The 125,049-nt window shown below is 36.5% G+C and overlaps 7 protein-coding genes across 15 annotated transcripts in view; 4 read left to right on the forward strand and 3 right to left on the reverse strand.

The window, feature by feature from the left end:
* Nucleotides 1-1,810, forward strand: part of LOC129255720 (E3 ubiquitin-protein ligase parkin-like) — an 18,541-nt gene extending 16,731 nt beyond the window's left edge. The window contains exon 10 of the mRNA XM_064098341.1: nt 1-1,810. This exon is cut by the window's left edge and continues 2,049 nt beyond it. The gene's annotated coding sequence lies outside the window, so the exon portion shown is untranslated.
* A 21,561-nt stretch (nt 1,811-23,371) lies between these two features.
* On the forward strand, nt 23,372-47,142 carry LOC129259053 (protein GDAP2 homolog). Of its 3 annotated transcripts, none has more exons than XM_064098343.1 (12): nt 23,372-23,475; nt 25,414-25,567; nt 26,432-26,574; nt 27,748-27,901; nt 32,921-33,009; nt 35,252-35,328; nt 35,863-36,025; nt 36,770-36,986; nt 37,976-38,129; nt 39,322-39,516; nt 40,430-40,573; nt 42,291-47,142. In XM_064098343.1, the coding sequence occupies exons 2-12, from the start codon at nt 25,416-25,418 to the stop codon at nt 42,345-42,347; spliced, it is 1,545 nt and encodes a 514-aa protein (XP_063954413.1). In that variant the 5' UTR covers nt 23,372-23,475; nt 25,414-25,415; the 3' UTR covers nt 42,348-47,142. The 3 variants fall into 3 exon arrangements, with proteins under 3 accessions (XP_063954413.1, XP_063954412.1, XP_063954414.1); XM_064098342.1 differs by having other exon boundaries at nt 23,380-23,475; nt 25,411-25,567; XM_064098344.1 differs by having other exon boundaries at nt 23,383-23,773.
* Nucleotides 47,143-48,974: 1,832 nt separating this feature from the next.
* On the reverse strand, nt 48,975-57,750 carry LOC129259051 (uncharacterized). Of its 6 annotated transcripts, none has more exons than XR_010293352.1 (8): nt 57,389-57,750; nt 56,974-57,071; nt 56,028-56,206; nt 55,275-55,496; nt 54,801-54,871; nt 53,062-53,192; nt 51,132-52,710; nt 48,975-50,359 (listed from the first exon to the last, which is right to left on the reverse strand). XR_010293352.1 is itself a non-coding variant. In XM_064098345.1 (7 exons), the coding sequence occupies exons 3-7, from the start codon at nt 56,173-56,175 to the stop codon at nt 52,482-52,484; spliced, it is 801 nt and encodes a 266-aa protein (XP_063954415.1). In that variant the 5' UTR covers nt 56,176-56,206; nt 56,974-57,071; nt 57,389-57,628; the 3' UTR covers nt 48,975-52,481. The 6 variants fall into 6 exon arrangements, 2 of the variants coding, with proteins under 2 accessions (XP_063954415.1, XP_063954416.1); XR_010293353.1 differs by having other exon boundaries at nt 51,502-52,710; nt 57,389-57,598; XR_010293354.1 differs by lacking the exon at nt 56,974-57,071 and having other exon boundaries at nt 57,389-57,655.
* A 4,163-nt stretch (nt 57,751-61,913) lies between these two features.
* On the forward strand, nt 61,914-97,109 carry LOC129259050 (S-adenosylmethionine decarboxylase proenzyme-like). 2 transcript variants are annotated; one of them, XM_064098348.1, is made up of 12 exons: nt 61,914-61,999; nt 66,250-66,469; nt 67,612-67,698; nt 74,455-74,578; nt 75,075-75,177; nt 76,668-76,710; nt 79,035-79,089; nt 79,869-79,949; nt 85,117-85,209; nt 89,603-89,677; nt 91,173-91,253; nt 93,631-97,109. In XM_064098348.1, exons 2-12 carry the CDS (start codon nt 66,312-66,314, stop codon nt 93,766-93,768), a joined length of 1,038 nt encoding a protein of 345 aa, XP_063954418.1. In that variant the 5' UTR covers nt 61,914-61,999; nt 66,250-66,311; the 3' UTR covers nt 93,769-97,109. The 2 variants fall into 2 exon arrangements, with proteins under 2 accessions (XP_063954418.1, XP_063954419.1); XM_064098349.1 differs by having other exon boundaries at nt 61,993-62,111.
* LOC129258463 (dopamine D2-like receptor) lies at nt 95,420-103,379 on the reverse strand. The gene is made up of 4 exons (XM_054896731.2): nt 102,817-103,379; nt 99,682-100,080; nt 98,611-99,256; nt 95,420-98,239 (listed from the first exon to the last, which is right to left on the reverse strand). The coding sequence occupies exons 1-4, from the start codon at nt 103,159-103,161 to the stop codon at nt 97,983-97,985; spliced, it is 1,647 nt and encodes a 548-aa protein (XP_054752706.2). The 5' UTR covers nt 103,162-103,379; the 3' UTR covers nt 95,420-97,982.
* A 6,236-nt stretch (nt 103,380-109,615) lies between these two features.
* Nucleotides 109,616-111,904, forward strand: LOC129258462 (uncharacterized). The gene is made up of 2 exons (XM_054896730.2): nt 109,616-109,792; nt 111,219-111,904. The coding sequence occupies exons 1-2, from the start codon at nt 109,738-109,740 to the stop codon at nt 111,758-111,760; spliced, it is 597 nt and encodes a 198-aa protein (XP_054752705.2). The 5' UTR covers nt 109,616-109,737; the 3' UTR covers nt 111,761-111,904.
* A 5,466-nt stretch (nt 111,905-117,370) lies between these two features.
* LOC129259581 (histamine N-methyltransferase-like) lies at nt 117,371-121,681 on the reverse strand. The gene is made up of 5 exons (XM_064098910.1): nt 121,518-121,681; nt 120,705-120,912; nt 119,972-120,103; nt 119,187-119,390; nt 117,371-118,269 (listed from the first exon to the last, which is right to left on the reverse strand). Exons 2-5 carry the CDS (start codon nt 120,898-120,900, stop codon nt 118,031-118,033), a joined length of 771 nt encoding a protein of 256 aa, XP_063954980.1. The 5' UTR covers nt 120,901-120,912; nt 121,518-121,681; the 3' UTR covers nt 117,371-118,030.
* Between the last annotated feature and the right edge of the window lie 3,368 nt (nt 121,682-125,049).

Below are 125,049 nucleotides of genomic sequence, written 5' to 3' on the forward strand. Positions count from 1 at the left end.
TGTCACTAGTTAATATTGTTTGGGGCTCTAAAAGATGAAACGTGAAATTGTAGGTCTACTTGTAGGAACATTTATTAGTCAAATCAAAACAGCCCAGAGAATTTAGTATATACAGTCCTGAAACAATCTGGAACTAAGTCTAATCTATCGGTGATGATACTTTTGGCAAACAAGCAGTCAGTAAGCCGTTGTAAAACTTCCTTTTTCCAACATAATTCAAATAATATTCAGATGATAAATGGTCGTTGATCAGCACAAGAAAATAAGTTACACCTGCTTTCGAGAGGAAATCTATTTCTCTGACAAAACAAACTTGAAAAAGAAAATATGTTGACATCGCAACGTATCTAACGCGTTGCAGGTTGACACAAAAGGCGCGCAACTCTGCAACCAGCGATGTTACGTAACAATAAGTTACGTAACAATCGCATTACCACAATATGACTCAAAGTAAAGCACAAGAAACTTGTTTGAAAAAGTGAGATAAGTGAGCTTTTAAAGAAATAATATTATTAAAATGTCTCAATTCACTTCAGGAAAAAAAGTTTAATTTTCATACTTTTTAGACATTGAAATCCTTGGATGTGATTACACAAATAGGCTGGTATGCCCTAGAAGTGTTCACGGCCATCTCCTTCATCAGTTCTCCTACGAATGTATTGTTGATTTGTTTCATGACAAGATCCTCATCTGGTAAAGTTAAAGATAAATTCCAGTTTTGGGAACGATCTAAAAATGACTTTTTACAGAATTTAATATAAGGATCACCAAAGTGTCTGTTTGTATGAATAAAAAATATGTGCCAAAGGATTCTGGAAGAAATTGTGTAATTGCTGAGAAATAAGCAAAAAAAGTGCGGATTCGGTCACTTCCGTCGGGTCTTTATTCCAGCAATAATAATACACTGTCCCACGTGTGCCTATCTGTGTTGGCGATCTTCAGTGTGATCGTTTTTTAGCTAGATATTATGATTTCACAAAGTTCAGTTTATGTAACTGTACCAGATCTAGATCCACGATGATATATCAATACTTTACCTTGGTTTTACAGACTTTCTCACGAAATCAGTGTTTTACTGCAACTACGTTCATTTAGCTTTAATCTTGCCAGATGGATAGTGTGAAATCCTGTATTTAAATGAAACCTTCAGATTTTATTAACATTGTTACCATTTGCACTCTTATGGAGTTATGAATATAAACTGCTCACATACTGTATGTATTCATAAATTGTAATCTCAATCATGAAAAAAAGTTTAATTTCCATACTTTTGAAATATTGAAATCCTCAGATCTACAAATGTCATGTTGATTTTTTTGACGACAAGATCCCAATCTAGGAGTGTCAGTCTTGCCATAGTGTAAAATCCTGTATTGAAATGTTCCTTCAAAATGTCTAAATTCACATCATTAAAAAAAAACTTTATTTTTATACTTTCGAATGATTGAAATCCTCAGATGTGATAACACAAAGAAGATGGTATGCCCTAGAAGGATTTCTGACCATCTCCTTCCTCAGATATCTTCTACAAACGTATTGTTGATTTGTTTCACGACAAGATCCTCATCTGGGAGTGTCAGTCTTGCCATAGGGATAGTGTGGAATCCTGTATTCAATTAATGAAAAAATTAAGATTTTATTTATACTATTACTACCATTTGCACTCTTCAGGAGCTATAAATATATATTGCTCACATACTGTATGTATTCATTTTTCAATCTCATCAGTATCAATTTCAATTCAATTAAAATTTATTTCCACATCTGATTAAAAACACAAGTACAAATTCATATGCGGATAGATATATACAATAAAAAACATTAAAATGAAACATATTCAGTTCGGAATCATAATGTGGTGGGAATTGACAAAGGCCTTTCAGGGTTATTCCCAAAGGTAATAAAATTTACATAAACTGTTTCTTAAATATATTATGATAAAGTATCCTGTATCATAAAACCTATTTTCAATATTAGGTGTTTATTAAATCAGGCCTATCAATTTTGGTTAAATATAAAACATTGCAGAGGTATTAAAGAGAATAATTCATGATTATACCTCAGGATTTTGAAAGACCCAGGTGGCCAAATGAATTTTCAGTTTGTCAAATTTTCACAAGCATAATTTTACTCTATCCTTTTGACTAGAGCAATGAGAAAGTATAGCAAGAGTTTGTCAAATTTGCAGGTTTCAACCTACATGAAGACTCCTTAAAACTACACATATTTACACAAAAGAGCCAAACCACTTTAATATTCATTTTTATAACTGTCACTGCTCTTGTCCTTTTTACAAATATTAGAGGAAATCCAATTAGAAGCTCGCTATCTTCCAAATCCAAAGCTATCTTCCAATATAATTGACTAATCATCAATGGTAAAGTTTGCTACTAAAACTTTTGACTTGATTTACATTATTCCAAATGACCTTGTCTATTAATCCTAATAAACGAAACATGTTCTTTTAATAATAAATAGGACATGACAAATTGAATTAACTCAATGTCCAAATAATGACTGCAAAAATAACTGAATAGGAAATGCCCACCTACTCATGGGGAGTGCTTCCCAAATGAGACACTGGTGACAGTTTTATGTATTTCAGGCCCAAAGTCTCCTCTTTCAAAACTTATCCTTCCTATACTGGAACTGGCAGGAGTGTGAGAGTTCAGATTTTTATCTGATTTCAGATTTTTTTTTAATTTTTGGCCTTCCTCTGTACAAAAAGTATGGGAGCTCTTTCTATTTCAGACTTTTTCAACACTCTTCAGCTTTTTTCAGATCTTTTTATTTGTGACCACTCACACCCCTGATTTACTGGTCTGAGATGATGACAATATAATCCACACATTCTTATAACTTCGCCAAATGGGAAGTCATACATTATTTCCAAAAGTCACAGAAGTAATTCTGGAAAAGGTTAGACGACAACACGGCTGCATTTGAGACTGTTTGTCAGTCTGCTCAATAACCTGAACCGCATCTCATTTTATATTATTTTCATCCACTTCTACAGCAACGTCAGGATATTGTTGATATTATTGCAACATGAATCAAAGAAAAAGAAGAGGATTTTTTTTTTAATTGTGATTAGATAAAAGTGAGATAAAAGAATGAATTTCACTTTAATTTAATAACTTCACTTGGATTTCATTAATTTTGATAAAAAATACAGGTACACACTGTCTTTCTAATGACACTAATTTTAACATTATCCTTTCAAATGAATTTGAGATTATCCTTCCAGCTTAATTTAATCTCCTCCCAATACAACAAAACCTCTCATCAATTTCATCATAGTTTTGTAGTTGTGTCTTCACTCCCTTTGTTGCTTTTTTGTGTGTACCCCATTCTGTTGAGTAGTGATCTTGCCAAAGCTTTATCAATCAGGATGGCGCCACCACAAAAATATGTTCTGCTGCAATGGGTACCTTTGGAGGCTGAAGCAATCCAGAGGCACCTACCAACAATGACTTAGTAGTGATGCTCCCACCACTTCTTCTCACTACAGGGATAAAGTTCTTGACTTTGCTATCCCACTCTTCCACTATTAAAGAAAATGGTAATTAGTGAATACCTAGCAATTCATAGAGCCATGCATTGATAGTTAAACAGAAACTGTGATTCTACACCCAAATGGATTGGACAATCTCGGTAGGGAAAGCAATGTCTGCCACATCATCACTTTCCCTGTTCACTAGTCCTTCCTCATTCTCCTTGATTCCTCTGTTTCATGGAACTCTTTGCTTATATCGAATAAGATACAACAGGCTGTGATTATGTTACAGGCCCTGTCTGGTCTTATCTGCATTCTGTGTCCTAGCAGACAACGAAATTTGTTTTTGAGTTGGCCATTCAGTTGTTCGATGATTGCTCTTGTCTTGCATTGTGCATAATTTAATAGTAGATTTACTATATGATAGACTTGAGCATGCCAGAAGATTTTTTATTTCACTTGCTTTTGTGACACTTACCGTTTACTGCATCTTTTATTTATCTTTGTGTTAGATATTTGCATGGTTGACTTGACCTTCCGTCTTGCCAGAGGATATCATATTTTATTTTCTTTTGTGACACTTGCTATTTTCTGCATCTTCCTTTTACTTTATGCTTTTTCAGATTTGGAAAGACCAGGGCTAGGCTTGCTTGCCAATCTTGCGATTCTGTTGTTCTTCCTCATGTGTTACCCGTATTTGGTCTTTGTGCAGATCCAGCCAAGCCTTTGCCTATGCCTCCTTATGGTTCCCTGGCTAAAGTCTGTGTGCAAATCAGAATTTAAAAGATTGCACAACTTTTGTCGAGTTGAGCTTGTTGTTGGTATTGAGCGCTTTGTTAAAATAAACCTTGTGTTCCTCTCGAAACCTCCTCCTCCCACACTTCGGCCGATTGTTATAGCTTCTACACTCCCAAGAATCATATTAATCTTGGGAATCGTCCTGGACTTAACGTCTGGGTGTATCTCAGCAACCAAAAGTTTGAACTCTTCCACATCCATTTAAAGTCAAACAATAAATTAAGTAGCTGTATGTGCATGAGAATGAATTTTTAAGTTTAAATGTTTTTTTTACCATTTCTTGTAAAATTTAGCTATCTGTAGTTGGAATATATGGACATGTTTTACATTGTTTATCATTGCTTTTTTTCACCCCCCCTTCCACGTTTCTCTGATGATGCTCTTGTCAAAAAAAAATTTAAGTCGGAGCTTGCCTTCTTGCAATATAATTTGTTTTATTGAATATCCTCTTCAGGGTTCAGCATCATTATTCAACAGGTCTTCTATCTTCATTTTCCAAACCTGTTGTTGGTTGTCTGGATCGCATTCGTCTAGATAAATACCTCTTATTTCATTATTAAGGCCTATATTCACCTCAAGTTCAATAATATTCTGATCTTGGCTACGCTCCGGCTTCATAGGCAAGACAAAATCTGGTTGACGAGAGGGGCATTTAATGAACAATATGTATAAGGATGTGTCATTGGTTTCCTTGGAACAAAATGTGAATATTTCTACATGTATGTGAAGATATTACTTTATTTTGAGCAATTAATGCTATTAGATTAACTTCATGTTATTCAACTGTTGCCTTGACAATATGAAGAGAGCATATTATCTGTGCAGAAGTTATGTCCTAGATACACAAAACATTTCACTGCTCCATTTAACCTATAGGATCCTTTCAATGGTCAAAGATAATTTTCTTGAAAATTTTACATAATAATATAGAAGTACAGTAGCTCTCTGAATTGTGGAAGGATCTATAGGCAAATTTATCAAACTGTATGCCCAATTCTCGACAAAAGTTCCTTGTGCGAATGTGTTAGACGATTGTACACATTTGGTTGGACTTCTACATAGCTGGAATTGAAGTACGGGAATCTTGATGCTATTTATACACTTTCTTTCTGTGTGATAATATTTTAGTGTTTAAGTACTCGATGCCTTTGTGTTTGCCCAATTTCCATTAACAGGATAGTACCACTTTTCCTTAATATGTAACAACACTATTAGTCATAAGGCTGTATTTTGAAGTGATGACAAAAGGCAATTTGACAAGATTTGCAAGTTTCGGCCTTTTCAGGCAAAAATATGACAAAAACTTATTGTCGTTATGGACCACTTGTGTGTAGACTCCATGTTCAGGAGATCTTGAGGCTATCTACATTGTTTTGTCCCCTCACGTTCCTTCTGTCAGTGGAGTGTGTAAACCCGTTCCAACCTTTGTTCTTGATAAAAGATAGATGGGTTTCAAGGACTGATGCCTTTGCAGCCTCAGCCAAAGAGTGTTTGCATAGTTTTTCATACCTGTACCTACATGGAAGGAAACATCAACTACTCCATTCTTGGAATGATAACTAGCCACTTCAAACTTGGTTGATCCGTTGCTATTCAGAGAAGCTTTCTGTTGGATAGCATGAGGGTGGTTAAGCAAGGACACAATTTCTTCCTCCAGCAAATTTGCATTGTCAGCTGCATAGCCAATCAGGGTGTATAATTCACATTTCTGCACTGATCATGATATTTACACCATTAACCATAACTTATCAGCCAATCATAGCTGATGTATCCAAGATCAGAATATTCTTGAACTTGAGCTGAATATACATGTAGGCCTTAATAATGAAATAAGTGGTATCTTAGCTAGACGAATGCAATCCCCGGTCTTCGTTTTCCAGACACCCAACAACAGGTTTGGGAAACGAAGATCGAAGACTGACATACACTTTCACATGAGTGTGATATGAGTCTCTGGTCTTCAGTCTTCTTTTTCCAGACACCCCTATTGTTTGGATTTATATGTAGAAACGAAAACAATATCCAATCGATCAATTTCTTTCTTTGTTTGTCTTATAATTTTCTGTTAAAAAAAACGTGCTTCTTAATGCCAACTTTGATAAGGTTCTTTGGATATTTTGAAGGATATGCATTGATTTGAATTCTTTCAGTCTTTTTTCTTTGACGTCTTGATTGGATACAGTAGTAAAAATTCTTCTCGCCAGATTGTTTGGAACATTTCTTTTTGTGGGCCGTAGATGAGAAAAGTAAAAGTGCAAATATTGATGGGTGTCTGTAATCTTATAATGTGTATTTGTTTCCAATTTCCAATTTTTCTTTGTTACATGAATATCCAAGAAGGAAACATTTTCTTCTGAAACATCAATTTTGAACTTAATATCTTCATGAAGATTTTGAAGAATATTATAAAAGATTTGAACATATCCAAATACTTTTTTTCCATATGATAAAACAGTCTTCCAAATATCTTGGCCAATTTTCCTCCACATATAATCTGACTTATTTAAGAAATGTTTTCTTCTACTCCCTTATATAGTTGCTTTTCCAGATGACCGAGAAACATGTTTGAATACTAGTAATACATCTTAAATTTTTATCTGTGTTCTGGATCAGCACTGTTAGAAGACTGATCAAAGTTGTAAGTTGATCATGAACTATTATTAGTTTCTTTCCAACAAATATGCTTTTCACTCCAGCAAAAGAATGTAAAGTTTTATTCTCTGGAATCTCTGCTATGTCAAGCCTTTTTACCACTTTCTAAACTAGGCCCTTGGCCATCCACTAAACTCCTGTTTCTCTATTCTGAGCTTAAACACTCAAATAATCTAACTTTCAGCTTCAATTCAACAAAGTCACCGCTCAATGGGTTACTTTCCAACCCGGCCTATCCACCCCGTAGATAGATGTATGCCGTGTATTACGCTTGTGTTACTGAGCATCGATCTAGTTGCAAAATACCGTAGTGTTATAAACACTTGCAAGCTTGCAGGCAAAGCAAAATTCCTTCTTGTTGGATGCTCGATATGGGGAGCAAGTTTGTTAATGATATGAACGCATCCCTGTCTGGAAAATCTATACAACTTCATCATCTCGCTGTCGTCATAGATATCCAAGGGATGTGTTCGATCTCTAAAGACTCGTTCCTGTCTCAAGGCAGCTGCCTGTTGTATGGCATACAGTAGAGCATCTTGAAACTATTTTGCCAGAGTATATATAGAGTTTGCCCTTGGTACAGAAGCTACGGCAAAATTTTATGCAACGGAAAACTCTGGCAAATTTTCTTTTGCCAGAGTTTGCTAATTTTTTGTCGTAAAAAACTCAGGCAAAAGTTTTATGCAACGGCCCCCTTATGTATCCAATGATAGCTCAAATTATCACATTCCTTCCTTCCTATCAGAACTTGTTTTACCTTTTTGAAAATCGGCTTAAATCCCAGGAAACTTGGATCATCCGAGATTTTTTCCTTATTGCTTTTCAAAGAAAACTATCCAGTAATCTAATTGTCTCAACTAATCATGAAAAGATCGTATTGAAAAATCAATACATCACTTTAACTACTAAAAGTCCACTACCTTTTTTGTATATTTACAAAAATAAAAAGAGGCTTTGATTGTTTGAAACAAGAAAATGACTGCCTTTAACCCAGGAGACATCCTAGACAATAGAGTGATTTACATATTTACAGCTCTGTCCTAACCATCAGGAACTTGAACTTTCCCAATTCCACATAACAAATGACCTTTAACTTTCTAAGGTCAAACAATATTTTGCATGATATAAAAAAATCCTAATCCTATTCTGACCTTGATAAAGATCAAGAATCTATGATTATGTAAGATCCAAGAATAGCTGCATAATATATCACTAAATTCTCCTAACTATGATCTTCATAAAAAGATCAAGGATCTATGATGAGATAAGATCCAAGAATAACTGTATCACAAAGTCCTATTCCTAACTGATCTTCATAAAAAGATCAAGGATGCCTCGTATAGAGACCCCTGATGACATATCTATGTTACACTTAGCCTCCTGCTCCCAAAATTTGTCTAATTAAGATTTACCTTCAACGACTTTGCAAAGATGTTAGGAAATACAAGACGTCAAAGAGCGCACTGACCAACAAAATCTGTATCTAGATTAATGGCAATTGTCATTGTGGTAATTAATTTTTATCAAATATGCAATTTATTTGTGTTGCCAATGGTTTCTGACCAGAAGTAGCCACGACCAGCATTAAGTCACAGTGGCAATTAATTGAACTCATCGGCGCTGCAAAAATAGACCATTATGATGTCACAATTGATACTAATGACATAGATTTTGCTTGCTATCATTTTGTGATTCCATCATAATATGACAAAAAATTGAAGGAAATTGAGTGGCCGGTACTGATATATCATGCTCCCATGAATCAAGGATAGAAGGAAATTAAGAAAATTCTGATGATATTAAGAGGGGATCTATCAGAGTGGCAGACCAACAAATTAGAATATAAAAGACATATTATTTTTGTTTTGCATGCATTTGTCAAATTCATGCTCATTTCTCTCAATAGCTTCTAATCTAGAATAGATTAAGTTGTGGAAGTTGAACACATTCAATAACATAATCATCTAGACCACCAACAGACGACAAAACTCTGCCATCTTGAGCCTCTCATTGCTTTTTTTTTTTTTTTTCAACAGGCCATTTGGGCTTAGTTTTACCGCCTCTCTGCGGTTTGCCCTTCCCCTTGGAGCTGTCAGACCCCTGACCTGAACTTCCCGCACCTTCGGTGCGTTTGTAAAGGCCAGCCACTCTGCAAGACGGAGTGCCGAAAGCTCGCCATATTTAGGCCTCTGCGACCGCGGTTCCGCGATTGCCTTGACCCTGTCTTCTACCTTCCGTAGAATCGTTACGAACGCCTCCGGAGCTTCGTCCGGAGGGAGCACGTCCAGCGAATGCCTGGCCCGTAGGCTGTTGTTCAACAGATTTAGGCTTAGGCGGCATACATGTATTGAAATACTTCGTATATCAAACAGTCGTAAGTCACTTTTGTCAAAAGTGCCGTATACCAATAGTTAGTACTAACTTGGTGGTTCGCTTTGTCGTTTATTCTGTTTCTCAACATGTTCCTGATGCTGTGCCATCAAATTCCTTCTTATGAATTTGCTATTTTTCTCCAAAGGTTTATCTTTAGTTCTGTGCACAAGTCTCATTTGGAGAAGTGGTTGAACTTAGGGATTCTGATGTGCTTCTGATCATATCCATAGTGTATTGGAGTGTGTTTCTGAGCATACATCGGCATTTATGTCTGTCATTGTTCGGTAAACTTCTCTCTTGGTGAATCTAAGGGGAAGATGAATGGATTCTTTGTCGGGAATTTTGTCTCCACATGTTGTTGCAATGGTACCGGTATTTAGTTGCATTTTCACGTTCATTGTTTTTTTTATAAATCTTTTGTCCTTTTTTTCATGCAGTTTCTGCAATAGGTATAGGAGTCTTTATTTTATTCTATTTGCTAAATCTTTTTTTTTTTGGGGGGGGGGCAGTAGTAGAACCTCAATCTCACTATCCAATAACTTAATACCATCATGTTGCCTGAACCAAACCAATGTTGTATGAAAAATGTATGCTTCTGTCCTTAGAATGAGAAGAAAGGGACTAAATTTCTTTCACCTTCTTCATCTGTTCACCCAAAGATTTCTTCTAGTGTGCTTTCCATGGTTATGAGTGATGGGTTGATCCTACTGTCCAGTTCCCTGACGCTGTGCAGCCAGCCGTGACAGGAAATTAACAAACGCCACCAAGCAGTTGCTAAGCAACCTTGCGATTGCATGAACATAATACTGTACATGTACATACTCAACGTCGAGCATCTACGCGGTATATTATTTTACCTCCGTCGCCTTCTCTCCTTTCTTCAAGTCAGATAATAATGGAAAGTGTCATTTATCATCTTGGAAATCATAACAACATCATACTCGGTTAAGAAACGTATTCTGTTTTCTCTGGCAAATACCAGACACATGTGCTTGGAACCAGTCTATTGTGCTACCCTCATCTTCACACATTTTAGGAAGAAGATTGGCCTGTTGCTTTGACTTCATGATGGAAGTATTAGTTTCTTGTACTTAGGGTACCAGAGTGTACACTTCCATTTGTTATGCTATTTAGATTACGGACTTTCTGAAGGTTTGCAAGTAACTTCTCCTCTGTGAATTGTACATTATTTGATGATTTATAAAAGACTTGGGTGACCATTGGTTTGACAACCTTCTTGCTGTAATTCAACTGAGCAACAAGGGATGCCTTTCTGGCCTTTGGATCTGTTTTCTAGTTTTTACAGCTTCTTCATCAGCTGCCCATACTCCAAATTTCACAATTCTTGTGTCACTCCCACAGTGTTTATCTTGTCTCTTTGCTCTCTTAGTTCTTGTTTGTGCTGTTTCGCTTTAAGAGCTTCCACATGTTGCTTTTTTTTCTTAAAATTGTCTATGCGAAGAAAGTATTGTTTTATTTGGGGATATTGCTCCCAGGCCATATCTCACTTTTTTTTTTCCCTGCTTCACCTATTGCTGCCAACCACTTCCTTTGGCTTATTGTTGATCCAGAGCAAATGCATGTGTATCTCACAAGTGTGCCAACTCAATACGAGTTTCAGGCACAAAATTGTATATCTAAAAGTGCAAAGTAGCATTCTTACACAGTGTTATGGCTATTGGCAGCGTCCCTCCCCATCCCATCCCCGTCACACCTGTTCAGTTAGGGATAAGCATATAGAATGAATAGAATTATTATCTCAGGGGAAATGCCCGGGGGGAAGGGGGGGAGGCAGTCTTGTGACGAAATTATTTCCAAACACCCCCTAAACGAGTTTTTCTCTGTGTGCAAGATAGTCCCCTTAACAAGTTTTTTGTGGGCTTTAAGTACGCATTTTGGCCCCTAAACAAGTATACAACTTTACAAGGCCAACCATTCCGATGTATCCTATGAAGTATGATAATGAAGCCTTTTTTGTGATTTTGAATAAATTTGCATAGATTTAAATTGTTAATGATTTACACATTTCTGAGCAAAAGTTGCGAAGCCCTTACCCATCTTTATCAGTCAGAGCAATCAGAATCAAAATCAGCCAACAAATGACAGAGAAGAAGCAAGTGAATTTATAATTTCGAGCACACACAGACTCAGAGACAATTTGATAGTCCCCTCGCGAACTTTGTTCGGCGAGGACAAAAACCCCCAACAAACTGAAAAAGAACCTGTAACCATTTTTTTTTGGGGGGGTGAGGTATAGGGGGATTAAGGAGCCGGTTAGGCATTTGTATGAACAAAATCTGAAAGCAATGGTATTCATCACGATATGATAATGAATTTTAAGTCAAATCCTCTGAGTCCTTCAGGCCCAAGTCCGAGTCTTGGGAAAATAGGGACTCAAGTTCAAGTCCAGACTAGAGTCCTACAGCACTGCTGTCCAGGAAACAACTTTCCATCTAACACTAATTTGTACCAAGTCTTCACACAACTCACATCGGTAATTGGTCGAGCAAAATTTAAAAGGTATCCACTAACATTTTCCAAGGTGATATTTCAAACTTTTTTATTATACCTCTTTCATTGACAGTTTCTTCTGAATAATGTGTCAAAATTTCATTTTAAAAAGATTTTTTCATTCTTCTCTGTCGATGAGCAGAACAAAGTACAGAATAACTGGAAAAAATATGAATAATTGTGGATGAATTTGATACTGTGTATAGGTACCTTTAACTCTGTACTTCAGTTTGAAAGTCATCCTATCCAACTAGGTCTAAATTAATGAAACTAGTCACACAAAAAATTTGCATAAGTAACCCTATACAACAGGTCAATGCAATAAGTCAAATGGTAAAGTAGAAGCCATATATAATTCGGGGAGAACAGATGGCAGATACCACACCCTTACTGAGCTTTTTGAAAATGAATGAGCTAAAACCAAACTTTGGAAATACATTCTTTCCAAGTAATAATCTTACACCTTGACATATGTACCTCATCACCATTACTCCATGAAACTTGGAGAATGGATTGGTGCAAATCCATGCTATCTAAAGCATTTGGCATGCAAGACTGCAAAGACTGTCCTGTACAGGCTACTCTGATACCAAAAGTGACAGTAGCATTGCGATTCCTCCTGGTTGCTGTAAAGAGATCCTGTACAGAAAGTAGGACATTTTAGGAACAGTGAAGTTTTTCTTGAAGTAAAGGAGAGAGATTACTGTGTCTATCGTCCACACCGGTAAATCTTTTAAACAAATTTCTACTAGATTGAATTCAGAATATTAAAGAAGACACTCTTAAAGCCATTGAATTATCTTTGAAAAATGGAAAGTGATGTTTTTTAGGGGTTGGTTTATTTTCATTTGACCTTTAGCTGACATCATCCACATTCCAACTGAACCTCTGCCTTCACAAAATACATCAATGTAACTATTGATCATAACTGCAGTTCAAAGCCCATCATTACTGATGTGAACAAATCACATTGCTACTTTACTTGCTTGTGTTCCCTCTAGTCTTATTCAATGTAATTCAAATTTGAAATCTCAAAGAGAGAAATATATTAAAAAATGTTAAACTCTGGAACATTTTGTCATTGTACCTGAACAGTTTCTGTTCCCCGATATAGACAAGCCTCTCAACTTCCATCTGGGTAACGAAATTTGACAGAAATTCCTTCGTTTGGAGGTGCTCTCTGCTCCCATTGCTCAATCCTGGCACGAATGACCTTCAAATAAAAAGGAAAGTGTCTTGTCTTAATTTTAAAGCGCCCAGTCAAAGGAAATCACAAATATGGCCAATAATGGCCAATAAAGTTTGAAAGTCATCCTATCCAACCAGGTCTAAATTAATGAAACTAGTCACACAAAAAAATTTGCATAAGTAACCCTATACAACAGGTCAATGCAATTAGTCAAATGGTAAAGTAGAAACCATATATAATTCGGGGAGAACAGATGGCAGATACCACACCCTTACTGAGCTTTTTGAAAATGAATGAGCTAAAACCAAACTTTGGATATACATTCTTTCCAAGTAATAATCTTACACCTTGACATACCTCATCACCATCACTCCATGAACTTGGAGAATGGATTGGTGCAAATCCATGCTATGTAAAGTATTTGGCATGCAAGACTGCAAAGACTGTCCTGTAGAGGCTACTCTGATGCCAAAAGTGACAGTAGCATTGCGATTCCTCCCAGCTGCTGTAAAGAGATCCTGTACAGAAAGTAGGACATTTTAGGAACAGTGAAGTTTTTCTTGAAGTAAAGGAGAGAGATTACTGTGTCTATGATTGTCCACACCGGTAAATCTTTTAAACAAATTTCTACTAGATTGAATTCAGAATGTTAAAGAAGGCACTCTTAAAGCCATTGAATTATCTTTGAAAAATGGAAAGTGATGTTTTTTAGGGGTTGGTTTATTTTCATTTGACCTTTAGCTGACATCATCCACATTCCAACTGAACCTCTGCCTTCACAAAATACATCAATGTAACTATTGATCATAACTGCAGTTCAAAGCCCATCATTACTGATGTGAACAAATCACATTGCTACTTTACTTGCTTGTGTTCCCTCTAGTCTTATTCAATGTAATTCAAATTTGAAATCTCAAAGAGAGAAATATATTAAAAAATGTTAAACTCTGGAACATTTTGTCATTGTACCTGAACAGTTTCTGTTCCCCGATATAGACAAGCCTCTCGACTTCCATCTGGGTAACGAAATTTGACAGAAATTCCTTCGTTTGGAGGTGCTCTCTGCTCCCATTGCTCAATCCTGGCACGAATGACCTTCAAATAAAAAGGAAAGTGTCTTGTCTTAATTTTAAAGCGCCCAGTCAAAGGAAATCACAAATATGGCCAATAATGGCCAATAAAGTTTGAAAGTCATCCTATCCAACCAGGTCTAAATTAATGAAACTAGTCACACAAAAAAATTTGCATAAGTAACCCTATACAACAGGTCAATGCAATTAGTCAAATGGTAAAGTAGAAACCATATATAATTCGGGGAGAACAGATGGCAGATACCACACCCTTACTGAGCTTTTTGAAAATGAATGAGCTAAAACCAAACTTTGGATATACATTCTTTCCAAGTAATAATCTTACACCTTGACATACCTCATCACCATCACTCCATGAAACTTGGAGAATGGATTGGTGCAAATCCATGCTATGTAAAGCATTTGGCATGCAAGACTGCAAAGACAGTCCTGTAGAGGCTACTCTGATGCCAAAATTGACAGTAGCATTGCGATTCCTCCCAGCTGCTGTAAAGAGATCCTGTACAGAAAGTAGGACATTTTAGGAACAGTGAAGTTTTTCTTGAAGTAAAGGAGAGAGATTACTGTGTCTATGATTGTCCACACCGGTAAATCTTTTAAACAAATTTCTACTAGATTAAATTCAGAATGTTAAAGAAGGCACTCTTAAAGCCATTGAATTATCTTTGAAAAATGGAAAGTGATGTTTTTTAGGGGTTGGTTTGTTTTCATTTGACCTTTAGCTGACATCATCCACATTCCAACTGAACCTCTGCCTTCACAAAATACATCAATGTAACTATTGATCATAACTGCAGTTCAAAGCCCATCATTACTGATGTGAACAAATCACATTGCTACTTTACTTGCTTGTGTTCCCTCTAGTCTAATTCAATGTAATTCAAATTTGAAATCTCAAAGAGAGAGATATATTAAAAAATGTTAAACTCTGGAACATTTGTCATTGTACCTGAACAGTTTCTGTTCCCCGAAATAGACAAGCCTCTCGACTTCCATCTGGGTAACGAAATTTGACAGAAATTCCTTCGTTTGGAGGTGCTCTCTGCTCCCATTGCTTAATCCTGGCACAAATGACCTTCAAATTAAAAGGAAAGTGTCCTGTCTTAACTTTAAAGCGCCCAGTCAAAGGAAATCACAAATATGGCCAATAAAGGCAGATTCCGGCCCCCCACGGACTGACAAAAAATCACAAAATTCGGCACATGTAGAACATGTCAATACATATTTACTCGCAAATTTTTTATTCAAAAAATCAATGTGATTATTAATTATGCAAATTTATGCTTATTGTATATGCATACTAGGGTTATTTGGGTCATATTTAATAAAATTATGTGTTTTTAACGTTTGAAATAGTCTTGATATTGTCATAAACACATTCTAAACATTTTGGAAGCCAAAAAACTGCACAAATTTCTTTTATTTCTTATTCCTTTCTTTGTTTTTGCGAATTATGTATTTTATTGGTTTTTTTCTTGGGAATTGATAATCATTGAAAATTACAGTAATATCAACTATAATAATGGCAAATAGCATAATCTAAATCACAAAATGGATTTTTAGTATGAAAAGCCATTTCTCTTGTTTTTGTACACAAATACAGAAAATGTTTAAATTTCGAGCCTACATTGTATTATGTAATGCTGAACCGTAGGTCCAACTTTCTTATCATTGTCAAAAGTGTGAAATTTAGTAATGCAAAATTATGGTGCGAAACATTTCGGCCTTATCTTACCTGTCAACAATATTTTCACGATCACTGCTACCGACCTCAGTCGATGTCGAAGGCATCCTGCTAACAGCTTCGTTGAATCTCCGTTGCAAACGGGCAAGCATGCTCAGCAGGTTGCAATTGAAAGAATGGCGGGATCGAATTCAGCTTCATACGTTCAATTATACAACAAGCTTTCTCATTGGTTGTACGACTGTTGTACTGAAATGTACTGAATTACGTACGCGTCGTCTTGTCATTATGCACGCATGGTTATGGCATAACGTACGCGTGGTTCTGTCATTACATACGCGTTGTTTTGGCATAACGTACGCGTGCTTCTGTCATTACGTACGTGTGATTTGGTCTATGAGTTAATTATTTTTTTGGGAACCAAGCGTATGTAATGACAGAACCACGCGTACGTTATGCCAAAACCATACGTACGTCAAGAATGTCATAGAAGTATAATAGAAAATGTCCATACGTACGTTCTGTCAAGACCATATGTACGTTATGACAGATCCACGCGTACGTTATGAAAGAACCATGCGTACGTTCTGACTTGCACGCAGATGGTTTTGGCATGCGTTTTGGTGGGAACGGCCAACCATAGGGAATTGTATTTCAAAATAAATCACGCATCTTAGTAGTACTGGACAGTCCTGCCATCTTCCAAGATGATATTTCTCTTGAATTGATTTTGCAGATAACTCCTTAATATTATAAAAAGCAACTTGATTTCAACATATCAGAAGCAGCATTTGCTTTATAAAGTGTTTTAGTTGCATTTAGATTAGATTAGACTCTCTCTGCTGTAGGCCCTAATTTATGGGACAAGACAAAGTTTGCATGGTTAATTTTACTTCAATTCTACAATTAAACAGAAATACTTACCTGGCATATGTCTCAATCGCAGGCAATTGAGGTGGAAAATTTTTCCGTAGGTACAGTCAGTATTGCTACATACCACTTTCGGATGGCCATTTTTGTTAATTCCACAAATGCACAGGGGTGATCTATTTGTATCTTCGCACTCTGCTTAGCAGTACCAGTCATCTTTATCCGGGACAGTTGCTGGTGTTAGTCCCACTTCACTTAGGTAAAAACATTGTCCTAGTTTGAAGGCGTCATTGGAACACACGCAACCATAGGCTCATCTGTCTCTGACAGATGTCAGAAATGGGAAAAGAAAATGAACATACCAATTGAGGAAGGTCCTTCGATTATATCATATCCATATATTTTCTGTGTCAAAAAAAAGTTTACCCTGATGTCAAGTTTGTTCCCAAAATAGACATACTTATTATTGAAGGTTTGTTGAATATACATTAAGTAATAGTATATTAGAGACTATGTTTCATGTGATATAACCAAGCTAGAAATAGCTCTTGTATCTTTCCAAGGATTTCTCTTTTACACTATTAGCATATTATTATGATTTTTTCTGCATAATTTATTAGAACCATTTTGACATCAAAACTTATCATTTGTCAAAATTGGGATTGGTCTGATTGGCACATATGAACAAGTACTAGTAGTACATTTGCATATATAAAGAACAATTCTAAGGGGAAAGACTAACCCAACAAAAAGAGTTGAATTGATAAAAAGAGACAATCAAACAAGCATAAAGCTGAAAATTCTACCAAAATCATATGTAAAATAAGAAAGTTAGGAATTTTCCAACACAAGCTTCACTTATTCTTATTCCACTTTTACAAAACAGTTATGTACATGTATGTACAACACAAATGACAGGGAAAAAAGAGCCAATACTGTAACAGTTAGGTATTTTGTATTTTATTAAAAGAAATAGATAACTCCTCCTTTGGTAGTCTTCACCATGTCACCAAGTTGGTGTTTTCTTTGCCAAGATAAGCGAGCCTTGTCATATTTTGGTGTACATTAATACTTGACACTATCACATTGTATCTCTTCTCTGGGAATGCTAACGGGTTGAACTCTTTGCTGTTGATCGAAGGGCAGCATTTGCTTTATATAGTGTTTTAGTTGCATTTAGATTAGATTAGACTCTCTGCTGTAGGCCCTAATTTATGGGACAAGACAAAGTTTGCATGGTTAATTTTACTTCAATTCTACAATTAAAAAGAAATACTTACCTGGCATATGTCTCAATCTCAGGCAGTTGAGGTGGAAGATTTTTCTGTAGGTACAGTCAGTGTTGCTACATACCACTTTTGGATGGCCCTTTTTGTTAATTCCACAAATGGACAGGGGCGATCTGTTTGTATCTTCGCCCTCTGCTGAGCAGGACCAGTCATCTTTATCTGGGACAGTTGCTGGTGTTAGTCCCACTTCACTTAGGTGACAAAATTGTCCCTGTTTGCAGGCATCGTTGGAACATGCAACCATAGGCTCATCTGTCTCTGACAGATGTCAGAAATGGGAAAAGAAAATGAACATACCAATTGAGGAAGGTCCTTCGATTATATCATATCCATATATTTTCTGTGTCAAAAAAAGTTTACCCTGATGTCAAGTTTGTTCCAAAAATAGACATACTTATTATTGAAGGTTTGTTGAATATACATTATATTACAGACTATGTTTCATTTGATATAACCAAGCTAGAAATAGCTCCTGTATCTTTCCAAGGATTTATTTTTACACTATTAGCATATTTTTATGATTTTTTCTGCATAATTTATTAGAACCATTTTGACATCAAAACTTATCATTTGTCAAAATTGGGATAGATCTGATTGGCACATATGAACTAGTAGAACTACATTTGCATATAAAGAGCAATTCTAAGGGGAAAGACTAACCCAACAAAAAGAGTTGAATTGATAAAAAGAGACAATCAAACAAGCATAAAGCTGAAAATTCTTCCAAAATCATATGTAAACTAAGAAAGTTGGGGAATTTTCCAAGACAAGCTTCACTTATTCTAATTCCACTTTTACAAAATGTAATGTATGTACAACACAAATGACAGGGAAGATAGCAAATACTGTAACAGTTATGTATTTTATTAAATGAAATAGATAACTCCTCCTTTGGTAGTCTTCACCATGTCACCAAGTTGGTGTTTTCTTTGCCAAGATAAGCGAGCCTTGTCATATTTTGGTGTAAATTAATACTTGATACTATCACAATGTATCTCTTCTCTGGGAATGCTAACGGGTTGAACTCTTTGCTGTTGATCAAAGGGCAAAACACAGTGTCTCACACAATCTGCACCAACATGAAGACTATGGTAGGTATAGGAAAAAAAGTGTCAGAATAGTCTACTCCCTCATCTGTGCCTCCTCCAATTACTCTGGCATCTGTCCACTTCCCAAGCTCGTCAATTGCTTGTACCCTTGTCCTAGAACCTTCCTCCTCCATCCTAAAATTATATCAACAATTCCTGCCACTATGTAAAAAGAAATGACTTAGAAACTCATCTTTGTCACAATTTGATAACACGAGGTCGAAAGTTAGTTGTGATTTTAGTCAAAAATATAAATCAATGTTGTAGATAGAAGCATGATAAATTTTGATTTTTTTTTTCTGTCATGTCAACAGAAAATGGTCCACTTTTTTAATTTTGGATCAAGATTCATGTCAATGTATTTGATAGTTTTACATTGCTTATTGGGTTTCCCAGGTGTGTTCTTTTATACATGTATGTGCATTTAGAAAACATAGCACCAGTTATGAAAAGCAAAGAATTTGTTTTAATTCAAAACATAACTGTATTTCAACCAGTTAATGATTTGTGCCTACAAGCTGTTGTCCAATAAATGAGATGAATTGTTACTGTATCATGTTATTGATTATCTTTTTGCTTAAAGTAAATTATGCTGAAACTTATTATAATTTTGAAATATAATACAGAATGTGAATCTAAAATGTCTCCACTGATATCCTTCTGTTCGGTCTTGGTGGATGTTTTGTTTGAATGGTTATGTTATATTGGAAGGTTGATATTGAAATATACAGTGCATCCCAGAAAAAGGGAAACCAGAATTCAGTGTGATTTTTTACCATCATAATTATAAATTTGCTTCATGAGATGTACATCAATTAAAAGATGCACTTCCCCTCTTTCATTTGAAGCCCTCCTCAATTTTCATAATGCATGCATGACTGAGCCAGAACAATTGAAAGTGGTGCTAGCAAATTTCCATTTTCACGAGCGAATTACAAATTTAAGTGAGTTTTTCTGGCTTTTAATGCTATGTATTCTGAATACAAAGTTCATAACTTTAATATTCATTTTTTCATCTTTCATTTGAGACTTTTTGCATATCATAGGATTGACGCATTGTCGAGAAAAAGTTGCATGAAACAATGCTTGATTTCCACCTCTTAGACGGACCATTGAAAAAGAGTATTTCCAACCAAGCAGCAGACAATGGGCTACCGGTGAATGCGCGATGAGTGGGATACGATTGGCTTGAATGTTATGTTTGAATTCTTTTTGTAAAACTTGTAAAAAAACTTTCAAACATATTCCACCGCCACTGCGAAACGTAGCGAGATAAATCTTTACTATCAAAATTATTACCGTTGTAATATTGCATTCTCATAGCCATAGACTCAAGTCCGTAACAATAAAGGGCTGTCCTTCCCCTGCCCGAACAGCGTTCATCGGTAGCCTATTGTCTGCTGCTGTGTTTGGGAAAACGAAGTGGTCGCTTTTCAACAAGCCGTTGAATAGGTCGAAATCAAGCATGTTTTCATGCAACTTTGTCTTGACCATGCGTCATTCATATTTTACGCATAAGGTCTCATATGAAAAAAGAAAAGATAGATATTCAAGTTATAAAATTTGTTTTCCAAATAGATAGCAGTACAAACCAGCAAAACTCACTCAAAATCATAATTTGCTCATGTAAATGGAACTTTGGTACCACCGCTTTTCATTTTTCTAACTCAGTCATGCTTGCATTATGAACGTTGAGATGGGTCTCAAATGAAAGGAGAGAAGTATATCTTTCCATTCATGTATATTTTATGAAGCAAATTTATGATCATGATAGGAAAAATTTAAACTGAATTTCCTTTTTTCTCGGGCGCCTTGTATAGAGAGAGGGCAAGACAGAGAGGGAGGGGGGGAGAGGAGGGGGCAGAGAGAGGGAGAGAGAGTATGAGTTGACATACAATTGGAAAGAAAGAAATAATAATTGGGGAGAAAGAAAGAGAATGATGGATGTGATGGGGGAATTAGGGAAGGTGAGAAGTCACTTTAAATGATAATAGAAAATAAATGTGCAATGATTTTGAAATAAAATAACAGACATCAGCAGACATACCAAAAGGGGAGGGTATATTAAAATCGATTGAAAATTTTATGACTTTGCATACCCATACAGATCTTTAAGTTAGCTTTATAATAGATTTTCTTCGGAAAGGTTACTTCAGATGCATTGGCAAGAGTGTTTGAGATCATTTTGACCCATCAAGAATTGAGCATTTTGACGTTGAACCACTAGCGTACCTACGGGGGGGGGGGGGGGGCAGGGCCGGGGCACTCTGCCCCCCCTGACGAGTCACAAACCATGCAAAAACGTATCTTTGCCCCCCCTGACGGGCTTGAAAAACCTTTTTTGCCCCCCTGACAAGCTTTAAGACCTCTAATGCCCCTCTGACGAGCTTGAAGCCCTTTTTTTTTTTTTTTTTTTTTGCTTGTCAATTTTTTTTCTGGAACGAAATCCTTCAAGACCTTTTTTTTTTTTTTTTTTTTTTTTTTTTTTTTTTTTTTTTGCTTGTCAAATTTTTTGGCGGACGGTTTTGCCCCCCCTGTGGAAAATCCTAGGTACGCCACTGCGTTGAACCAATTAGTTTAGTTAGAATATATCATCCTTGCTAAATTGCTCTTGACTGAGGTAATGTATCACTTCTTCTACTACTACTTCTTCTACTACTTCTTCTTCTCCTTTTCCTTCTTCCTCCTCATCCTCTTTCTCCTCCTGTTCTTCTTCTCCTCTTCTTCCTCCTCCTCCTCTTCTTCTCCTCTTCTTCCTCCTCTTCTTCTTCTCCTTCCTCTTCTTCCTTCTCCTCGTCTTCCTCTCCTCTTCCTTCTTCTTCTCCTTTTCCTTCTTCCTCCTCCTCATCCTCTTTCGCCTCCTCTTCTTCCTCCTCCTTTTCTTCTTTTTCTTCTCCTTCCTCTTCTTCCTCCTCCCCGTCTTCCTCCTCTTCCTCTCCTTCCTTCCTCCCAAGTATGTGAAAAGGGTTATTTCACGTATTGATAGTTCAAATTCAAATTAGCTTATGAATTCAGTTGAGAGTGAAGACGTGCTGATGTGATATGAAGGTCACATTTAACTTTGTTCACGACATAATGAATTCCTATGACAGTGAAATTCTTACAACAAAATCAGTGGCGGATCCTTTTGGGGGTAGAAGTTACGTAAAGGATGCTTAACACCTTCTTTTTACGTTGTAGTTTAGTGAAAGATTACATATAAAAAACAAAATTATTGTATTTGATCAAATTCGATGGTGCATTTCATATGGGCCGCACGCAACTGAGATGATTTTTAGTTTTAGTTACACTTGAGTGTTCCACTCCAGAAAATTGTTGACTTGAATCAATAAAGAAAAATCAGACAAGCATAATACTGAAAATTTCATCAAAGTCTGATGTAAAATAAGAAAGTTATGACACATAAGTTTCGCTTTATTTGTCACAAAATAGTTATATGCACAATTTTGTTACATGCAAATGAGAGAAAAACGGATTATGTCCCTCACTCACTATTTTTTTTTGAATTATACAATATTTCAATTTTTACAGATTTGACAATAAGGACCAACTTGACTGAACCATAACATGTTAAACAATGGTAATTCCACATGTTCAGGGTGAAATAAAACTTTGTTTCACAGGACAATAGGAGAAAATTAGAATATTTCATGTATTAAAATACAAAAGAAATAGTGAGTGAGTGATGTCATCAGTTCCCCAGTTTGCTTGTTGGATTTTCCCTTTTTTATTTTAATCAACTTTTTGTTGGGGTGGACTTGTTCTTTAAACACCTCGGCAAAACTAATTGCTATCTTACTGTTGATCGTGGTATAAGTAGGCTTAATTAAGCGATTCACTGAGCAGAAAATGATGAAAATCTAGCATAAGATGACTTATGACAGATTTTGTTTTACTTTCGATATTTATTGAATATATAAATAATCATCACCAGTTATGACATAAATTATTATGACAGATTTGTACTTTTATAGGCTTAATATCCATAAATTAATTTCATATTTTCCTTTTCTGTTTCATTTCCTTTCTATTTTTTTTCTCTCCCCAACACCCCCTCAGTTATAAAATATGAATTTGTTCATAAAAATGTTGGGGGGCACACTTATGAATTTGTTACATTTTGTCCCCATATCTTTATCACATCAAATACGGAAATGAAGGACTTATCTTGTATATTTTCCGGTCTTCTTTTGGGGTATTGATCTGAACAGTTCGAATTTATGAAGCAATAATATTTACCCCGGTAATTTACAAAAAGAAAATATATATTTTCTAAAATAAAAGTACACTTTACTGTCAAGTCAAGTGGAATAGCGCCATCTTGTGACCAGTGATCACGTGAAAAGAAAAGCGACAGGAAATGGATCGCGAGCAACAACACTCGTCCAGTGCATGCTGTTTAGTGAAACAATTAACTTGTTAGATAGTCTAGAGGTAATACGATGTTTGCGTGATTATTATTGTTCTATTGAGTAACTTAACAAATATAGATGGCAATATCTGGAACTGTCCTGACCGTGATTTATAAAGTTAATCAGTGTGAATTGAGTGAGCACGGCCCGGCGCAGGCTTCACCCCCAATCAAAACAGAGACTCCCCCCAGAACTTATCGGGTAGAGAGCAGTTAGCACGCGCAGGCCGATCGTGATCCCGTGAGTGAGACTGAGCTGAGAGAGCTCCCGAAATACAATACAGTCTGTTGAATGAAACTTGTGTGTGTGTCGGTGGTCAGGTCAGTGGGGATTGGGTTTTACCTAGTGGGTATTTTTAAAAGAAAAATGTACGGTACCGTACGGTATTGTGACTTGCTCTTTCTGTGCACGCACCTAGCTAGAACGAAGCACTCAACTCTCAAGCATGTCAAGGCCAAGGCCCTTTTCATTATCTAGACGGGAATAACCGTCATTTCTGGGGATTTATTTAACAATTTCTGACATTTTACTATCGTTCCCATTTACCGACGGTAGTGTGTCAGTGCGAGCCTGCATATGTAATCAGGTCCACCAATTCGGGCGACCGGGTTTTGTCTAGATTTTATTTTTTTTTTTAAATTCTAAATGACATTAGGTCTATATTATCTTGAACGATGGCCCACTATTTTCGTTAGACTCAAAATTTCTAATCTTTCTTTTGATACTATACATATTCCAAGAAAATATCTAAAATATACGTTACTGGTGATTTATTCCTTATTTTTTGAAATTTTCTGCCGGAGAGGAGAAAATGGATTTACTCACGATATGCTATAATTTTATGAAGAAAAAAATCACACCAATTCTTTCTTAAATCATTATATAATCAAGAATATCTTTACCCGTCCGGTGCGCGTCCAGAATTATGATGTAATTTGTCATGCACGAAAATCATTGTTTTTCGTGGAGGGGTATGCAGCAAGTGCAATGCAAAGAAAACGGTTGGTAAATAATTTCATCATATTCATAATTTTCATAATATGTGGAATAGCAAGTGCAAATTTTTCCTGATTGTATTTCCTCTAGTTGTTTTTAAAGCACTGAAATAAAGATGTCCGGCAATAGCATACACTGCCATAGATCTACAGTGGCAGTCAGCAATCTTTGAGCATACTTTCACCCGAATTTACACTCGGGTCCAGAACAAATAGAGTGACCAAGCAAGAACAATAGGAGAACAATAGATTCACTGGACCATTTCTTTTGTTCTTGCTCGAGTGTAAAATCGAGTGTAAACTATGCTCAAAGATTGCTGACTGGGTCTACATGTAGATCATGTAGATTTAGATCCTACACACTAAGTTAACAGTTGGATCTAGATCTAGATCCAAGTCTTAATTTGTAGAGTATCCAGAGTAATGCACCCTAAATTGGACATGGGCCGAGATTCGACATGGCAAACCAACTTCACAAGCCAGAGGGGGAACAGTAGTAACTCCGCTTGTCCTCCATGATTACCACAATTGCCAATTCGTCCATGTTCCAACTCATCCACTCACCACATGATCTACCTTCATTTAGTCTAATGCCATTCCGTCCATCAACTTTTCATCTAACAACCATTTGGTTCAATCATCACTTCGTTTAATCACCAGTTCGTCTATGACCATTTCGTCTCTTAACCAGTTGGTCTAATATTCGTTTTATTTTCATTCATTTTGCCCAATTAACACTTAGTCTAATTAGACCAATTAGTATATTGGACCAACTGGTTAGACGAAATGGTGAGTGGACAAAATGGCAATTAGACCATGTGGATAGTGGACAAACTGATTGTAGACCAAATACGAGTTGGCAATTGGACGAATTGGCATTAGACCAAATGAAAATAAACTGATTACCTTCAGCAAATAATTTGTCAACCCCTATTGTAAAGTTAGCATTTGTTATCTTTCAGTAGTTATGGACGCTCTTAGTACCAACTTGGGAATAGTAGAAGAAAGTAGCCTAGAGAGATGGTCCAATACAGAGGTCCCGGGTTTAAGCATCTCTGGCGATGAAAGAGAATCCAAATTCCCTTGCAGACCGGACCTCAACAAGAAACTTGTTCTGTGGTAAGTCAAAAAAAGGAAGAGCAGAGTGAAACTATTTAAACCAGTGAATTGTATAAAGAGCAGGAAAATAAAAGAAACATCATTGAAGGTTTGAGTAAAATAAGGAATGTTTTTAGGAGCAAGAATGTGTTTTGCAGTTGACAATGAGTCGGTGGTTCCACTAATTTTTTTTATTTCAAATATTTCCAGTTTTGTGGCTGTTTAAATGTTCATTATCAATTGTCACTTTAGAGAATTTTGATTCCCCACATTTGCTTGTAAGTCTATAGGGGCATTGCAAGAAAATATTTGCAATTTTTTGGTTTCAAATTTACCGGTACAAGTGATGAGAACAATTTTAACTCAAGAAAATCAATTTGTAGTTAATGATACAAGAAGCAAACCTGCGATCAATTACAAATTTGCAATTAATAGCAAAGAGTTCTGATTGATTGTGAAACCTGAAATTGACTTGTTATCAATTGCAAGTTTCTTGCAACACTCCTAGGCCTGTATTCTGAACTCGGGTTTGAATTAAACCCTGGTTTAAAGTGGTAGTTGAAGTATAGAGAGATTTGGGGCACAAATCTTAATTAGTACATGCTCAGTTTATTAACTCATTTGACACTCAAATTGTTCACAATTGTCTGGGAATGATAACTGAAATATTTTCTTCATTATGAAAGCAAAGGGAAACAAAATGGTAAATATAAGAAGTATGCAATGTACGCTGATTTTTTTTTAGTTTTTGGCTCCCCATAATTTTAGCACAGAATTAGACCATAGTCTAAGTAGAACCTGACTTCAGAATACGGGCCCTTATGTCTAACGTACCTGCCATACCAGTGAAGTTTTCTCTCTCAATTTTAATTGTGAAATATCCAGGGATGGAGACATTTGCAATTTGGACTCCAATGCTATCGTACACCCAACCAATGAATCGTTAACAGAACCTTGCCCACTCACCAACAAGATCTTCTCAAGAGCTGGAAATGACCTTGTGCAAGAAATCCAGACATCGTTTAGAAGTAAGTAAATGCTAATCTTGAAGGCAGAGTAGGAAATCATTTGTATTCTTTTAGTGCTGTCTATTTTTCCAAACATTGGCGTGTTCCCAAAATGTCGCGGGACAAGTCTGGCCCGCGAATTGTAAAAAAAGGGGTGTAGAGTCTATTTGACTTTTCACCCGGAGATTTCTTCGAAAAGGATTTTTTTTCTCTCTCTCCTCTCTTTGGACTCCTGAGAAATTTAAAAAGGGGGGCTATAAAATATCTTGAAATTCAAGTTGAATATCATAGAAAAATTGATCGAATCCCAGGATCAAATTCCTGAAATTCCTGCTAGTTTTGAAAGCTCATTCAGGATTATTTCATTTTCAAAAGTAAAAACATGAGTAAGATCAAAGGTCATTTAAGGTCAATGAACTTTGGCCGTGTTAGGGGTGTTTGTTAAATTGGCATCATAACTTAGAAAGTTTATGGATCTACACATGTAGTTCATGAAACATAGACATGAGGGTAATCAAGTATGTTTTGCACATGTCTTAGGTCACATGATCATGGTCAAAGGTCATGTTGGGTCAATGGACATTATTTTATTATATGAGTGTTTTCTTTTGTGAATAATTATTCATTAGCTGTTTTCAAAGTTAGCACTGTTGCTATATATGCAGGCGAGACTGCCAGAGGCGTTCCACTTGTTTTTTTTCTCTTTCTTGCTTTTTATTTTTCATCTCTATCATTTCACCATTCAACAGTCCTTTGCATTCTGAGTAACCTTGTGGTAAACCGTAAGCTGCCTGTGTTACGTTTTGAAATTTAAAAAAGCCATAGAAATCATAATATTTTCATTGGACATGTGTATGATTGACTTTTGAATGTGTAATGTTGAAATGGTTTTTGCTTCTGTTCATTGTTATTATATAAAAAAAGAGAGAGATGTTTTCCCCTTTCCAAAATGTGAATTCTGTGTTCTTCATTGTTTTAAAGGTTATGATAAAGCAATGCCAAATAGTGAAAATCAAAGAAATATGTTTCTATGGAGATTAGAGGGCTTATGAAGTTATTACAACTCACAAAATTTTTTTTTGTACCATTGGCTGTATGTGTTGTTTGTATCCTATGAAAAACAAATTTCTGCATTGTTGATAATTCCGATAAATTCCTTGTTTTCTTGCTCATTTTCCCTCTCTCTCTCTGTAGTTTGTAGGACTGGTGATGCCAAGCTTACCAAAGGCTACCATTTGCCCTGTAGGTTTATCATACACACAGTCGGACCACGTTACAACATCCGCTACAGAACAGCTGCAGAGAGCGCCCTCTATAACTGTTATAGGAATGCTTTGCTTCTTGCAAAGTAAGTCCTCAAGGCCATAATTCTGTGTTTCTATTCACTTGGGTCTGCTTCAAATATACAGAGCTGCAATTTACTAGGATTTTATCTTATTTAGTAAGATTTTTAAGTGGAAAGTGACAATAAATAGGATTCTCCCTTCGAAATAGGATTTTTTTTTATCGTTAGAATGATTATTTTGATATGTTTTTCAAAAGTTTAAAGAATGATAGGATTGTAGGCTTGAAAATAGGATTAAAAGAAATAAAGAATAGGATAAATGAACGCTTGAGAACAGTTTGATTAATAATTAGAAAACTACAAGCATTTGAAAATACATTGAGCTCACTAATGCTATGGAGATCCTTCCATTGGTAATGTGACCAAGATTAGTGATGTCACACTTGAAAAAAACTTCTCTTTGTACACTGGAATTATATATCCAAACACCAGTTTTTGCTTAAACTCTATCGATGATCCATATTCTCTGTCCATGAAAAGAACACCTTGGCCCCGTCTTACAAAGAGTGAAGATTGATCCGATCATCCTCAAATGTATGGAAATCCATCAATTTTCATAATTTTTCTCCAGGAACTTTGCACAATGTCCTACAAAAAGAAGCACACTAAATTTTCAAGAAAACAATGAATGTAAGAATATTCAGCATATCTAGAAAATATTTTGAGCAAAACATACAATTTAGATGTTGACATTGATGGCATTCCATAGGTGTGGTTGATCAGATCAATCGTAACTCTATAGAAATCCATCAGTGTCATAATTTTTTTCTACAGGAAATGTGCAAAATGTCCTTTGTAAACAAAGGAGAACACACCGAACTGTCAAGAAATCAATGAATTTATGGATATATACATTCATATCTAGAAAAATTTTCGAGCAAACATGCATTTTATATGTTTACTTTGCTGGCTTTCCATATTTGCAATCGATCGGATCAATCGCAAGTCTTTGTAAGACGGGCACCTGATCTATGGATAGACTTGGTAAAGTGAGAATTTATAGAGAAGTAATGGGAGAATTGTACAATAGTGCAGGCAAAAAAGTAAATTTTGATTTTTGGGTGCTACTTTCACAAATAACTTTCTAAAGCTGCAACATTGGATAAGCTTTACATTGTAATGAATGGGAAATTTCCAGGGCTCCTTATTCAAGTTTCGAGGGCCCCGTCTTAAAAAAAGTTACGATTGATCCGATCAATCGCAACTATGGAAAGCCAGCAACATCAGCATCTAATGCAAAATAGATAATGACATTGATGGATTTCCATTGAGTTATGATTGATTTGATCAATCGTAACTCTTTGTAAGACAGGGCCCAGGACTATTTGGAGCATTTTGGGGCATTAAAATCGGCCCTAGCCCCTGTGTATTTTTTCCCTGCATTATGATATCACACATCTTAAATTACATTTACAAGGCTCTTCATGATAAAGTAATCTCAATCTTCATGCTTATATCAGTCTTGTATTTTCAAATTGTTCTCATAACTTTCATGGATCATATGCCATGATTTTTCTGTATGTATCTAACTAGTTCGTACGGTTTCACTCTTGCTGAAACCTGAGTCTGTCCGGCCAGTGTGCTGTGAATCAAAACAAGATCGTGTTGTATTGCATCATTGTTTAATAGAGTATAGATTGGTGAGGGTCAATCTAGTTTCCCCTGAAGTCTGGGACTAAACCGGATTTAAAGCCTGAATTACTTCTACTATTCCGGCTTTATTAGAGCTTTCGAGATTATTCAAGTTCAATGTACACATCCACATGTAAGTGTGCACTGCAGTGCAATGGTGACTACTGTAAATGTTAGTACTAGTGTCGGGCAAGGAAAGTGGCATGAAAAGGAAAACATGTTATGCTGTAACAGGATGGAGTAACCTTTAATTATTCTACGTACGTCCACATTCTTAAAAATAATTCACATGATCACTGGGATTGATTGCTCTTTTCTTTTTAGCAGGAAATAACATTGTGTAATATAGATGTTACAATTCCAAAGTTCATTATTGCCTCTTTTAGATACCGTATTTAACTGTTCACTGTGAATTCTTGTACTTGACTGTTATACCGCATCCTTGAGTCAGAAGCCAGGGGGTGCTTGGTGCTCACTGGAGCCCCCCCCCCCCCCGTACCCCTTTTACTTGATAATAATTAACCCTGAATAAAATACTTCTCAGATTTTTATTGACACAAATATTGACCCATTTTACTTCATGTTTTTGTTGATATGAATCTACTACTAATCAACTACTTCTACCAGTAAATAATTATTAATTTGCTATTAAAGGACAAGTCCACCCAAACAAAAAGATGATTCGAACTGAAAGAGAATAATCCAATAAGCATAACACTGAAAATTTTATCAAAATCGGTTGTAAAATAAGAAAGTTATGACATTTTAAAGTTTTGCTTGATTTTACAAAACAGTTATATGCACACCCTGGTCGGTATGCGAATGAGGAGACTGATGACATCATCCACTCACTATTTCTTTTGTATTTTATTATATGAAATATGGAATATTCTAATTTTCTCCTCATTGTCAAGTGAAAAACCAATTCCTCCCTGAACCTGTGGAATTAACATTGTTTAATACTATATGGTTCACTCAAGTTGGTCCTTATTGTCAAATATGTAAACAATAAAATATAGTTTATTCAAACAATAAAAAACAAAAGAAATAGTGAGTGAAGGACATTGATCATCGACTGTCTCATTTGGATGTCATAGAATTGTTCAGATCACTGTTTTGTGACAAAATAAGCGAAACTTTAAAATGTCATAACTTTCTTATTTTATATCCGATTTTGATGAAATTTTCAGCGTTATTCTAGTTGGATTTTTCTCTATTTATTCAAATCAACATTTTTCTGGGGTGGACTTGACCTTTAATGATGTTTGTTCAATAACTAGTATCTACTTTGGACTTTACTCTGTGGCAAAGCACATCTAATTTCGTTTTCCCCATTATGCTATCTGTTTCCAAATGAATTAAGCTATTAATATACATGTTTATTTCAAAATGACAATAGTGAAGCTTTGGGGAATTGAAACCAGCTGTTTTCCATTTCCAGAGAGATATATTAAAGGGACTGATTGCTTTAAGGGGGAAATTGAATTGCTACGCATTTTGCATTAAGAATTCATAATCAAGCAAACATGTCATGTTGTCCTTATAATTTCTCATTTTGATGAATTGTAACCTGTAGGGATTTTGAACACTGACTACATAAATTTGGAAATGTTGTTTTACTTTGGATATAAATGAATTACCGGTACCTCTCTGGAAAAGTATTCTTCAATGTTTGCATACATTTAAATATCTTGAGTGAGAAAATAACACTTGTTCGATCTTCATTACCTCTCAACTTTACTTCCCTTAATAAAAGAGTACGTTAGCAGTTCTGTGTACAATGTTTTTTTTTATCTAAATAGTACTGTAAACATAAACAGTACAATCAAGTTTTAATTGAAAGTCTGTGACAAACCAGGGTAACAACCAATAGTAAAGATTGAGTGTAACTTGCTTGATAGTGTTTAATGAGATATGTGTTGCATTCATGATTACAAAAAGTGTTTCATATACTGATACTAGACTCCATGCCCCCACATCTTGAATCTTGAGATTAATCTTAACCCTGAAACAGCCATGGTCGAGGGGTGGGGTTGATTCAACCCCCCCTCGACATTTTTTCATTTGTAATTGTTGGCAATGTTATAAAGAATATTAACACCAAAAATTAGGATTCTAGGAGCTTTTTATAGTGAATTAGAGCAAAAAAGATATTATTTACACATACATGTAAATTAGCATAATTAATCTATTTAAAAAATCTGATGATTTCAGAAATGTTAACTATACGGCCTTGTAGATTACATCCCACTGTATTATCATACCAATTTTCACGGCGTTTGCTCGATCGGCGGCAAAATCTCAAGGGGGGTTGATTCAACCCCCCCTCCGGTCGTATACATGTAACACCAAAAAAGCCCAGTCTGGTTTGGGTTAAGATTTAAAAAAAAACCCAACCCCCTCATTCCTTTCTGAAAGAAAGAATTAATAGAAACACGAAAGACAACCTCATTTTAAAGTGATGTAGCACAGTGTCTCAACAGTGAGAAGAACGCCCCCTTCCCTGGTACATCAAACAATAAAGGAGACTATTCAATTTGTGCGATTGTTACTTCAGTCATATAAACTTGCAGCTCTGGATTCCCCCAACTTGGATATACAGTAATGTAGATTAGTGAAGTGAAGGAGATTGTTTGGTTAATTTTGACCAATGGCTGGCATCCCGGCCAGGTGCATTCATTGAACGTATTTGGGCTGTGTTGGAAACTGAAAGTAAATTTAATAGCCATAATGGACCATCAAACTTGTGATATCATATTGAACTGATAATGCTTGTAAATTATAATGATGATTATACTGTACATTGTATTTGTGGTTCCATTTTTTTTTTACTTGTAAAAAAATTATGGGATTTCAAATCTGCCTACGTACATGTACATTGTTGATATACATGTACATGTACATGGTGTGTAAATCCAATTAATTCAATAGATACTGCAAGTGATTGTTTATTATCTAACAGGCACATTTCTGTCTAAGGTGTACAAAGAATGTGTCATCATCACTCTACATATATGGTGCCAAGATCATCTATTGTGGTGCTCATGAACAGCTCCTGCATAGGGAAATGCATCTTAGGGTTAAACATGTCGTTCCGATGTTATAAGTGCCATATAAAAGCGGGTTATTATTATTATTTGATCATTCTTTATCTTTACATGTATGTTTTCAAAGTTAAGTTTGAGACAATTGCTATCACAATTCAATCTCATGACCAGAGGAGTGTTGCATTAAACAAATCATAGTGATTTTCACTGACAACTTATCTTGGAGCCAATCAGATACGATGATTTCAGTAGCTTATAACAAAAAGTCAATAAAAATCACTATTTGATTCATGAAATGCTCCCCAGAGCTATCGGTAACATTTGATTCCCACTCTCTTTACAGGGAGCAGAAGATTACATCATTGGCTTTTTGTGCAATTCACACCGTAAGACGGAATTACCCCCCTGAGGACGGGACACACATAGCTCTCAGTAAGTACCTGGAGGGAGTTTCACAAAGCTGCGGACCCGTACATGTAACAGTTTACAAATGACTTAATGCACGACTTGTCAAAACTGCTACACTGCCTGTTTAAAATATTTTCACATTGTCTTCTTTAAAAAAAATCATGAAATCACTCAAAAAGTACAAGCGATTAAAACATTAATTAAAAGTATGTACCATGTACTTGTGTTTGTAATATCCAATATACAACAAACATGAATATATAGGGGAAGGCGGGGTAAGTTGTGACACTTTTTGCATTTTGCATGCTAGAATTGATATGACTAATAATATTGTAGTATTAAGTACCTTGCCTTTAAATTTGATTCTTGGGAAATATTTTTCATCTTTATATAACTTTCTACCCCCACACTGAAAGTCACTGTGACCTTTGAAAAAAACGATGTCAAATGGCTCAACTTGCCCCATCTATGGGGTAAGTTGTGCCACCTTCTGGGGTAAGTTGAGCCACAAAAACTATGTACAAAATGTATGCAGGAAGAACCAGCATGTCAATTTTTATTTAAAGTCATTTCACTTGCTAATTCTCTATAAATACTAACATCCTCTAAAAGTAAAAGAACTGTCATGTGAATTTGCTCCTTTCTGTCTGCATATCAATGGCTTTTTAAGGTTTGTTTTTTGTTTTTTATACATTACCATAAGAATTACCATGGCTCAACTTGCCCCATGTTGGCTGGCACAAATTACCCCAGTCCGAACTTAATGCGGTATTTTCACATCCACACATTTCTTATGCATCCATCATGTAAAAGACTATGACAAGAATGAGAATCCATACCTGGACTATCAATATTGTTCTTATTTCTTTTATATCTAAAGACGTGTGCGGGTAAAAAGCACTGATCTATTTCACACCCTTTTTTACTTTTTTTGATGAAATTCATATTTTTCCCTCTAAAAAGTAATATTTGTTTCAAAGTTGAAAACAATGTGGTGGGAATAAGGGTTATATAATGGGTCATCCATGCATGACACCACCACAATGTCTGACTCATTCATTATTGGCCTGGGGGTGGTGGCTCAACTTGCCCCTATGCTCAACTTACCCTGCCTTCCCCTACTATGTTTTGTCCTAGTTTTGTCAATAATGCACATTTATAAGAATACACCAATATGGAAGAAAAAATAAATAAATTTCTCTTGCACCCTCCTAACTCCTTGTGGGACAGAATTCAAAACAGAAAGTATCACCAGTCATGTGCTAAGTTGTTCATAACTTAGAAACAGCTTTATTTAAAATAAAAAAAAAAAAAAAAAAAAAAACATCTGGAACAATTGACATTTTCATAGTATTCAGGATATGCACACACACATATCCCAGATCAGGAAATGGTAATTTTTTTTTTTTGAGGGGGGGATTACCAAGACTAATGGCAAAGCAAAGCAAAAGTACTTTGTTTGTTGCTCCTATTGCAAATGTAATATTATTGTTTCCTTAATATGTGTCTTGTTGTCATGACCATGAGGAATGAATTGTTCTTTGAAAAGATTGAATTTTTGTTTTGTGGAGTTGCTTTTTTCATTTTGATTTTGTATTATGATGTACATTATTATTTGGGGGGGGGGGGGAAGGGTGTTGGGATGATCCATGAGGCATGTAATTCAGCAAGGGAATAGATAATTGTTTCAGCTGAAAGATTTTATGGGCAAGTTTTTAGTATTACTGTGGTGCAAGATAAATGCCAGTTGTTAGTAATGATTTAAAAATGAGCTTGTACAGAATCAAATAAAATGATGTGTGACCAAGAATTCCGGAAGAAATTGACAAAAATAAGCTTGGTATTCCAGCCAGATGCCAGTGTCCCGTATCACAAAACTTAGCAATAAATCGTACGCTTGATTTTCACGATGAATTGTTCATTGTAGTCAATGCAATCAATCGTAGAAAAATGTTCAACGATCATTGCTAAGCTTGTGTTCCCTTACAAAGCAATAATAATATTTTGTCCCACATGTGTTTGTCTTTGTTGGCGTTCTTCAGTGTGAACGTTTTTTAGCTTACCATAGATTCCATGATTTCACAAAGTTCAGTTTATGTGATGAACCAGCTCTAGATCTATGAAAATATTGTGACTTTGTAATTAAAAACCTTGGTTTTGATAATTTTCTCATGAATTTTATGAAATCAATTTTTATTGCAACTAACATTATTTTATCTTTAATACCAAGAAATTTAGTGCTTTTTGTATCCCCCCACCCCTTCAGGAACAATTAGAAGATTCCTAGAAAAGCATGGAGATTCTTTTGAAACCATCGTGCTCACAATGATGGGTGTTGACGAGGTAAGAATAAATCAGAAATAAGAAGCCAGCTGTATTACATTTAGACCCCAGTTGTATAATAGTATTATAAATGATAATATTTCGCTTTTATATCATGTTAATTATATGGGAACAACGTCTCCAAGTGCTTTACATATTACCTCGATCAGTGAATTGAATTGAATAACTTTATCATCCATAAAGGAAATTATTTTTTAACTGGTTTACACACATGTATATATACAGAACAAAACAAAAAATGGTGATTTAACATGTCAACATAAGGAATTTGTTTTGACTCAAGTGGCAAAGTGTGGATTAATGCCTTGCCAAAGGATGCCAATAGGATTTTGGTAGTATTTGAACATGCGACCCTCTATTTACGATGCAAGAGTCAGAATTGCTATGCCACGACACTTCCACATGATAAGCTGAACTTCCTAAAATGCATACATGTAGGTGGGTGTGATACTGGTTTATTGGGTTTCCTGATACAGAGGACAGAATTAACTAAGTCATCTTTATGTTTTTTTCTGCTACTGTTGACTGTTGCAGCAACTATACAGCGAGTTGCTGCCACTTTACTTTCCACGAACAGAGCTTGAGGAGCAGTGGGCTATCGATCTTGTCCCAGAGAACGTCGGCAACGAGGATGGAGAGCCAGTTATTGCAGAGAGAAAAATACGTATCATGGGCGGTCCTACGAGAAAAGAATCAGGTAAGGGATCTCTAGTCTGCTGATGGTCCTGATTGATACTTAGAGTCAGTTAATATTTGGATCTCATTACACAAACTTATCAATAGTATAAATTGGGGCTGAGTCAAAACGTTTCAATGCTATTCAAATGACAGTTAAAAGCATAAACGTTTACCTTTTTGACAACCATTTAAACCGTATATAGATCCAGTGCCAGGGAAGGGGGGGACACCTTCAAAAAAAGTTGCTGAAATTTCACTTTACATGTTAATATTAATGAAATGGACATCTATTTTCCATATTTCTTTGTAATTATTTTGACTTAGTTGGAAACCACCAAGAAATAAAGAATATTCACCTTTTCCTGGACTCAGAAAGATTGTATTATGATGTTGAACTTGGGAGATATTTTAGTCCCATATGTAGACTTTCATGGTGTTGACAGAGTTTAAAATGATCAAAAAACGATCAATGATTGTTAATATTGCAGCACCACGAAAGTCTATATGTGGGACTACATTATAAACCAAGAGCAGTGGGCTATCGATCTTGTCCCTGTGAATGTCGGCAATGAGGAGACGGAGAGCCCGTTATTGAAGAGAGAAAAATGCGCATCATGGGCGGTCCTACTGAAGGGAAGCAGGATCTCAAACAGAGCTCCATATGAGGTGGAGCCAGAGCCATATGATGTGGAGACGGAAAGGAGCTGGTGATTCTGAAGATTAGTTTCTATTAAATTGACTTCTCTTTTTTTTTTTTGTTCAGAGGAGGAGGCAGCCTATGAAGAAGCCCTTGCGGAGGAGCTGAAGGGGAGCAGGATCTCCAACGGAGCTCCGTATGATGTGGAGCCGGAGCTGGAAAAGGAGCTGGAGATCGGGAAGCACGCGTTCACAGCCATGGAGAAGAACCCAGACTCTGTGAAGAGGCAGAACCAGAGAGCAAAGAGGTCGGTTATCCCTGCAGAAGCAGAACAGAAGCACAGGTAGGTTTCCCCCTGGGGAGCTTTTCATCAACATTTTTCATCCGACAAATTATCAGATTGGACAGCTCTCATTGATTTTGATTGGCTGAGAAACAAGTCCATTTATGAAATGCTAGCCTAGTTTGGGTGCGTCTCCAGGACAACTGGCAATAATCACTTCTTCCTAATTGTCTCTACAATGGAACTCCATCCCATTTCTGTCACCAACAATGCTTAGATATTATTAATACATGAACCATTGCTCTCACAATATCAAACTTTATGTATTGTATTCATATGTTCCAAGTTATTTTAGTGGGGTAGCCTTGTCAGTAATTTGGACAAGTTTTCCCCAAGGGCCCTGCACACAAATATGGTAAGGTCCCCCAAGTCTGTGCAGTCCCCCTTGTCTGCGCACATGCATGTCTGCGCACATGCGTATCTGCACGATTCTAGTAAGAGAAGATACGCAACAACCATAAACTTTACACATGTAATACATAAAAAGATATTTATTGAAAAATCTGACTCGAAATGGTGGAAAATAAATGAATTTCGGGCATTTCATCATGGTGCCTAAAAATGCAGCCTTCCTCATCAAATTCCTTGAATTGTGTGAAAAGTGAGTGGGTGTGCAGACATGGGGCACCTACTTTTTGGTCAATATGAAAATGACTGGCCAAGGTTTTTTCCAAGAAAATCATATTTTTCTTTCACATTTTTATGAGATTCTGGCACACCTACTTATAAGAATATAAAGAACATTATCAACTGAAAATTTTTGTGAAATAAATTAAATTCACATTGAATTTTAACTCAAACAGTTAGGTGCGCAGACATGGGACCCTCCATCATACACATAATTAATGCACTAGTGTATATTACGGAACAACCAAAGTAACAAATTTCAAATGATAACATGAAAAGACAACACAAGTAAATGAACCAACGGATTATTGATAAAATGAAAGAACTTGAATACCAAAATCTCTTCTCAAACCTGTTAACAGATACGAGAGGTTATTAAGGAAAGCTCGGCAGGAAGATTTGTCAGACATTGCGGCTCATCGGTGTATCTATGCTACAGGACATGACATCCATGGCCGTCCAATCATTGCCTTCGTGGCAAGAAATTTCCCTGCACATTCTATTGACTTGAACAAGGTAAGAAGCAGGGACAAACTTACATGGGGGCGACCTTGTGACTAACTAGAAAGAAAAAAACAACAACAAACAAAAAGAAAAACAATAGCCTTTGAAAATGACAAAGAGCACCAGAAATTGTCATAGAGTCCAGTGTTAACTGGAATGCAATCAAGCATACTTGGTGTGGTGAGCTTAAAAGCAGCCCTCAAAAAAAGAAAATTGATCTCCTAAATTTTAATATTTGAAATCAAGTTCACTATTTTAGCTTCTACAGAGAACTGTACCTGGCGACATATCGTGGGTTTCGAGCTGGTATTTCACATATGTGCTGACCTTCTGTATAAAGTGTATACTCTTATGTACGCTTTTAAAAAGGCAAGAGAGTACTTTGAATGAACATCCAGTCTAGATGGTGGGGTCCCTGGCATTCCATAGTTGTGGTTGATGAGTTTAATAACAATTCTCAAAAGACCAAGCATAATTATTGTTCTTTTCAGAGCTAACATAGATTCAAGAAAGAATAACAAACAGTCCTTTTCAGGACTTTATACATGGTGTTTACTGTTAAAAACTTTCATTATTCTCTCCACCTTGGAAACCTTTAAAGATCATCATAATTATTGTTGTTGTTGTACACTTCATGGTTTGGGTCACATGATATCGAATTGAAAATCTTACTAGATTGAGAAGAAATTTGTGAAGGCGGGAGGAAAAAAATAGTGAATTTGATTGCATTTTCCCATTTTCAGGTAAATCATGTGGTATCTATTAAAAATCTAATGTGATTTTAAAAATATCTCATGAATACACAAGGAAAATATAGTAAACTTGGTTGCATTGCTCCATGTTTTAGGTCAAATGGTATTACTTATAAACCTTACATGATTTTTTCAAAAATAGCTCCTAAATACAGGAGGATAAAAATTGTAATCTTGTTTGCGTCGTTCCATGTTTCAGGTCAAAGGGTATGGACTAAAAAATACCTTGTGAATACCAGAGGATAGAATTGTTGTACACAGAGATTTCACTTTTTCCTGGGGTGTGAGAGTCAGCTATTTTTGCTTTTGGTTTTCAGCTTAATTTCAACGTATTTTGGCTCTTCTCTGTACACAAGTAAGGGAGTCCATTCAATTTCAGCTACTTTCAGCACCCTTCAGGTGTTTTTCAGCTATTTTTACTTGTGAACACTCCATTGATTCTTTATCTCTAGGTACTACTCTACGTCATCCACCTCCTGGACTCCGTGGTCAACCAGGACTACGTCGTCGTCTACTTCCACACGATGAGCTCTGCCGACAACCAGCCAGAGCTGAGCTGGTTGAAGGATGTATATCACATGGTGGATAATAGGTATAGGAAGAACCTCAGAGCCATGTATATTGTCCATCCCACTTTTTGGTCCAAGGTGAGACAGTGTGGATAGTCTTAATGGTTCAAGAGGATACTAGATATGTTGCGTGAGTAAGGTCCAATATTGCATGAATCATAGCTGAGTGCGATAATGGCCCACAGCCTGAATAAGTGGAATATATCTGGTATCTCTATTTATGAAATACTGACCACAAATCACCAAGTCCCCAAACATGAATTTTGAGATGCTTATTGATCTTGAAGAAGCACACCGTAAGCTTAAAAATGATGTATTACTTGTCAGAATTGATCCACAACCACCCACATAAGTACGGGTACAGTGCACCTGATCGAATGTAGCAGAAATTCAGTGAGAGTTTTTTTTTTAAATGAGGAGAAAACAAAATTGATAATTTGTGGGTCACTGCACTCACTATGCACTTTGATTACACTATGCAATCTCAGTGAAACTTTCAAGCTGTATGGAAAAAATGGTGCAATAGAAGGTCTTTTTATTTTAAATTTAACTTCAAATTCTGACAGAGGAAGAACTACTTCAGGGCCCCGTCTTACAAAGAGTTATGATTAATCCAATCGCAAATCTATGGAAATCGATCACTGTCATAATTTTTCTACAGGACATTTGCAAAAATGTCTTTTTTAAACAAAGGGAAATCTCCAAATTGTCAAGAAAACAATGAATTTATGAATATACATTATATCTAGAAAATATGTTGAACAAACATGCTTTTATAAGATGCTGACGTTGCTGGCTTTCCATAGTTACGATTGATCGGTACAAGCGTAACTCTCTGTAAGACAGGGCCCTGATAAGAGGTGGCAGGTCACATTAATGAAAATTGGATTCATAAGTAGTTCATTTAATCAAAAACTTTCTTTCTCCCTACCTCTCCTTTCCATCTCCCCCATTTTAATACTCATTCCCTTTTCTTCATCTCTGCCCCCAGTTAGTGACCTGGTACTTCACGACGTTCACGGCATCTAGCATCAAAAGCAAAGTCCACTCCATAGGAGCCGTCCATTATCTCTACAAAACCATACACCCTGACCAATTGGACATCCCTCCCTTTGTAATTGAACACGATATGAAGGTAAGGTAGTATGTTGTAGTGGAGCAGTATATCATGTAATGAGAGGGGACGCAGCCGTTTGAATTCCTTCTGCGCGCGTTGAAATCAACCAAGTATGGACATTATGGCACAATACTTTTAGAGAAGTGAATGATGGATACGCATCATAAATAAATGTGTTTGTTAAAGAGGAAAATGTTAATTTGCCCCTCCAGCATTAGAATTTTGATTGTCTATTTCCATCACATTTATCTTTGGGGCCAGTGGGCAAATAGAAAATCTGTAAAAAATATTTTTTTTAAATAGTGAACAAAAATGTTGAGCTTTGCAAATCAAGATGCGAACCCCGCCCTTCCATGAAAAAAATCAAGGGCGAAACACCACCACCATCCCCCGAGGATCGCCGCCTATGCACAGGAGCGAGACGTTGCCCAGATTCAGAAATCTGCTTTGTCTATGGTCAAAGTCTGCTCAAATTATGGGAAACCAAGTGTTACAAATAACTATTTACACTGTTAATTTCCTGTAATTACTGCATTCTGTTTTCTTGCTTCAATATATTGTGGTTATCATTGTTAGGCATTTGTTTTGTTGTTTGTTTTCATCTCGTTGATTTCATTCATTTCAGTGGTACCTAACTAAGATTGATAAAATACAGGTAACTTTGCCAAAGTCAAATCTTTTAGGACCAGTTGAAATTGACCGGGATATTATAATGTTTGCATAATGTGGTCTGAAAAATTTCTTTGATTTGTGGGAATTGTATTATCCTTCCTATTATTTTCAAACCGATCTTTTAAGCATTTTGTTTTATTTATGCAGACAAGAACATGCTCTTTTATCCTACATTCAAATAAATGAAAATGCTATATGCATTCTTGGTAACTAGGTGTGCACTTGTTAAAAAAACCAAAAAACAAACATTAGGGGGCCACTTCATAAAGCTGTTTGTAAGTTACAAACGGCTGTACAAACAAAATAATTTTTTGGTGATCCTTCTTGTGCTAAACAACACCCCAAATTTTCTTTATCTTAACATGAGTAATGTGAGTGCATTCCCATTCAGATCATAAAATATACAGAGATTTTTATTTCAACTGAATGGGAATCAAAATGACCAAGAGTGTGATTTGACCTAAGGAAGGGTCTTCAGTCGCTTTTAAAGTCACTCGTAACTTACCAACAGATTTATGAAGCACTACCCATATTCCATTGAGCTTTTATTTAAACTGGTGGGTGATTGTAAGTTACAATCGACTTTACGAACAACTGGTGATCGTCATTCACCACAAGTAAGGATACCTGTCGTTTGTAAAGTTGCTCGTAATTTAATTGAGCTTTTATTCTGACTGGAGGGTGTTTCATAAAGCTGTTAGTAAGTAACAATCGACTTTACGAACAACTGGTGATCATTTCTTAGGAACTAAACCAACACAAATGGAAATCTGGTGAGTGATCATTCACCATAAGTAAGGGTACCTCTCGTTTGTAAGTTGCTCTTAATTTACTAACCGCTTTAGGAAACACCACCCAGATGCCATTGAGATTTTATTCTGACTGGTGGGTGTTCCATAAGGCTGTTTGTAAGTCACAAGCCACTTGAAGAGCGACTGGCGATGAAGGATATCAGTCGTTGGAAAGTCGCTCATAATTTACCAACAGATTTATGAAACCCACCCAAATTCCAAATCCTGTCTGAAGACATTATCAGTGTAAAATTTTTAATTTCTCTTTACAGGTAAATGGTCCCAACTACAAAGATATGGATGAAACAGATGCAAGCGGTAGTCTCTGATTGGACAAAGAAACAAAAAACTCAAAGAGAAATCAGTACTGTTCCGCCTTAGTGCCCCAATGAGGGTGTGTTAAGATATGTTTTAAACAAGTGAAGTGACTGAATTAGGGTCTTTCCATGCATATATGAATGTGGTGAAGTTACTTAATAAGGGTCTGATCACAGTGATTCACACATGCAGGTGAAATGTCGATTAATCTAGAAGTGACTTGACAAGGATCTATTCACACATGTTCCCATCTGGGTCCTGTAACACAAAGGTTAGCGATTGATCGTACGCTTGATTTCTACGAATGATTGTACATTGTAGTCTATGGAATCAATGGTAGAAAAATGCTCTACGATCATTACTAAGTTTTGTTTTACGGGCCCCTGGTGTTGTTACTTGACCTTAGTCTGTCTGTCAAATTTTGTATCAGTCTGGTCAAGTGACCGATGGCACCGATGGGTCTGGTAACACTTGTTCCGAACTAGTGAAGTTTGTTGACAGGTGTCTATTCATAGAAGTTCCAATATGGGGACTCCTGTTCACATATGTGCCATCCAGGTAAAGTGACTTGACAATGGGTTATTCACATCTAGTGAAGTTGCTTTATCAAGGTCTGTAGTGGTCATACATGTTCCAAGTTGGTGCAGTAGCTTGCTTTGGAGCAGTTTAAATATGGCAGAAAACCATGGTAGATCACAACAGTTGGGTTTGATGTAACTCAACTCTACACCCACTCTCTCCCCTCTTATGAATTAATCACAATGTCACTCTTAAAAGAAAAAAGAAAGAATTCATCTGTCTTCCTATGTAACTTAAAGTTAATGTGAATTGCTCTCAGACTAAGATACAGCTTCATGACAGAGGTTTGAATCCCCTTCTGGATTAAGCCCCCACCTAGATTTTATTCAAGCATGCACACACTGAATCATAGAAAATTAAGTATTCTCTTCAGGTAAGCAGATACTGAATGTGTCCCTTTGGAAGTGCAAAGAATATTTGAGTTGTAGGTGCTATACCATAACAGAATATTATTATTATCAATGCTTATTTTAGAGCGATTGAAAAATCTAGGTGGGGGTTAATCCCTCGGTAATCAAACTTTGTTTGTGAATTTGAGCCTAAAAGCTTGTCAGATTCTATTTTTATATCAAGAGTGATAGGTATGTGAATATTGTGTTATTTTATTTTTTATATTAAATCATGTTTTATTTCCTTGAGTAGCAGTGACAAAAAAATAATGTGAGCGATTGGATTGTAAGATGAAATAAGAGATCCATGAAAAATTCATGTGCTGTCTTACAACTGTTTAATTAAAGACGAAGTGAATTTTTGAGGGGTCTGTTCATAAAGAGGTACAACTAATGTTACTTTGCCATTATGGCAACTACCAACAGCCAATCGAAATCAAGGTTTCCATGGAACCTACAACAACATAAAAGTTACAACACTTTATGAAACGGGCCCCAGATGTATCGGTTCTTGTCCGGAATCCGGTGAACGATTGTTTGAATCTGTGGTGTAGCAATGATGCTTGTACTTGTTTGGTTTATTGGCTGTCCTTCTAAGGGTGATTTAACAGGATTCTCAAAGCCTGTCTAATGGGGCATTGCAAGAAACTTGCGATCAATTGCAAGTCTATTTTCATTCCCGAAATCAAGCATATTAATTGCAAAATTGTGATTGATTGCTAATCTGCTCCATGAAACAAGGAGTGTAATCTGATTTGCTAAAGCTAAAAGTGATCAATCAATTGTAAAAGAATATTTTCGATTGATTGCAAATATTTTCTTGCAACACCCCCTAAGGCTTTGGTAAATGGGTCAGTAATGTGAATTATACTGAAGTATCAATTAACATTCCAATTGTATAAAAGTGAGTGGCTGTGGATATTTTCATCAGCCATTGATTCTCTGAAAATTAGGATTTTGAATTTATTAGATATCTAGCACCCTCTCTTAGTACTGTATTTGTTTGTCTCCTAAACGGACCTTTTGAATACTTGTCTGACAAATTTTGTAATTAGCTTTTAGAAAACTATATGCAAATATCATATCTTGAAATTCTAGTTCATTTCATACTTCAGAAGATGTTTTATATGGAATAATACGTACATATAAAATCGTTTTGAGCGCGCACTCAATCTGAATGAATACTTAGCTTACAAATTTGTTTTTGTGTATCAGAAAACTATGTATGTGAGCGAGCACTCAATCAAATTGAATGAATACTTAGCTTACAAATTTGTTTTTTTGTGTATCAGAAAAGTATGTACAAAGGTCATATCCTGCTTTTTTAGTTCACTCTATACTTGATAAATTGTTGTATGTGAAAAAAAACGCATAGCTTGCCTAACCTAGCAATTAAAAAAATTGTCTGTACAACTGACAAATTTGTCAATGTAGCCTGAAGCAAAAAAAAAAATTATAAGAGATGGTTGAGACATTTCTTTGAGAATGAGCTTGATGTATTTTCATTTACGTACAGTTTCTGTTTATGGTAACTCCTGTAGGAACTCGGAAGGACAGCATTATGCTGGTAAACGCCAAGCTGGTATATAACCAATTACCTAGGAAACATTTTTACGTCTAGGTTAATCATTCATAATGGCCGACCTTATAGACGGCAGATATTACTCTCGGGCCTTTTTATCAAAGTGGAGACAATGGCAGAGTGAGGATTTGAACTCACAATTTTGCGATTGTGATTCCAATGCTCTAACCACTGGGCCACACGACCTGTGTGGTCCAGTTAGTAAGTCCATGCCTGCCAACTGTCCAGGAGGGTGTTTCATCAAGCTGTTTGTAAGCTACGAGTGACTTTACGAACAACCGGTGATCCTTTCTTGAGGTACATTATGCGCACCAAACTTTCATTGGATGTGGAATTAGCTCCTAAGAGAGAATCACCAGTTGCTCGTAAAGTCACTCGTACCTTACGAACAGCTTTATGAAACACGCACCTGGGCTCCATAACACAAAGCACAACGATTGATCGTACACTTGATTTACGATTGATTGTACATTGTAGTATGTGCAATCAATCATGAAAATTTGTCCTACGATCATTGCTAAGCTTTGTGTTACGGGCTCCAGGTTTTTGGTGATAGAGGGAGCCACTCCAACTACTCTGTCTCTACTTGGATTTTTGTGAAAAATCTGTTTTTCTTTGTAGGAAACTTGACAACGTCCCTATTGTCAGCCTCTGTCTCCCCAAATGTCCCACTCTTTTGGGATTCAAGATTGGCAGGTACATGTAAATGTATGTAAATATAGATCATTATATTTTAGCAATGTGCAATCTTTCATGTTTGAGCGCGAATCATGTAATTACGGAGCAACGTGTGTACAGGTCTAGGCGGGTGTTTCATATAGCTGTTTGTGAGTGACGAAACGATTTTAGGAACGACCGGTGATCCTATCTTAGAAACTATATCAACACAAATGTGGTGTGTATCATTTACCACGAGAAAGAGTCACCAGTTGTTTGTAAAGTTGCTCGTAACTTACGATCACATTTATGAAACACCCACCAGTGGGGCCCTTGTTCAAGGGAAGCTTCCCCTCCCAAAGTCAAATCCCCTTACCCGACACCAATCCAATCACTACTCAGTGTTGTGAAGATTTGGCGCTTGGTTGGGATGTTGTGAGTATCCCTCTACTGTTGGCTTTGGGGAAGTTAGCTTTCCTCTTTAATGCTCCATCTACTGGTACATGTAGGTTCGTTCATTAATTTTGACCCATTTTACATTAATCAGCTTCCCCCCCTTTTTTTGGAGGGGGGGGGCGGGGGAGGGGTGGTTAAACAACTAGAGGTCAAAGTAGATTCAGTTTCCCGTATTCTGAATTCAGGTTCAATTTAAACTGTGGTTGAACTATGGGGAGCCAAATGTGGCAAAAATCTTTACAACAGCTTGTAGATGTAGTGCCATCACATTGTACACTCAATGCATTGCAGACCATCTTGATATGAATAGTTTTGTTTATCATTCATCATGAGAAAGAGCCCATTAAACCCACAAGAATCAAGCTGATTAAACATTATGTTAAACACAAACAGCTTTCCATAGTTTTAGCCCAGACTAAGACCATGCTCGAAACTGGAGTTCAGGAATCGGGCCATTTTACCACATATACATAAACTATATATCAGATACATTATTTTAACACACCTTTGTATAAATGAAATGAATGGCAGTAGATAAAGTGGTTGTCGGCCAATCAGCAATTTATTTGTGGAATTTAGACGCTTGGTAAATTTTTTGGAAAAGTTCTTCCTTGTGACAGTTCACTGCATATTCTCCTTCAATTAGTATACTAGGGTCAGGGTTACAACACTGCATGTGTTCTGGGCCAATAACTTGAGATACAGCATTAACAATCTCACATTTTTAAAAACCTATTCTTTTACATGCCTGTGCTTAAAAACTACAAAACTCTGTACGGGGTTTGATAATTGGGTGAACAAGGGTTTCAGAATCAAACGTAATACTTTGCTCAAATTGTACATTTTATCATGTATAGCTTAGCATACATTGAAAGATTTTCTTCATGAATTAAAATTGTCTTGTATGTCGGCATGTTTCATGAAAAAGAAATGTATTGTGAAGGTCACATTTTGTAGATCAGTACATTATTCAAATTGAGAAAATAATTTATTATGAAATATTTGCTTTATTATATTACATGTATATCATGATTTATTGATGTTTTGTATCATATTTTGATGGTATCTCTGAAAGCTACTTTGTGCTGTATGTTTATGAAATTTATACAGATATCTAATAAAAGAGATAAACTCACATTAAAACAGAGTCTATGAATAATGAAAAAAATCAATGAATTTGTATTTTTAGTCAGTGCAGGCAACTCTGCCTTAGGCGACTTTCCATAAGTCAAATATTCACCCAAGTCAAAACAATTTTTAGCCAAACTATTCAAAACCTTGTTTATACCTCATCTAAGTGGATTTTCTCATAAGTCGGAACAGATTTCTCTGGCCCAAAAAGATTCAAATTTGGCAGAGCTACCTGTATTTCTTGTAGTGGAGGAATATATGTGTTAATTAAAGGGGTTTTGCTTTTCAAGTTCTATCAGCCAAAAAGATGAATCGGCTCCAACTCTCAAAGCACCGTACTTAGGTCCTGAGCAACAGTCATGCATGATTGCAGTATACATATATAAATACATGTACATGTAGGATGATGTGGGGGGGGGGGCAAAGCTTCGCAATTTGTTTCCATACGATAAAAAATGACAATTTAATATTTAAACAGATTGACTTACTTTTTGTACTATAATTCGTGGTAAATATTCTAAGATCATCACCCAAGGAGAAAATATCACAAAACTCACTAAATCAAGTACTGCCTAATTTTACAAACACCTCGATTTCGCCGCCGGATTTGGAAGGGGTCCTAAAGCTACTGTACGCACTTGATTTCTCATGCAAAGAAATTGTATTTCCTGTGACTCAATTTTTTTCTCAAAAAGTTGTGGATTTTCTCTCATTTTAGTATTTATTGCAGCTTCTGTAGAAAATAGGAATAGGAATTGTTCGTCACACTGCAGTCACAGTTTCTGAAGCACATTTTGTCATTGAAATTGCATGCGTGTAGCTTTAGGACCCCTTATCATACATGTGTAGTACCCAAAGACCCTCATTTCATGCCTTGTCAGATGCTTCAAAACCTGACTGATGTGGTACCACTGTATGTCAAAAAAACATAGAATAAGGGCTTGATTTCTGACCCAATGCATCAAGATTTTGGGGAAAATATGGGTATATTTCAGTCCTACATTTAACGTTTTGAATATATTTAAGTCTTACGACATTTATGGTTATACTTTACCCTATTTTATTGCCATTTAATATTCTGTTTAGGGATAAAATTTGACTGATAATTGCATCATTTAGGGTCCAATTTTGAGGTGCTTGGATAACATGGGTAACACTTCAGTTAACCCCCCCCCCTAAAAAAAAAAAAATTTTAGACTACAAGTTTTCTTAGGCAAAATTTTGACTCGAAGTCAGTGTAATTACATGTTTTGAATAATTTGATAAGAGAATTGCTACTACTAATAGTTTATCGTACTCCAATGTGTGAAGCTTGTGGGGAAGGTGTTCCCAGCTTGTCCCCCCCCTCAATTTTCAAAGTAGTGAAAAGCAAGAAGAAACTGTAAAGTATTAAAAAGAGTTCTGAATCATGCACGCATCGCACTGAACTACCCGCTATCCAATTGAAAACAAGAAGTCTTATCAAAGTTACATCTAGGGCATCTTTCTCCCACCCCTCACCCTTACACACACACACTGTCAAAATAGCCCAACACTGTCCCTGGAAGATTATGTCCTAAAATTTTGTCTCATTCCAAGCCTGGGAATTTGTTTTATACTATAAAATAGAGAGAAAATTATATAAAAAATTATCATCAATAAATTTTACCTATGGATAATATACTACATTGTAATATTTTAGATCAGCTATTTTTCACACATGTGCATCATGTGATATACCAATTCATCACATGTACAGTATATCTGACAATTAACTCACACTTTGCACAATGAATAATCAATTAATTAGAAACTAAATACAGGCTTTAAAAGGTTTAGAATGACAGCAAGGGTAACAAAATCTGTCAGCTGGTAGTTTTAGCACTTTATTCACTGTACATATTCACAATTATCAAATGACAAAATCATTCAGATTTATACCACACACTTTTTCACGATGTAATATAATACTTGATGTGATGATTGAAAATTTAGGCGGTATGTGACCCGTCAATTAAGTAAGCTGGATCCCGTAACATAAAGTTAGTGATTAATCGAACGCTTCATTTTTACGAATGATTGTACATTGTAGTCAATGGAATCAATCGTAGAAAAATGTTCTACAATCATCGCTTAGTTTTGTGTTAAGGGCCCCTGGTTTCCATTCCTCAAATTGGCAACAATCGGTTTTGTTATAGTAAAAAAAAATGCACTCGTTTAATATTTGCATACTGCATACATGTGATGGATTTATCTAACTAAAACATACTGTAGCACAACACTTTGTTAAAGGGATGGTACGGGCTGATAATATTTATATCTACATAAATAGAGTAAAATTCACAAAGCAAAATGCTGAAAATTTCATCAAGATTGAATAACAAATAACGAAGTAATTAAATTTTAAAGGTTATCAATATATTGTGAAAACAGTTATATGCACATCGTCATGAATAATAACTTCATTATTTAACATCCGATTTTGATGAAATTTTCAGCATTTTGCTCTGTGAATTTTACTCTATTTACTGAGATATAAATATCTCCAGCCTGGATCATCCCTTTAATACGTGTACACATTAAAAAACAAACTAGAAAATATACACTCGTAAAATACACTACCTGAGATACAACATTTTAAATACTGTCACACACATGAAGTTCACACAAAAAGGCAATTTTGATTAAAATTCACATCCTTACATGATTGGAGAAAGTTAAGTCCATGTGATTATTAAAAATTTAATATTCCTCTTTAATGCATGTCTTTTAGCAGCTTAAATTACAAAATAATTGATTATATTAAAGCAGATATGCTAACTGTTCCATTTTTTAAGTATTGTCCCCTTTATTTATACAAATACTGAAGGTTTTATAAAAAAATTCTTTCCAAAATTGTATTATACACTTGTCTAATGGAGAAAGTTGAATACCATCTTTTTACAATGTACACCGAAAGTCCTTTTCTTGCATCCCTCAACAAAATACTGCAATTCTTTTTTGTTACGGTGTTGGCATTCCTGGAATAGATGACGTCCTTCCTGCCCAAAATACTTTATTTCAATTATTTTAAGGTTATTACAGTATTGTATTTTTCAACACACCCACGAGGGCCTACTGTAACTTCAGCCTCATAATAGGTCACAAAGGCTTGTGATAATAATGCATGATTTTAATTAATTTCTATAAAAAAGTTACTGTCGGCCAATCAAATCATTTGATTTCAATTGCTCTGAAGGGGAAGTTCACCCTGACGAAGTTTGTTGTAAAATTAGCAGAAAATATAATAAGAAATATTGGTGAAGGTATGAGGAAACTCGATCAGAGATTAAGAAAGTTATTAGAATAATAAGTTTTGGATTTGTGATGTCATATGCGAGCAGCTGCCCCATTTGTTATGTAATAAAAAATGCATAAATTTCCATTTTTTAGTGGTTCATGATGACTTTTTCTTTTAGAGGTTAGTGTGAAATGACTTTTCTATTAATATACTGAAGGTACAATAAAACCATTTTAAATTTTCTGAGAAAATGACATTCTATTGATTTTTTTTACCATACAATATGTAGGAAAGCTGCTCGCAAATGACGTCACAAATCAAATAATTTAAATTATAATAACTTTCTTATCCTTTGATGGATTTTTCTCAAACCTTCACCAATATTTTTAAACATTTTTTCTGCTATTTTACAATAAATTTTTTGTCAGGGTGACCTTCCCCTTTAAACTTTTATTGCAAATCTATTATCGGTACAAATCTAATAACACAGGCCCCAGAATATCAAGTCTTAGAATCATGATACTACATGGTATAGCATAGAGTCCCCATTTTACAGAAAACATACAAATTCACAAAATTTCATAGAAAATGCAATTTTCATGCCCCTCAAAATTGTATTGTGAAAAGTACAGTGACAATCTTGGAAATCATGACAAAATAATATAAAACAAAACCATACTTCAGTGTAAAATCTGTAAATTAATTTTTTTAAGTGTACCTGTGTTGTGAAGTGTTCATCTACATCCTATAGGACAGCTAAAATATTCTGGATTGTTAAACAGATTTTTGAAATCAAAATCATGACATGAAAAAGCATTCTTGTCTGAGGAAAATCTTAATTGATTTTGAATGATGTTGATCTCATAGCTAACCTCCCAAAGAATTCATCAACAGAGTATGTGTAGCACTGTAGCTGGGTTTAGAATCTGAATAAAGGTCAATGCATAAAGATGCTCCTAAGTTACGCGCGACTGGTGGCCTGTTCTTGGTTCAAATCTTGTTGATTTCAACCACTTTAAAATAAAATCTGATATATAAAAGATCTTGTATTAACAAGCATATGAATATGATGTTAATAATTTGTCCAAATTAGAGATATATAGGAAATTCACTCCCACTCACCCCCCCCCCCACAAAAAAAGAAAAGGGCTTTCTAATTTAGCAGCACAGGTGGCCAGACATTGAATAATTTACAGAGATACATGTATATACACTGTACTTAAGCCCCTCAAAGACACACCAATAGATCAGTTATAGTCACTTGGACTACAAGCAGTTGGTCTACTTTTCATAAAGTCTTATACTACATGGGCTAAAACCCATTTGGTCTACTATCAATTTGGTCTAATTGCTGTTTGGTCTGCTCTACACTTTGTCTTTTAATACGCACTTGGTTTACTCCAGTTCTCATTTAGTCTTATGCACAGTTGGTCTAATTTCCACTTCATCAAATTATCATTTTTACTATGTCAGATGAAAATAATCTGGTTCATAAACAATACAGTTCTACTTGAGAGATGATAGACCAAATGGAAATTAGACGAGATGGGTACAGCCTAACTGGAAATTAGACAAAATGATAAAATGGGCTACATAGCAATTAGACCAAATGGTTTGCAGATGGACTAGACCAACTAGGATTACCACATGTGGAATGATGATGAACCTAGACAAAGCAGGTAAAAACCATATTTGCAATTAATTGTTTACCCTACACAAGAAGATTGGATTTGTGCTTTATTGCCAACATGGTACATCACTGTATGAGGCAAGCTGTGGTGCACAGAGTTCATGGGATACATATTAGTTCTGTAGAATCTTTTCCAAATATGCAAATCTCATGAAAATGACAATTTTGAGCAATGGTTGCAAAAGACGGGATGCCTTTCAATTGAGCCCTGAGGCCTGAAAAGGAGCCAGAACGTGTTAAATCCAAATATGTGCCTGAAATGCTTGAAACCTGGCAAAGACTGGTATCTCTGGAAAAGGCAACTGTTAGCCCCATGATAAATATACAAGTGCTTCCATTGAAGTCGCCCTTCCGCAATCGGAGAGAGGCAAGTTCGATGATATGCATGACACAAAGAGGTCGCTACTTGAATCTCTTGGCTGATTTTTCAAAGTCTTCTTTGGTTAGACGGTATCCCCAATGCTGCAGGGTCTGTCGCACAACTGGGGAGACTGCAAAGTTATCGTAAGCGCAACCACTTCTGGCACATTTCGCAATAAGGTTGTTTCGCCATCTTCCCTTGACGCCTGCGCATTTCTTCCAGCGTCCTACCTGTCGCTCATCGTCAGCTGTTCTCCGCCCCAAGTAGAACCTGTCGGATGAAGAAAAGAATGACAAGATGAATTTGTAAGAATTGGACTTGCACGTAATGCACAGCCGAGTTTTGTGTGTTTGTTTATGCAACTTGATTCCAAGTATGTATATAGTTCAGTCATTACTCAGGGTTTAACTTAAATCCTTTTCCACATATTTTAATAAGAATAGAACTAGAATTCTTGAACTTTTTTTGAAAAACAGTTCAAAGTTTTAGCTCCCGGTATTTTGGGAGCATTCTAATAGAGCAGGCACTCCTGAAGTCATGTGAACATGTAACTTTATGCATCATGGAACAAATACCATGAAACGAAGGAGAAAGATAAGGAAAGCAGACAACTGATTTTACCTGCAATACCACATGAACCAGCCATACGGATCCTGCTTGTCGATCCAGCCAGAGCTTTCCCACATCTCAAGGCTTCCTCCGCACTTGACCTTGTACGTGTTGATCTCTGCTCGGTAAGGGCTGGATGCGACCTGTGGCAACGGAAACAAAGTTGAATTTTTACATTACTGGTTTAAAGCCAATTTCAAGATGCTACTTAATCTGTGATTGGCTATTGTCCTTGCATTGAGGGGTATGTATTCCTGTGGGTAAATTGATCGCCCAGGGGGTATAAAATGGAAGTCCAGATTGAACATTGATGTGTGGAAGCTCACTTTCCGAAAACTAACATAGAGGGCCTCCTGAATTCCAATCCTTAGCCCAGTGCCAATCCACTCATCTTCCCTCCTTATGAGGGGGTTGGCACCAAGTAATGAATTTGGAGTCAGGAGGCCCTCTATGTTAGTTTTTTTGGAAAGAGAGCTTCCACACATCAAAATCCAATCTGAACTAGGTAAATGGTAAAAATTTGCTAACAAAAATAACAAAGTTAATGCATATAATATATTCTCCATTTGATGCAGGGCCTGTGTTGATGAAAGGCAATTTAGACCATTACAAGTACCTTGGGAGCCAACCTATACTGCCTTGCCGTATTTGAAGTTCCTTCATTACTAACACTGGTTCTAAGGTAATTTTAGAAGTTTACCATGCACTCCTGAGGGCCTCCTACAAGAGCAGATTTGTTTTCCAAATTGAAAACACCATAACAAAACCTAGACCCAGCCGGTGGGTCCCAAGTCTTTATTTTTTTGTATCGGCGCAAGAACACACTTAACTCTATAACACCCTTAGCAGAAGCTGCGAGCATAAGTACATTGCGTGCAGTGTAAGGGTGTTTCTGCACTGATGCGGTGCGCAAAAATGTTTTGCTAATGGTGTTCTTGCACCGACACAACGATTTCAGCCCTGTTAGATAACTGTTGCAATTTTGTTCAAGGTGAGAAAGGTGTGTGGACCCTCACAGGACAGAATCAAAAGTGGCTCAGAAACAGGGAATATGAAGAAGAAGGAGCTCATGGTATGGTTGGACTTGGAAGAAACTGTTGTGGAAGTGGTAAAGACATGGGCGGAAATCCCAGGGGGGTCCCCCCTACTCAAAATAGTAGGGGGGACACAATAGCAAATGTCCCCCCTACAATTTTTGTCTTTTATGATAGTAAGAGATGACCTTACTTTGGGGACTTTCGGATGATAACCTTTTTTTCTTTTTTTTGCTTGTCAAATTTATTTTTGTCGAAATGACCTTAAATTTGGGGTGATAACCTTTTTTTTTATTGCTTGTCAATTTTTCCAGCCCCTTGTCCCCCCCTACCTTTTGGGAGAGATTTCCGCCCCTGGGTAAAGAGAAATGGTTTTAGATGGATGGGCCATGTCTTGAGGAGCGAAGAAGATGAACCTGAGAGAAGAGCATGGGATCTGGAGATGGATGACACAGGAGGAAAGGCCAGAACACCATAGACTACTTGCGCATGCACATGGAAAGATATGGTGAAGCAAGAAAGCAGTAGGTTTGGTCAGAACGAGGATGCTCAAGACAAAAAAAAAAGAAGTGGAAGGAGGGAGTGTCATCATGGTGTGAGAGTCAGTAACTGTTTGCAAGAGGGTAAAATGCTGACCGAAAGGAATGATGATGGAAAATGTTGATTCAGATGGATTATGACGTAATGGCCAATAGTCCAAATACTACATGTACTCACCTGCTTAGAGATATCTAAGCCTTCAAGCCAATTCTTTGGTAGTTCTTTCCATACGCCAGAGTATTTCTCACCTGGATGGAAGAAACATAGACATTTAGTAGCAGAAATATGAATATGGTTAACTTAATTTCCTACATACTGTACTTGTAAAGTATATGTATTATGCATTTCTTATGCCACACAGACTCAACTCAATATTCTGGTAACAAAATCCTCCTCCGTATTGAAAGCATGCCTTTTGTGGACCCATCCCCTCTTCAACTTACATATGCTCGAATTGATACTGCTTGTTTTATTTTAAATCTTAAGTCTGTCTTGAAATCACCAATGATATATTTGTAATAACATTTATCTCTAAATTCTGACATTAATTGGTATAATATATGAATGGACATAATAGAATAGGCAAGCACTTGTTATGTTTTTTTTTATATCTATATGAAATTTAATTGATCTTGGACATTGAAACTTTACCAGTGACGGATGATTTTATTGGTCGGAAGTACGTGCCCCCAAAGCTGCCGGCCTGGAGGACTTCCTTGGGGGTCATGTTCGGCCTCATCTCAGGGTAATCCTGGAAGACCACTTCGCCTTTAGCGTTCCTCTTGGGTAGGGATTCCGTGTACCCCTGCTCCTTGCGAATCGCCTCCTCCTGGGAAGTGCTATCTCCTTTCTTATTGCTTCCTTTTGCAATAGCTGTGAGAAATATCACCAAGGAATCAGTATTGGTAAGCCAATACATGTAGCTACACATATTATATCTCAAATTATTTCAGGTTATTTTATATCATAGTTCTATTTAGAATTGCCATTTGAGCACTTACTTTACCAATTTAGTAATTGGATATTAGAAAGCTACTGACAGAGATCATGAATATCTTGAAATTTTCAGCCTATTCCATGTTTGAGGTCTTCTATAATTTTAAAAATACACAGATTTTCTATTTTGATCTCTTTATTTTACTCTTTATTTTATTTTGATTAAATTTGTATTCAAAATTAGTAAATTAATCAAATAAAACACATTTTAAGTTTATACCCTTAAAACCACAACAATCTTGGGGCACATGCATCAATATGATATCGTACTGAAATAGAATGTGAGAAACATCTTTGTGACGATTTCGGCTTTAAATGATCTACAAAGATCAGGAATTAGGGTGATTGGAGTCTACAACAGGTCACCAGTGAAAAAGGTCTATTTTGCAGAAACTTCAAAATGAATACCTTTGGCATCTGTATTGGCATTCTTGGTTGATCCTTTGCCGGCAGGTAGAACCTTCTTCTTCGAGACCTTGCCTGCTTTGGTCTTGGATTCCTTGGCTGCAGCTTTACTGACAGCAGAAGGAGCAACCCTCGCAACAGTTTTACCCATGATGAAGAAGAGGGAGGTTGTACTTTCAAATCTGTAATAGAAAACCCAGAAAAAAAAGAAAAAGTTCATCCATCAGACATTATCACACCTGACTCTCATTTCATATAATAGCTACAACAACACTCCATTCACCAAAATTGTGGTACAAAGAGGGGAGGGGTATAAGGATGCAGTTGCCCCTCCCCTCCACCAGAAAATGAAATTTATTCAAAATTTCTTCCTTCTTTAAAAATTCCCTCTAGCTATAGGCCTATTCATGATATTACACTGATCTTATTAATTACTCCTTACAAAGATCATCTTTGTAAGGAGTAATTAATAATCAGACCTCCAAACCCATGTAACTGGAAAATAGATTTGACTTGATTTTAAAAAAAAATAATGAAAATAGAATTAAAAAATAAAACAAAACAGAAACAATGGGATTATGATTTAAAGTTATGAATAAAAAGTGCAAAATCACATAAAAACAAGAGCACAGAATGGCCAAGGGCATGTGGACGTAACAAGTGAATCATGCCAAATGAGACTATTAGTGTAGGATATACTACAGTATTGGGTGATTTTGGGTCCATTGATTGATTCATGATTGCAGTTTAATTTGGGTACGTGTACAGTCATGACAGTACATGCAGTCACTCATACCAATCTCCTTGCTCATACTAATACTTCATACTTCATAGACATATTGTTATTGATAAAAATGATAGGGATAGAGTCGACAACAAATTTGCTTAGTCTTAGAAACATGTCATGAGAAATTAGTATTTAAAAAACAAACAAACAAAAAACACTTACAAAACTAAAGTCTCAAGAAAAGGTATAAAAATGTCGTCCCTAAGGCTACGCTTAAGTCTGGATAATGGCTCTGCTCAGCTCAATCTCTGCAGTAGAAACTTAAGCAAAGCGGGCAAATAGATTTCGCGCATGTAGCTAGCTAGCTAGACAGCTGGCAGCCGTCTGTTTCGAGGAGTTTTTTAACTTTTTTTTTTTTTAAATTTCTCCTCGTACACAGACGGCTCGCTAGCGTGCAGCCACCATTAGGGGACTTGCAATGCAAAATCCCCCCGTCGGGGCTCTTCAATTTTTGTCTTTAATGAATAAAAATTTTGAAAATTAAAGCGACCAAAATGCAAATTGATATTCCCTCTTGTCATTAATTGCCAAAAAACGGAGAAAAATCAAGTTAAAAGGAACAAAAACAGTGACTTACCTCGGCTGTCGCGCAAATTCACTTCCCCGTTTTATCCGATCTTAAGTACATAAACATATTGCCATTGAGTCCCCTGTACAGATCGCGCTAGAACTTCGGTCTCTGTATTTGGTGAGTGAAGCCAACGGAGTTCAGCTGAACAACCAACATAACAGAGACAGAAGCTTTTGGTCTACTAGCTAGCTAGCTAGCTAGGGACGCGACTCGTCCGAATATATCCGAAAAAAGCGGTGGTTGTGCAATCATAATTTCGCTGCGCTGTACTGTGTATAACAACAACTTCATTCAGAGTCATGTCAATATGAGAACCAGCGGAAACTCGCGGGGCTTCCCCTCTTTTAGACTATGTTCCAGCGGACAGTGTTTATCACATCATGGACCTAATAGGTCCATGATCACATGGAGGTAGATCGCATAGCGTGTGTGTGTGTGTGTGTGTGTGTGTGTATTTGAGTTTTGTCAGACGTGTATCAATCAGATATGATTATTTACGTCTGGGACCGACCTTTAACGTCACCATCCGAAAGACGCCAGGCTCGAACCTCGATCCGCGATCTGCATCAATTTGTAACTTCCCCACAGCTTGGATTTTTTTTCAGTGTCAAATACACAAAAATAAATCATTAATAAAACCTAACGAATTGAAGCCATCAGCATATTTTTTTTAAAGAAAACAAACTCAGCCCTGCACCCTACCCCCCTCCCCCCGACCCTCCCTAAAACACCCCCATCCCCTATCCGGTGGAGAGCTGGCTCTGGGCTCCAATAAATGGTCTAATAATTAAGTTTTCCCATTTAGAGAAATGGATTGTAAGAGTTCCCCTCTTTGTTGCTAAATTCTTTTCTTCTCTTTGATCCCCCCTAATACTATTTTTATTTCATTCAATGAAGGAGGTTTTTTTAATTCTCGGTTTTTGTAAATAAGATATTTAACTAAAATCAAAACATGATTAATTAATTGATATATACCTTTACTTTTCTCCTGCTTCTCGAAAAGAATTTCCTGCCAACTAAATTTATTCATTTCAAAATTTAAACTTCTTGCACACAGATCCCAAAGTGATTTTGAAAATTCACAAGTATAAAATAGATGTTCATACGTTTCTTCTTCCTTTTCACAAAATGAGCATAAATTGGTCGAAACAAGACCAAAACGGAAAAGGTGGTGGTTAGTGTATATAATATTATGCAAGAGTTTATACTGAAACTCCCTTAATCGACTATTCAGTGTGCAATATCTTAGTCTTAAAAATATACTTTCTACTTCCTTATTGGTCAGATCATAATTCGTTCTAATTTTGTCGAAAATAGAAGGTTTAATGTCATTTTTATTCAACAGCTGTTTGTATATTTCTTTTGATTTTAAAAGCATTAAATTAGTTGTTTTCTTACCCAAATTGAAATCGATTCCAGATTTATGCTTTGCATTTATTTCGATATTGTTCTTCCAACTAACGGATAAACAGGCATATATGCTTGATTTTTTCAACATCATTTAATGCATCTAAATTCAAATTAAGAAAATGTGTATCACATTTTAGTTTACCATTATTATCCAAAATATGATGCAATTTATAAACCTCTTTATCGTATAGAATCTTATCAAATATACAACTCCCTCATTTTATATCGAATAAGCTTATTATTAAAAATCACCACTTTCCCAAACTCTGTACTTCTAATATGTCTTATATTTACCCACTCTTCTAATAAGTCCATGTAAAATTTGGAAGCTGTTACTTTCAATAAACCTGGTATATAGTCACATGAAAATATCAAATCTCCACCCAAATGTTTAGTGGCAAAATTAAAGTACTGTTTCCATTTCATATCTTCATCTTTATTTAAAAGTCTTTTAATCCACATTATTCGCTGTGCCTTTACCTGCACAGGGAATTAGTTTAACGTCTTTATCCTCCTTGCTTATATATAGTCTAAAAACATTGTATTCCTATTAATTTTGTCTTTCTTACCTTTCCATAAGAAATCAAAAGTTAATTCATCCAATGATTCATAAACCCACTTAGGAACAGGAGTAAGAGACGCTCGATAGAGGACTTTAGGATAGATATGCACCTTTAATAGTTGAATCTTCCCCATAAGCGTTATATCCCTTATAGCTTCCAAAAGTTCAAGAGTGTTTTAATTTTGCTTAAGATTTCTTTGTAATTTAGATCTTCTTTCTTATGTTCATCTAGGGTGAAAAATACTCCTAAAACTTTAAGAAAATCAACGATCTCGCCGACGGAGAAGTCATAATCCAAATGCTGACATGAGCCTAGTTTTAATACTTTAGTTTTTTCATTATTGATTTTTAATCCAGAAAGTTTTTCAAAATCTGCAAATAAAACTTTTAGTCTATCAACTGATTTTACATTACGAGCAAAAACTGTCATATCATCTGCATAAAGTGCTAATTTAATTTCTTTATCTCCAAATTTAATTCCTTCAATCAGATTATCTTTCCGTAATTTATGAGCCATTACTTCAATACACAAAATAAAAAGGTAAGGACTAAGAGGATCCCCTTGCCTCACCCCCTTTTTAAGTTGTTACTTTGAATCGATAGAGAAAAATCAAACAAACATAACGCTGCAAATTTCATCGCAATCGGATGTAAAATAAAAAATATGACATTTTTTAAGTTTCGCTTTTTAATTTTTCACAAAACAGTCAAATACACAACTCAGCGATATGCAAATGAGAGAGTCGATGACGTCCATCACTCATTATTTCTTTTGTTTTTTTTAATTCAAATTTGACAATAAAGGCCAACCTAACAGTAACCATAAACTGTTAAAATAATGGTAATTCCACATGTTCAAGGAGAAATAAAACTTCGTTTCACTTGACAAGGAGGAGAAAATTATAGTATTTCATATTTCACATATAAAATACAAAAGAAATAGTGAGTGGGTGATTTCATTAGTCTGCCAATTTGCATACTGACCAGGATGTGCATATAACTGTTTTGTGAATAAGCGAAACTTTAAAATGTCATAAAAAGGCTTTCTTATTTTACATCCGCCGATTTTGATGAAATTTTCAGTGTTTTGCTTGTTGGATTTTCTCCTTTTTTTCCAATCAACTTTTTTGTTGGGGTGGACTTGTCCTTTAAACTAATCTAGAATATTAATCAAAAAGGAAGACGCATAATGAACCCGTATGTGAGAAAGTTAGACATCTTTGGAGACAGTGCAGGTGATTATGTTTGCCGACAAAGTACTAGCAACATTAACTGAAAAAGCTTTTCATCAAGGAATTCAAACATCTAATATCAAAGGTCAAGTCCGCCCCAGAAAAATGTTTATTTGAATAGATTAGAGAAAAATCAAACTAATAAAATGCTGAAAATTTCATCAAAATCGGATGTAAAATAAAAAAGCTATGACTCTTTAAAGTTGGCTTACTTTTCACAAAACAGTGATATGCACATCTCAAAATGAGACAGTCGATGATGTCCCTCAACTCACTATTTCTTTTGTTTTTTATTGTTTGAATTATACAATATTTCATTTTTTATAGATTTGACAATAAAGGCCAACTTGACCGAATCATAAAGTATTAAACATTGCTCATTCCACATGTTCAGGGAGAAATTAATGATTGTTTCACTTGACAATGAGGAGAAAAATAGAATATTCCCTATTTCATATAATAAAATACAAAAGAAACAGTGAGTGGATGACGTCATCAGTATCCTCATTTGCATACTCATTAGGATGTGCATATAACTGTTTTGTGAAATTAAGCAAAACTTTAAAATGTCATAACTTTCTTATTTTACATCCAAATTTGATGAAATTTTTAGTGTTCTGCTTGTTGGATTTTTCCCCTTTTTATTAAAATCAACTATTTTGTTGGGGTGGACTTGTCCTTTAATCCTCGGGTTATGCAGTTGTACTTTGCGATTCATAATGTTGTATACTTTGTAATTTGTTTATTGTTGGTGATACAAATCATACAATTATGATTATGTTAATTTGAATGGGGAAAAAAACTTTTAATAAAAGAAAAAAAAAAAGTTCAAGGGCAGGCCGCTAGGTCAATCTGAAAGTACGGATTTTGTACATTATTCCGATTTCAACATCCGAAATATGGATATAATTTATTATTGGGACATACCCGAAGGGGATCATGCAGCTAGGGGCACATAGAAGATTTGTGGCCAGATGAAAGATTTTATTTTTTATTATTATTTTTTAAGTTATCCCCTTATCTTATTTTATTCACTCGTCTTACTCCTCTTAATATGTTTCCCCTTCCGTTTCTCCTCTCTTTAACCTTCTTTTTCTTTTTTCTTTTCGCCCCCTGGATCTGCCTATGCATTATATGGGATTACTTTTTTCATGACATATAACTCTCAGATGAGTCAACGCTATCTCCTTTTTTCATCACATTGGGATAAAACTTATAATGTTATTATTTCGTTTGTTTGATTTGTTTTCTCTTTTTATTTGATAGTGTTTCTTGGCTTCGGCTAAATAATTTTGCTACAATAAGCGTTCTATAACCTTTTTTTTTATTATTGTATATTATGGAACGCTGAGCTGTGAAGCATGCACGCGCACGCTGCAAATTCAAGCGAAGACCGAAGTGGGCGCGGCGCAGGTGAGTGAATTTCTAACTTTTCACTTTGATAACGTTGATTCTATTAATATTTGTCACAAGTCGATTCTCCGGCCATTTATTTGCCGATAATAGCTTACCTTTACCTTCAATGGTGAGAAATTTCATGAATGTTTTGTACTTTTGTTTCAATCACAAACGCTGCCGCACCGCTGTTGCTGAACTAACTCACTGTACGGTCGCTCGCGAACGCCTGGGCTGTGGTACCGGGAGCGATGAACCGGGTCGTGTCGGCATAGCCCTTCGCCCCGGCCGCGCTGCGCTGGTGCAGTGGAGGGAGCTCCGGCCCGCTTCGGAGCTCCCTGGGGCCGATTGCACGAAAGGGTCTTTGCAAGGACCGTTGGTTGGTTGGTGTTGGAGTTTAGTTGGCGCTCTTCAATCTGGTAGATTATCTGCGCCAGGTCGTTTCCATGTTGCTTAATTCCCGCTTCAATGTCCTCGGCCGGCGTTAGACTAGTCTGACCTGTCATATAGCGAGGTGCAATATAATTAAGATTAGTTACCTCCACCATTAAATTGTGCATTTTTGTACTTCATAGTATGCAAACTTTTATAAGAAGCTAGGCCTATGTCGAAACACAATTTTAGTAGTCTATAAGAATTAACATCACTAAATATAATCCTCAGAACAAAAGGAAGCGAGAGGGAGAGATGGAGAGAGATCAGTGGAATATTCTTATTCGAATCTTTTTGTTTTTTTCACATAATTCAGGATTACTTTATAATCTGCATTTCTTCCCATCCGTCCTTGGTGTCGCCCATTTTTATGATGCGCCATGTGAAACGCATCTTAAATAAATTATCTGCAAACATATTTTATTCGTCCGCTAAAATAAACAAAATATTTGTTAATAAAATGAGGCGATATCTCACAAAATTGTATAAATTAAAATTTGATTTAAAAGCAAGCTTACGAATTGTATTTATTTATCATAAATTTCAGAAACACCCCGCTTATAGCGCATCATAAAAGATGGGCGACACGAAAGACGGTCCTTGGAAAGACCCTTTCATGCAATCGGCCCCAGGGTTCCCGCTTCAAAACACAGTTCTTACAATTTTACTTATAAAAGAATAAAAATGGAAAGAATGAAAGAAGAATAAGGAAGATAGGAAGGAAAAATGGAAGAAAGAAAGGAAGGAAGCAGGAAAAGAAAGGAGAATGAGAGAATGTTATATTTATAAATTATACATTGTAATTATTTGCTCCACAACTTTTAAAGACTGCTACTACTAGTGCTACACATAAAGTCTTTTGTATCATAGATTATTTTTACATAGGACTGTACATTAGTCTTAGTTGAGAGCTTTCTCTTATGACCAAAAATGCTATTCCAATTTGTAAAGAAAAATTATTCCCTGACGTCACAAAACTGGATCTTTATTAATATCAGTTTATAAATAAAATCCATAATATTAGTACATACATGTCATGCATGTAGGCCTATTTAATGGATTTTTGCCAAATTTTTCACCATTTTGTTTCTTTTGTGAGTTTTGACCCCGGGGGGGGGGGGGGGGGGGCACTCAGTATATAATGCATAGTGGGTATGTGCCGCGGAGGGGACCCCCATTTTTACACTCAAATTTCCGTTCCAAGGCATAGCATTTTTGTCTTATTGAGAAAAAGAACAAAGAAAGCCGCTCCAAGGCGTAGCATTTCCTTCTTATCGAGAAAAAAGAAGAAAGAAATCAGCTCCAAAGCTACGCATATTTTTCGTTACGCCGTTCCGGTCGCATTGATCTGCTACAATTTTGGTGAAAAGCGGCCGTAGAGCGCTTTTCGACCATCGCCTAAGCGCGAGCGCACCCGGCGGAGGCCGCGCTAGCTGCGTCATGCACGATTGCCCGTTCCATAGGGATGCATACGCACTCACAGAGATACGGAGATCCGTTCCGAGGACCCCCGTTTTCACAAACATTTGTAGTTCCGAAGCCCGTTCCGAGGACCCCCCTTTTTACAATAAGCCCGCTCCAAGGCCCCCGTTTTTTGCCTCGCCCGCAGCACACCCCTACCACTTTTTTGGTCGAGTGCCCCCCCCCCCCCCCCCCCCCCCCCCCGGGTTTTGACTTTCTGCTTTCATTAAAAGTAAAACCATCTTCAACCCAGGGTGAACATACATAGGCTAATCTGGCAGCCGTCTGTTTTCGAGGAGTTTTTTAACATTAACACAGACGGCTCGCTATCGTGCAGCCACCACTAGGGTGTTAACAATGCAAAATCCCCCGACAGGCCAGGGGCTCATCGATTTTTGTCTTTATTTTATAGAAATATATAAAAAGAACTGTACCAAAATAAAGATTATTATTCCGTTTTGGCCTGAAATGCACAAAAACGGAAAAGGGGAAAAACAGTGACTTACTTCGGCTGTCGCGCAACTTCACTTCCCTGTTTTATCCGAACTTAATACATAAACATATGGCCATTGAGTCCCTGTACAGATCGAGCTAGAACTTCGGTCTCTGTATTTGGTGAGTGGAGCCAATGGCAACGGAGTTCAGCGGAACAGCCAACATACAGAGACCGAAGCTTCTGGTCAACATCTATATGATATGAAGTTTTTTTAACCTTCATTAATGTGTATTGAATTGCATAGAAAATTTTATGACATTGCTAAAAGAGGGATGGCAGTATTCTCTCCTGTCATGAATTTAAACACTAATTAGTGCATAGATATCAACTTTAGATGACATCTTCTTGACAGCCATTATGCCAGGTTGTGTTATCATTTGTTTGGCATCACCTGTGCCTTGGATGCGAAGAGTGAATCACTATGACCCGCAGGTCTCTCTTTCTGATATTACTGATTGGGGGAGTGCAGGTGGACCACTACACTGGTGATTCCCCCTACTCTTATACAAATAGTGCAGTGGGTTCTTAACGCGCAAAGGTGGTGACTTTCCTCTACACGGGGCCTCCATTTAACATCCTATCCGAGGGATGAAGTGTTTTCCATTGTAACATAGCCTGCATCTATGGAACAGGAGAGAGACGTTTACACACAACGCACTGGCTTCAGTCATCCGTCCGGGGTCGACTCGAATCCTAGACCCTTGGTTCAACAGGCAAACGCTTTACCGACTGGACCAACTTAGCTGTCCATGTGTAGGGACAGAATACCAATATCAAGAACTTTAAGTTACAAAAGCTATACATTGTTTTTCAATAGACCTACATGTACATGTAGTTGTTAATGAGTCCAAGGTTGGTCAGTATAATAAGAACAAATCTTCAAAAAGCTAATGAATGTACATATAGGTGCCGAATGCATACCATACATGTATTTTAAACCAAAATCAGTATTTTCAGTAATTTCTTTTATGAATTATTTATTTATCATAATTGTCTTGAAATTTTTTTGAATTCTTTACTTTCATTCTTACCTAGAATTATATGTTACATAACTTTCAGTTCCAGCATTCTCTGGCCGATTTCACCACTCTTTGGGCGCAGAGCAGCAGATTCAGTTCACTGAATTTTTTGCTCTGTTTCTCTGTAGTGGAGTAGTGGGTTGGAGAGTGCTGAGAAGTTGATTATATAATGCATGTGGGTATGTGCCGCGGAGGGGACCCCCATTTTTACACTCAAATTTCCGTTCCAAGGCAGCATTTTTGTCTTATTGAGAAAAAGAACAAAGAAAGCCGCTCCAAAGCATAGCATTTTCTTTTTATCGAGAAAAAAGAAGAAAGAAATCTGCTCCAAAGCTTCGCATATTTTCCGTTACGCCGTTCTGGTCGCATTGATCTGCTACAATGAGCTTTAATTTTGGTGAAAAGCGGCCGCAGAGCGCTGTCCGACTATCGCCTCTGCGCTAGCACACCCGGCGCCCGTGCCGCCGGACTAGCTGCATGCACGTTCTATCATAGGGATGCATACGCACTCACACGCAGGCGACCCGTTCCAAGGAACCCCGTTTTCACAAACATTTGTAGGGATGAAGCCCGTTCTGAGGACCCTCCTTTTTACAATAAGCCCGCTCCAAGGCCCCGTTTTTTGTCTCGCCCGCGGCACATACCTACTACTTTTTTAGTCAAGTACCCCCCCCCCCCCTCCTGAGGATTATATTTTGATTTTTTGTGTTGATTATGTTTTTGGATTTGTATCTTATATGTTTAATTCTTTTTTTTTTGTCTGTGATTGTGTAATGAATAATTAGGGGCCAGCAGAGGCGAAATTCTGTGTTTTTACAGACAATAAAAGTAAATAATTTGAATCTTGAATTGTGTCTAAGATTTTCAGGTAAACGGGAGCAGAATCCACTGAAAGGCTGGTGGCTCCTTTGATCATGCAAACATGGATCAGGGCTGTGATAAGGTCAACAATGAGGGCGGTAAGCTGACACACTACGAGGGCACAGAGAAGCTTTTAGAACTATGGTTTGATATCATTACCCTGGAAAATGGAGAGGTTAAAACGCCTAAGTTGCCGGATGACCTCCGAGTCATTCCAAGGTAGGAACATAATTTTTGCCATCATCATACATGTACGTCCGGTACATACATTTTAATATTAGACCAAAGTTTTTATGTCTCTGTTCCGTTCAGTTCTCACCACTACAACAGTACAAGCTAGAATGTGTTTTAATACATTAGGCGATTGTGCAGAGTCTACAGTGTTTATTCCGTAAAGAAGATGTGGAGGGCAGGCCCTTTGAAATTTTTAAAAATATGGCCAGCAATACAAGTTAGCAACTTAGCTAGCCTGCTAGTGTCGTTTCGAACTGTTATAGTAAATTAACTGATATTGTTATTATTGTGTTAGGTTTAGTTCAATATTTTGATTAGCCATTTTATATAAATTATTGTCAGTTTTTTCATTATCATCGTCATCATCATCATGGTCATTACCATCAACATCTTCATCAAAGTAGGGCCATTTGGCTTGTTATAAAGAGCCGTGTAAGTGATGTGCCTCTTACACGGCCTTTTATAACAAGCCTGCCATTATGTAGTTGTAGTAGTAGTAGTTGTTCTTGTAGAAGTAGTAGTAGTAGTAGTACTTAGTAGTAGTAGTAGAAGTAGTATTAGAAGTAGTAGTAGTAGTAGCAGTAGAAGTAGTAGCAGTAGAAGTAGTAGTAGTAGTAGTAGTAGTAGTAGTAGTAGTAGTAGTAGTAGTAGTAGTAGTAGTAGTAGTAGTAGTAGTAGTAGTAGTAGCAGTAGAAGAAGTAGTAGAAGTAGTAGAAGTAGTAGTAGTAGCAGCAGTAGAAGTAGTAGTAGTAGTAGTAGTAGTAGTAGTAGTAGTAGTAGCAGCAGTAGAAGTAGTAGTAGTAGTAGTAGTAGTAGTAGAAGTAGTAGTAGTAGAAGTACTTAGTAGTACATGTAGTAGTAGTAGTAGTAGTAGTAGTAGTATGAGTAGTAGTAGTAGCAGTAGAAGTAGTAGTAGTAGTAGTAGTAGTAGTAGTAGTAGTAGTAGTAGTAGTAGCAGCAGTAGAAGTAGTAGTAGTAGTAGTAGTAGTAGTAGAAGTAGTAGTAGTAGAAGTACTTAGTAGTACATGTAGTAGTAGCAGCAGTAGTAGTAGTAGTAGTAGCTGTAATAGCAGCAGCAGCACTCAATATCTAATTCAATCTACATCTAATTTGCCTTTGCTTTCCAGAGATGAGATTGCTGAAATGCTTGTCAAAGTGAAGTGTGAGATCGTCAGCTTTTCAGAGAGAGATGAGCAGCATGCGTATGTATTGAGGTGAGCTTGTAAAAAATGTTGTCATACATGTAAGTGACACATTATATGTGTTAGGTTCAAAAACACGTAAGCTATGAGAAATAATGTCAATGGACAGGAGAGAATATTTCTGTTAAAACATTTTGATTTATGTTTGTGTTTTGAATCATGATTCTTGTTTGTGATTCTCGCACTTGAAGTCACACAAATGCAGCCCTATTATATTGTAAATGTTGAATTTGTTACTATGGTAATGATCATTCTTATTTTGACGACAAGTGTACCAACAATATAAACAGCAATTGATATTGATAAATATTTGTTTCATGTACGTTGAAATTGTAGCAATCACCCACCCCCGGCCCTAAAGTGGAATGCTTCAAATATTGGGCCCTTTTCTTGCATGCCAATAATAATCTGTAAAGCACTTTAATAGTGGCATTGTTCCGATACATGTACAAAGCGCTATATAAAAGCAGATTATTATTATAAATTATTATCAAAACATACAGTTGAGGCTCGAAATTAACATACATCCAGGAAATTCAAAAAAAAGTTGACACTTGCCAAACATCATAAAATTCATTTTTCATCTTATAAAATATTTGTGCTATCATGGCAAATTTGATATCAAACAAATGAGCATGTCATGCCCCTTCATCACATTGCTTTGTTATCAGGAACTGAAAAATATTTAGGTGTCATTTTTCAAAAAAAATCATATTTTTGACAAATGAAAAATAAAATCTTGACAAAAACAGTTTATATTTGTGCTAGATACTTCCCAACACAAACATTTCAGATAACACTTTTTTGTTCAGTGGTGATATATCATGAAAGAAAATGTAGTATAAATCATAGATTTGACATTTATATATTTCTATGAAATGATGTTTGAAAATATACATGTAATAAACAATAGAATACATTTGGCACGAATATTATTATTTTTTCTTCAAAGAAAATTCCACCTGAAATATACTTTAATCCCAACGGCATCCCAATGCTCTTTGATTGATACCAAATTCGTAATGGCAGTATATATATTTCTGGAGATATAGTAAATTTTATGCTGTTTGGCAAGCAAACAAATTTCACTGAATTCCATGGGTGTTTTAGACAAGACCAATTTGGGGAGAACTTGAGTTCAAGGAGCATTTTGGGGTAAAAGTTGGGAACCGGTCTATTTCACCTAATTTGAATGTGCTGAATCTGATAAGACCGGTTCCCAAGCCAATTTTTCACGTTTTGACCACCTAATTTGCATAAACAAAATGGCTGCAAAATTGACAATTTATAATCTTATTTTTACAATATTCTTTTATAATATTCGCTTTCACCGATATGGATACTGCAAAATCCTGCATACTTAACATGTACCATTTGGGAAAATTTGTTATTTCTGTTTGCGGCTAATTAATTATGCAAATTTATGCATATTTTGCAATATTATGCTATAATTTGATAAGTACACCTAAATTTTTTATTATTTTGGGTACAAACAGCATTTGTATCATTATGATAATTGTTTGGCCCTTAAATATAATACTCAAGTCAATTTTTATATGTATTTTATTGTTCTTTGATATTTCTTTTGTGTTCTTGTATTTTCTGCCATTTGCTTTGTATATGTTTGATATGAGATCTTTAAAAAACTAATATCAATGGCAGACAAATATTAAGCTTCAATGATTGAATCATTTGATAAACTTCTTTTGCCACAACTGTTAATTGTACTCAGGAACAAATACACACACATGCTCCCACACCCACACCTGTATATAGAAAGTAATATACTTGCAAGGTATATGTAGTAGACATGCCCAATATAAAAACATTGATGCTGATCCTATAATCATGATAGTTACCACATTCAATGAACCCGTAAGAAAAGAAAAGTTTAGAAGTTGGAAAACCTGTAATCATGCTGAACTTAAATTTCTTGAAATAGATATATTGAAATGTTTTATAACAGATCAAATAATCAATTAAACGTATGATTTACGCAGTGTAGTTTATCAATCGGATATAAGTATCAGTACATTGTTATTATCCTTGTAGCAAAATTATATCTTTGATTCAGCTCCATCAGAAACCAATGATGGCAGTTAACCAAAAAACAATTTGTAATAAATGCAAAGGGTCTGTATTACTGGATCACTTACTAGTTTTTTTGGTCATAACCGATTTATTTATTTATTTGGCAACGGTACATTTTCCCCAAGTCAACCATCAAAGTGATAACTGAAAACCACAGCTTTTATCCAATCCTTGCCTTGGAAGATTAATTGACGAAAGATACTGAATACAGAAGAGGAATTGATAAATACATGGGGCTAAACACAGATTAGCTCCATGGTTAAAACATGGGCAAAACAAGGTTTCCAGCCCAGCCACTGCACAATGCAGAACAAATTTTCACAGTGTGTCCTAAGGTTAAAAAGTGCTAGATATGCATGTTGAAGGTAAACCAGCATGGAGACAGTTGCAGAAGTCCAGTGGCAGTCTAGAGGTTATCCGATCATGGATGATATTTTCTGCACCACCTCATGTAAGACAATGTCTGATATCAGCAATTCTGTGGAGCAGGTAATATGCAGATTGGCAGACATGTGATGTGTGTTTCTTCATGCTCATTGTTCTATCAAAGACTACGCCAAGAGATCTAGCCTTGCATACTGGAGATATATAGCTTCCTCACCTATTAAGACTGGAGTTGTAGTCATAATAATTACGCATATATGGAGATGACAGAACAAGATACTTCGCTTTTTATTGTTAAGCTCCAGGAAGTTGACCTTCATCCAACATCGAATCCTCAATGGCAGCACCAACAACAGCAGCTGCACGAACCTCTGTATATTTACCTTTTTGATCAAAAGTGAAGTATACAGCTGGATGTCATCAGCATAGAAGTGTATACCAAGACCATGTTGCCACATTACAGAGCCAAGAGGAGTGATGTACAGTTTGAAGAACAAGGTACAAGGACAGACTCCCAAGGAACTCCATATCAAAGGGTAGTCACAGGAGACTGCATGCCAGTGATGAATACAGCTTCATACAGCTCTGTTGGCAAGGTAAGAGGAAACCTGCCATTGGAGTGCAGAATCATCAATTCCAAAACAGACTGCCAGTCTCCTAAGAAGAATGACATGTTCACTGGTATCAAAACCGGTTGACAAGTCAAACATAACTTAGGCAACTGCTTTCCTCATAGAAAGAGAAATCCTGGCTCTACAATCGAAGAAATTCTCGACCTAGACTTTGATGGTGATATCTCAGACTCGCATGCAGCCTATCAGAGCTGGGTAAGCTATTGGATGTTGGGTTTAATACCGATCAAAATAAGTGGATTAATAATCACCTACAGGAACGCCAAACATGCCAGGAACCCACCATCCTCTGAAAGATATCTTCGTTATCAATTTGAAATAGTCTATCTTATGAAGATATGAAGATGTGTGAATATTAGAAGTTCGATAAATGGCCTAGAAGACATTACACAATTCACTGCGGTATTGAAAAGGTGCACTTCGAGCATTTTAACACCTGAAACAAGATCTGGTTAGACAGCAAATTCTCTCTTAAGACAAAAGTTTAGGTTTTCTCTATGGATCTGTGACATGAGAATCAGACATATCTCAAGAACACAAACACGATGACTTTGATACGAACTGCCTCCGCAGAATACTTGTACTAAATTGGTTTGATTTCAACAATTAGAGATGACTTTTATAATATGAGGCTGCCCTATCAGTCAAGCCATCCAATGGAACACCAAATCTATGATAACTGACATTGATAATTCAACACCACGAAGGTAAAGGTGTATATCAAGCTGGGGGAAGCTGGATGCCTGTAAGTTGGATGAAGCGGCAATCATTGATAGGACAGGTGCAGTACTGCATTGGACAAGATATATTATGGAGATGCACAATTGCATGCATGTAATCCGTTAATGAAGTCCAATGATTAAAAAAAAATCATCAAAAGGATATGCAGTGAGTTATTCGTTGTGGAACTTTAGAACATCACAGTCTGGCTTTTAAAACACGGAAAACGGTCTAATTGATGGGCAAAATGAGAAATTAGATGGATTATATGTAGGTTCAGTTCTGAGAATTTTTGTTCAATATTGGGACAATTTGACGAGCGTAATGGAGTAAAACACAGGACATCTCATTTTCAGCAGACGGTTTTCACTTCATTTTGCTGAAGAAAAACACACTAAATATATATACATATATTTATATATATATGTATGTGTGATCAGATTCTGCTGGTCGGGAACATAACTACTCCAAAGGATATTAAATGCAACTGATTGACTATTAGGAGTTGAGGATTACAGTACTATTATGATTCAAATTTAACAATTCATCATCTAAAATTGTAAACATGAATGAATTGATTGATATCATAATTCAAGATACCATTTTATAATAAAAATATAAGCAATTAATAGTGACATTCGCTTGAATACAGATATGTTCATGAAATTCGTTGGATCTCCACCAGTGTGCTTTTAAATGGGAAGGCCCTCCATGCAGGAGTTTACCTTTGTATGCAGATGTGGGTGTGGGAGTGGGTGCGTCTGTTTATGCCCATGGATATATGCGAATAAAAAAGTGATTACATAATTAAATCATTGAAGCTAATTATTTTCTGCCATTGATAATCAATAATTTGACAGATCCCATAACAAAACATGTACAAAACAAAAGGTACAAAATACAAAGAAATTAAAAAACAATAAAATACATTATTATTCACTGTGATATTATATTCTAAGGGCCGTACAATTATTTATAATGATGTAAATGCTATTTGTACCAAAAATATAAACATTTGAGCTGAAATTATCAAATTATAGCATAATGATCCAAAATATGCATAAATTTGCATAATTAATTAGCCGCAAACAAGTTTTCCCGAAAGGTACACGTATGTATGCAGGATTTTGCAGTATTCATGTCTGTGAAAGCGAATATAATTAAAGAACATTGTCGAAATAATATTCTGAAATGTCAATTTGGCAGCCATTTTGTTTATGCAAATTAGGTGGTCAAAACATGAGAAATTAGCTTGGGAACCGATCTTATCAGATTCAGCATATATGAATTGTGTGAAATAGTCCGGTTTCCAACTTTTACCCCAAAATGCTTCTTAAAGTTTATATAGGCCTCTTTTTCCAGAATGGGTCTAGTCTATTTGTAAACTTTTGGCCTCAACTGTACATCAATTGATTCATGTATTTTCCAAATACATTTTCAGAATGGTATAGTGTACATGTAGTACTAGTTTTGAGGTGTTTTTCTAACTGTATGCTTACATACATGGAGTTAATATATGGGAATGGTATCGTTGAGTTCCAAATTCCTTTTACTTATTCAGAATAGAATAGTAGAATCTGGGTCCATTGTAAAGGGTTTCTCTCCTGTCTCCAGACGATTCCATGACAATTGACACGGCAACAATTGTTCCGCTATCAATTCCAGGCTCCACCTGAGTAACTATTAAAACTTCAACCCTGTATTTTTTTAATACCTACCCTCAACCACCCTAAACCTCATATACATTAAAACCTGATTAAAACATAACCTGTCAATAATAATTATAACGGCATATTTACCCAGGGGAGCCACTTCAGTTTCGAAAACTGTTCTCCCAGCGGGCCCTGCTATTATCATTACCCCGGCTTTATAACTCTTTATGGCATAGAAAAATATAGCTGGGAGCAATTGTTGCAGGATCGAATGTTGTGTCACTCTTCAGTTACCCTGATATTCAAATATTGTTGGATGATTGTGAATTGGTTGGATTGAACATTGTCTAACTAGTGCCATACAATGTATGCTGAATGAGCCTGTGAGATGTGAGCACTCAAGCATTACATTGTACAGAAATACAGTAAATGTGAGTGCTCAAGCATGTACATTTTACTTGTAAACTTCTAAAGAGAGGCCACCACAGGGAAAGACCAAGAGATGGGAAAAGAAACAGGTTTTTCACAGTTGGCTCTAGTTGTCTAAATTCATTAAAAAATCACAAATTCTTAATTAACTTGTTACATGGAATATACTAATTAGATTTTGATTTGATGCACATGTATGATAAGCTACTAACTTGTAATAGGTCAATTTATATAGCGCAGCTACTTGTGCGTTACTCTCATATATCATACTTATTTTTACTCCTGCTTGATACGAACCATTAGAACCATTGGACTGATATGTACATGTATTATGTTTACTACTTGGTACCCATTCACCTTGGCTGTATACATGTAAAAACTTATGAAAATAACTGCATTTTTAGTGTTTCTAGCCTTCTTTATTTCATAATTTACAGATAGTTTAGTTTGTTTGGGTACCTGATCCAAATGAATTTTTCTTGTAAAATCACAAAGTTCATCCAAGAAAACATGATTTAATGTTACATCTTCTATTTCTCCAACTGTTTTTAGGCATGCACATTCATATTTATGAATTGAGAAATTATAGTGCACTTGGGGGGTATCAAAATATTTTGAAAATGGGCTTAAATGGCATGAGTTGTTGTGTATTTACATGTCCACTGTATGTAGAGAGTTGTACAGTACTTTAAACATTGCTGTACATAAAGAATTTATTTGAAAAGACTCTTGGAAAATTACTATATACTGAACAATTAAATATGAAAAAAGTACTGTGAAGATATTAAAGATTCATCATGTCCAGATGAACACTCAAATTATTACCCCCTGTCTATATTATTCTCATTGTATTTTTTCAGTGAAAGTAGCCTTTTCATCAGCAAGAGACGCTTGATCCTAAAGACTTGCGGCATGACCACCATTCTAGCTAGTCTTGACCCTCTTATCACCTTGGCTGAAAAGTACTGCAACTTCAAAGTAGTTGTAAGTAAATAAAAATGATGAATATGATGAACGATGATGAAAATGAGGATTATCATGATGATAATGATGATGATGGTGGTGATAATGGTGATGATGATAAAAATGAGGATTATCATGATGATGATGGTGATAGTGATGGAGATGATGATGATAGTGATAGTGATGATGATGATGATGATAATGATGATGATGGTGATGATGATGATGGTGATGATGATGATGGTGGTAGTGATGGTGATGATAGTGATGATGATGACAATGATGATGATAATAGTGATAGTGATGATGATAATGATGATGGTGATGATGATGATGGTGAAAGTGATGGTGATGATGATGATGATGATAATGATGTTAGTGATGATGATACTGATAGTGTTGATGATGATGATGGAGATGGAGATGGAGATCAAATCAATATGTACAGACGAAACTAGTTGTAGACAAAGAACTAGGATTCCAATTGCCAACTGCCTTTTTTTTCTTATTTCATCAGGATATATTTTACTCCAGGAAGAATTTCATGCGACCGGATCTTCAGCACTCCCTCTATAAGAGTTTTGAGGATGAGGTCAAGTACCTCGATTCAATTTTTGAGCGTAAGTTCCCGATCCATGTACTTGAGCTTGATCTGCTCAATCATAAGTATGGAAAGCTAGCAGCACCAACATCTAGAATGAATACAGTGCCCCGTATTCTGAAGTCAGGTTTACCTTGGACCATGGTCTAACTCTGTGCTAAATTATGGAAAGCCAAAAATGTCAAAATTTTCCTTACATTGAATGTTTCTTACGTGTAATGTGCTCTTTCCTAACTCGTGAATGGTGAAGAAAGCCATCATATTTATCCTTCCGAAACTGTTAAGAATGATTTGAGAGAAAAATGAGCTGATACATTGAAATTATTCAAAGAAGAATTGACCAATTGCTGTATTCATCTTAGTTTCCGTAGAGGGCTTTATATTTTGGAATGAGCATTTATTACATTCATGATGATAGTTTAGAATGATTAGATTGAATCACTCTTTGTGAGACCTGGCCCTGGTGATCCTGACAGCCAGTTATATTACATGTATTGTTATCGTTTGTTTGATAATATCTGTATGTAATTTTTATTGTAAATTTGAATTCACTATCATAATGTACTTGTATGTGGTGTACAGGGAAGGGGGATAAAAGTGAACTAAATACATGTATGTATATGGTCTAGGGGTAAGGATCTGGCGCTCTCACCGCCATGGCACTGGTTCGATTCCCGTTGTGGGAATACAACTTTTACCGATGTGTTGGCTCAGTTGGTAGAGTGTCCGGCTCACATTCGCGAGGTCGGGTGTTCAAGCCCCAGCTGCATCAGACCAAAAGACGTTGAAACATGGAAGTTGCTGCTACCCTGTTTGGCGTTCAACGATGAAAGGAAATAGAGCTACGTCAATCTAGCACTGCACAGTGGCTGCTGGGCCCACGATCAATTGGGCAAAATGAATTTTTCAGAGTATTTCTATTTGGGATTTCTGTTCCGAACAATCTTTATACGCCCGTCCTACGGTACGTATTACGGTATCACGCTCCGTGTCCGTCCGTCTGTCCATCTGTAAACTAGCATGGATCCCAGAAAGCCTATTGATTTTGAAGTCAAAATGTCAAGGTCACAGTGGAATTTTTTCATCTTTCCCTTCTGCAGTCCTTGTAGACGCGATAACTTCAGTTTAACTTAACCTAGGCTCATATAATTTGGTGTGTATGATACTAGCATGGATCCCAGGAAGCCTATTGATTTTGAGGTCAAAAGGTCAAAGGTCAAGATCACAGTGACATGTTTTCATCTTACCCTTCTGAAGTCCTTGTTTAATAATGTGATCAACTTTAGTTTAACTTAACCTAGGCTCATATAATTTGGTATGTATGATACTAGCATAGATCCCAGGAATTCTATCGATTTTGAGGTCAGAAGGTCAAAGGTAAAGTCGCCACCTTCCACTTTTCTTGCTTGACTAATAACTCAATTTTCCGCGTTACAGGCGTATTAAGTGCTCGCCTTAGCGAGGCTCTTGTTAAAATATGGATTTTTTTATGTTTCTTTCATCTTGCAGGAGGCGCTGCCTATGTCTTGGGGAGGATGAATGGGGACTGTTGGTAAGTGGAACCTTACTTGCACAAATCTGCAAATTTTGATTTCGGTGCTTTGAATTCATCGTTTTTACCATTTTCCTGCATTAATTATGCTTCAGTGTACAATGCCTACTTAGCTTGTTGTACACGAGCTAATGGGAGGCTGAATGTCAGACATTCATACTGTTGCACACGTACTGTCCATAATGTATCATTGCACGGTCAGGAACAAGGTGACGTCACTATAAAAATTAAGATTCAATGCACTGCACTTAGTAAATGCAGGGGCAATATGTGTAGGGCTTACTGGCTATATGGGCATTGCTGCTGCAGATCAGATGTGCTTTTTGAGGGATTTTGCTTTTCGCTTTCAGGAATTCTTATTTTCATATATTAACATAGGAATTTTTTTTATTATTGTTCATATTTTCGCTAACTTCCGAGGCATTGTACAACACAAATACCGAATGTTCTTATTCGTGCAATGTTGCAACATTTTGCATTTTGCGAAAGGGACACTCTATTCAACTCGGCTATGCCTCGTTGAATCCAGCATCTTTCTTTCACCATATGTTAAATCTTGCACCAGTGCACTCATGCCTATTCGCTATTTGTATAATGACATACATAGGGACAGTGATTTTCCGCGATCGCGGAAAACGGACGGAATTCACGGAAAGGGCCTTTTGAAACGGAAAGTGGCATTTCAAACGGAAAATCACGGAAAACGTATTTTCTCTCAAAATACACAGAATAGCAACAGAAATTACTCCAAAATCACAACAAAATGAGAATATTAAATGGCCACAAAACCCCAGAAAACACGATCTCACTTCGCTACTATCATGACAATTCACACATCGTGACTGCACTCGACATCAACACACTCGATTGTACCCCGTACCCGGCCGGCCGGGTTGGGCTTCACATGCACACGCACGTACACATATCGTTCAACTACACGGTCGTGTGTTGCTGCCCTCTACGTTTGAAGATGTAACAGCACGATATCGTGGTCTTAAAATCCAAGATGGCGGATAGGCAAAAGCCGTTGACTGATGATAATGATATCAAAAACAAACAAAAAATTATCGATGAAATATCATTTCACCGTGAAATAATGCTAATAATGTGAAAGGTGAGGATGTATGCATGCTAAATGGGTTTGTAAAAATATTTTATGCACCCGCATAGATCCGATTAGAACGGATTCTATTGTGTTGTTGGTACAGTAGCAGATACAAATTTTGACCAGTGCGAGTGTACGTGTTGTGATTTTGCTATTTAATGTGTAAACGGAATTGTCACTTTTCCGTGTGTACAAAGCCTATGGGGAAACGGAATTTCCGTTTTCTGACATGCTGAAACGGAATTTGAAATTTTCTGAAACGGAAAATCACTGTCCCTACATACATTGAGAAAAGGTTGCAGTAGTGAGTGTGTACTTTTATATTTGACCTGATACTTTGTTTGGTGTCCTTTGTTACAATGGACTCTGCCCGTAACAAGAGACTAGACTTGAAAATAAAGATGTAAAGTCAAGGTTTTCTGGAAGGAAAATGTCAACCCATGTTACCTCTATGCTTCACCATTTGGATCTGTTTTGACAAAAAGGACTCCTGCCCCCCCCCAAAAAAAAAAAAGCAAAAAGCAAACCAAAATAAACAAAAAGATTAATGGCTTTTTATGCCCAATCAACTTTTTATTTCTTAAAAGAGTTTTTTGTGTTTAAAGTTTTGGGTACATCTATTTCAATTTTCAATTCTTCACTCGACAAGGTTATACATTGTTTCTTCTCATCATGAAAGAAATTCAAATTATTTGTCACATTGGGTGATTTCAAGTGCATTGTTGGTGTTGGTTTTGAGAGCTTTAAGAAAGGCTGCTGAACACAACTGAAACACCAAGCTCCACCAGTTCGTTCTTCTCTATCTTCTTCGGTCTCCCTCCCCCCTTCCCCTCTGATTAGCCCCCTCAAACTCAAGCGCCCTTCTCAAAACATTTAATATCCCTCCTGAACACATGCCCATACCAATGTACTCCTTCGCATTTAACATGTGATCCGTCTCTTCCAACAACTTCATCAAAAGCTCAGTCTTCTTCCTTTCCATCAGCTTCACACCACACATCGGGCTCACCATAGCTCTTGCCGTCCTCAAAATACCAATCTTGTTTTCACTCAAACACCCCATTTACCCCCCATGTACATGAAAGGTTTTAGTCTACTTTGGCTCATATTTTTAAACCATACCTGTAATCCATGTCAAAGTTTCAAAATTTGTTTTTTCAGAAAATCAAATATGTCAACCAATAACAAGACATTCTCTATTATCATTTTTATTTTTCAGGTATCTGTACACATTGGACAACTCCAGTATTGAACAACCTGATCAGACTCTGGAAATATCCTTCAGATTTTGGTTTTTATGACAAATTTACTCTTATTCTTGTCTAAAGCACTGGTAAATGGTCAATAATGTGAAATATACTGGAGTATCATTTAACATTCCAGTCGGAAAAAAATGTTTTGGCTGTAGGATTTTTTTTCTCAAACTGTTTATTCTTTGTGAACATTTTATTTAAAATTTTTGGACATCTTGCAGTCTCTCTCAGAACTGTTTGCATTTCTCTCTATAAAAGGTCCTCTGTGCACACATTTGACAAAGTTTTGTGATTCAGATTTGTAATAGAAATCAACTGAGCCCATTCCCCATTCTATAGACATGACTTTATATTGGGCTACCAATATTAAAATTAAATCAAATGCACTCATTATTTCCTCCACACAAACACTGTCAATTGGAATGATCCCTTGCACTAAACTCAACTTATAATAAGCCGGCTTCAGCCTTTTATAGCTTGTTTTGAAATTGCAATAGCCCAAGAACACCTCCCCCCCCCTCCTGATTTGCATGTCACGCCTGATGTAATTTACACAGTGATGTAGTAAATTATGCCATACTAGATGAAATTCTAGTCATTTGTTTTATTATGGCATGATTACCTATGCTAATTTATGCATAAAATCAGAATTTGGCTTTTGATCTTTAAATGAAGCTCGAAAACTTCAAAATTTTGCTCTAAACATTCTCTTTGGGATTCTGTGTAACAGTAGGATTGACTGTACATGTATTGTCAGATAGAAAAGGGTCAGTTGTCAATTTCCTTGACCATTACATTACATCCTCATGACCGAGCTAGATGATGAAGTCATGGCCCACTTCCAGAACACCGCAGGACGCAAGTCAGAAGCAGTCACTAAGGTAAGATCGACTCTATCCAAATGAGCAGGCTTTTTACAAGATTTGAATTCACTTGGTCTACCAGTAGGGCTCCGTAACACAAAGCTTTGCGATGAGTTGCAAATATGAAAGAACCACACTGATTGGTCCCTGGTCAGTATTTTAAACCTAATGCGCGTGTAACATTGATATTGATTGGTCAGTTCATTTAGCAATTGATCGCTAATCTTTGTGTTACAGAGCCCAGATGTTCTAATTCTCAGATCATCTAACATCATCATGGTTAAACCCACTTGGTCTACTAGCAGATGGTCTAATTCTCAAATCATCTAACACCATCATGGCTAAACCCACTTGGTCTATTAGCAGATGGTCTAATTCTCAGATCATCTAACATCATCATGGCTAAACCCACTTGGTCTACTAGCAGATGGTCTAATTCTCAGATCATCTAACATCATCATGGCTAAACCCACTTGGTCTACTAGCAGATGGTCTAATCCTCAGATCATCTTACATCATCATGGCTAAACCCACTTGGTCTACTAGCAGATGGTCTAATCCTCAGATCATCTTAAATCATTATGGTTAAACCCACTTGGTCTACTAGCAGATGGTCTAATCCTCAGATCATCTAACATCATCATGGTTAAACCCACTTGGTCTACTAGCAGATGGTCTAATTCTCAGATCATCTAACACGATCATAGCCAAACCCACTTGGTCTACTAGCAGTTGGACTAATTCTGAGATCATCTAACATCATCATGGCTAAACCCTCTTGGTCTACTAGAAGATTTTCTAATTCTCAAATCATCTAACATCATCATGGCTAAACCCACTTGGTCCATTAGCAGATGGTCTAATTCTCAGATCATCTAACATCATCATGGCTAAACCCACTTGGTCTATTAGCAGATGGTCTAATTCTCAAATCATCTAACATCATCATGGTTAAACCCACTTGGTCCATTAGCAGATGGTCTAATTCTCAGATCATCTAACATCATCATGGTTAAACCCACTTGGTCCATTAGCAGATGGTTTAATTCTCAGATCATCTAACATCATCATGGCTAAACCCACTTGGTCTACTAGCAGATGGTCTAATTCTCAAATCATCTAACATCATCATGGCTAAACCCACTTGGTCTACTAGCAGATGGTCTAATCCTCAGATCATCTTACATCATCATGGCTAAACCCACTTGGTCTACTAGCAGATGGTCTAATTCTCAGATCATCTAACATCATCATGGCTAAACCCACTTGGTCTACTAGCAGATGGTCTAATTCTCAAATCATCTAACATCATCATGGTTAAACCCACTTTGTCTACTAGCAGATGGTCTAATTCTCAGATCATCTAACACCATCATGGCTAAACCCACTTGGTCTATTAGCAGATGGTCTAATTCTCAAATCATCTAACATCATCATGGCTAAACCCTCTTGGTCTACTAGAAGATTTTCTAATTCTCAAATCATCTAACATCATCATGGCTAAACCCACTTGGTCCATTAGCAGATGGTCTAATTCTCAGATCATCTAACATCATCATGGCTAAACCCACTTGGTCTACTAGCAGATGGTCTAATTCTCAGATCATCTAACACCATCATGGCTAAACCCACTTGGTCTACTAGCAGATGGTCTAATTCTCAGATCATCTAACATCATCATGGCTTAACCCACTTGGTCTACTAGCAGATGGTCTAATTCTCAGATCATCTAACATCATCATGGCTAAACCCACTTGGTCTACTAGCAGATGGTCTATTTCTCAAATCATCTAACATCATCATGGTTAAACCCACTTTGTCTACTAGCAGATGGTCTAATTCTCAGATCATCTAACACCATCATGGCTAAACCCACTTGGTCTATTAGCAGATGGTCTAATTCTCAGATCATCTAACATCATCATGGCTAAACCCACTTGGTCTATTAGCAGATGGTCTAATTCTCAGATCATCTAACATCATCATGGCTAAACCCACTTGGTCTACTAGCAGATTTTCTAATTCTCAAATCATCTAACATCATCATGGTTAAACCCACTTGGTCCATTAGCAGATGGTCTAATTCTCAGATCATCTAACATCATCATGGCTAAACCCACTTGGTCTACTAGCAGATGGTCTAATTCTCAGATCATCTAACACCATCATGGCTAAACCCACTTGGTCTATTAGCAGATGGTCTAATTCTCAAATCATCTAACATCATCATGGCTAAACCCACTTGGTCTATTAGCAGATGGTCTAATTCTCAGATCATCTAACATCATCATGGCTAAACCCACTTGGTCCATTAGCAGATGGTCTAATTCTCAGATCATCTAACATCATCATGGCTAAACCCACTTGGTCTACTAGCAGATGGTCTAATTCTCAGATCATCTAACACCATCATGGCTAAACCCACTTGGTCTACTAGCAGATGGTCTAATTCTCAGATCATCTAACACCATCATGGCTAAACCCACTTGATCTATTAGCAGATGGTCTAATTCTCAAATCATCTAACATCATCATGGCTAAACCCACTTGGTCTATTAGCAGATGGTTTAATTCTCAGATCATCTAACATCATCATGGCTAAACCCACTTGGTCTATTAGCAGATGGTCTAATTCTCAAATCATCTAACATCATCATGGCTAAACCAACTTGGTCCATTAGCAGATGGTTTAATTCTCAGATCATCTAACATCATCATGGCTAAACCCACTTGGTCTATTAGCAGATGGTCTAATTCTCAAATCATCTAACATCATCATGGCTAAACCCACTTGGTCTACTAGCAGATGGTCTAATTCTCAGATCATCTAACACCATCATGGCTAAACCCACTTGGTCTACTAGCAGATGGTCTAATTCTCAGATCATCTAACATCATCATGGCTAAACCCACTTGGTCTACTAGCAGATGGTCTAATTCTCAGATCATCTAACATCATCATGGCTAAACCCACTTGGTCTACTAGCAGATGGTTTAATTCTCAGATCATCTAACATCATCATGGCTAAACCCACTTGGTCTACTAGCAGATGGTCTAATTCTCAAATCATCTAACATCATCATGGCTAAACCCACTTGGTCCATTAGCAGATGGTTTAATTCTCAGATCATCTAACATCATCATGGCTAAACCCACTTGGTCTATTAGCAGATGGTCTAATTCTCAAATCATCTAACATCATCATGGCTAAACCCACTTGGTCTACTAGCAGATGGTCTAATTCTCAGATCATCTAACATCATCATGGCTAAACCCACTTGGTCTACTAGCAGATGGTCTAATTCTCAGATCATCTAACACCATCATGGCTAAACCCACTTTGTCTATTAGCAGATGGTCTAATTCTCAAATCATCTAACATCATCATGGCTAAACCCACTTGGTCCATTAGCAGATGGTTTAATTCTCAGATCATCTAACATCATCATGGCTAAACCCACTTGGTCTATTAGCAGATGGTCTAATTCTCAAATCATCTAACATCATCATGGCTAAACCCACTTGGTCTACTAGCAGATGGTCTAATTCTCAGATCATCTAACATCATCATGGCTAAACCCACTTGGTCTACTAGCAGATGGTCTAATTCTCAGATCATCTAACACCATCATGGCTAAACCCACTTTGTCTATTAGCAGATGGTCTAATTCTCAAATCATCTAACATCATCATGGCTAAACCCACTTGGTCTACTATCACCTTGGTCCAATTGCCATTTGATGCAACCCTCATTTGGTTTAATTCTCAAAAGTTTGGTTAAGTGTCATTTAGTCTAATGGTCAAATTTTCTCTTTGTCTCCTACTTTCTCACACCTTGTCATATTAATATTTGGTTCATAAAATATTCATCAAAAGTGGTGCTGGACCAGGTAAATATAGATGTAACATTTCTCCTTTTCCCCATTTTCTTTTTTTTTCTTTTTTCATACTAGCTTAACTCATCCACTTTCTTTTCTGTATTTGTAATTCAGTCTTAAATCCAAAAAAATCCATAATTTATTGTTCGAAATAGACATGAAATGAAATACTCTGAAAATTTGCTTTGTTCAATTGATTGTGGGCCCGGCAGCCGCTGTGCAGCGCCAGATCGACGAGGCTCTATCCCTTTAATCGTTGAACGCCAAACAGGGTAGCAGCAACTCCCATCTTTTAACGTCTTTTGGTCTGACGCGGCCGGGGTTTGAACTCCCGACCTCCCGGTTGTGAGAGGAACGCTCTACCAACTGAGCCAACAACCTCCCTCTCCACTTTTCCTTTAAGCCATACATGCATATTTCATAAACAAAATAATTTGTGATTTTGCTCCAATATTATTAAAGTCAAATAAGAGGCCAGTAAATTTGAAGCAATGTATTCTTGCTTCTATTAAAAAAGTGCTGAATAGAAACATGCTTGATAAGTAGACGGCGAGAATTACGATTGGCTGTTTGCTTCTAATAGAGTTTAATTTCTCCTAACTCAGGCAGATATATGTGGACCTAAGAGATTGACTTCAACAGATTTCCTTGTACATTTTTGTTTTTTATAGTTTATTGAATTAACTTAATACATGAAAAGCAGGATATCAATGAAATGGATGATCTTATTATAGGCTCCTGTTTCATTAAATTTATTATTATGGTAAATATCCATGGTAACAATGCTCAACAGACAAGCAAAATCTGCTTGAAGTTACTATAGAATGGTAAAGCTACCATAATAGGAATTCCGATGCAGCGTGCCCAAATTGTTGGATCTTGTGCTAGATTGTAAGACGGTACAGGGCTAAAGCTACCTGTTCGCAGTCGTTACATCACAGAATTTGAGGGAGAAAATACAATACAAAGGACCGTATTCTGAACTCTAGTTTAAATTCAACCCTGGTTTAAAGTTATAGAGAGCTAATTGGGGCACAAATCACTAACAAATTACATATTCAATTTATTAACTCATATGACACCCAAATTGTTCGTAATTGTCTGGGAATGATAACTGAAGTATTTTTCTTCATTATAAAACCAAAAGGAAGTAAAACAGTAAACAAAAGAAATATACAATGTAAACAGAAGTTTTAGCACAGAGTTAGGTCTAAGTTAAACCTGACTTCAGAATACGGGCCAAAGAGTTCAGCTCATACCATACTCATAACATATCATTTGTGCCCATTTTTGTTTTATAACCCAGGACAGTGGAATAGCTGATCTTTTGCCAGATTGCATGATTGACGGCTTTGTATTTGATCCATGCGGCTACTCAATGAATGGACTGCTAAAAAATGTGAGTATCATCTGGGACACCCTAATGCTTTGTTGGTTCCTCAAAAACAAAGATTGACAGCATTACCAATGAAAGGAAATTAGTTTCTTTGTGCAGGATACAAAATCAGTGTCACCTCTCCAGCATATTTGGCCCCCATCTTACAAAGAGTTGCAATAAGCCTGTTCATGGTTGTAAACTGCGCACGAGCAGAAAAAGGTCATTGGAGACAACCATTGAAGGTGGCTTTCAAATTCACGGACATAGGCATTTGTGATTTGATGATTATTCATGTATTCCTTTCAAAATATTTATCACATCCAAGCTGAAGAGTAATGAATAGAGCTTTCATTATCACTGGTATTTGACAGTAGCCTAAACAATAGTCAAATGCCCCAAAGGCAGTCAAGTCAATAAAACAGATGTCCAAACTTTATCCCTGATGTACATGTACTATTCTAGTCACCTGGTCTATACAATGCCTTTTGTTCTTAGAATTTGAATACTCTACCGGTAAAGCTTACGCAACATCTACATTTGGAAATGATAGTGCTTATCCTAATGAAAAATCACAAAGGTCATTTGAGAAAAGTTGATCATGAGCTAACCGTGAACTGGCTTATTGATCTAATCAATCTCAACTCTATGAAAATCCATCCATACCATAATTTTTTTTCTACAGGAAATTTGCACAATCTCCTTGGTAAACAGAGAATCGCACTGAATTTTCAAGAGAATGATGGATGTATGAATATACATCATATCTCAAATATTTTGATCAAAAATACATTTTAGATGTTGATGTTGCTGGCCGTCCATAGTTGTGATCGATTGGATCATTGGCAACTCTTTGTAAGACGGCTCTGATCTTTACTGTTTGTTAATCGTATTGACGCAATGGAGGGAGGGGGGTGCCTCACAAAGATTTAAGTGTGACCTAGAGTTGCACTTAAATTTCAGTTGTGTATGGTATGTAACACATCACCACATTGGTCAGATCATGTGCATAGTTGTGTATGGTATGTAACGCATCACCGCATTGGTCAGATCATGTGCATAGTTATGTGTGGTATGTAATGCATCACCGCATTGGTCAGATCATGTGCATAGTTGTGTATGATATGTAACGCATCACCGCATTGGTCAGATCATGTGCATAGTTATGTGTGGTATGTAATGCATCACCGCATTGGTCAGATCATGTGCATAGTTGTGTATGATATGTAACGCATCACCGCATTGGTCAGATCATGTGCATAGTTATGTATGGTATGTAACGCATCACCGCATTGGTCAGATCATGTGCATAGTTGTGTATGATATGTAACGCATCACCGCATTGGTCAGATCATGTGCATAGTTATGTATGGTATGTAACGCATCACCGCATTGGTCAGATCATGTGCATAGTTGTGTATGGTATGTAACGCATCACCGCATTGGTCAGATCATGTGCATAGTTGTGTATGGTATGTAACGCATCACCGCATTGGTCAGATCATGTGCATAGTTGTGTATGGTATGTAACGCAATACCACATTGGTCAGATCATGTGCATAGTTATGTGTGGTATGTAACGCATCACCGCATTGGTCAGATCATGTGCATAGTTGTGTATGGTATGTAACGCAATACCACATTGGTCAGATCATGTGCATAGTTATGTATGGTATGTAACGCATCACCGCATTGGTCAGATCATGTGCATAATTGTGTATGGTATGTAACGCATCACCGCATTGGTCAGATCATGTGCATAATTGTGTATGGTATGTAACGCATCACCGCATTGGTCAGATCATGTGCATAATTGTGTATGGTATGTAACGCATCACCGCATTGGTCAGATCATGTGCATAATTGTGTATGGTATGTAACGCATCACCGCATTGGTCAGATCATGTGCATAATTGTGTATGGTATGTAACGCATCACCGCATTGGTCAGATCATGTGCATAGTTATGTATGGTATGTAACACAGTACCACATTGGTCAGATCATGTGCATAGTTATGTGTGGTATGTAACGCATCACCGCATTGGTCAGATCATGTGCATAGTTGTGTATGGTATGTAACGCAATACCACATTGGTCAGATCATGTGCATAGTTATGTATGGTATGTAACGCATCACCGCATTGGTCAGATCATGTGCATAATTGTGTATGGTATGTAACGCATCACCGCATTGGTCAGATCATGTGCATAATTGTGTATGGTATGTAACGCATCACCGCATTGGTCAGATCATGTGCATAATTGTGTATGGTATGTAACGCATCACCGCATTGGTCAGATCATGTGCATAGTTATGTATGGTATGTAACACAGTACCACATTGGTCAGATCATGTGCATAGTTATGTGTGGTATGTAACGCATCACCGCATTGGTCAGATCATGTGCATAGTTATGTGTGGTATGTAACACAGTACCACATTGGTCAGATCATGTGCATAATTGTGTATGGTATGTAACGCATCACCGCATTGGTCAGATCATGTGCATGTGTGGTATGTAACGCATCACCACATTGTTCAGATCATGCGCATTGACTTAACTCTTTGTGATACACCCCTCTGAAGTCTCTGATTCCGATTAGGGAACCCGGTTCCAGTAGGCAACAGGTTAAACCTGTTATATTCTGAATTCTGTGATTCCTGGTGGCTTCGTACAAAGACAGTCCATTTCCAGTGGGCAATGGGTTAACCAACTGAGTATGTAGGCATTGCACATGGGCAACCCTGTTCAAGTGAGAAATGGATTAACCTATTGAGTACTGAATTATGTAATTTCTGTAGGCCTTGTAATGTATATGCAAAGGCAACTGGTTTCAGAACTAAGTGGGTTAAAGATAAATTGCAATGCTTGAAACAAACATGAAGTGAGTTTTGATAGAATGACCAAATTTTTATATCATATTTATATTCAGTTTGTTCGGTGAGTTCCTGTTTATGGTTTCACTTTTGTTCAAACCTACATTCAATAAATTCAAAATTTTGATTTTAAGAAGTAATAAAAAGGATTTCTGATATTCTGGCTGATAATTCAGGGCAGTGGATTGTACAATTTCAAAAAGTAAATTCAAATTGATTGAAGAGAGATTTTTTTTTTTGGGGGGGGGGTTAAAAAAATGGAAATTCACACAAAGAATATAATAGTCAATCTGAGCAATTTTCCCAGCTTTATTAATTTTACAAGATCCTCTTGATAGAGGTCATAAACCCTGTAATGTGGGGCCTGCAGGAAATTAAAAGAATATTCAAGTGGAAAAATTAATTTTTACCATTTTGCTCAGTACAACGAATGCGTTTTCATGATTTTGACCCCTTGCTTTCCTGGACTTCCCTTTGAAATGAAAATCATAAGTTGAATATATGAGTGTTATCTTGTGAAGACTTCAGGGAAGCTTTTCATGAAGAATTTAATCAGTGATTTTCACTGACTAGTTCAGCCAATCAGATGCAACGATTATCAGTAGCTTTTAACAGGCGGGTGTTTCATGAAAGTTGTCAGCACTGACTAAATTGTCAGTGCTGACAATTTCAGTGAAATCCTTGGTTTTGATTGGCTGAAAGGCACTGGCCTCTGACTGTTACTATGGTAACTGTCGGAGAAAGTCAACTTGTCAGTGCTGACGAATTTCATGAAACGCTCCTGTTTCCTATTTCTGTAGTACTCTAGATAAAGGAAGAAGGATGTCATGTATCCATAATATATAAAGACACAGTTAATGAAATCTACAATTTAAAAGTAAATAATTCCTCACTCCTGAAATTTTTTTTTGCATCATTTTTTACCCCAAAGCATGCATCTTTAGGGACATCGGTCTTTTTTGTCTGAAACCCTCTATTTCCATTTCAAATTTGGTCTAAAATGGAAACTCCATTATAATAGAAATCCCATTTTGCAGTAGAAAATTAATGTACTCAGCAACATGAATGAATTTTCATGTGAAAAGTAAAGAAACAAAACGGCCTTTCCGTTTTGATTTTTCCAGGCAAATAGAAAATCACTGTCCCTATTTTTATGCAATATTGAGTATGGATGTTGTTTGAAGGTTTGCATGGTGGCATGTACAATCGCTGATGTGGTTTACGATACACCATGTGGAGTGTTATAGAAACAGTGGATAGAAGAAATGGATAGGCGAGAAAGTGGAGATTTGAGAGTAGAGTATTCTTTCTTGAAAGTAGTCCTGAAAAGGACTGTAAACCAGGAAAGTTTGATGAGTTGAGAACAGCTTGAGTAGTAGAGCTAATGAGGAGATGCTGGCTTGAGTCGGCGAGTAGAGATGATGATTGAGTATGTTAAGTAATTTTGTACTTTTTCTCTTTTGGGGAATATCAATGGTAATCCATGCAGTTGTAAGGCTCTTCACTTATATTTGTTGTTGTTATTTTGTTTTTCTCAGGATGGCTACGTCACTATCCATGTTACACCAGAAAAGGAATTCTCCTATGTCAGCTTTGAGACCAATGCTTCCATGGTAAATCATCTTCTCTCGTATTCGTTAAAACAGTGAAACCTGTGGGTGTTTCATAATGCTGTTTGTATGTTACTAGCGACTTTGCGAACGACTGGTGATCCTATCTTGCAGTAAATCATGTACATTGAAATTTCAAAGATGGTAATTGAGTTCCTAAGAATGGATCACCAGTCCTTCGTAAAGTCGCTCGTAACTTACTAACAGCTTTATGAAACACCCACCTGACACCTGTTTCATAAAGAATTGTTATGATAACAAATGAACAGTTTCCATAACAAATTTACCATCAGCCAATCATGGGCCTGTAACGCAAAGCTTTGCAATGATCGTAGAACATTTTTCTACAATTGATTACATTGACTACAATTTACATTTAATTTTTGACAATCAAGCATACGATTTATCGCTAACCTTTGTGTAACAGGACCCTGATAGAAGCATTTCAGTAGCTTTTTACTGTCATTGCAAAGTTGCTGTTATAACAAGTTTTATGAAACTGGCCCCCATATGTAAAAATTACCCAGTGGAGAAGAGAAAAGCAGTGATTATATGACCATGAGCAGTTGGAGTGTATGGCTGGTTACCTGTAGTACAAGTTTTGATGCTAAAACTATTCAAGAGAATCCAAACTTTATGGATGGTATTCCCGTAATTAAACGTAGGTTAAAACGTCTAAACTAGAATTTCAAACCACACCTAGACTTCATATTTGTTCCATGTTTGTGTCCAATGTATTATACCAAATAATCCATTAAAATTTAATAAGATATTTTGTACATGTATTTTCCTGTTCTTTCCTTTTCACGACTCAGTTAATTTTTTTTACAGTTTTTTTGCAGCAGGATAAGAACGATTTTTAATTGATGAATGGGTTGACACCTGGAACTCCATAAAAAAAAATGTGTTCTTAATTAAGCCAGGTTTAACTAAACCATGGTTATCAGAATACCACCGTATGTCTTTATAGCCAGGGGTCCCTAAACGATCCTAAGTGTTTTTCCATATGATTAACTGCTTGATTGTTTGTTTTCTCATTGTGAAAACTTTGATAGATTAGGCAATATACATGGCATTTCAATAGCATGATTATCCTTGCATGGAAACCAAGCCATGCAAGTTCAAAAATATGCTTACTTCCTTCATTGACTTGTCAGTTAAATGTAATTAACGTAGAGGTATTGTCGCACAGTGGATAAGTCTCTGCACTTTGAACCACAAAGTTCAGGATCAAATCACAGCACTCGTGTCCTTTGGCAAGGGGTGTATCTCCATTCGCCACTCTCCACCCAGGTGTAGTAAATTGGTACCCGTGAGGAAGAAATTCCTTGAATGCTCGAGCATCCAATTAGGATAGCCGTGCTAAAGCTGGGATAATAGTATGCCGCGCTTAGAAACATTTGTATCAAGTGCTCTATAAATGTTGCATATTATTATTAAATGCCACTTTAAATCAGTTAGGATATATTATTTTATTTATATATTTTTCTGTTTGCAGGAGGAGTATAGTAGCCTAGTTGAGCGAATCCTCACCACCTTCAGGCCTGGGAAATTTGTTATGACGCTCTTCACTAATGAGGTAATTATTACCCGGGTATTAACCCTATCTAGGCCGGGGTATTTTGGGAGTTCATATGGCCAGGGCCCCCCTTGAGATCTCGGCTGTCGACTGCACCAAAATTTGGCACGCGGGTTGTCTGGAACATAATCTACAAAATTGTATAATAATTTATTTCATGCGAAGTGCTATTAAATGATTATGCTAATTTATGCATAATTAGTATGCGAAATAATACTTTTTCCTCTAACTCCCTAAATAAAGCTCCAAATGTTCTAATTTTTGGTACAGAAACTCTTTGTGATGTTCTTAGCAACTGTAAATGAACAAAATTGCAATTATGCTAATTTATGCGTAATTATTATGCAAAATCATACTTTTTCCTCTAACTCCCTAAATAAAGCTCAAAATGTTCTAATTTTTGGTACAGAAACTCTTTGTGATGTTCTTAGCAAGTGTACATGAACAAAATTGCGATATCAAATCATTTTCTTATGTATTATATTGTTTTTTGCAATTTCTTATGTATTTCTTTGGTTTTTTACCTTTTTTTCCCTTGTTTTTTCAATGAAATTTGTTGGGGACTCTTCTGAGATCATAAAAAGCATAAAATAAATACATTTACACCATCAAAACTAAAAATAATCATACATTTATGATTTTTGGTTGAAAACACAATATGCATTGACTTTGTACACAAAATCACGTTTTTGAGCAATTTTTGGTCTGACACGCACTTACATAATGTTGCGTAATTTCGGAACCACGTACCCGGGTGACGCAAAATTGGTCTCAAAAGTTGCGCGAGACTTGAAAGTAAAAAGTCAGTGAGCGGCGCGGTCAAAAAATTTCGTGCGGCGAAAATATTGGGTGAATCATTGAGGGGGCCTCCAAGGTCCCCCCCGGCCTATTAAAGATAGAGGGATGGATGCCTACTTTTTATCGTGGCTAAAGTGTAATAGAGCTATGTACAAGACTCTATGTTTGCATTTTTGATATGATGGCTGTTTCTGAAACATGTTTGGGTTGTAGATACTGTTTGTTGAATATCATGTCAAATTTAATAAAAAATTAGAATTTCATTTTTGAAAGGTCATTTTTCTCCTCACATACAGTGATACACCATATTGCCCATTCTAAATTGTTCACCAATTACACCACTGCTCACTACTAAATAATACATTTAATATTTATAAAAGTATAAATGACCTTATTACTACCCTGTGGTTTCTTTATAGTTTCACTTCTTGGCTTTTTTTTTCTATCTACCTTGGAGAGAACAAAATTTGATAGGAAGGGTAAATTGTGTCGGCTTCTAAGTGGCGATTCTGTATATTAATTTGTATCAATAAGATATTAATTCCACTAATCATTCCTTTTAAGTACTTTCTATAGCCATCTGAAAGTGTATTTATCTGTTTAATGTTGTAAACCTTCCTTTGTCAAATGGGAAGTTAAAACATCTGAATTTCATTTTTGAAAGGTCATTTTTCTCCTCACATACACCATATTGCCCATTCTAAATTGTTCACCAATTACACCACTGCTCACTACTAAATAATACATTTAATATTTATAAAAGTATAAATGACCTTATTACTACCCTGTGGTTTCTTTATAGTTTCCCTTCTTGGCTTTTTTTTCTATCTACCTTGGAGAGAACAAAATTTGACAGGAAGGATAAATGGTGTCGGCTCCTAAGTGGCAGTTTTGTATATTGATTTGTATCAATAAGATTTTAATTCCACTAATCATTCCTATTAAGTACTTTCTATAGCCATCTGAAAGTGTATTTATCTGTTTAATGTTTAAAATCTTCTTTCGTCAAATGAAAAGTCAAATCAAATTCTTTGAAAATAGAAACTATACCAGGGGTCATTGAATTGTGTTGGTCTCGTATTGTAATACATGAAATATTAGGATTATCATTTTCAAGAGTGAAGAATTGGATTTTAGAATCGCTCTCTGATCATTCAACATGCTCAGCACTCTCTCTCTCTCCCTCTCTTAATTCTTTGCCTTTTTTGTCTGCTTCCTTCCTGTCACTCTCTCTGTCTCTCCCTTTCTCTATCTTTCTCTCTCTCTATATCCATCCATCTCTGCTTTGTTTCTTCAATCCACCCCATCTCCCTCTATTTCTCCCCTCTTATCACTCATTTTCCTATCTCTGTATCTATGTCTTTCGCTCTTCTTTTTGTCTCTGCCATTTGTGTTGTTTGGTTCTTCTGTTTTCCTCTGTGCATCTCTCTCTTTTCCTCTATCCCCCCGTACTCTGTCTGTCTCCATCCCCGTCTCTCCTTTTCCTCATCTATCCATTCAAATCACTTTTCTCCATACTTTGCCCCCCCCCCTCCCCCCTCTCTCTCACTCTCTCTTTCTCTCCCTCTCGACCCCACAGCAAGCAGCATGCCGGTCAAGTCGTGGAGCCTTGAAGGAGACTTTCCTTGACCGCTACACCCGCCAAGATCGCCAGTACTCTGAGTTCAAGAACTATGACCTTACCTTCGGCCATTACATCAGAGACAAGAAAGCGTAAGGTCATTCTTTAGACCTCTTCAAAAATTGATTCAGTTGATCTCATACAGAATTTTTTCTTATTTTGCATCTTATAATCATGTTTATTATTGATTGAGGCAATTTTGAAGGGGAAGGAACGTGTAATTACTCTTCTGGTTATAATTATATTCTTGATATTAATAGTGATATTGATGGTACTTCATGATTAACCTATTTGATTGAATGTTATGATAATATATGATATTTCTTGATGCTTTATGGTTGTATTTAAATGTTTGGGTTAGTGCCTTCAAGTAAAACTTAATATACTGATTATATTTCAGAAGTCTTTGATTTTAAGTTTATTTAATTCATCATGTTAATGTAACTTTTATCTTATCTTATGTTTTATCTTTTTTTCATATTGCGTGGTAATGTTAACAAATGATTCTCCAAATATTTTTCCTGTGAATTTCATACTATTCTCTGATTTTTTCTTGGCACCGATTTCAAGTGGGCATTGCTCTGACACGCAATCTAGTTCATTGACTCGGTACCAACAACAACAAAACATCCATCTGAAATTACACTCTCTCCTTATTCCTAAAGAAATAAGATCGCACTTCACCCTAGGTTCCAACTTCTATTATAAGAGCAGAGCTTCAGACAGAAAAACAACATTGAAGAGATATTGATGCAAACTTCCTCATTTGCACCTTCAGAGAAAAGATATACATTTACAGTTTCTCTAAATTCATAATACTAGCCATCACGAATCAAATCTAATAAGAACAATATATTTCCAGTGCTGAATGTTGTCCGATTCCTTTCATAATAAAAGCTGTTTAAGCCAGTTATTTCAATTTCTAAATCAGCCTTGCAGCATAAACAAGTAAACCCACAAACAAAAAATCAGTATTAAAAATGTAAATTGGCAATGTTTTACTGAAACGTTGCTGTCATCATTCATTTGACACCATTTCATACCCATGTCAATTTGTGTGAACTTGGAAAGTCAGTATTTATTTTTTAAATGTTGCCAATTTGAGGAGGGATAGGAGATTAATATCCATGTAGATCTAAGGAAAAATTAATTTTTCTAAAGGTTAAATCGGATGTGTGGAAAAGTGAATGTGTAGTGTATGCTCATTGGTGGACATAATGTGAAAGATTAAAGATAGATACAAAGAACACAGTGGACACAAGTTATCCGTTGATATCCATCTATTTCTTTTTATTTCAAGCAATATCACAGTAATCATAGTGTATCGATTTTGGAAAGCAAGATTTAACAGATCAGATTTGGACTTTGCCAACAGGATCTGCGCATTCTCCACTCTGGGGAGTATTCAGTATCCACTATCTATGGTGCTTCCCGATTGCAAGTTTGACATTTCTACAAAATGTCCACAAAGGTGACATATATAAACCGATTGGGCAAGTCAGCCATTTAACTTACATGGACCTGTTACCATGCAGTTGTACAGCTGAGTGGGAGCTTTAAGCTGCAGCACAAAAGCATGACAATTGATATCTTTGAGTTAATATCATGCTCTGTCCATGTACAGTGCATATATACATTTCAAAGGCGATACAATATGTTCATTCCATACAAGTTGTTCTAATTCTATTTGCAATAAATGAGCTCTCTGTTTATAGTAAGGCCTGCTTACTGTTTTTACAACACATAAATTAGATTATTTTTTTGTGATAGTCACAGAGCAAATTTCATAATTGATGAGAATGATAAACATATATATTTTGGCACGTTGTTTCATCAACAACACAGGTGAACTAAGCATTGAAAAATATAAAATGACCTGTATAAGGCTGTTTAAAAGAATTACACTTCGTAAATGTTCCTGCCATCGTAAATTATACATTTTATATTTACATGTAGGTGTTGATATTCCTGACAAAGTATCAAAAGCACCAAAAGAGAGATACGACAGAAAACATGACAAATTTTCTTTGCCTTGTTCACATTAACCCTTTTAATGCAAACTTGAAAAATGAATTATTCTAAACTATAGGGTCCCTGTACAGGGTGTACATATAACTAGAGGTGTTGTGGCTCAGTGGATAAGTATCTAGACTTCAAAATGAAAGGTCAGGAGTACTTATCCCACCGTGGCACTTGCGTTTTTTGGCAAGGTGTTTATCTACATTTGCCACTCTTCACCCAGGTGTAGTAAATGGATACCCGGTAGGAAGGAATTCCTTGAATGCTTGATGCGCCTGATCAGGGTAGCCGTGATAAAGCCAGGGTAATAGTATGCAGCGCTTAGAAACATTGTATTTAGCACTATGAAAATGTTGCATGTTATTAAGATTCATAATTAACTTTACCTCTTGCATTGTTTGGGTTAACCTGCATAAAGCAATGAAACTTGAAAATTAATAAATCACTGTCATTATCATTAGTTAAAAGTATACTAGAGTATACTATGTTTAGCTACAGGGTCTAAGTACGAGGTGTGCATATACCGGTAATAGAAGTTTACCTCTCTTAAAACTTAAGTTTGAGTTCTGTTATAGAAATCTAATTTCGTTAGGAAATGATTGGAAGCAGTACTGCAGTATTTGTCATATGCCAGAATGTTTATTGAGAACAAAGTTAAATTGAAATAATTCATGCTTGCTTGGAATCATATTCATTTCATTACCATTTGCTTTTCCCTGTGTAGCTAACACAGGAAACAGCATGTGGGACCGCACCATAAACAGACAGGCATTTTCATTAATTTTTCTGTTCATCGTTCGCTAATTACTCTGTAATTATACATTTTTCTGAAGGAAAAAAATTGGCAGATATCTTTTTATTTTCATATTTCTGTGTAAGATTTGTGTAATTCTGTAAGCGTTTTTATTTTCTGTTTTTTGTCCATTACCAGACTTTATCTTTGAAAAGAAGCTGATGTAATATGAAATATACCTCTATATTGCTGCATACATTGATGTAGATAGATGGCCATGGCCAGTACCTCTAAAAAAAACAATGTTTGCATGGTCCATCATTTCTTGGTAAAGTATTCTATTGTATGTCAAGCTGAAACCTTTTTTTTCCTCTTCAGGCAACTGTTCTAAATGTGCAGGAAGTGTTATGTAAAACAAACTATTTATAAAAGTAAAAAAGTATTGTTTTCTGTGTTCTAACCAGTTTTTTAGATATAATTCTAATCTGAGAATATAAGAGGTTGAAAATTCCACACAAGACGGAAAAGTGCCTGTGTGCTGTAACTTTCAAATCTGTGTGTGGATTTCATTCATGTATACATTATACATGATGGTAAATTTGGAAAATTACATTAAATTCTGTAATATTTATGATATGTATGTGTATTGGTGAATGGAATAATATAGAATCTTTGGTAACAAGAATAGTGCATAGTTGTCTTTTTATGATCGTTAATGCACATTGCACAGAGTGTGTGAGAGAGAGCACTGGCAAGATGCAGGTTTAGTGCTCGACTACAGAGTGCAATTCGTATGTGGTTCAGATTTGTTCAGACCAAATTCAGACTTGATGGTGAGTGGTGCAGAGGTTTGTGACTGAGAAGCGATACGTCAGTGATATGTGTGACGATAATGCACATACTTATCATTGTAGTAGAATGACTGACCAAGACCCTGTTCTCACTACACTTTCTAAAACTCTAGTTTACTGGAAACCGGTCAGGAGAGCAGTTTGGAAGATCGCTTTGCTAGCGTTCCCATTTGATTACCCGAAAGTGTTTTTCAAAATCACTTCACGTAAAGTGATCTTGTTGCTATGGGAACGCTGTCAGTGGGGTGTCACGTTTCACGCAAAATTTGAAATCGCAGCGTAGGCATTCTGTGTGTGAAGTAGCGCGCTCAAAATGTGTGAAGATCGCTTCTAAACTAGTTTTAGGAAGGTTGTGAGAACGGTGTCCAAAAGTGTTTGGTCTCTCATTAACTGAGTGTTATCAATTGCTGGTCTTGAAATTATGTACCTTTGAAATAACTTTCAATAATGCAGAGAATAAACTAAACTACCAACCAAGATCAGAGTGTACATGGTAATCGCCATAATGGCAAAGTTGCAATTGTTTTAACTCTATGAAACGGCTTTTGGTTTTACTAGCTACATTTAATGGCCATGAAGTATTGAATCATTTTACCTTTTTATTCCAAGTCACAAATGTCAGTGGTAAATATACTTTGGATTGTCTGAAGATTGGCATGTAGGCTTCAGCTGCTTTTGATAATGATGACAGCGGCCATCAGCAATCTCTACGAGTCGTCTTCCTCTAAATCATTGCGACCGCAGGACCTGAAGCACCGTCGAATAGCCCTGAAGTCCTCCCTTATCTTGGCCTTGACTCGCCTGTTCATGAAAGCGTAGATGACGGGATCGAGGAAAGCATTGACGAAGGAGATCCACATGGCGGTGACCTCAACCCAGTGTTTGGTGTCGACAGGGAAGAAACAAGAGCGTGTGATGGCGTAAGGTAACCAACAGATGAGGCTGGATAGAATCAGAAATGACCCTGTAAGAAAAAAGGATTTAGAAAGAAGTAATCTTGTTAGATGGTCTTAGAGAAAAGTTTCTGGTCATATCCTGGACACTTGTCGAGTGTCTGAGTTGATGGCATCTTTGGTTTTATATTCACTTGTTCTACAATCAATTGGTCTTAGTTCTCAGATAGCCTAGTACCATATAGGTTTAAACAGTTTGGTCATTGCCCATTAAGTACCATCATGTTAGCCTTCATGAGGTTGTATTAATGAAAAGATTAATTAGTTCCAGACTTTTTTCAAGAATACATACAGCTGCACATGATTCTTGAATCTATCATCGTTCATGGCACAAACTTGTCTTTTCATGATGTTTCAAATAATTTTTTAACACAATGCAAACCTGTAAGAGCAACTTGCTTGTCTGCTGTGAGTTTCTTCATACGTTTCCTGTACATCTTCCGCTGCTCTTTGGTCGCTTTTCCAGTTGTATTGCGTTTCAGCCCTAACGACATGCGACGGAGACTTGACAGAGAAAAGAAAGACCCGGATCGGTCAAGACTTCTTGAAACATTTTTCGGTTTACTGACCTCAACGTCAGTTTTGCCAAATGACCTGGATGCAGAAAGCTGTCTGTCAGTTGAACAACTCCGTCCGCGAGATTGACCTCGCTTGGACTTTCTCCTTGAGGGTCCAACTGTGCTTGCTGATCGTTGGACAGGTCTTTCCCGTCCATTCTTTTGGTTTGCAGTGCAGCCACGAATCTGTTGGGTGAGCACTGATCTGCATCTCTCACAGTTATGGTATCCTCTAAGATGGCAATCTCCTGTACATCTGTCACATGTTTTCAAATCAACTGAAGAACATTCTTCAGACCCCAAAACATCCAGCTGTGGCATCGATAGAGACTTGGACATTCTTGCCACTCCATTCCTTTCCTTAATATCGTCTGAAGAAGTGGACATCCCGGAAGATGGAGGAACAAGCGCAAAGGAAACAGACTGGCCCGTCTTAGATCCAGAATCGCCAATCGTGTCATCAAATGATTGCTGTAGAGAATCAGAAAATAAGAACAAAAATGCAAGCAATTATATCATATCACAAGTACTCTGTGTGTTCTGTGTTGATTTCTAGATTTCTGGAAACATCAAAATCGAATCGTCTCTTCCAAAAAGTACATAATTCCCCTTTCCAAGATTCAATTTTCCATTGGATACAATCAAACGTTGAACTTGAAAGGCTTTAAATGTAACTTTATGATTTAGATCTTCATTTCATTTGATGAGAGTCTAGCGTCAGTCTATTCATGAATTTTGCTAGTTTTTTTACCAAAAAAGAATCCCAGATGCGCATTTCTGACTGTTTGTGATTGGTTGTCAAACAGGATGTGCATTTTATACTTTGATTACATATCTTACATGTCCCTGGAAAAGAGGTTTAAAATAACAATTTATGGCGCTATTTCGGAACTTACTTGGCTATATGTGAGGTTCTTGGCTGCTGCCCGGTATTCACTTAACTTCCCCTGTTTCTTCCAAATGACACGGAAGACAAACACGTAACAAAGAAACATTATGGGTATTGTGACAACATAATTGACCATGAAACCAACAACGTAGAAAAAACAACTCTCCCAGATGGGCGAGCAATGGTGCGTGCCGTCCAGATAGGAGAAAGATGAAAGGAAATGGACCAATGGCAAAGCTGCGTATGATGCGGAGAAAACCCAGATCCCGACAACCATCATGCAGGAGCGTCGATGGCTTGGCGGGAAGCGCGTAGACCAGACGACAGATAGGTAGCGATCGATAGCGATGCAAGTGATTGTGGCAAAACTAGAAGCGGAGAATAACACTGTGCAATATCCATTAAACTGGAAAAACAAGGATAAATTAAAATATCTTTTGTGTGTGAAGTAATCATGAGTTTCAACAAATAGTCAATGAATCAGAAAAATAAGGAAGTTTATATACAAGAACTTGTAAGTAAAAAGTATTAAGATTAATTTCAAAGTACATTATCTTGTCATGAACCAAGTTTGTATTTCACAATTCCTGCATTGATGTGAAAGAATTGATTTCCAAACTGCTAATATTAATCTGTTTTAAATAACAAAATCTGTTTCATTGTAGTTTCCCAAATATTTTATAGTACTTCTATCCATTATGATCTATATAATTCTGTGCTCTCTAGCTGTTATATCTCTTTCATCTCCACCTTATAAATATCATCGTATAACTATCATGACCACCTTATCATTCCTATCATCAGCATCATCATCACCACCATTGTCTTCATCACCATCATGACTTTTTTTGTCCTGCATATTATTGCGGTTTATTTTCATTTTGTCTAATGCCAGTTCATCCAATTGCCAACTCATCTACTATCATTTGGTCTACCATCACTTCGTCCAATATCCACATGGTCTAATTTCATTTTGTCCACTCACTATTTTGTCTAATAACCAGTTGGTCCAATAGCCATTTAGTCCATATACCATTTGGTCTGATTAGACTAAGTGTTAATTGGGTAAAATGAATTAATATAAAACAAATATTAGACCAACTGGTTATGAGACAAAAATGGTCATAGACGAACTGGCGATTAGATGAAGTGATGATGAACGGAATGGAATTAGACTAAATGAAGGTAGACCATGTGGTGAGTGGACGAATTTGCAATTTACCATCATTGCTATCGTCAGCATCAACATCACCATAATCATCACCACCACCACCACCCCATTATTGAATATTCAACATCGTCGTCGCCATCATCATCATCACCACCAGGTGCTGCAGAACCAGAGGGGGGGGGGGGATGTCCGATATTTCTTGCATGGGTCAGCCCCCCACTTCTCAACTCCTCCCCTTCAAAACCGTTTCGCTGCCCCTTACCACCACCACCATTTCATCATCATCACCACCATCCTCACCATTTCCTTCATTGTCACCATCATGACCAATCAGTATGACCCATGCATTCGTCATTGTCATCTTCACCTTTATATCTGCGGTTCATCATTGTTTCCTCTAAATCATCACCATGATCACAACATTCATCCCATACCCACCATCAGCGTAGCGGCCATTCCTCATCTTTATACAAGGCCCTGTGTTTGTTGTGATATCTTTATCACATACCTACCGACTGGAAAAAAAAGACTATTCGCAAAAAGCCGAGTGAGTGCGAGTGAGATCTCCTGAATAAAGACATGCAAGCAATACCATAAATATGCCTACTTACAATATCAACTTTGTAATGAATGAGGAAAGCCACACCTGCAATTAATATCCATTTATTTTTAATTAATGATCTTTTACAACTTGTTTATTATATCTTTATTGTTCTTATCTAATGTATATTTTGTTTCATCGCCTTATTAACTACATACATATTTCTTATGTCAGTTTTTTTTACAAAGGTTACTATTTTTTAATATTTGAAATAATTATGTAATGAGTCTTTTAATTGTTTTAACTTTGTATACATGACTAATTCAGCCATTTGGCTGCGACTCATGTTTTTAATAAACCTTGAATTGAATTGAATCTAAACATCATCGTTGGTAACTTGGCATCAGTATCACCATCATCGCCATCTCAATCGCCCCCTCCCCAAGTCGACCACCACAGGGGCCGCGGAAACGGAGGGTGCTGGATGGGCTTCAGCCCCTCCCCCATTTTTTCCAAAACCGTGTAGAAAAACGTGAAAATTACCATTTGATTGTGATTTTTTTTGCATGGTCAGCACCCCCCCCCCCACTTTCAAAACCGTTACGCGGCCGGCCCCTGCACCACTTAATCCTTTGGATTCATTATCACCATCATTGCGATCATTGCCGTCTCAGTTCTCATTATCGTCACCCCCTTCCCAAGACCTAGCTCACCACTTAATACTTATTTCCATCAACGTCACTGTTTTCATTATCACCACCATTAATTATCGCCATTTCACAATTTTCGTCACCATTCTCATCATCACCCCAAGCAACCATCCTCATCATCACCGCACTGTCATTTGTCATCTCCAAAGATAGTTCATTATTTAATTCATCCTCATCACCACCACAAGCACTAACGTAAAATCGCTGTACCTTTATTTCCGAAAACTTGTAAAATGTTGCACTATATCGCATCATCAACATCACATTCTCGATCACTAGTGTAACCACCTGCACCGTTATCTGGATCATATATCGTCATTACCATGTTTGTTTGTTTTTCATTTCATTCCAAAAACATTTTGAAACTATTATCACATATAAGAGAAGCTATAGTCACCATCTCATCATCGCCTTCAGCCTTTATCATTGCCATCACCATTATTATCATGATCACGATGGCGGCATGGCAGTAATTAGGAGTGGGGAGGGGGAGGAGTACAGTGGCAGATCACAGATTGCACAGATCGGGGAGGCTGCTTTTGCAACAACAAAACACTATCGGAGGGCCTTTTCAATTAAAAAAATTATGACAAGCGAAATATCCGTTTCAAATCATATTATGCATTCTTGACCCTGATCATCGACATCATCATTCCTATCATCGTCATCATCATCGTCATCATTCTCGTCATCATCGACATCATCATCGTTATCACTTACATCGCACAGGACAGGATATGTCTTCAAGAGTCGGCCGTTATCGAATACAGATATCATTGAAAACACCATGCTCGTTAACGCGACCCCGAGATCGTCCAGCGTCAGATTGACGATCAAGATATTATGCGGATTCTTCCTCAGCATCGGGACACGGAAGATGGTAACCATGGCGACCAGATTGGCTACGATTGCGATCGCCATGATGAGAGCGAGCGTGGAAGACTCGAGGACAACTGCGAGTGAGTTTGACTTGTGGAGGACGGTTTCGGCGGTTGCATTCAACGCGGTAACCATCCCGGTCGTTGAAAATGTATATCCGTACAACGTTGACATTGGGGTAGTCATGCTGGCATAAATCTATAATCCACTTTGGATGGAAGAGGAACTCCTCATATGTTTTCACTCCACTTCGTCTAGACCACTTTTGCAATCAAGTTTGAATGTAGTTGTTGTGGAAATAAAATCCGTATAAATGGAAATAAGGTGTGCTACTGCACTTTGCTTCCTTCAAAACCACGATTATAAAAACGTAAAGCAGGTATAAACGCCTACTGCATGGATGTGAAAGAGATAAATGTCGATAGTCAATAATTCGACGTAAAAATTGAACTATTAAGATCAAGTTTCATATCGCGGAAACGCCTGGTATTTACAAAGGATGTTTCAATCGCTTTAATTACACACGCCTTTACATTAAGTAGAAAAAGGGGAATTGCAGTTCGAGTATCAGGTCTTAGAGTATTCCGGACCCGGTTACATAAAGCTTAGCATGAACGTATATTGCAATTGGTTGCTTGTAATGTCAAAGACAACCATTCGGAACACTGGCTTAACAGATGGGGGAATGAACCCCAACCCTCACAAGAATAAGGACAAAAAGAAAGAAAATGAAAGGAAAGTGGTGACGTATTATATAATTTTCATAATATGCCAAAAACTCACAAAATTTTGATTTTGTATTAAAGATGTTAAAATATTTCTCGCTTCGCTCGTTCGTATTTTTTTTTTGGCCCCCTGCGCCATGCCTGACCCTCTCAAGATATTTTTACTCATAACGCCACTGATTTGAAAAGTCTGGTCTATAATAACTAAGCGTTGTGTAATTGGGCTCTGGTTTCAGTTCCCATGTTCATAATTAGGTTATGTATCAAAATAATGGTTGAATTAATTGAAAATCGTATGCCATGCAGTGGTTAAGATCGCAAATATGGTAACCATGGGCGGAAATCCCAGGGGGACGCGTCCCCCTACCAAAAATAGTAAGGGGGGCACAATTTCAAATGTCCCCCTACTATATTTTATGATGGAGAAAAATGCATCAGTCACGATTGAAATAATACATGTATTTAAGCTAAATGACCCTACTTTTTTGGTGAAAACCTTTTTTTTCTGCTTGTCAAATTTGCTTGGTTAGAATGACCTTTTCTTCTTCGCTTTTTTGGCTTGTCAAATTTTCCAGCCCCTGGTCCCCCCCCCCCCCCTACCTTTGGGGACAGATTTCCGCTCATGATGGTAACGAACTCTTGGCTTATGCAATTTCCTTCGTTTTTTTTTCTTTCTTTTTAAATCACATCCACTGGTTGTGACCTATCCGTGATTGTTTCAAATACATCTTCCGCTTTCACTACTTGATTTTTCTTTTTTGTTTAAATTTAATTTAAACAAAAAGATGTCAATACCGAAAATAAAATTTACTTTGTTTTCAGTTAATGTTATTTTGATTATCGGTCATGCTCCTTATATTGGTTAGAAAAATGTTGACTTCAAAGGGGAGAAAAAGAATTGACAAATATTTTTGGTCTCAAATGACAAATAAAAATTCCGCTTGCGCTATGCGTGCATATTGTCTGTTTAATGAGAAACATCATTATTTTGCAGCTCGCAATTCACACTCGCAATTTTCGTTTCAATCTAAAGAGATAGCAAAATGTTGTTTGTCAAAAATGTTTTCGACCCTACTCAATAAAATGAAGTAAATTAATAAATAAATAAAGTAATCGATTAAATTAACTAATGAATGAATTAATAACTAGTTTTCAGCTCATCTCTTCGAGCAGCCGAAGGAAGAAAATTGTTGTTGAGATCCCCCCCCCCCCCGCATTGGACAATGCTGGGTCCGCGCCTGCTTGTAATCCTGCTTTTAATTCAAGTTCATTGTTTTGACATTAAACAATTCGCCTTCCTTCAATCGAATATATTTGCCGTATCATATATCTGTCACGTGACTTTCCATTTCATTTCCTTCTTGTATTTTAGAAGTTTAAGTATCGAGACACCGCCACACCATGCGAAAAAGGATTCTATCCGATTTAAACCGATTGCGCTTTTTCCAATGACAATGTACGTGATCTGTTTGGAATTGGTTTCGTTGGTGTTACCATGGTTACTGAACCTAAAAGCGCAGTGGAATTCTTCATTTTTAAACGTATGTTGTTTCAAATCATGTGGGACCACGATCAGGCCATGGTTACTCTTGACAGTCGAGGGAATTTCCCTTAAACATGTTAATCCTTTCGAATTGATCAAATGCGATTTTAGCACACGTAGGCCTATATCCTTTTAGGTAAAATTAATGCATGGTAAAATAGATTGTAAGCTTTGAGGGAGAGAGAGAGGGGGAGAAATAGATAGATTGATAGACATGTGGGGGATGGGTGAGGGGGCTAGGCCAGGGGGAGATACACCGAAATGACTCCGAGCTGTACTCAGATTCAGATTAAAACTTTAAATCCATATTATACACAAACTGTACAATCAAGTACAATGACAAATAGGCTATCTGCGCAATATATCACAAAGTGGTGTAAGCCAACATTTGTAAAATGTATTCCACAGAAATGTTGTATATCACAATAAGAAAAATAAAATAGTTGTTGGTAAATAGCACACATCACATTTAGGGAAATTACATTATGCAATTGATGTTTCATAAAACAGATAGTCCAATACAGAGTCGGTCTCGCTTGTTTCGCAGGTGGTTGTTTCGGATAAAATAAATTGCTATAGTGTGTCCTATTTTTTGCAAATAAAGATACGAGTTTTTTTCTCTCTCCTCTGTGCCGGTCGCCGTTAACCCCCCATCATCCCAAGTCCATTTTAACCTAAACTTGTAAAATGGAAATTCCCTCATTAAAGCGTATACCAAATCCTTAATTTTGATCTTTATAAAATGAAAAATCAACCTGATCACTAACTTTTTCGCCTTGCTCTCTCATTTTCCAATAATTTTTATGCCCCCCCCCCTATATGGAATTTCTACATACAACCATGATTATGTATGACACCCCTCCCTAAAAAAACAATTTCTTTCCTTCTTTTTGGGGGGTGAAAATCGTATCCTAAGATGAAAAAATCTGGTATTCTATATATGGAAATGTAGTTAAAAGTTATCCACCTCTATGAGTTAAGTCTACAAATACCATACCCTAAATCTAAATACAAAACATATCTTTCTCATTCACTGCAAACGTTATATTGAATTAATTATCATAGTCCTTACAAAACTCTAAGTCCCTAAATAACTTAAAAAAAAACTCTGCAAAACTTTCACTAACATGCTCTAACTTTACAACCAGGTCCAGTTATACCACTTGCAGCTGCACTTAAATTATGGTTTATGTTTTCAGTTTTTATTATGTTATGTTATTTATTTCATAATATTCATTTTCTGTTCTATGCATTTACCATGTTTATGTACTGTTATTTATTTCATCATGCTTATGTTTTTTTTTCGTGGAGAGCTCCTTTGTAAAGCATTTTTTTTAACTGAACCGGACTACCCTCCACTGATTTTATCGATTTTGTAATAAAACATGAACAAATACATAAAATGAATAAGTCTAACTTTTAACTTTTAGTCAAATTACTTGCCAAAAGCGCTCCACTCGCTCGCTTATAGTTTATAGAGAGAGTGCATGCACAGTTCAAAACCCATCTCCCCTCACCCCCCCCCCCCGTCACACCCCTTACTTTAATTTTGTCTCAGTTGTGCCACTGAGAGAAACAGAGACAGAAAGAATGAAAGAGAAATAGATGAGTGGGTCACAGCATGGACCTATTACGAAATAGGTCCATGGTCACAGCTATTATGATGTCACCAAAATACTAAACACACATCCCGGACACACATTCAAAATTACGTGACTGGCACCAGGTTGTTGAAAAATCTTTAAACAAGTGAAACTTTCACCCATGAAATGTTTATGATCTCAATGCTGATAGAAAGGAAATGAACTTGCTTTGAATTTCGAGGAAATGTTAATAAATTATTTCATTACGCACTGAAAGTAACATAAGTTTTTCACTATGAGTGTATGACCTTTGTATAACCTGCACAAAGCACTATGGAAGTGAAATCTGAATGTGGCTTAAGAAAGGAAGAAGTTATTTAAAAAACTAACGATTATGTGCAATTTATTGAAACCGCAGTATTCGTTGTGTTCACGAAAAATATAATTAAACTGGAATCGAAATTTCATTTTATTTCTTTACTTTCGGTACTATATGCTTATGAAAACTGGTGGGCCTATTATAATTACATTATGATGGGTAAAACGTTAATTTAATTCAGGAAAAAAAAAGAGAAAACCACAAAGCAAAAGAGACTTAATATGTATGTGAATATGATAGCAACTTTCTCATCCGGAAAAGAAAGAAAAAACTAACCCCTAAATTTTACTGAGATGATCCTTATCGTCTAGATTGTTGTGCTTACAACTTTATTATCAGGAGCGTTAATAGTCTATTCACTAAGTACTTTCACTTTCGTATTAAAAGCATTGGTAATATTAGATCAGTTAAACTAATTGAAGACTTTTCAATCCCTTTTGTATGAAACCAAATAAACTCCGGGAAAAAATACATTGTATAAATTACCATTAATTGTATATCGTTATAGGTCGTTGAACATAAAAACAAATCGATGCTGCTACATTTGCTTCCAGCAAGATAAAGTATATATACACCTATATCGATAAGCTGTCAATAATCCGAGATAAATAGTCGCATATGTAAACTGTGGGAGCCAACAAACATTTTAAATCGCAAATACTGCAAAAAAAGTATTGAAAGGCCAAAATAGCGCGCTTAATATATTATTTATCTTTGTATTATTATTACCATTATTATCATTATTGTCATTATTACTATTATTGATATTATCATCATCATTATTGTTATCTTTACTATTATTGTCATTATCATTATTAATATTTTTGCTGTTATTAATTCGGGAATCTTTTAAGATAAAGCAGTTACCAAGGAAGGATCGGCGAAAAAGAGAGACGTGGATTTTAATAAATTGTAATTTTGTGACGTCACGTGCAAACAGCTTCCCGACTTGCCATGTAAGCCTGATTTGAAAAAAAATAGTAAAAAGTCCATAAAGTGCAATATTATTATAAAAAAAAAATGTACTCGAAATAGGCATAGGCCTACGTTATTGACGCCTTCATGTCATAAACGCTTTCAAGTGGCAACTTGTGCGTCCGACATTCAATGATCATTTAACTATACCACAATATAAACACAACAGTGAAAATGAAAATAAACTGGCTGAACTTAATCAAATGCAGAAATAAGACACTGCTTTCTCAAAACTTATTTTGACCATAAAGTTATTAGAATAGCTTTCAATCGCCCCCACAATGTGATAAGAGCTGTGTGAACATGGTGATGGTTTATGAGGGGGGGGGGGGGCTGGTGATCCAGAAATAGTAGCTCTTCGATCTCTCTATATAGTCCCTTCATTTTATCAATACTGAACTAGACTCTTGGGATCGCACGTCATCAAGGGGCGACACTATTTTGGTGGAGGGGGGGGGGGCTTAGATACCCCTCCCCGGTTTGTCTCTTTGATTAATCACATCCTCAATTGATTTCAAACTTTTTGCCAGAGTGTGCTTACTAATTGCGAACTTAACGAAAGCGTCCCTTCAGTTTGTAAGGGTTTTCTCTTTTCATGTTTTCCTAAGTTAGTACTTTTTAGGACGAACTTTTTATGGCGTATCGATCATATTAAGATAAAAATGGTTGAGAAAGGTGTAGAAAGAGAGTTGGAGCGATCGAGACCGATTTGTAATTGGAATTTGTGAATGATCCTGTTTTTAAACTGTTCAATGTATTATTTATTTTTAATACACAACTGCCAGTTTCTTACGTCCTCATTACTCTACCCCCCCCCCCAAAAAAAATGGTTTGAAGTGCCAATGTACTCTTTGATGAGATATCAAAAAATAAAACCACGATTCACAGAGGCTATACATGTAGATAACACCGAGCTCTGATCTTTTCAAGTTTATCACTTTCGAAGCTCTTGAAAATAACGATCGTTTAGACATTTTATTCTTATAACACTCATATTTAACAATCCACTAATTTAAAGACCTATTGCTCATGTCACAAGTGCTCGAAGGACAGGCAGACACGCATGTCCATTGTACTCAACAAGTGTACAACTTGGCTGTCTGATCATCAATGCACAATACGTAATATCTTGCCAACTTTGAAATGTACAACTTAATTATAAGAGGAAATAGTGGTAAATAAAGGGGTTGAGTCAAAGATGTCAGTGATTTAGCCGTCCCAATGACATTTATATTCTGAAAGGTCACCACGGTCAAAGCAGGTTGAAAGTTTTGTTTTCTTTTACTTTTTGTCACTCGGAAAATGTCCAAAAATTCGTGATCGGTAATTATCCATTTGTTCCCACCTTAATTCTAATCCCAATACATGTTAAATTGCTCACTGAAACTCTAACAGGGCAAGTATGATTGTACCATGATTTTGTAGATAGTTTTTCTGTCCCGCCGAGAGCAGTTGGATTAACGGATTTTCCCACGATTATTGTGTATTGACCATTAAATAGTCAAACTTCTTAAATGATCCCGAATCACCTTTGACTTACCAATATACATGTAGAATATGATGGAGATTTATGCATCATCGCGGCATTTATTCTTGCTTGTTTGCGTCATCGGTAAGTTTTGATTTTGTTTCTCTTCTTTTCTTTCAGTCTTAGGCAATTGAATTCTATGATCTGTTCAAGTTGTTTCATGCATTCGATTGGGGGCAGCTCCGTCACTATTAGTTGACTATCAACGGGGTCGCACTATAATAGGCTACTATTGCAGCTCCTTTCAAACTCACCCCATGATTTTCTTTAGGGATAGAAGGGGGAAACGTACGTAGTAAATACAAGAAAAGGTTTTTTTAGCGAAATAAGTAGGAAGAATTATGATGTCACCATTATAATTAGGTCTAATAAGCCTTCTAGGCTATCCCCATTCACAGTAAAACAAAATCATATAAAATTGAGTTGTTTATCAACTGATAAGTTTAGATTCTAAACAAACAAGTTTTAACAATTTTTTCATTAATGATTTTTGTGTGTGCTTAATTGCTGTGTAAAACTGGACTTATAAAGAACCATAACAATAAACCAGTTATAGTTTTACATATTATATGAAATGCAATTATTACTTTTCTTTTGGTATATTTCGTTTTCCTACACACATGTATGCTTCAATTTCTTCTTCGTTTCTTTCTTTCATTTCCCTTACCTTTCTCCGATCACCAAGCTTACTGTTCTTTCTCTGTTAAGCTTTTTCTGTCTTTTGTTGTCTTACCTATTCCCACTTTGTATCTTTCTTCCCATCTCTTCTTTCTGTCAACTCATTCAAGCCTTTTCATTCCCACTTCTCCCCCCATGATTTATCCTTTTCTAAACATCTCTCCCTCTCTTACTCTCTCCCTGTTTTCCTTTCTCTTATCCCATATATTTCATCCCTCTCCTTCATTTCTATGTTTCTATCTCTCTTGCTCTCTTTCTTTATGCCATTCTTTCAACCGTTAGTCTGTTAAAAGTTGTACTTAGTCTTAAGATGTAGTTATTTCATATTATTATGTAATTGAATGGTGAAAATAATGTGTAATCAAATTTGTAACATTACAATTGTAAACTTCATGTAATTCAGCCTTTGGGCTGCGATGTGTTGTTTTTGCCAATAAATACCATTTTACTACTACTACTACTACTACTACTACAGAACGGAATTTATACAGATATTTTCTATTTTCTATTAGCAGTGTACGTTTATTTTTTTTCATTAAAAGATTACAAATATAAGTAAAGCACAGATTGGGGGCATTTGAATACTATGGTGCCTCCCTTATTTCAACTTCATCAATCTCACAGATTAACAAAATTTCTACTACATCAAATAAGGAATTCTCTAGATTATGTACCCTTCTCCTCCTCCCCCCTCCTTGTAGTCTTCCACATTTGCCGTCACAAATACTCTCATTATCCGATTGGGTGCTAACTTCCCATTGGCTAGTTATTCTTGTTCTTCTTCTTTTTTTTACTAACAATAAACTTAATTCACATTTTCATCTTTATCTAGGGTCAATGGGGACAACCCTGGCAGCACACCGGCCTTTACGCATGGTGGTGAAAGAATTCAGAATTCCGTTAAACCAAAACGCCGCCGACCTAGGCACAGCTGATCAGAGTGTACAATCACAGAACGGGGCGTCAGTTGGCAGTTCCACGTCGACCAGTGCAGAAAGCGAAGAGAGTCAACAGCCAAGCGACGCAGCGTCAGCCGCGAATAACGCTGTCGGAACTCCGGCTGACGCGGCTAATCGTCTTAACCCAATCAAACGGATCATACCGGATCATTATGGGCCTTCTGTTGGTGATCCATACAGGAAATCAGCCCAGGATAATCACTGGCATTTTAGGAGCTCGACGACATTGGCGGTAGCTGCCCTTGGAGTTGCTCTGGTAGCGCTTATTGCATCACTCGGGGTTGGAGCCGCCATAATGTCCCAGAAGAACAGACAGGAGGCCGCAACGGGATTCCTCAGGACCGAGGGATACGTCGAAATGCTTGAAATACCAACTTATGATGAACAAGAGTTATGTCGTAACGTCAATTCATAGCCGACATTGAGATTGTGCATATATGTGGAACACTTGCAGTGTGGTGTTACTGGTCAGTGAAAGCGGTGTATGGAACCATGTGCGGCAAATTTATGGCATTGTTCTAGAGGACAGGGGTGGGGATGAGATGAATCTCACCCAATGGCTGCTGTAAAAACTTCTAAATCCGAGGGACCCCCCCCCCCCCCCCCCCCCGCCGAGGATCGGTGACCATGCGTGGAACCAACGGATATACCGTATAACCTGTTGATAGTTAAAATAACGTTGTTTTAGTCTTTTTTTTTACATTCCCTGTGTACGTCGAAACTGATACGTCAAAAGCTTTCTCATAAAAATTGACGCAAGAAAGCTAGCTAGACGTCCTTGAAGGGTTTGTTTCATCAGTTGATGATCATTAATCGGACATTTGGCTAAGCTTCTGAAATCGGAGCAACTTGTTCGCTTACAGTAAATTTGTCATGCAGTGAAATCACTGATTAATGACCTCCATGAAGGTTCACCAGGATAACAAATTGTGACGAAACAGATTGATTATTGAGGTAAACAGATATTAATCATGCATAGGGGGTATCCAGGAATTCCTTTAAAATAAAGAGGTATGGAAACATCTGACTATTTTTATATTTATTTTTTAATTTACCCCAACCATGACGATTGGAATATTGAAAATGTAGATGAAAAGAACATAACTAAAAAGACTAATACTTTTCTGACAAACTAAGAATGACAACACTTCTCATTGCAAATAGGGCATTTGTCTCATCTAGCCAACGCCTCCGTAGACGCTATATCTGCACCCACCTCTCCAGAACAACCATCGAGGATGAGAGTTTTAAAGAAAATGATATGTATAAATGAATGGAATATTGGGGGCGATCTTTCTCGTAAATGAGGCAGACATTAGGCCACGTGCACATAGAATTTGCTATGTTAATATTATCTGTTTCAATAAACAATGAATCTGATAGTAAAAAATTACATATCTGGAATATTGATAAGCAGTATATGCAAAAAACAGTTAGATATACAGGGTCCACAGTATGGAACTCATTACCAACTTCGATTACGGAGAATGTCTTTTTGAATACTTTCAAAAAAAATCTTAAAGTTTATTTGTTGTCATATTAATTTTATTTAAATTTAGATTTTAGCCTATATTAATTTTGAATTCTACCTGAGAGAGAGATGGGGGTAGGGGGGGGGGGTGGGACAGGCGGTAGGTGGGGATAGGGGGGTGGGGATATGGGGACAAGACGTTGAATCCAAATACATGCGCCATCTAATATTGTTATCATTATTATATTTGTATTCTGTTAACTTTTGGACTCCTGCCATTTACAAGCTTTTTAAGAAAGCTTTCTACAGGTGTTCCATTTTCCATTTATTTCTATCACTTACAATATTAATTTACTATGCTTATGTATTTGATCTATTTTTGTATATACATGTGTATTTCAAATGTACATATTTTGTTGTTTTTTAATGGAAAATAATAAATAAATTGAATTGAATTGAATTGATAATGGAAAGACGCGCAGGTGGCGAGGGGGCGCTCTAAAAATCTATTCGCAGTTTTTCATGGGGAAAAAATAGATGTAAAATAATATTTGATGTACATAATGTATGTAAACATTATTGAAAAAAAACTTCCACAAATGAAAGTACAATATGTATGCAATGATGACCAAACTGACATGATTGTTAATATTTGATTCTTTTGTCTTGAATGTCTTTAGCCTCAATTTGAATAGACTTCTTTATCCATTCGTGCCTTTTGTTGTACACAATGTTGATTAAACTGTTGAAGTAATGATGATAATACAGCATTTATGAGGCGCCGATTATCTAGTTGCCTAATGAATGACGCACTTTACAGTATATTACTCCGGCCCTAGCTCCAGCTGCTAAATGAAATCCAAGGAATTAATCCTTCCGGGTTCCTGGGCTGATTGTAGCACAATATGGGTTTCTTACACACAAACCATGCCTGGGATTCGAACCCACGTCCCTCTGACTGAAAGACGAGAGTCATAACCACTAGACCACGACGCTCCAAAAGTAAGAGGAAAAGTCAGGCCTATTAATTGGAGAAAGTCTACCCAAGAGTCAACTTGGATTTGATCAATTCAGATTAATGAGGGAAGCATATTAATGAATCTTTTGTATGTATATCTTGTGACGTCACTCCCCATCATGCCATGTAATAAAAATTCTATCCCATGGGATCTGACGATAAATTGATTACACAGGAAAATCATTTTCAAATGAAAAGAAATGGGAAATAAATTTTTATTATCTCATGACAAATAGGGGAATGTATAACGTCATTATATCCTGCAATCCTTTCGCTGAATCTTCACTATGCTTTCTAAATGTTTTTTTTTCTTAACCAGTTTTTCGGTAGGTTGAATTTCTCCTTCAATGATAAAACAATGATGACAAAATACATTCTGAAATTATTACAGCAAACAAAGAAATATTCGTTTGATTGATAGGTGTGTTTTTTGTTCGATAAGCTGAAAACAAGTATATAAATAATTATTGTTAGCGGGCATAAATATTCACATTTTAATGAGAACGTACCCTATAACAATCAACACTATAAGAGCACCAACATTTATTCTATATATTACTGTTAAAAATCCATTTAACCGCTAAGATTAGATAGGTCTAAATTTTATTGAAAAATAATGATAATAAAATACATTTTTTTTTCTGATTCCTTCGTTTTGAATGTTTGAATTTATTGACTGATCAGTGCCATGCACGCATGCTATTCATACTTGATGTACCACACAATTCAATGAGAAAGATTTCCGCCTTGAAACGATGTTGGATCGTTTCCTGTTAATTAGGCTAGAGGTCAATGCACCTGGCATGGACGTGAATATTCGCATGACATTAATGAATCATGAAATAACAGTGGATCGATTGATAGATATCCCTATGTCCTACTGGAATAAACCCTTTGTGTGCCACAGTGTGTTCACAGAGTGAAACACAATGTGAAATCACCTTCACACTGTTAATTTGAATTTGAGCATTTCAACACACTTTCACTCCATACACACATCCCTACTAGACAGAACACAGTGCCCCACAGTGTGTGCCACAGTGTGAAATCACCTTCACATTGTTAAATTTGAGCATTTCAACACACCTTCACTCCGTACACACATCCCTACTAGACAGAACACAGTGCCCCACAGTGTGTGCCACAGTGTGAAATCACCTTCACATTGTTAAATTTGAGCATTTCAACACACCTTCACTCCGTACACACATCCCTACTAGACAGAACACAGTGCCCCACAGTGTGTGCCACAGTGTGAAATCACCTTCACACTGTTAAATTGGAGCATTTCGACAGTGTGAATCACATATTCACATACAGTCGACCATGTGAACACGCTGTGAACAAAGATTGTCGAGGTGTCCACAATGTGAAATATCTCCACACTGTTGAATTTGAGCATTGTAATAGTGTGAATAATATTTTCACATAGTCCACCTTGTGATCACACGATGTGAAACTGTTCTTTCTAGCGGGTTTTTTTTTAAAATCATATCCTTTATCATTATCCGTTTATATATGTGTGGGGTGTGTATGTGTGAGGATGGGAGGTCGTTTGTGTGTGTGTATTCATGTAGATACATCGATAGATGGACAAACAAAATATAGCAATGGGATTCGTGTTTATGTAGCACTTATAAACACGGAACGGAGCGACGTCTCCAAGAGCTTGACAATTAATTACGGCGGCGTCATCGAATTATTGCTTGCTTGCACATATAATGTATGTACTTTCCCCACTCCCCGGGGAGGATTCCAACAAGAGTTTCCAAGCTGAGTCTCAATTTTCTAGGCATGCCTGTACCACATATGCTTTCGCATTCTACATGGTACCGAGCGTTTAACGTAGGTGATGAATTAAAGACGCTATGCCTCCCGGTTGGACTCGAACACACAACCCTTTATTTACAAGGCCAGAGTCAGAACCACTAAACCACAACGCTTCCGCACATACAATCTATACGCGATTACAGTAAAAACAATTAGTGGGAGGGGCAGGGGGCGTGTTATCAAATATAGATACTTCAATAACATACTAGTTCTTTTTCGGCAAATCCCCCAAAACCTCCTCATTCATTTCATTGGAACTACGCCTGGAACTGTTATGTAATCCAGTGTATATGTTCCAAAAGTATTACATAATATGTCTCACCACGTCATTGAATGTGAAGTCATCACAATCATTTTCTGGTCGACAATATCAGGAGCCGATGTTGAAGAAATGGGCAGCGAGTTGGCCGCGGCTCCACTCGGATATACAGTTCTTATTTTCACAATTCAGGGGCCAGCAAATTATAATCCGCCCTCATTGGGTAGCTATAAGGACTGGCCGTGAGGGGGGGGGGGGTGGGGGATATGGCATTCCACCCCAGCATAGACTGCAGGCACAGACCCTGATTGGAACTTTGATCAATAAGTGTGCCTCCACGCAAAGACTAGCACATAAAAAACTTGCTGTTCCTGAGCGAGAGAGCCTTCAGTACACAAGGCATGAGTAGGCTGCACATTCAGACCCTTAACTCGAGTGAAGGGTTTGCCCAGCAGACTAGCATAGACTGGCGAGCTAAACAGACGTAAAGAAATTAAATAAAGCTAGCAATAAAGGGAGAAATGGGTGAATAACCAATCCAACGATATCTGTCGCACACTTTACAAATTTTGTACAATGTCATCGGATATTACTGACCAAAATATGTCGCAAAGTTTACAATCAGTGGCGTACCGTGGGCCACGGCATTGGGGGGGGGGGGGGCACCAGCAAAAATTTCGAGTCAGTTAGGGAGCGCGCGAAGCGCGCTCAGTAGCCAGGTATACTGACCTAATAGAGACATTTTAAGGACATGCAGTGCCATTAAACGGATATGTATCTCACTGATTAAAAAATGCGAGCGCGAAGCGCGAGCTGAAAATTTTTTATATTCAGACCTAAAAAGGGACATTATAAGCATTTTTTTTTTGTAATCATGATATGTACCTGCCTCGCTAGACAAACAATGCGAGCGCGAAGCGCGAGCTGAAATTTTTTTATATATTGACCCCAAACAGGGAATATATTTTAGGAATCCATTAAGAGTATACATATTTCAGCATAGTCATCTAATGCTAGTACCATCCTTTGCTGATTTTGTTAGAATTACATCTAAACAAATTTAGCACTTTTTGTAGACATGGTAATCATGATTGTCATACCCATCTAACTAATCAAATGCGACCGCGAAGCGCGAGCTGAAAATGTAGAAAATTCAGACCTGAAGAGGAGCATTCTAAGGCTTGTTTGCATGAATTCACTAAGACCGTACGTATTACACTAACCAAATGATGCGAGCGCGAAGCGTGAGCTGAACATTTTTGATATTGAGATCAGAAAAATTGACATTTTAAGGACTGATTTTAGGAATTCATGAAGAGCAGACATCTCACCAATCAACTAATACGAACGTTAGCACGGACAGGAAATGTTTTATACTAAGACCTTAAATAGGGCAATCACTTTAAGTAGTCATGAAAAAGAAGCAAATGTGTCACTACACAAAATAATAATAACTCGAATTACGAGGAAATATATTTGGTGTACAGTATATTGATTTGAAAACGGGGGTTTTAGTACAACAGGATTATATATCTCGTTTAAAAGTCTCTGCGAGCACCAGGAACAATATAGACATAGGCCCTGAGCAAATAATGTTTCATAAAGTTATGAAAAAATGCTTCTTATGTAATATAACATGATTATCATATAATATAACATTTATAATGAACATAATTTCTTCTTTCCCCACTACGTTTCTCTTCCTTTCTCCCTCTTTTTCTCCTTTTCCCCGTTTTTTTTTTTTTTTTTTTTTTTTTTTTGGCCAGCCGATGGGGGGGGCACGTGCCCCCCCCATGCCCCCCCGTAGTTACGCCACTGTTTACAATAAAAGAAATCCATCGAAGCCGTTTGCCATTTGAGTCAAAGGTCGGGGTATCATGTCTAACATTCGACGTTTTTTTACAGGTAAGGTCACTTAGGCCTATATAGGCAGTATTCAAGAATACCCGGTGGCTTAAAAATAAATCAGTAATTTTTTTATAATAAATTATGAGTAGGGCATGTCGTTTGTTTTTTAATCAATTAGCGTTCTGGATAACAAATGTTTTCCATGGGTTCATAAATTGAACAGTCCCGTCATCTGCTAGGTGGCAACATTCCGGTGATTTCAAATAAGAGATGACGTCATCACAGAGCTGCGCAGGTGCAGTGTGTAATTGCCCTCGGCAGATGACTCGTCGAAGACGGAGCTGATGTCGGCCGATGATGACTGCGCATGGACGTCGTAGGGGAGACCAAGGGTCTTTAACGATCGTTCAACGTCGGAGCTGTTCACAACTGTGATGTGAGGGTTGTGTTCGATAATGACCGGGAAATTTTTGATGAATTTCGTGTTGCTGGATTGGTCTGAAAGAAAGTAAATATAAATGTATAATGGCCTCCATCACTTTCAAGCTCCAAGCTTAAGATGGAGGTCTCCCACATTTCTATATATATATGTTCAGTAATTAAAGAAAATGTATATATAGATATAATTTCACAGTACAATTGATATTTTATAATGATTTATGTGCATTATTCATTATGTTTAAAAAATATTTGCCTATTATGTAATATTGAAAAAAATATTATACTTGTATATTCTTTGTTTTTGTTTTGAAATGTGGAAATAAAATAAATCAAATCAAATCAAACAGTAAAAATCAATACAGCGGAGGGAAAGATTAAAACGATAATGCTATAAACATTATTTAAACCCCAAAAATACCAAGAATAGGTATTACGGCATATTGCACAATGGCAATGAAGTTTAATACAATATACGTCCATGTCGTATTTTTTTTGTTCGAAATGGTTAATGGTAATATGATCGACTTATTCGATTTGGTCGTGGCAATTTTTTTATAGGGACTGTATTGTATGACTTTGGACCTAGCTAAGTGTCAATTTGCCTGTCCCTATTTCTATTTTTGTTTTGCATTTTTACTTCTTATTTTATTCTCTTTATTTCTTATCTATCTGGCCGGGTATATTTCATAAAGCTTGTTATAATATCAAATTTGCAATAAGAGTTTAAAGCTCGATTTGAATGGCTGATAGCAAGTTTGTTATGGAAAATGTTGATGTTTTTTTTTAGCAAATCATGAAACCGGATCCTACATATTGTTTTCCCCTCATATCATTTTCGGGTTGTTTTCGAGATCTTCTTTTCATTATTATTGGCGGGGTCAATATATTTTGGTGCCTGCATGGTTTATTAGATAATTATTTGCAATTAAATAATATGCAACAACAATCAAAATTCTTGATTGTATATAGTTTACCAGTTGTGACGGCTATCATCAACACGCCCCCGTCATCGAGTAAGTCATAAAAGAATCGTATAGTGTCTTCCATGTCACTGGCGTAATACAATGAATGCACCGCGCTGATGAAATGAAAGTTGTTTGGCTGCTTGCCCCCTTTCTGTTCTTCACGATCTTTCTGAAACGTCTGCATCGTCTGCTCCTTCCAGTCAAACTGAATATCTGGAGAGAAAAAGAGAAATTTATGCAGAGATCGGCGGCACCAGGGGGGGGGGGGGGGCATGTGGTATAACCCCCCTTGCTAACCAGAAATTTTGAAAAATTATGAAAAGATTGTAAGGTAGTCCGCCCTTTATCTCATTTTTTTTTCTCTTTTTCACTCCTCTTGTCCCCTTCCCTCCACTATTTAATTGCTGCCGTCACTCAATTGGAATTAAAGTAAACTTGTAAACAATAGAATAAAAGAGCAAGCAATAATGTAAGTAATAGTAACGTGAAATTGTGACACCGAAGAATATGGCGAATTTTATAGTAAAATATAAGAATGATAATCGACAGATCCTTTTGTGGCAATTTAGATCGATGAATAAGTAATTACAGTTGTGTAGGGAAATAAATAGTGACGAATAAGAAGAAGGGGGAGGAGGAGGCGGAGGAATATAAGAAGAAGAAGAAAACGGAAAAGAAGAAGTAGGTAATACTACTATTATATATATATATATTGGTGGTGGTGGTGGTTGTAGTAGTAGTAGTGTTGGTAGCAGTAGCATGGACTTAAAGAGGGAAAAACTTCGGAACTATACCTTTGACCGCATCTTCCGTTAAAAGAAGAGATTGGTAACGCTCGATGAAAGATTTCACTGGTTCAACAACGGTATGATGGATGCGTTTGTAACGCATCGAGATTTGCCGGAGCAGCGAACTTTCAAATTCACCTACAAACAGAATTGTTATTGTTGTTACTTGTAATAATTGTATTGATATCATTACATGCTAATTGTGATCAAATATGATGGTAGAATTTTCATTTTATAAAAATTCTGAATATCGAAAAGTCTTTTATATATATTTGTGTTTTATTGGTGAATAAAATCAATCTCAAGTCGATCATGATATTGACGAGAGATCCCTAATTAGAAACAATCATATAATAGAATATCAACAACAAAATAATATTCTTAAAGGGGGTAGTAGAATGTCGAAAAGTAAGAAATACATCAGAAATAAATAAAGAATAGTAAATGCATTAGGGCCTACAAAGAATATCATGCGTCCCCCCACTTTTTTTCTCCTTAAAGAGCACTTGACACTTTTGGTGTGTCAGTTTGATGGAATTATAGCATAATCATAGCATAATCAGTTCCTTATGAATTTAATTTTTTGGTAAATTTACTAAAATTATACAATCTTGTAGATTGCGTCGTCAGCAAAATACGTGGTGGTTTGCATGCATAAAACGACCAACATCATGGGGGTCGGGTCCCACTTTTGGCTCGACAGATTTAATGTTAAAAATGCACCAGTACATTAACTCACCCGTTCCGCTACCTATACCGAGTGAGAACAATGCATTGCCAGATTTATTCAGAATTTTCGATTGCATTTTATCAATGACGAGTCTAGGAAAGACTTGTTCTGCCCAGGCTCTATCTACTTCTGTTTTTCTGCATTTTCGACAGAAGAGTTGAAAGATTTTCTTGTAGTAGTCGCCGTTCGTTGTTATGCTTCTCATTTTCTCCCAGTTCTAAAAGTGAAAATAAAAATGAAATGAATACATAAATAAGATAGATAGTGGATAATATAAAGGGGGTGCAACATCTCATGCAATTCTACAACTATTGTGCAATCAGAAAGTCATGAACCTATTGATCCAAATGGAAATGAAATGTCGGTTACAGCAAACTGGTCTGAGGTATACTTTTGCGTCTGTTGATTCAAATCAAATAGACTTTCATTACATTATGATGGCATTCTATTCACCCATCATGCCCATGGTAACCACTAGCGCACACAGGAGGAATGGGGGTAGGGCGCCAGCCCCCCGGAAAAGAAATCAAATTTTCATTGTATATATATATATATATATATACATATATATTAGTGATATTTGAATTTTCATGAATTTCATTATTTTTCCCCTGGATTTCCTTTCTACTAAAATCAAGTAACACATTCAAAAGTGAAAAATCTACCGAAGTAGGTATAATGGATGGTGGATTTACGATACTTTCTCACATTGCATTTTAATGTGTAGGAAAATGCACCTGCTAGTACTAGGAAGTGACATAGACATGGGAAGAAGTTCGCATTTCCTGGGTTTCATTTGAATTAATAAGTAATTCTTCTTACCTACGTGTTACTTCTTCCCGAAACTAGGGCACAATTCTGGGGTTTTAAATTTTGTAACAGCAGCTCAACAGAATTGTACAGCCTTAGTTTGGCAGAGAATATTGAGACGATAATGACAAGTCTTCTTAACGTGAATGCTCTCCTGCCCATGCTCAATATGCTATAGGCCTATACATCGTTATAGGTGGTATGTCAGAACTTTGCCCCCGCGGTCAAAGGTCAAGTTCGACGACGTTATCGGGTGAGAGGCTCACAAGGAGAGGCCAAAGAATAAATGCAAAATAAGTATTTGATCCGATCACCGCACTTGATGAATAGTTTGTTATTCATTAATGTACATCTTGACCATTGCATTTTTTTTTAGATTTCACAATGTGCTCATTCCACAACAGGAATATCAATATAAATTGTAACTCTCGTCTGTCATGCCTATATAGTGCCTTTTATCCACGAGGCTGCAGAAAAGTGGACTTTCCTACTTCAATATGTTATATTCCTTTTGTTTTGTTTCAATAGTTGAAAGATATTTACTGTGAATGACGTCCTTTTTACCGTTTTATCAGCTTCTATAATTATTTTCATATATAGTGTCCGGAATAAAATCCTTTTCATTAATCAATTACATACTCATAACTCTATATTGCACTTTTAAAGATCAATTTTCTTCCGACACATTACACCGAAGCTCCTTCTCAATATTTTTTTAATAGAGAATATTAACATCTTGTTCAGCATGATGATGAATATCATACACACCTAAGTCTTCCAACAACCTCTTTGGCAAAGTATATCAACATTCACATTTATATACATTCTCTAGACTGCTACACAATTATATGATAACCAAATTACGTTTTGCATGGTAATACTTAAAGGAGAATGAAACCTTTAGAACAAGATAGCTTGTGTGAAAACAGAAAAATCAAAGAAACAGATCAATGAAAGTTTGAGAAGAATCAGACAAATAATGAGAAAGTTATGAGCATTTGAATATTGCGATCACTAATGCTATGGAGATCCTCACATTGGCAATGCGACAAAGATGTGTGATGTCACTTGTGAACAAGTCTCCCCAGTACATTAGTACATATTTCACTTAAATTGCCTCTTTTTTCACATCTATCAGTAGATCATGTATTCTTTCTATAGGAGGGCATGTAATACAGATTTTTAAAGAATACATCATGGATAAAGAGTTTGTATCACCATAAGAAAAAACAAAAAGAGACATTTTGGGGGAATTTTATAGTCCATCAAAGGGAAAGTTGTTCACATGTGACATCACCATAGAGATGTATACTAATTAGCGTTATTAGTATATATCTCTATGGACATCACACATCCTTGTCGCATTGCCAATATGAGGATCTCCATAGCATTAGTGATTGCAATATTCTAATTGTTTGTTCGATTTTTCTCAAACTTTCGTTGATCTGTTTCTTTGATTTTTCTGTTTCGACACAAGCCTACTTATTCCAAAGGTTTCATTCCCCTTTAACTCAATAATCAAATGAAAATTATCACGACTATAAAATACTGACATTTAGTCTTGTTTGATACAAGAAATCGAATCACAAACAAATCAGACCAAATATTATTCAGCAAATATATGCATTCAAAAATATGAATATATAGATTGTGAAAATATGAAATATAAAATATCTTATATAAAACATAATCCACATGCCATTGCAACACATTCCGTAAATGTGTTGATGTTATGTTTGGAACGTGGGCTTTGTATAAATTACTTATCAGTTTAACTACTGGACAGGTGAAAATATGAAAGATACAAAAGACGTAAATAGTTGTGCTTTAGTGTTCTTCTGGGTTGGTAAACCCATAACCATAATCAAAAATAAAAACAGTCCATCCTTGGCAAAGGGTGATTATGATGATCAATTTTGATTGAAAACCAATTAAAAAGAATCAGATGGAAAAAGACTTATTTTTGACACAGAAGCATATATAGGTTCTAAACATCCACCTTCACATTCGAATGAACCCAATTTGAGAAAAGTATAGCGCCCTCTTAGACATGACGTGTGCATTAATAGAGAAGATTTACCACGAACGAATCATCTTGCGCGTTATTATTTTACCTTTACAACGAACAATAAAAAAAACATATTGATTATATAAACAATTATTTATTTATTTATTATTCATTTATTTATTGGTATATATGCACATAAAAATTGACCAGCAGCACATGCTGAAAGGGTCAATTTACAAAAATTCATGAAGTACAAATATACAGATATAACAATATACAGATATAACAAAGCAAATTAACAAAAACGTAATTACAGAATCAATACTTTTGAATCATTTTTGTTTGTTAATTCAACTTTTAAATCAATTGCTTGATTAATACTTTTTGTATCTACTTATTAATCAATTCATTTAATTATTTATTTGATAACCCAATCACTTATGTATTCATTAATTTGTATAAAATTTATAGGATTTCTATGTAAATCCGTATACGAGTACTGTACAAAATACCTTGTTTTGTATCCCAATTGTACAGTAATGGAATTAACGAAAGATTAATCAAATTATAAATGTGATGTAAAAGCTGCATTTTTTACGGTTAAACCATTGACGTTACAGTGGAAAATCGCGCCCACCAAATTGCCAGGAATTTACCCTTAAAGTCAATAAGGGAAATTTCTGGGCAGCTTTCTGCGCGACTTCCCAACGTAACTTTAACAAAGTAGTGTACAATTTTAATTTCTATTATAGATTTTTAGCATTTCCACCGTAAAATTTGGTCTTTCTTAAATTCATCGCATTCCAGGAGCATTCGAAAAAAAAAACTATTGTAAAACAGTAGAATTAGATTTATTTTTTATTATATTTTTCTTAGATAATTGCACACGTTAGTAGCAATAATGCATATATCATTTTAAAATTTCTTTGATGCAAGAGCAATGATAATCTCCGAACTTCCATATAGGGTAATAAGTCGCCATAGACCACTCGGCCATGGCATCGGTCAGGCACTCATGCATGAGCACACCCTCACTCCATACACACATCCCGACTGGAAAAAACACAGTGTCTCGCAGTGTATGCCTTAGTATGTTCACAGTGTGGAACACATTGTAAATTCACCTTCACATTGTTGAATTTGAGCATTTCAGCACACTTTAACTCCATACACATATCCCAACTGGACAGAACACAGTGTGGGCCACAGTATGTTCACAATGTGGAACACAATGTGAAATCGCCTTCACATTGTTAAATTTGGGCATCCCCACATACTTTCACTCCATACACATATCCCTATTGAAGAGAACACAGTGTTCCACAGTGTGTCCACAGTGGGGTTACAGTATGTCCACAGTGTGGAACACAATGTGAAATCACCTTCACATTGTTAAATTTGAGCATCCCCACATACTTTCACCCCATACACATATCCTTATTGAAGAGAGCACGCTGTCCAACAAGGTGTCCACAGTATGTCCACAGTGTGGAACACAATGTGAAATCACCTTCACATTGTTAAATTTCAGCACTC

This window comes from Lytechinus pictus, chromosome 4 (genome assembly GCF_037042905.1).
Source record: "Lytechinus pictus isolate F3 Inbred chromosome 4, Lp3.0, whole genome shotgun sequence".
Lineage (NCBI taxonomy): Eukaryota > Metazoa > Echinodermata > Echinoidea > Temnopleuroida > Toxopneustidae > Lytechinus > Lytechinus pictus.

What these genes read in the sequence shown, in the direction of transcription:
- LOC129259053 (XM_064098343.1), top strand. Translation starts at nt 25,416, where the DNA reads ATGGACGCTCTTAGTACCAACTTGGGAATAGTAGAAGAAAGTAGCCTA. An exon ending in CAATGATGGGTGTTGACGAG is followed by an intron (nt 35,329 to 35,862) that starts GTAAGAATAAAT and finishes TGACTGTTGCAG; the next exon opens with CAACTATACAGCGAGTTGCT. An exon ending in TAATTGAACACGATATGAAG is followed by an intron (nt 40,574 to 42,290) that starts GTAAGGTAGTAT and finishes TTCTCTTTACAG; the next exon opens with GTAAATGGTCCCAACTACAA.
- LOC129259051 (XM_064098346.1), bottom strand. Translation starts at nt 56,175, where the DNA reads ATGGGTAAAACTGTTGCGAGGGTTGCTCCTTCTGCTGTCAGTAAAGCT. An exon ending in GCTTAGATATCTCTAAGCAG is followed by an intron (nt 53,193 to 54,800) that starts GTGAGTACATGT and finishes CCGTTGCCACAG; the next exon opens with GTCGCATCCAGCCCTTACCG. An exon ending in TGGTTCATGTGGTATTGCAG is followed by an intron (nt 52,711 to 53,061) that starts GTAAAATCAGTT and finishes TTCATCCGACAG; the next exon opens with GTTCTACTTGGGGCGGAGAA.
- LOC129259050 (XM_064098348.1), top strand. Translation starts at nt 66,312, where the DNA reads ATGGATCAGGGCTGTGATAAGGTCAACAATGAGGGCGGTAAGCTGACA. An exon ending in AGGATGAATGGGGACTGTTG is followed by an intron (nt 76,711 to 79,034) that starts GTAAGTGGAACC and finishes TTTATTTTTCAG; the next exon opens with GTATCTGTACACATTGGACA. An exon ending in TTGAGACCAATGCTTCCATG is followed by an intron (nt 89,678 to 91,172) that starts GTAAATCATCTT and finishes TTCTGTTTGCAG; the next exon opens with GAGGAGTATAGTAGCCTAGT.
- LOC129258463 (XM_054896731.2), bottom strand. Translation starts at nt 103,161, where the DNA reads ATGACTACCCCAATGTCAACGTTGTACGGATATACATTTTCAACGACC. An exon ending in CATATCCTGTCCTGTGCGAT is followed by an intron (nt 100,081 to 102,816) that starts GTAAGTGATAAC and finishes TTGTTTTTCCAG; the next exon opens with TTTAATGGATATTGCACAGT. An exon ending in CAAGCAAGTTGCTCTTACAG is followed by an intron (nt 98,240 to 98,610) that starts GTTTGCATTGTG and finishes TTTTTCTTACAG; the next exon opens with GGTCATTTCTGATTCTATCC.
- LOC129258462 (XM_054896730.2), top strand. Translation starts at nt 109,738, where the DNA reads ATGATGGAGATTTATGCATCATCGCGGCATTTATTCTTGCTTGTTTGC. An exon ending in CTTGCTTGTTTGCGTCATCG is followed by an intron (nt 109,793 to 111,218) that starts GTAAGTTTTGAT and finishes ATCTTTATCTAG; the next exon opens with GGTCAATGGGGACAACCCTG.
- LOC129259581 (XM_064098910.1), bottom strand. Translation starts at nt 120,900, where the DNA reads ATGAGAAGCATAACAACGAACGGCGACTACTACAAGAAAATCTTTCAA. An exon ending in AACGGAAGATGCGGTCAAAG is followed by an intron (nt 119,391 to 119,971) that starts GTATAGTTCCGA and finishes TTTTCTCTCCAG; the next exon opens with ATATTCAGTTTGACTGGAAG. An exon ending in GATGATAGCCGTCACAACTG is followed by an intron (nt 118,270 to 119,186) that starts GTAAACTATATA and finishes ACTTTCTTTCAG; the next exon opens with ACCAATCCAGCAACACGAAA.